At 43.0% G+C, this 144,179-nt stretch overlaps 1 protein-coding gene across 1 annotated transcript; it reads right to left on the reverse strand.

Annotated features, from left to right (window-relative positions):
- Positions 1 to 17,150: 17,150 nt before the first annotated feature.
- LOC126094504 (myogenesis-regulating glycosidase-like) lies at positions 17,151 to 109,357 on the reverse strand. Its single transcript, XM_049908917.1, has 6 exons — positions 109,287 to 109,357; positions 102,811 to 102,939; positions 72,994 to 73,988; positions 52,856 to 53,290; positions 41,892 to 42,048; positions 17,151 to 17,424 (listed from the first exon to the last, which is right to left on the reverse strand). The coding sequence occupies exons 1-6, from the start codon at positions 109,294 to 109,296 to the stop codon at positions 17,225 to 17,227; spliced, it is 1,926 nt and encodes a 641-aa protein (XP_049764874.1). The 5' UTR covers positions 109,297 to 109,357; the 3' UTR covers positions 17,151 to 17,224.
- Positions 109,358 to 144,179: the final 34,822 nt, after the last annotated feature.

Consider the following 144,179-nt stretch of genomic DNA (forward strand, 5'->3'; position numbering starts at 1 on the left):
CTCAGTGTTTGTCTCCACAAGAACAATAAAATAAACCATCGCACACTATCTGAATATTTATAATAGTCGAAATATTTTACGTTTTTTTATTTTCTCACTATATTCTCCTAATTTCTTTTGTTTGCGAATGTCACTCGTCAGAACGGAGACATAGAGATACGTCTCGCTAGCCCGTCTATCATTACAAATTCGTAAGAACTCTAATTGCTCTTGAAATGTTCGATTAATATGATGATCGTTCTCTTAGCGAAGGTGCTGAAATTAACAAATAAGGCAATACCTTTAACAGAAAATATGGAAACCACATAGTAAACGCCTGACAGAGAGGATTCTCTTGATGTTTCCAGAATGAGATTTTCACTCTGCAGCGGAGTGTGCGCTGATATGAAACTTCCTGGCAGATTAAAACTGTGTGCCGGACCGAGACTCGGGACCTTTGCCTTTCGCAGGAGAACTTCTGTAAAGTTTGGAAGGTAGGAGACAAGATACTGGCAGAAGTAACGATGTGAGGACGGGGCGTGAGTCGTGCTTGGGTAGCTTAGTTGGTAGAGCACTTGCCCGCGAAAGGCAAAGGTCCCGAGTTCGAGTCTCGGTCCGGCACACAGTTTTAATCTGCCAGAAAGTTTCTGTTCTTCTCTTGATGTATTTGCAAAACGTAAAACGACTGTAAATGTTCGGAAAGTTCGCAAATGATATCGTGGGAATTACTCTTGTATACTCTTGTATTTGATAAAAACAATAGCTCACTGACAGATGGCATGATAAGGCGCGAACTGCTAGAAACTGTCATGGCAAGTAAAACTCTCGCACACCGAGTCTAACCCTTCGATACTAAGAATGGGGTTCTAGAAGCGAAGGGGTTTTCCATTCCTACCAATGCGATCCAAATTCATCTGATTATGAATACAATTAAGCGAAAAATATCGACAAGGAAATATCAGCAACATTTCGTATAAATCTTTGAAGAGATACATATCTGTATACAATAATTAATAGTAGGAAACTGGACAAAAGATTGTGCAAGTACTGAAAATTCCGGTATTATTATTATTAACATGCTGACTTGCTTACAGTAAAACTAAATGTGTTGGTTTACTTAATTGGAACTTTTGTTGTATGCATAAAAAAGGCATGTCTGTCATGGCGTAATTTATCTTACAACAGTTACTGTTCTAAAATTTGTACAGTTCCTTTGTATTAGTGACGGAAATTCACACATCTGGAAATTCTGCTCAATTCATACAAGCCTTTAGAAGAGGTGTATCTGTTAACTCTTGCTAGCTGTCCAGTTCCCGCATTACGTTACTATAGTTTTCAGTTGTCTCTCAACTGCTACATTCCAGTAACATGTGGTCCACAATTTGGTTACCTCTACTGCTTCGACTCATGGCGTCGTGGGTTTTCCTGAATCGGCAATACTAAGTCTTCGGTTTTCCACGTCTGGTTAACATCGCTGTGAAATTAGGAGAGATGGGTAAACTGATCGCCAGTGTTTCGTGCACCGTTGGAAAATATTCTTTTGTAATGTTTTTCTTTTGTGCCCTGCTGCCGTTAGTCCAGAGTTGCTTCACATGTCGTTTGTTCATGAAGGTTTTGGGATATTTCGTACAACTGATATCTTCTTTTTATATAAATGCCTCTTTGACACCTATTCTAACTCTGTAACCCAGTTTTTCTTAAGAAACATTATAAAGTTACTCCTCGTTTCTTAAATTAAATACCGATTCTGGAAAAGAATATTTCCACCATCATTTCCTAACGCAGCTCGAACCTTAGATGCTTTAATAACGTCTGGAACAGGAAACCAGTGACAATGACAGTGCCATGCAACCGGCAATGTAGTTTCATTGAGTAAACTGTACGGAAGATACACCAATACTGCAAAAATATTTCCTAGAGAACGTGTAACTGCGTACAGTACTCAATATTATTTATAAGTGACCTGTTATTGTTTCTCACATCTCACAAGCATGCTGTATGCACGCCTATGCAGTATTTCTACAATGACTCTGATATTTAGAAACAGACAGTCCGTGCAGTGCTTCCCCCCTTCATCAGCTCTTGCGCACTGCCTCTGTCAAGAAACAGCATCGTCCTCCCCTACCCCCTCCTTGACGGTAAAGCTGTGCCACACAAACTACACATGCACCCAGCACTATTACCGATGTTTTGTCAGGCAAACACTAAGTTCTGTTGTCGATTTGGTCGCCCTAAGAAAGTAGATGATATGGATTGCCGAGCTTTAGGCGGAATGTGTTGGCCAGTCACAAGACATTAATAACAGTTACGCAAAGGTCTCCCAGTTCATCCCACGTACAGAGAATAGTGACACAGCGATAAGTCATGAGCCAAAAGAACTTGCGTATCGTGCTCAGAAGACTACTCTCGAGAAGAGTGACCGGGTTACGTCTCCAAGAGACGTGCACATGGTGTCGTCACTGGTCACCGTCTCATCTAGTGGTGTGACAAACATATGTACACCTGGCGAACGGCGTTTCTGAATGTCTTCTAGCGACAGTGAAATGTAGTTGGACAAATGTGATGGTGGGACTAGCACGTAAGGGACATAAATGAAAACTCGGTATTTTTACACGATCGGCTTCCTTCATTAAGAGAAGCGCATGTATAATGTAACCAGGATACTTTTGTTAATCAGTTCAATGCACATACTGCATTAGTAACTTTGAATGTAAATAGTGTAAAGTACGTTCAAACACAAAAGACATTCAAAATGTAAAAAACATTTTCCATCGTGGGACTTACCTGTGACACAAATCTTATTTATCGACTTTTTTCCCTTTGTTCAACAGTTTCTTGTTATTCTTAACAACTGCAAAATAAATCCTGACAACTGTAAGTATAAGACAACACAACTTACAACTTAGCTTGGAACGAATTATTAACGACATGTGTTAACTACGGATATTTTTCCCCCTCTTTCTAAAACAACACTGAGCAGTGTAACCAGCTTAGGAAGTGAATTAGACGTTGTTAATCGTCCAATAAATGATTAACATCTAGTAGGGACTGCTCACCGCCGTATGTTAAGTAATTATTGTCGTTGATTCGGAACTGTGGTTACTATTGAGCCGTGGTGCCATTAAGTTAGTTCACTGTTCAGTCTGGAGCCACTAGCTCAAGGGTAGTATCAACTATCCCTCATGCGGCCCCGTTGCCAATATCTATGAGAAAGACTTGTGTCCTCAGAAGCTCTTTGCTTACCGATATACATAAATACGGTTTCGCTGGCCCGAGGGAGGAGGCACCAAGTCGGGGGATTGGCGGTAGCGTCGCAACAAGAGGCGGTCACGAGTTCCGAGAGGCCGAAGCCACGAGCTACGCAATGAGGGCCTGCGCAGAGCAAAGATACCGAAGTACTTCATAGCGGTCAGCAGCGACTACAAGCAGCAGGCCGACATCCCGTCGGCTGGTTGGCAACATCCGTGTCGGACGACCGCTCGTGGCCTGGCTGCCCCCTTCTACCTGGCTTTCATCGTCTCCACTCAGTAACCGCCGCGACGCACCGTGGATCCATGGAGCTGCTTGCTGATAAAGGGGAGTAGGAGTAACATTCTGTAATCCTCGTGGTGACTGGTGTCATTGTCTACCCGACCTCCTTTTGTCTGGTTTGTACCAGACCCTCAGAGTTTTACTCGGTCGGCTCTTTGGTCGTAAATGCAGACCGTAGTATTGTACTAGACACTAGTTTTCGTTTGAAAATTTGGTCTGGTATTGTATTGCCCTTCCTTTCTGTTTTAATGAATCAGCTCGAGGTCGGATATACAGTCTGAACAATTGTACCAAGACACAGGTTGCCGTTAAGCAAACAGGGGTCTTGTGGTTAGGTTTAGAAGTTAACCGGTTTAATTTCTTGAATGAAATTTTCACTCTGCAGCGGAGTGTGCGCTGATATGAAACTTCCTGGCAGATTAAAACTGTGTGCCCGACCGAGACTCGAACTCGGGACCTTTGCCTTTCGCGGGCAAGTGCTCTACCGTCTGAGCTACCGAAGCACGACTCACGCCCGGTCCTCACAGCTTTACTTCTGCCAGTATCTCGTCTCCTACCTTCCAAACTTTACAAAAGCTCTTCTGCGAACCTTGCAGAACTAGCACTCCTGAAAGAAAGGATACTGCGGAGACATGGCTTAGCCACAGCCTGGGAGATGTTTCCAGAATGAAATTTTCACTCTACAGCAGAATGTGCGCTGATATGAAACTTCCTGGCAGATTAAAACTGTGTGCAGAAGAGCTTCTGTAAAGTTTGGAAGGTAGGACTCGAGATACTGGCAGAAGTAAAGCTGTGAGTACCGGGCGTGAGTCGTGGTTCAATTTCTTCTTTGTAATTGCGTTTGGGATAACCTGAACTACATGTTGTACTAAGCTGTGCGTTCCTGTATTTCAAAGATCGGGTCATTAATGGTGTATTTTTAACCGGATCTTGTGTTTCTACCAAATGAGTTCTCTTGTAATAAGTGTTCATACGTAATGTTTTAAAACGTTCCTTCTGAGCGTCCTTAATAACTGAAAAGCAATTTAACTTTTGACGTTTTAACAGGCAAGTGTCAACAAAGCTTTAGTCATAACATCGTCAAAAGGGACGGGTTGGGATCCAGTCGCACATCGGTTGCTGATAGGAATGAAAAGATTTCTCGCTTCGTAGAAAGCCTTATCATTGTCATAATTGTTTCCTAATTTGTTTAACCTTTAAGCATCGGTGCGCATCTTAACCCCGAATCTTTCGACAAACAGTGTCCTAACTTTAAAAAAAAATTACGTCATCTGTTTGGGTAACTGATGCACTCATGTCATCAATATTACTTACACGTTTTCATGTGTTGCCGAAGGGTACTGAATAAGAGAAACTGTGTCCAGCGTTGTAGTAAACACCGCTGTTTCACCCAGTAACGGGCAGGCGGCAGGTCCGGGCCCTTGTAATTATTGTCATGTTCTTCTTGTTTCGATTTCGTTCGTAAAAGCTTATTCATGTCACAAATTTGTTAATTTGTAAAGACAACAAGTTTATGATTATACATTGTTAAATAAACAGGTTGTGTGAGAAGAATGTTACATTGTTGGATCCTCCCTTGCACGTTTTCCTAAATACCAGTATCTACTATAGTCTTGTCTACATAAAGCGTAGTTCATTGTTGTTATAAGTTTTCAAACTTCTGAGGATTGTTGAGTGATACATAGCTTGTATTATTTAAGTGACTTTGACAGCTGACTTACACTTCAGTTTAAATAAAGGAAATTCGAACTTAAACGAACTGCCTAATAATAAATAATGTGATGTAGCGGCTGGTCCCGGCGGAGGTTCGTGTCCTCCATCGGGCGTGGGTGTGTGTGTGTTTGTCCTTAGGATAATTTAGGTTAAGTAGTATGTAAGCTTAGGGACTGATGACCTTAGCAGTTAAGTCCCATAAGATTTCACACACATTTGAACAATTTTGAAATGTGATGTACCATACTGTAATCCTGACAAAAGTGCTATAAGACAAATTCATATATCATTATGTCGTTGAGTAATATACAAACCTAAAATTTATGTAATTTTGACAGAATTCTTACACAAGCAACATAGATTACTGGGAAAACATTAAATACGGGCAAAATTTTAACCACCAAATATTGCAAATTTTTTCCAATATGAAACGGTTGCCAACCCTGTCTGGGGCTGACAGGTGGTTTTCACCAGAACCATTAGTTTGGTCGACAGAATATTCAAAAGTACATGATATCGCTGTAGACAATACCATTTTCTTGACCCTCGGGCTACAATTTGTAATCGACCTTTTCTCTTTTAGGGCGGTAATTTTCCTTTCATAACGTCAAGAATCCAGCACGAAAGAAAAAACTATCCCGAATTTGGTGGTCTGGATTGAAATCTTGTGCCGAAGTAGAAACCAGGCAGCAAATATTACCCTGCTTCTGCAAGAATGGAAAGCAATGCAGCCTTCAGTCCAATGAAAATAGTTGAAATGTCTTCCCAGCAGTTAACAGCTGCAAACTGAGCAAAAAGTGTTCTCACGTACTACAAGTAATAAAACACTTTTCTCAACGAGCAGAAACATTTAGGAACATAATATACAATTACCGAATAAAATTTGTACGTCCTTTTAGAGATTTCCGGTTCACTCAAGATTTATTGATGCTTCAGTTCATATGGTGTACATGAAGTGATTACATTTACAGGGCAGTAGTACAAGGGTTCTGACCTGCTATGTATCGGCCAATGCTGAAACGCCCATTGATGGCGTCAGCGGTCGGAGATTAAGGCAGCAAAGTTAAAGTTCTTATAGACTGGCAAATAGGGAAGGCATTATTTCGAATGGTCAAATATAATAGTAAATACTGTTTTTCTGTAAAAATGAGTATTGTATGATAACATGGGGTTAATATAGAACGTACGCGTGCTGCTAGTGTGAAATTATTTTATTTTTCATTTTTCGTCAAAATGTTATCCCGAAAGCGCATTCTAGTCGTACTAGGTATGGGATGGTCCGACCGACCCACCCCCTACACGTGGTGTAGGTTCCATGGGCGACAATGCATTCGCTGACTCTGGCGTCCAGTAGATCATACAAATGGCGAATACTGTTCGCGGACACGTTATGCCACGTCTGCTCGACCTGTTCACGCAGTTCTGTAAGAGTTGTTGGTTGACGAGTACAAGAGTCACTTCTCGTCCCATCATATCCCACATGTGGTCGATTAGAGACCAGTTCGTAGATAGTACAGGCCAGGGAAGTTTCTGCACGTCTTTCAGGGCACTTTGAGTTTGACGGGCAGTGCGAGGGCGAGCATTATCCTCTTGGAATGACTCATCACCTTCGAGTTGGCAAAAGAACGGTCCTAGCAACATTTTGCACGTACCGAACGCTGGTTAGCGTCCTCTCCAGAAACAGTTGTAGCTTCACGCATCACAGGCCATAAAGCCTAGTTTGGGGCTAGTGTGTCTTGGACGAATGAAACCTATAAGACAGCGCTCACCAGGTCTACGTCATCACTTCCATGAAGGCAGAGTTTTCTTTCACCACTGAAGACCTCCGAGTGCTATTCCCAGCGATCCTATGGCGCCACCAGTACAGGGTTATTACAAATGATCGAAGCGATTTCACAGCTTTACAATAACTTTATTATTTGAGATATTTTCACAATGCTTTGCACACACATACAAAAACTCAAAAAGTTTTTTTAGGCATTCACAAATGTTCGATATGTGCCCCTTTAGTGATTCGGCAGACATCAAGCCGATAATCAAGTTCCTCCCACACTCGGCGCAGCATGTCCCCATCAATGAGTTCGATAGCATCGTTGATGCGAGCTCGCAGTTCTGGCACGTTTCTTGGTAGAGGAGGTTTAAACCCTGAATCTTTCATATAACCCCACAGAAAGAAATCGCATGGGGTTAAGTCTGGAGAGCGTGGAGGCCATGACATGAATTGCTGATCATGATATCCACCACGACCGATCCATCGGTTTTCCAATCTCCTGCTTAAGAAATGCCGAACATCATGATGGAAGTGCGGTGGAGCACCATCCTGTTGAAAGATGAAGTCGGTGCTGTCAGTCTCCAGTTGTGGCATGAGCCAATTTTCCAGCATGTCCAGACACACGTGTCCTGTAACGTTTTTTTCGCAGAAGAAAAAGGGGCCGTAAACTTTAAACCGTGAGATTGCACAAAACACGTTAACTTTTGGTGAATTGCGAATTTTCTGCACGAATGCGTGAGGATTCTCTACCACCCAGATTCGCACATTGTGTCTAATCACTTCACTATTAAGAAAAAATGTTGCTTCATCACTGAAAACTAGTTTCGCACTGAACGCATCCTCTTCCATGAGCTGTTGCAACCGTGCCGAAAATTCAAAGCGTTGGACTTTGTCATCGGGTGTCAGGGCTTGTAGCAATTGTAAACGGTAAGGCTACTGCTTTAGCCTTTTCCGTAAGATGTTCCAAACCGTCGGCTGTGGTACGTTTAGCTCCCTGCTTGCTTTATTCGTCGACTTCCGCGGGCTACGCGTGAAACTTGCCCGCACGCGTTCAACCGTTTCTTCGCTCACTGCAGGCCGACCCGTTGATTTCCCCTTACAGAGGCATCCAGAAGCTTTAAACTGCGCATACCATCGCCGAATGGAGTTAGCAGTTGGTGGATCTTTGTTGAACTTCGTCCTGAAGTGTCGTTGCACTGTTATGACTGACTGATGTGAGTGCATTTGAAGCACGACATACGCTTTCTCGGTTCCTGTCACCATTTTGTCTCACTGCGCTCTCTAGCGCTCTGGCGACAGAAACCTGAAGTTTCTTTATGAGTTTTTCTACGTATCTGTAGTGTGTCGTGACCATATGTCAATGAATGGAGCTACAGTGAATTTATGAAATCGCTTCAGTCATTTGTAATAGCCCTGTATAGCCTTGCACGCCAATGCTGTGGCGGGAGTGTAAGACGTGTGTAAGAGGTGTGCGTGCGCCATGTCCCGTGGCTGATAACCGGCTCGCTACAGTTCGTGCTGACACGTCTATGCTCACAAGCACTCTCATCCGTGCTGTGGTAGCTGTACGATCTGCTACCGCTTCCCTTACAATACGAAGACCCTGGCGGCCGTCTGTTTTTCATGGTCGTCCAGAACCTCGTCTGTGGGTGTAAGAATGTTCACGTGACCACTAACACAAGAATCGTTGCACAACTGACGCAGCACGTCCAATTTGTGTGGCGATTCTCCAAAAAGACCATCCCGCTACTCGGCAGACCACATTTTCACCCCTTTCAAATTCGCTCAGTTAGTTGTAAGAAGCACGAGTGCGTCTCTAAGGCGTAATCGCCTGCTTGCTTCGAACGTTTGCATCACACTGAACCTATGATGTGTTTAATGACAATGTATCGCAATTCCGACGAAGAGCATGTGTTTCTTGTGCAAAAATATTGGATTATTGCGTCAGCGAATGTCTGTTGAACGGTTTGGTGACCAACGTACAATATATAAATGCTGCATGCAAAAGTTTGTGAACAAGATTTAGAGCAGTGGAACGGAGTTGGATCTTCAAGGACGGAAGACGGCCGCCATTTTTGGAAGATTAGGTGACTGACGTGAAACGATTGTTGGCTTCCGCTGAAAAGTCTGTTCTCAGGAATGTGGAATGTCACGCAGTACATGTCACATCGCTGGAAAGAAAGCTGACATGTATCCATAAAGGTTTATAGTTGATCAGAATCTGAATGTCAATTATAAAGACAAACTCATCACATTTTGCCATTGGTTTCAGAAATTTATTGCCCAGAGGCCTCGAATATTGTAGTACACATGGTACAGTGGTGAGGCTTGGTTCCACCTCCCTAGCTATGTATACTCTCAGAATACACGTTTGTGGTGTAATTAAAATCCACACGCTCTGATCGAGCAACCCCTGCACTCACAAGTAATTGGCGTGTCCTGTACAATACCACTACGTCACATCATCGCACCATTTTTTTTTTCTCGAGTCTGCTGTGAGTAGTGCAGATTACATTGAAATGTTTCGGGAACCTGTGAATCAGTCGGCCGATAAAGAACTTACCATCGGCTGGTACTAATAGTATGGCCACACGTCTCAGATTCAATCGTTTTTCCTAGGCAGAGTGGCTACGAGAGGACTTTGGCCCCCAAGATCACCTGATTTAACACCAACTGACCTTTCCCGCCGGGGTGGGCTAAAAGGCAAGGTCTGCAGGAGCAACCGGCCGCTGTGGTCGAGCGGTTCTAGGCGCTTCAGTCCGGAACTACGCGGCTGCTACGGTCGCAGGTTCGAATCCTGCATCGGGCATGGATGTATGTGATGTCCTTAGGTTATGTAAGTAGGCTGTTTATGTTTTATTTATGTAAGTAGGCTGTTTATGTTTTCTTATTAGCAACGTTACGTAGCGCTCTGTATGAAAATCACTGGCTGTGCTGTGTGCAGTCTGTGGCTAGTTTGCATTGTTGTCTGCCATTGTAGTGTTGGGCAGCGGCAGCTGGATGAGAACAGCGCGTAGCGTTGCGCAGTTAGAGGTGAGCCGCCAGCAGTGGTGGATGTGAGGAGAGAGATGGCGGAGTTTTGAAATTACATATATTATGACTTGTGATGATATTAAGGTAAATACATTGTTTGTTCTCCATTAAAATCTTTCATTTGCTAACTATCCCTATCAGTAGTTAGTGCCTTCCGTAGTTTGAATCTTTTATTTAGCTGGCAGTAGTGGCGCTCGCTGTATTGCAGTAGTTCGAGTAAGGAAGATTTTTGGTGAGGTAAGTGATTTGTGAAACGTATAGGTTAATGTTAGTCAGGGCCATTCTTTTGTAGGGATTTTTGAAAGTCATATTGCGTTGCGCTAAAAATATTGTGTCAGTTTAAGCACAGTCTCGTATACAATTCTTCTAAGGGGACGTTACAGTTAGTTAGGTTTAAGTAGTTCTAAGTTCTACGGGACTGATGACCTCATGTTAAGTCTCATAGTGCTTAGAGCCATTTTTTCCGCAGGAAGAAACCACACAACTTGGAAAATTTACGACAGAACATCATCCGTAAAATCCAGGCAGTGACACAAGAGGTTCTGGCAGCAGCGTTGGAGAATCTGTTGCGCCGGGTTCAACTGTGTTTTCAAGTCGAGGGCGGTCACTACCAGCACCTTTTATGACACACCTATATTTCCCCATGAACAAGGTATGATATGATCATTTCATTTCATTTCCTGATTTTTGTGCAATACCTTTAAGCGTAATTTAAGCAAATGTTTGTTTGTGGGGCCTCTTTCGTGTTCGACATCCTTTACAAGAATCTGCTGAAAATGACCACCGTTGACGTCCATGCAGCAGTGTGTTAGAGGTATATTTACAAACAACTGACCCTCCATTATGTGCCACACGCAAAAATCACAGGCAGAGAAATCAGCGATCGACGTGGCCAGTAAATTGCAGTGCTCTTTCTGATTGTCATCTCCTCAGGTTGTCAAGGAGGCGTGTGCTGTTCCTGCACCTTTCTTATAATGTAAATACAGTTCTTTGCGTTTATCCACATATGGATTAAAGTTTCTGGACCTACTGGGTAGCACTAACAGTTTGGTTACATTATGATTCGGACACCAGACACTGTGTACCAAACATCGAACTTGAGATAATGCAACGGCTCTTCCAAGTACTGATGAAATTTTCTGATGCATAACGGCGTATTTCATATACCCTGGCAGGTCCTATCACTCCTCAGAAAAATTTTGGATCCGAAAATCCTGATTGCATTTCACTCAAAAATCACCGGCGGAATCCAACACACGAAAGTTCGTATGCACGCCTTAACTCATTCACAACAGTGCTTTTGTAAGAATACAGATGAACGTCCCTTTTTTTTTTTTTTGGCAATGATTCCGCACGACGCTCTCTTAACAACGATTTGCGCTGGTAAACGGCGTTAACACTTTGTCGGACTTAGTTCCACGTATTCATTTACTCGAGCAGTGTTTTCTGCTGCCAAAATTCTTTTCGGAAAGTTACGGTTTCTGTTCGCTGAAGAGACCATTTCATGCTATTTTGGCAATAAGTTTTTTATTTCGAACTTTGCTACAGGTTTTTCCCAAATACTTCCGACCTTAAACTCTTGCGCAAACAGTTCCACATACATTTACCATAAATTGTGCATTGTATAATACTCAACAACAAACTCGGACTGTTTCATCATGAGCGTCATTTTGTGTTGCACTCACTTGTTCATCAAACACTTCTACTCCTCTCATTCAAAAGCAAATATTACAAATATTTTCCGAGCCGGTTTATTTTTGTCTAACTCGAAGTAAAATTTAAAACTCTTTATTTCATCTGTGACCATCCTGCTAAATGTACTCTTGTGTACGTTACGTTTTAAAATTCCTAGAGAGGTGCATACATCTGAAAATAAACACTAAATTATCTAAAACGTAATTTTTCTTTGGTGTTTGTGTTTTTCTTCTTCTTTAATTAATATCATTTATGTTATGTGAAATACGCACATTTTATAGTTGTGCAGCTGTTTTTAATGTGTTTGTTTTATCATTTAAGTATCAATGAAAAATTAGAGAAACAGAAAGATGGAGACTGTTAATGAAAAAATGTCGACTTCTTGTTAGACTCGTGGATGCAGGAGCACACAGCAAGCACGGAAAGTTACAGAAGTCAATAATAGGTGTAGACGGTGGTTTAAAGTGAGTTAGACTGTTAAAATTCATAGGGTTCGTTTAAAAAGAGCTGTTGAATAGCATTAAGTATTACAATGCGACCATCTGAATTTACTATGAAAAATATTAATTTACTGAAAAGTTGACTTTAAAGTAATCGGACGGTAAAGTATATTTCAGTACGTTTGTTAATACTATTCCACTTTTCTGTTCAGTTACTGATAATTGGCAGTTAGCACGAAACAAAACAGCTATGACAGATGGAAGGTTGATACGGAGTAATTAACAATGTGTTACAGTGGATCACATAACGATCCACTAACTTAATAAATACACCATCATGCACGCAAATTATTGTTCATTAACTAGTCAATATAATTACTGTTGCAGATAATACAGAGAAAATACTAAACTAAATAATTCACTGCATTGCCGGAAACAGCACGTTCGTAATGAAACTTTCAATGCCAAAATAATTTGTAATGAAAGGTTACGAAAATAGTTATTAAAACAAGTCAGTTATTTACGCTGCATTTAATTCTTCAGTTTCAGAATGTGGACACAAACTGTTAGTGAGAAACTGCACTTCACGATTCAGTAACATTTACCTGGACTGTGCCGTGACGTCGCCGTCCAGTGGCAGATAAATAATTTCCACATCCATGTTCCTTTTACTGACTCATCACATCTCCATATGTAGCCAGATTACAAATATTTCTCCACGTGAATTTCGTTAATCATCACAGAATGCTCACGCCGTAGCCATAACGGACCAACTGTCACAAACTACCACCCACAAAATTGTCGCGATTGAGGAGGTATCTGCCTAACAAGGGCACCCACATCCAGCGCTAGCGTGCCCCCCCCCCCCCCCCCGCCTACCCCAGCCTCACGCCCCCGAGTCTCTCAGGGAAAGGTCAGGTGTTTTTCTTTCAAGGAAGTGATTTAAAAGTCAGTATTAGGAAGGTCTATAACAGTGTTGGAACTGGAACTTCTTATAGGTACTTAATTTCGCTCTTCGAAAATATCAAAAATTCTCCGCACCCCTATTTCTTGCCTGTCCCCCAACGCCTTACAAACTATTCTATTGGCGCTATTCCTGCCTAATTAGTGCAGTTTATCGTACAAGGACAATCAATGTTTTACATACTTTGTTTCATTTATTTAAACACCCATCCTGCTTTTCAGTACACTTTTAACTGTTGCCATATTTGATTACAATAACAATATTACTCGCAAATATTAAAGTTCTAACTCATAAATAACAGTATTTATACAAAAAATTCCTTATGCTCCTAACAGACGGCGTTACTCGTTACAGAAAAGTGGCGCATACTTTGAATTATTCAAGATCTAATTATGAATTGAAATCAATAAATTCACAAAAGGAAATTATGCTGTGCTTTTACGTTTCACAAGTGAGTGACTTTATGCTAATATCTTGACATGATTTTCTCATTACAGTATCCAATGTTTTACACTTAAATAATGTTAGATGAGTGATCGTTTATACAGTGCTGTGGATGGAAGAGCATGTGCAACCAGCTAAACTGTAAGACCTTAGTATGCCAAAGTCATCGGGATTTATAATCAATAAATCACTGTCCATTTTTTCTAATAGAAAACTCAGTGTGTCATCTATAACAATGAAACTGGTGATTGTGTCAATTTAGCATCTTACCATCAACTGCACTACATCAAATCGATTTTCAGAGACACAAGTTACAGTGATTTGTCATTCATTTGCAAGACATCCAAATTTTTTAAACTACTATTAGATACGAGCAAATATCGCCACGCTAGATTCCGAAGTGGGGAAGCATAAGTAAACGCACCAGAGAACGCAGCACCCTAACCATCAACATACGTCAATTCGGAGAAATTTCCTTGCCTCCTTCTTTGGCCGCGAAAAATAATAACACTGAACAGAAGCAAATGAAACGAAATGTGCCACATAGTTATAGTGCAGCAGGAGTTTGCATTTTCAGTCCAAGTGCAGTTTAAAAACTTCCTTTTCTTATTCAATAAAACAAACAATTAATTTACAACCATCCTCAAGCAAAGTTACATGAACGATTGTTATATTCAACTGGTTGTGAGGAGCGTGAGTGAACTAACAGGGTAATAAATCCGATATCCGTAAACTACACGTAAACTTGTAGTTGGCCGTAATTTAACGATAAAGTTCATAACAAACAATGTGCAAAATTGCAACATTACTGGGAGAAATTGTAGCTAAATTATACTTCTGACAATTTTGTGCACCTTGATGAATATTATTGTGTGTTTCGAATTCAGTTATACGGAAAAGTAAAAATTAGCATTGGGAAGAAAAAAGGAAGGAAGAAAAGTACCAGGAAAGAAGAAGCGCACAAATATAGTACGGAACAAAAGTGACTGAATGTACCTAATGTCTGACATCGGATACTGAAGTACATCACCATTCTTGCATGCAAAATACTGAAAATAGAAAGACATCTACTTACCTCTATCTTCTGTATATTAACCTGTGAGTCATTATAGTCATAAGAACGTAATTTAGCTATGGATGTCGTAAAGTCACTAAAATTCGTTGTTTGTCTTGAATTCAGCTTTTCACTGTCATCAGGATATGTTGATTCTCCAGGTACACAAGAACAGGAGTGTAAAATTGATGTAAGTTTATCTCATTCCCAGACCAATCTCCGTATATGCTACCCACATAATGAAATTTAACGTTAGTTTCGCACAAGACAATTCGCAAATTATCTGCCTTTTACGAGCAGTGTTCTTCAGGTATGCATATCTCTTATACATGAGCTGCACAAAGACAAACAATTTCGTTATACACTGACCCTCCATATTGCCTTCACAAATGAAAATCACAGACTTAACAGCCAAGTTATTAAGCAGGGCACTCACGTCATCTTGTTACATAATATGTCAGTACACGTTAATTACAAAGTGAAAATAACCGATGAAGACACTGTATTGCCAATATTTGTAGTCACATTTACCAGAAAAACTCAATCATCAATATCATTTGTAGGGGAGACCGGGACATGTTTACGCCTAGGGCACGTTTACCCAGAGAACTTTTCTGGAACGATTCTTGCTAGGACGCTAACGACGATGAAAGATTAGCATTGCCATCTACTGAGGTCTCTCACAAAATTCACGCCACCAGTCGGGTGAAAGTTTTATCGAGAAGAACATATTTGTGCTTTTGTACAATATGATTACATGTTGTTAAATGTTCAAATGTGTGTGAAATCTTATGGGACTTAACTGATAAGGTCATCAGTTCCTAAGCTTACACACTACTTAACCTAAATTATCCTAAGGACAAACACACACACCAATGCCCGGGGGAGGACTCGAACCTCCGTCGGGACCAGTCGCACAGTCCGTGACTGCAGCGCCCGAGACCGCTGGGCTAATCCCGCGCGGCTACATTTTGTTACTCAAATGTCGAAGCTCCTTGGCAACATATCTTTTGGAATAGAGAATAAGTAAATACAGTGTTCGTTTGCAGTAGATTATTCTACTTTTAAAACTACATTTGTGATTGCCATCCTAATATCCCAGTCAAGGTAAGTTGAAGACAACTGCAGTAACAAACGCAATTTAAAAAATGGAGGCACAGAGGAATAAAAGATAGAAATTGCTGAAAAAGCTATTTACACCTAATGAATCTGAACCATAAAGAATTAATTATATGAGAGCAAGCACTGATAACGGCAACATATTGCTAAAAGCAAGAATAAGTAAGAATGTGGGTAGGCCTACTTTCGATGTCGTCATTAGTGTTGTGCCCAAAGACTGGTTTTCACGTGGTAACTCTCCGTGCTCCACTGTCGTCTGCCATCCTCTTTAGGTCCACATAATTTCTGCTTCCCTTCATGTATCTCTATCATCTTGTATCTGCTTCTTTCTATCAGTCTCCTCTCACAAACAATTTCTTCCAAAGCGTCTGTTATAAAGCACTTCGATCTCAATGAATCTGTTACACAGTTTTCTTCCTTTCTCTTATAACCTGCAGCAGTCTCATAAAGAGAATGAAAACTGCCTTTGTATTTACTGCATGAAAAGATACGAGCAGTAAAAAGGGAATCAAGAATGTGTCCGTGGTTTGGATGTAAAAGATGGGCTCATGACGACTGTGCCACAGGAAACGTAATATTTTTAGTGTGTATAAATTGCGACTGGGACAGTGATGAATAGTCATTTAATTCACATTAAAACTTCTATGTAAGGTACATTGCGCTAATAGGCAGAAATTCGCCAATAACCTTTGTTTACGGCCAGAAAAATCGTTGTGTTTCTTCATGCTGTTTGGTGTAAATAAGCCTGTAATTTTGTATGTAAAACATATGTTGTAAATTTTAGAAGTCTGTTTTGTATAATCGTTAATGTCTTCTGTATGTGTAAATGTGGCTGCCATAAGTGCATAAACCTGTCGCCATACCTGGAGCACGTTTACACACTCGAGCTGAGCCTAAATAAAATTATTCTGCACTCCGAAATGTAATCTTGAATCAGATGTATGCATACCACCTTACATCATGTTATGAAATTAAACAATATTAAACACGATAAACCTTACGAAGAAAATTTAAAAATTCCGAAAATAAATCCGCGTAAATGCGCTCTGAGCACTATGGGACTTAACATCTATGGTCATCAGTCCCCTAGAACTTAGAACTAGTTAAACCTAACTAATCTAAGGACAGCACACAACACCCAGTCATCACGAGGCAGAGAAAATCCCTGACCCCGCCGGGAATCGAACCCGGGAACCCGGGCGTGGGAAACGAGAACGCTACCACACGACCACGAGCTGCGGACCCGCGTAAATGCGCCGTATATATCGCAAAAAACCCACTCGATGAAGGTGTAAAGACATACTGCATGAACGTTAACTGATCTGCTTAAACTGAAACAATGAGAAGGTGGTATTTTAAGGAAGGGATAATATACTTGGGGATACTTTTATTTATCGTATTCCACATATTATAATGCCTGCTTTTACAAACGTATTTTGGGAGATACGTACATCTGTGTTAACAGAGAAACACCATTCTTACTACTCTTCTGTGACCCTGGTGAAATAGGGTAAGACATTGAGTGGTGCCGGGTAGTTGGTGAGCCAGATGGGTCCCTCTATGATGGGGTGTTCGGGGTCCACCTCGTCCGTCCAGTTACCACTGGGCAGGTAGATGTCGCGGCTAACGGCGCCCTCCTCCAGCACCGGTGCCACCAATATGTCCTCTCCCAGCAGGTACTCTGCACACAAAATATTAAAATACGACAAACACGTAAAATCCTGTTTTATCTGATATTACAAAACAACAATCTTTGACTCGGCCCACAGGGGTAAACACTTCATAGCGATTCATCGTTCCCCCCAGCTTTCACCACTGGGGCGCTGTACCCTCACGTTGTGTTGTGTTACATCAGCGAGAGTTTCTTTCACAATTATTTTGATGATCCGTACGTATAAAGTGGCCACCGTTCCCGATAGAAATTGGTCATTACGACATTTAACAAGGACCTTTCTCACCTGTAGATAGTGGCCACATGGATCGCAGAAACGTTGTGTCAATATGAGTCTATCATTGTGCTGCAGACCAGACCAGCATGTAAGCAAGGTATTCTGTTAAATTAATGAAATCATACAAATAATTTTGACGTTTATGTGATAATGTTGATTATTGACTACGTAGGCTTTCCCGGCGTAATAAGTCTTGAAAGTCTCTTCGGGTTTGCTGCCGGATCCTAAAATCAACTTGACTCGATATTTCGGCGATCCAACTGTTCGCCATCTTCAGGAAATGCTGCTTCTGCTGATGAGTCCCGCTGAGAACTGACGCAAGATTGCAATTCGACGTCCTATATACGCCACCGTTCAGTACACGGCGCATGCGCCGCCCATCACGGTTTCTGGCTTCCAAAACAGGGAGGTGGCGCCGCCCTTAGTGAAACACTGCTGGCAACGATATATCGCAATCAATGCCGCATCGAAGAACGTTCAGTTTTGATGCGAGATAATACAGGATTCCACGTTTTGCTAAGAGGAAACCCATTGTCCCTGTTGATTAAATTATCAGCCAACCTAATTTCAATCGCCTCTTTATACACACTATTCCAAAAACCGGAAATGTTGGCAATTACAACAGTTTCCTCAAATTTCATTTTGTGTCCCTCATTTAGGCAGTGTTCTGCTACGGCCGATTTTTCCGGCTGTTGTAGCCTCGTGTGACGGCGATGTTCCACACACCTGTCATTCACTGTGCGAATAGAACGGCCAACGTAAGCTTTCCCACATTGACACGGGATTTTGTACACCCCGGGTTTCCTAAGTCCCAAATCATCCTTCACAGAGCCGAGCAGAGCCCTAATCTTAGAGGGTGGACGGAACACACTCTTGATGTTAAAACTCCTTAACATTCGTCCAATCTTAAACGATAAGCCTCCAGCATAAGGAAGAAAGGCCACAGATCTATGTTCCTCTTCGAACACCTCCGGAGACGGTCCAAATTCCATAGCCCGACGAATCTGTTTCTCGGTGTATCAATTTTCCTTAAAAACAGTCATCAAATGCTCAAGTTCTTGGGGTAAGCTGTCTGCGTCGGAAATGGCATATGCTCTCCGTACCAAAGTCCTAAGGACGCCACTACGTTGGTGTGGTGGATGACAACTCTGAGGGTGCAGATACCAATCTGTGTGTGTCGGCTTTCGGTGAACACTGTGTCCCAAAGTTCCATCTGGTTTTTTATAAACCATTACGTCTAAAAATGGAAGCATCCCATCATTTTCAACCTCCATAGTAAATTTGATACGGGGATGAAGACAGCTGAAGTGGTCCAAAAACCTGTTAAGAGCATCACGTCCATGCGGCCATACGAAGAAGGTGTCGTCCACGTATCTCCAGAAGCACGTTGGTTGCAAAGCTGAAGCCCTCAGTGCCATAGCCTCGAAGTCCTCCATAAATAAATTGGCGACTATGGGTGACAAAGGACTTCCCATAGCCACTCCGTCATTCTGTTCAAAAATGTTACCGTTAAATAAAAAATACGTATTTCAAGCACTTCAACCACTTCACAGTGAATGACAGGTGTGTGGAACATCGCCGTCACACGAGGCTACAACAGCCGGAAAAATCGGCCGTAGCAGAACACTGCCTAAATGAGGGACACAAAATGAAATTTGAGGAAACTGTTGTAATTGCCAACATTTCCGGTTTTTGGAATAGTGTGTATAAAGAGGCGATTGAAATTAGGTTGGCTGATAATTTAATCAACAGGGACAATGGGTTTCCTCTTAGCAAAACGTGGAATCCTGTATTATCTCGCATCAAAACTGAACGTTCTTCGATGCGGCATTGATTGCGATATATCGTTGCCAGCAGTGTTTCACTAAGGGCGGCGCCACCTCCCTGTTTTGGAAGCCAGAAACCGTGATGGGCGGCGCATGCGCCGTGTACTGAACGGTGGCGTATATAGGACGTCGAATTGCAATCTTGCGTCAGTTCTCAGCGGGACTCATCAGCAGAAGCAGCATTTCCTGAAGATGGCGAACAGTTGGATCGCCGAAATATAAAGTTGATTTTAGGATCCGGCAGCAAACCCGAAGAGACTTTCAAGAATGTTGATTATTATATGACTGACTGAGCGCGTACGTATGTTCCGGAAAGCCCAACGATACTTACCGGCAGCAGAGTCACCCTCAGCCGATAGGCGTTTCTGAATGTGGATACCGACTAGCATGTGGCCAGCACACAGCTCTCTCGGCCGTTGTCGCTTTTCGTGACCGGAGCTGCTACTTCTCAGTGTATTTTACCCCGCTTGCCAACAGTGCTCGGCAGATCAGGGACCGGTGTTACCACAGCGGCAACACCGGTTCGGGTGAGATCACCGAAGTTAAGCTCTCTCGGGTTTGGCTAGCACTTCGGTGGGTGACCGTCCAGGCTGTCGAGCGCTGATGATGTGGGATGCGCTCAGCCCTTGTGAGGTCAATTGAAGAAGTACTTGACTGAGAAACTAACAACGGCCGGGAGAGCGGTGTGCTGACCACATCCTCTCCGGTATTCGCATCCAGTGAACCCTGTCGGCTGAAGGTGACACGATGGCTCGTCGGTGCCTTTGGACCTTCCGTTGCCTGTTTAGACGGAGTTAGTCACATAATAATCAACATAGGCAACATGCGTTTTGGTACCTGTACTCATTCCTTGCATTGCAAGTAAATAATATAGCTTTAAAGCTTGTAATTTGGTTGGAAAGCTGAATGTACAGGGTGTTTCAAAAATGACCGGTATATTTGAAACGGCAATAAAAACTAAATGAGCAGCGATAGAAATACACCGTTTGTTGCAATATGCTTGGGACAACAGTACATTTTCAGGCAGACAAACTTTCGAAATTACAGTAGTAACAATTTTCAACAACAGATGGCGCTGCGGTCTGGGAAACTCTATAGTACGATATTTTCCACATATCCACCATGCGTAGCAATAATACGGCGTAGTCTCTGAATGAAATTACCCGAAACCTTTGACAACGTGTCTGGCGGAATGGCTTCACATGCAGATGAGATGTACTGCTTCAGCTGTTCAATTGTTTCTGGATTCTGGCGGTACACCTGGTCTTTCAAGTGTCCCCACAGAAAGAAGTCACAGGGGTTCATGTCTGGCGAATAGGGAGGCCAATCCACGCCACCTCCTGTATGTTTCGGATAGCCCAAAGCCATCACACGATCATCGAAATATTCATTCAGGAAATTAAAGACGTCGGCCGTGCGATGTGGCCGGGCACCATCTTGCATAAACCACGAGGTGTTCGCAGTGTCGTCTAAGGCAGTTTGTACCGCCACAAATTCACGAAGAATGTCCAGATAGCGTGATGCAGTAATCGTTTCGGATCTGAAAAATGGGCCAATGATTCCTTTGGAAGAAATGGCGGCCCAGACCAGTACTTTTTGAGGATGCAGGGACGATGGGACTGCAACATGGGGCTTTTCGGTTCCCCATATGCGCCAGTTCTGTTTATTGACGAAGCCGTCCAGGTAAAAATAAGCTTCGTCAGTAAACCAAATGCTGCCCACATGCATATCGCCGTCATCAATCCTGTGCACTATATCGTTAGGGAATGTCTCTCGTGCAGCAATGGTAGCGGCGCTGAGGGGTTGCCGCGTTTGAATTTTGTATGGATAGAGGTGTAAACTCTGGCGCATGAGACGATACGTGGACGTTGGCGTCATTTGGACCGCAGCTGCAACACGGCGAACGGAAACCCGAGGCCGCTATTGGATCACCTGCTGCACTAACGGCGCGTTGCCCTCTGTGGTTGCCGTACACGGTCGCCCTACCTTTCCAGCACGTTCATCCGTCACGTTCCCAGTCCGCTGAAATTTTTCAAACAGATCCTTTATTGTATCGCTTTTCGGTCCTTTGGTTACATTAAACCTCCGTTGAAAACTTCGTCTTGTTGCAACAATACTGTGTTCTAGGCGGTGGAATTCCAACACCAGAAAAATCCTCTGTTCTAAGGAATAAACCATGTTGTCTACAGCACACTTGCACGTTGTAAACAGCACACGCTTACAGCAGAAAGACGACATACAGAATGGCGCACCCACAGACTGAGTTGTCTTCTATATCTTTCACATCACTTGCAGCGCCATCTGTTGTTGAAAATTGTAACTACTGTAATTTCGAAAGTTTGTCCGCCTGAAAATGTACTGTTGTCCCAAGCATATTGCAACAAACGGTGTATTTCTATCGCTGCTCGTTTAGTTTTTATTGCCGTTTCAAATATACCGGGCATTTTTGAAACACCCTGTATAACTACACTACTGGCCATTAAAATTGCTGCAGCACGAAGATGACATGCTACAGGCGCGAAATTTAACCGACAGGAAGACGAGGCTGTGATATGCAAATGATTAGCTTATCAGAGCACTCACATAAGGTTGGAGCCGGTGGCGACACCTACAACGTGCTGACATGAGGAAAGTTTCCAGACGATTTCTCATACACAGACAGCAGTTAACCGGCGTTCCCTGGTGAAACGTTGTTGTGATGCTTCGTGTAAGGACGAGAAATGCGTACCATCACGTTTCCGACTTTGATAAAGGTCGGATTGTAGCCTATCGCGATTGAGGTTTATCGTATCACGACAGTGCTGCTCACGTTGGTCGAGATCCAATGACTGTTAGCATAATATGGAATCGGTGGGTTCAAGAGGGTAATACGGAGCACCGTGCTGGATCCCAACGGCCTCGTATCATTAGCACTCGAGATGACAGGCATCTTATCAGCATGGCTGTAACGGATCGCGCAGCCACGTCTCGATCCCTGAGTCAACAGATGGGGACGTTTGCAAGACAACAACCATCTGCACGAACAGTTCGACGACATTTTCAACAGCATGGACCCTTGACGCCTGCGATGGTGTACTCAACGACGAACTTGGGTGCACGAACCGTGGCTCTACCCTTCATTCTAGCCCTGCGAAACCCTACATTTCAACTGGATAATGCACGACCCCATGTTGCAAGTCCTGTACGGGCCTTTCTGGATACAGAAAATGTTCGACTGCTGCTCTCGCCAGCACATTCTCCAGATCTCTCACCAATTGAAAACGTCTGGTCAATGGTGGCTGAGCAACTGGCTCGTCACAATACGCCAGTCACTACTCTTGATGAACTGTGGTATCGTGTTGAAGCTGCATGGGCAGCTGTACCTGTACACGCCATCCAAGGTCTGTTTGACTCAATGCCCCGGCATATCAAGGCCGTTATTACGGCCAAAGGTGGTTGTTCTGGGTAATGATTTCTCAGGATCTATGCACCGAAATTGCGTGAAAATGTAATCACATGTCAGTTCTAGTATAATATATTTGTCCAATGAATACCCGTTTATCATCGGCATTTCTTCTTGGTGTATCAATTTTAATGGCCAGTAGTGTAATAAAGAGTAACCTTCTGCAATATCTAAGTACTTGACTCTTAATACAGTGGATATACTGCTTCAGTCTGTCTGAAGACATTTCAGCCAATCATATGAGTGTTTCAGGAAAAAATGATAATATTTTAGAATAAGGTTTATTTTAATTCACAAGTGAGTTACGAAACTTTTAATATTTTGTAATTTCTCCTCCATAAGGTCAATACTATTGCAAATATCAGGTGTAAAAGTAGGTCTATATTATTTAGTACCTAGCAACAACACTATGTTTGCAAGACAAGCGAATTCTTTATGCATCAAGGCACATCATAAGCAATGAACAACTGAATCACATTAAAATACGTAGTAGCCTCAGGACATTCCCAGTGATGGCTGAAGGACCTGATGTAGCCACAGGATTGTCTTTTGGCGTCAAACGTTTGCAACTACACGAAAACTGTCTTCATAGCGTCTCTGCGGTTAAATAGAAAGCTGTTGTCTGTTTGTTTCACTGAGTTGCGGGTTTCGCTTCCTTTGTTTTTAAGTATCTTCAGTAGCCTGTTTTGTTTCTTACTGAAAACGCGCGCATGTTCGTTTATAGCAGCTTTTTTGTGTTGCCTTCCTATGATTAGGTTAGAAAAAACTAATTTGTGTAGAATTTACTCAAGGTTTTCACGTGCTTTGGTTACACTCTGCGTGGTTCTTTTTTCGAACCTGTGCCACATTGAATAATCCAGACATTCCAGGATGTTCGTGAACATTTCCTCATGTACACCTCACGTTTCACTAGCTTCCTGTCTAAAACGTTTCTTTACTGTGTGTATTTGTTGTATGACGTATTGGCCAATCGATTACATGTGTCCTTGTGTCCGGTTGTATTCCAGTGGCTGTAAACAGTTCAGTTTTCGTTTGTTCATAATGTACTGTACAGTGTGGTGGGAAGGGGGGAGTGGAAACACGGAAAGAGGAGGGCAACTTTGTATGGTGAATATGGGTTACATTAGTTTGTGCGTTTTTAAATGGATGAAAGCCGAGACGGAGGGGTGATTGGTTGAGTTCTGTTTACTGTGGTTTTATGCTATGCTTCAGCTGTATTGTTTCAGAGGCCACAGAAAGAGGTCAGTTCTTGCATTCATTCTTCTGGTAATTCATGAATTTCTCATTCATTGCAAGGCCTTTATACGAGGAAATTTTCCCGTACGTCAGTATCTTTCTGTTACGATTTTCCGTTGTTATTACTTTATAACTTGTTTCATGTTTCTTGCTTCTTGCACTTGTGTTGTGATGACCGAAGTTTGATAGCTGTATTTATATTGCTGTCTTCTTAATTGTACCCTTTACCTTGTTATAAAATTACTGTTTGCCATCCCCGACCATACTGCTTTGCTGTCTACGTCTGCGGCGTTGCGAGCCGTTCCAGTGGTGCCATTGTGAATCGTTCTCGGAATAAACCCGATGTACATCACTATTAGCTACACTGCTGCTGCAAACTGGCTGAGGAAAAGAAGTGTAGAAAATATCCAGAAAATAAATTATGTGAAAACGTCCCCATAAAGGCTCACAAGTCTACTCCTCCCCCGAAGTTCAGAGGTAGGTTGGAAATGCATCATGTCAACCCCAGTCGAGGCATGATACATCTTTGGACAGGACACAATCCTTATGGCATTTATCTCTTACAACTCGATCTCATGTAGAGGGGCGTCTGCGAAGGCGAAAATGAGAAAGCTCCAGAATACGTTGTGTATTTAGCACCTCTAGATAGAACATACCACAAACATCCTATCTATTCACGGCTGTAGGACCACCGCGAAAGTAATCTGTAGTTGACGGTCTAGCTAACAAAGCGACAGATAGCTAAGTACAGGAAACGATGTCGCCACGGACTCCCCAGGGTGAAGTGGGTGCAAAATAGGGAGAAGGACTACAAAGTGATGGCGAGTTAAGAGGGAGAGTCAAGCATCGATGGTGACGCGTTCAGTCACGACGTCTGGCAAGTCGAGCTCACACCCCCATGGTTAGATGTCCACATCCACAGCGACACTTACACTTAAACCCTATCTGTTCCTACATATCAAACTCTTAGTTTTCAAAACGTTACATTAGTGTTACAGTTATAATACCAGTAGTTTTATCATATTATCACTGCAAAATTCAATTGAAACTTTACATGCAGTTCACCTTAGTTAGCAGCAACATCAACCCTGCAGGGGTAGGAAAAGGCTTTAAATCTACACAGCCTGTGTCACACCTCCAGGCCCACTTGGAAATGGAAATAATAATAGCATGTTAGTAACCAGTCATAGTGTGCAGACTCGATGTGCATTCCAAGACTACAACCTCAGACGGCTGCAAAGGGACATGCTCAATATCATTTCATAAACTTTATTGTTTCTTTTCACGTACTATCTTAACTTATATATCTTAAATTTTCCACGTTTTTCATATACAAAATGGGCTACACAAACCGCAAGTAGTTATTGCACTTTCAAACAACGGACCTTGCCGTTGAGGGGCCAGACAAGCGTGTGGTTCCTGAAGAGAAGCAGCAGCCTTTTCAGTAGTTGCAGGGGCAATAGTCCGATTGACTGATCTGGACTTGTAACCAACCAAAACGGCCTTGCTATGCTGGTACTGCGAACTGCTGAAAGCAAGGGCAAACTACAGCCGTAATTTTTCCCGAGGGCGTCCTCTTGAGTAAAATATTCTGGAGGTAAGATAGTCCCCCATTCGGATCTCCGGGAGGAGGACGTAGTTATCAGGAGAAACAAAACGCGTTCTACGGATCGGAGTGTGGAATGTCAGATCCCTTAATCGGGCAGGTAGGTTAGAAAATTCGAAAATGGATAGGTTAAAGTTAGATATAGTTGGAATTAGTGAAGTTCGGTGGTAGGAGGAACAAGACTTTTGGTCAGGTGAATACAAGGTTATAAATACAAAATCAAATAGGGGCAATGCTGGAGTAGGTTTAATAATGAATAAAAAATAGGAGTGCGGGTAAGCTACTACAAACAGCGTAGTGAAAGCATTATTGTGGCCAAGATAGACACGAAGCCCACGCCGACGATAGTAGTACAAGTTTATATGCCAACTAGCTCCGCAGATGCTGAATAGATTGAAGAGATATGTGACGAGAAAAGAGAAATTATTCACACAATTGGAGGGGACGAAAACTTAATTGTGATGGGACACTGGTATTCGATAGTAGGAAAGAGAAGAGAAGGGAAAATAGTAGCTGAATACATAAGGGGGGGAGAGGGGGGGGGGAATGAAAGAAACGGCTGCCTGGAAGAATTTTGCACACAGCGTAATTTAATCATCGGTAACACTTGGTTTAAGAATCACAAAACAAGATTGTAGATGTGGAAGAGACATGGAGACACCATAAAGTTTCGGATTGGTTACATAAAGGTTGTGCAGAAATTTAGAAATCATATTCAAACTGTAAGACACTGCAGGGGAATATGTGGACTCTGACAACAATTTATTCGCTAATAAGTGTAGATTAAAACTGAAGAAACTGCAAAAAGCTATAAATTTAAGAAGATAGGACCTGGATAACCTGAAATAACCAGAGGTTGTAGAGGGTTTCAGAGGGATCATTAGGGAAGTGAGAGAAGTACAATAGAAGAAGAATGGGTAGCTTTGAGAGATGAAAGAGTGAAGGCAGCACAGGATCAAGTAGGTAAAAAGACGAGGGCAAGTAGAAATTTTTTTAGGTAACAGAAGAGATATTGAATTTAATTGATGAAAGGAAAAAATATAATAATGCAGTAAACGAAACAGACGAAAAGGAATACAAACTTCTCAAAAATGAGATAGACAGGAAGTGCAAAATGGCTAAGCAGGGATGGTTAGAAGACAAATGTAAGGGTGTAGAGGCATATATCACTAGAGGTAAGATAGATACTGCCAGAGGAAAATTAGAGAGACCTTTGGAGAAAATAGAGATCAGATGGAAACCCAGTTCCAAGCAAAGAAGGGAAAGCAGAAAGGTGGACGGAGTATATAGAGGGTCTATACAAGGGCGATGTACTTGAGGACAATATTATGGAAATGCGTGAAGAGTTTGACAGAGCACTGAAAGATCTAAGTCTAAACAAGGCCCCAGGAGTAGACTACATTCCATTAGAACTACTGACAGCCTTGGGAGACCCAGTCCTGACATAACTCTACCATCTGGTGAGCAAGATGTATGAGACCGTCGAAATACCCTCAAACTTTAAGAAGAGTATAATAATTCCAATCCCAAAGAAAGCAAGTGTTGACAGGCGGGAAAGTTTAATAAGTCACGGCTGCAGAATACTAACACGAATTCTTTACCAACGAGTTGAAAAACTGGTACAAACCGACCTCGGTGAAGATCAGTTTGGATTCCATAGAAATGTTAGAACACGCGAGGCAATTCTCACCCTACGACTTGTCTTAGCAGATATGTTAAGGAAAGGCAAACCTACATTTCTAGCATTTGTAGACTTAGAGAATGCTTTTGACAATGTTGACTGGAATACTCTCTTTCAAACTCTGAAGGTGGCAGGGGACAAATACAGGGAGCGAAAGGCTATTTACAATTTGTACAGAAACCAGATGTCAGTTATAAGAGTCGAGGGGCATGAAAGGGAAGCAGTGGTTTGGAAGGGAGTGAGACATGGTTGTAGCCTATCCCCAATGTTATTCAATCTGTATATTGAGCAAACAGTAAAGGAAACAAAAGAAAAATTTGGAGTAGGAATTTAAATCCATGGCAAAGAAATAAAAACTTTGACGTTTGCCGAAGTCATTGTAAATCTGTCAGAGACAGCAAAGGAACTGGAAGAGCAGCTGAATGGAATGGACAGTGTCTTGAAAGGAGAATATAAGATGATAATCAACAACAGAAAAAGGAGGACAATGGAATACTATCGAATTAAATCAGGTGATGCTGAGGGAATCAAATTAGGAAATGAGATATTTAAAGTAGTAGATAAGTTTTGCTATCTGGGAAGAAAAATAACTGATGATGGTAGAAGTAGAGTTGATATAAAATGCAGACTGGCTATGGCAACGAAAGCGTTTCCGAAGAAGAGAAATTTGTTAACATCGAGTATAGATTTAAGTGTCACGGAGTCCTTTCTGAAAGTATATGTATGGAGTGTAGCTATGTATGGAAGTGAAACGTGGACGATAAATAGTTTAGACAATAAGAGAATAGAAGCTTTAAAAACGTGGTTCTTCAGAAGAATGCTGAAGATTAGATGCGTAGATCACGTATCTAATGAGGAGGTACTGAACAGAATTGGGAGAAGAAGATTGTGGTACTACTTGACTAGAAGAAGGAATCGGTTGGTAAGACACGTTCTGGGGCTTAAAGGGATCACTAATTTAGTGCTGGAGGGAAGCGCTGGAGGTTAAAATCGTAGAGTGAGACCAAGAGATGAATACAGTAAGCAGATTCAGAAGGATGTAGGTTGCAATAGTTACTCAGAAATGAAGAGGCTTGCACAGGATAGAGTAGCATGGAGACCTGCAAGCTGCATCAAACTAGTCTCTGGACCACAACAACAAACGAAAAACACACACACACAGATATATATATATATATATATATATATATATATATATATATATATGTGTGTGTGTGTGTGTGTGTGTGTGTGTGTGTGTGTGTGTGTATTTCTTCTGATTAAGTGCTGTAAGTGATTTTCTCATAGTTTTTATGACTGTTAATTGTATCCATAATCGAATGTACCTAAACAGCAACCTATAAAATTCCTTCAGTAAACAAAAAAATAATAGTCTTGGCACACAACTAGACATACACCTGTCTTTTTATTTGTGTAAATGCCGATGTGGTATCTTTCTTGTTCCGTATGCTATGTCAAGATTGTATTGCTTCAATATATTTCTTGTCATGTGTTGATTTGCGTGGTTACTCTACACCATTTATCCTATTTAGTCTTCGGACCAGTGTTTATGCTTTCTGTGCTTGTGTGTGCTGTAGTGTCGATGTTGGTAGTGGAGTCTTGTGATCCTTTTACCTTCTGCACCATATCTTTTTCTTAGAATAGTGTTCTGATTTTATTATTTAAACAATGTTCTGCGCCAGGGTTATATTCGTTGTTTGTGGGTATATGCTGTTTTTAGTAGTTTTTCATAATTTGTCTGTGAATTGCAGTTTTATTCAGTGTGTCATACGCTGCAGAACTGTTAGTTTGTGGTTTTGTGGCTGGGTTGATGTGGCTTGTATAACTGTATCTGTTGCTGCTGGTTTTATGTAGATGTCAAAGTTGTTAGCTCCCTTCATTGTTATATATAGAAAATGTAGTTGTTTTCATAAGGAAATGAGAGTTATTTGTTCCATATATGTCTGCATATTAATACAAATGGGATATACAAGTCATTGATGGCACAAAAAGCAAAATGTATAAAACATGGAACAGTACCTCACAATTTGTTTCACAAGTATCAGCCTCTCACCAGAGAGTGCAGTTGATTTTGTTGCCACTGACTTAAATTGACTCTTGAAAAAGTGTGACTTGTGATTACAATCACATACCTTTTAAAATTTGTTGAATTTAATTGATGGAAGTACAAAACATAAAAGTGCAGGCAAAAGGCTATAATCGCGCCTAAAAATGGTATCGTCATAAACTTCATAATGGCAAACCGGGAATGGTTAAAGGGGAAGTAAAATATTGTATAAAGATGCATTACGGTGAGAAACATAGATGTCATGTATAGAAAAATTAAAGAGAAACAGTTGTATGAGTATCAAGAGGTCAGATGGTAATCCAATGCAAGTAAACAAGAGGAGACACTGAGGTGGAAGGAATAGTGGTAGCACTACAAAATTGAAAGTAGCGTTATGGAAGAGAAACAATATGACGATGAGATAGCAGAAATTATTCTATGAAAAAATTTGTTAGCTGACTGATAGATCCAATGAAAATAAGTCACCTGATCTAGAAGACATTCCATCCAGATTATCCTCAGGTGAACATACCATGACGAAACTACTTCAGCATATGCACGATATATTAGATGGGCGAAATATCTTCATATTTCAAGAGGAATGCAATAATTCCAGTTCCAAATAAGGCAGACTCTGAGAGGTGGGAATATACAGACCCAACAGTTTCATAAGGCATGGTTGTAAAACACTGACATGAATAATTTTTAAGAAGAATAAAAAGAAGTTGAAGTCGGTCTCAAGAAGGATCAGTTTGTGTTTCAAAGAAATATAGTTGCATCCGAAGCAATACTGACACTGTAATTTACCTTAGGCTGACGGAAGGCAAATTTACATTTATAGCATGTTTTTGACACTGTTGACTTGGATACAAACTTTGAAATTAGAATGGCAGAATGGATCAAATGTAGGAACTTAATCTTTCTTTATAGTTTGTAAAGAAACCGGACTACAGCTAAAAGAGTCGAGGAAAATGAAAAGGGGACGGTTATCTACACATTATGTCAACATGAGATATCGTGTAAGGGAAATATTTACCAATTTGTTATGCCCTGTGGTGGTCTCCTTCAAGACACATTGCAAATCTGTTACAATTAACAGAGAGGGAGTGATAAAAGTTGCCTGTTCCTTTGCAGTTTCATTTTTTTTCTCATAACGTTTTCGGTTTTTTTCAGTCATGAGTTGTGTTTGAAATGCTTTGAGAGTTTATGCTATAGTCAGCTTCGAACAGTCAAATAAGCGCCACCGATGCATTTCATATCTGTCTAGGACATGTATATCTAAGTGTGGATGTTTATTCACTGGAACTACATCTTGCCGATACAGTATAACTTGGATTTGTTTTCTAGTTTCTTCCACTTTGCATATTTTGAATTAGGGTGTTCTTTGTCAACAGTTCATTGCATCATAAGATAGCAAGTTGTGTGATTTTGTTTGATGATTGAATTTTGTAATCTGAAGTGCAGAGTAAAGAAATCACCTTCAACGACTACCTGTCCCCCTTTCTACATATGTACTTGCTGAGGAGGAGTTGTGTTAAGGTAGGCGTTTTCATCTGATTAAAGAGTGCTAAATATGTTATGATACATGCATACCATGGACTTAGAAAATTTTGTAGGTGGAGCACATCCAGTGCAGTGTTGAGCATACTAAAGGGAGTTGGAATTTTCTGTGCTTCTGTGATCATTCAGATGATGCTTGTGGTAAATAATTTCCTGTATTAGTTTAATAATTTCACTTCTATGGCACTGTCTTAATAAAATCTATTTCTCATACCAGATTTTCTTTTATTAAAATTCTGGAGCTTCTATATGGTACTGAGAAAATATTTTGAGCGGTGTTATTCTTTGTCTTGGTGATCTGGTGGAGTAGTGGCAGGTTTAGTGGAAAATATTTCACTTTTGTATATAAGTTGGGCTTGTTGAACTTTGTTGGAATTGAGAAAGGACGAGTCAGTTTAAAGTTTCTGTTTAGTCATTGGTGGTTTTGCTGTTCACTGTATGATGGAAAACCTTGCAGGTAGTCAAAGAGAGGCAAAAAGTGGTCGTTTCTGGAGATGTCAAGAGAGAAGGGAGAAGTGTCTTATTCTGGAACCCTGTGCAGAGTTACTTCTCAGGGAAGTAAAGGTGTGTCTTATAGTGATTAAATCAATATATCAATTAATTAGTGATGCAGCCAGTGACACCAATGTTATAACTCAACAGAAGTGAGTGGAATGGAATTAACTGAGAGACTGGAGGAAGATGCAAAAGAACAACAATCCAACGTTATTTCTGTACAGGGACAGATACAGAGTTAAGAAGAGAAATTTGAATCCACTGGGAAAGATGCTGCAAGGTCATACAATGTGCATACTGCACAAAAAAAACAGTTACGGGGAAAGTTAACTTCTGGTCTAGATGAGAGGGATTTTACACTTGACAAAAACTTGCCAGTGTTCAGAAAGCCCAGGTTAATTTTTAGGAGATTGCCTCTGAACAGAAAAATCAGTTACTAGGCGATTCAGATAATTTAAGTGAAGAATATGAAAAGAATAAGCAGATTTGTGAGCAAGATAAGTTTTGATGTTTGTTCAGAAAGTCGTCAAATTCAGGAAAAAGTTTAATAAGAGGAGGATGTATATGAGAATAGGGAAGAAAATCAAAAAACAGTTGAGAAGATTAATTACTTGGCTATTGCACAATTGGTTGTTAGCACTGAACAATGTTCCAGTCATATTGTACCTGTGCGTTTTTGAGGATCTGAAGAAGTGAGGTCATTATAGATATTTAAGGAAGAACAGGAGGAGATTAACAGGAGCAGAAGGGAAACAGAAAAGGAATTAAATGAGAAGGTATCTAAAGCTGAAGAAGAATTAGGAATTGTATCTTAAGTTGAACTAACCAATAATGAATCATGATTAGGTGTTACTGTGCCAACAGATGATCATCAGAATGGTGATGGAGATATACATAATGATATAACCAAGGCTGTGCCTGTTGAGGTTTAAATCAGTTACTAATACAAGAAGTAGAATATGTGGTGACAGGACTTGGAATTAGGTTTGCAACATGTTAAGGACAGTTGTTAAAACTGACGTGAATGCTGTAGAGCCTAACTGGGAGTGAATCACTCATAAGACTGATGTTATACACTCTGGAAGCAGAGAGAACCTTAGTGTCTGAGTGGCACCAATAGAGTTCCTAAATGGGTGTATGCTGAAGGGACACTCCAGTGTCTTTCATTTGTACACTAGTCCATAGTTTTTGTTTTGTGAGGGCAACCACGCAGTTTACATGTGGTTTTTCTTGAAGTGTTCTCAATTAATAGTTTATCTAAGTAACCAGCCAGTTTTCCCATGTGTTTCTTGTATTATCTTTCTTCATGTGGTAAGATTTTTGTGGATGATAAGGCACATATCATGTAGCTGATGTTAAACTTATACATGCGGCTGCCACATTTGAGGTGAAGGGTGCTGGTAATTTTCAGATAATGGTTAGTGTTCTTGTGATCGATGTAGTTCTCATGTATTTTTATGTATTTCCTCAGTATTAACGTTATAATCTTTGATAAGCTGATTTTCTGTGTACCTGAAATCATTTTTTCGCACTGTGGGTGAAATCTGGTATGTTGAATATGAGTAATATTTTATATGGTATCTAATGTTTTCATAAGTTTGCCACAGATGTTTGATTCTTGATGCATGTTTTGATACAGTGATAGATTATTTGAGTATTGTGTGACCCAATGATTTATTACAGAATGCTTTGTTTTGATTTATGTTTCTATATTATTGATAGTCAACCACAGTAGGGAGTGTTTTCTATACATTGAGATGTTGTTCATGGTGGATGTTGAATAATAAAGAAGAGTATTAATAACAGTGCTTCTAAGACTGACTTAGTGTGTGTGTTTGCGTGTGAGTGTTGAGCAGGATCTGACAGTGTATTGACTGAAGAGCGGATATCAAATTTAACTCTTAAAGGAGCATACACATGTTTGACTAGCACTAAATTTGTAACTGTTGAAACAGGATAAACTTATTTTCTTTGCTGTTTTCTTTGTCTTGTTCCGTTCTATACCTTTATGACAGTGTACCTTTCTCTATAGCATCGTTGATGCGAAAGTTGTGTGAGACTAGTCACCTGTATATAAGTATGTATCTGCATAAGTGTTTGGTAGGCATGAGAGGTTTTGGTTTCCTGATGAGGTTTATTATTGAAACTTTTGAAATGATTAATTGGTTTGTGAGTACTTGTGTGGTTTTATATTCCTGTATGTTGTACTGTGTCATGGGTGTTCTGTACAGACTGTGGTTGAACAAATGAATGAGAGACTGTAAAGTTGTTTTCAAAACTCGATTTTATATGAATTTTAAGTGATTCCCTCCTGGGGAGGATGGTATTGTGGTTTTTCAACTGTATTGTATTACTCAAGAGATTATATGGATTAATAGAATCCCTCCAGAGGTAGAGAACTCTTAGTTTTCCTCAGACAGAGGTGCTCTGGAATGATTTTGCAAGTTATGGATAGTGATTCGAGTTGGGCAGTAATAGCAGAGGGCTGGAAAAGACTTCCAGTAGTCAGTTGAACTGACGATTGCCAGTGCTTAATGAGAGGCTTGTGATTATATGAGTAATGTTGACGTACCTGAATAGCTATTGGCCAGAAATGATAGGATCATGCCTAATTTTGATATTCTCGTGTGTGTATTTGCTTATGAAAGTTGCGTTATAGTAGTTTCAGATAAACAAGGACGTTACTGGTAACTTCAGTGAAGGTGTGACCCTCTTTCTCATGCAGATCTTTAAGGAAATTTCTATATGGAGCGAGGCTAATGATATTTGGTATTCACACTGAGGCCATATTATGATATTATCTGAAGGATTGCAAGATTTGCAGCTTAGTATATTGAGCATTTTGAAGACAAGAATTTGAAAGGTTTGGTTCATGATGAGCATGGTGATTTTTTAAGATGAGTATTATGGGATAACCCTCTATGATGACACAAATTCAAGTTTTTTTGGATGATTTTGTATTTTCAGTGTGAAGTGGATTATGATCAACTATGTTATTACAGGAAATGTAGATGACATGGAATAGTCTGTTGTGAGAATTAAGTGTAATTTGAGCCATTAAGTATGTAGGTCTGTGTGTATATGGATGTGTTGTCCTCCATTGGTGTATTGTTTGTATGTGGATGAGATGATGATTTGATGATGAGTATTTATGTGGATTGGAGCTAATAATGTAATAATGTTTTTTTCTCAGATACCTAGTTACCTTAGCATTGTACATATTTCATGTCTATGATTTGATACTTTGATATTCCTTGTAATGTGCTGTCTGATTCACCTGTGTTGTTATACATGCATTATACTTCTGTTTGATGAGTTCTGTCATTGAATTGCGTAGTTTATTTCTAGTTTGTTTGTTCACTGGGAACATTTTCGTATCTCCTTTGTGTGGATCTCTTTATTTAGTGAATATCTTAGTTCATTGCACTTTGTATGGTCGTTTTTCTTTCTTCTTGCCTTTTTCTGTATCCAAGGAACAATTAACTTTGTGTATCTATTGTAGATAGTGAGGCTGTGCCCAAGGACCAACCAATTTTGTGTGTACCTGTACTAAGCAATGTTAAGGAATTCTTTTGCATCATGTTTACGTTAAAATATCCATTTGTTTGGTTTATATAAGTACAGAAGATGTATTTAGGAACCATTCTCTTTTATTTGTGACAGTTATATTTTTGCTGTGTCTGTGTGTTGTTGCTATTTATGGTGCCAGTGCATGTGATATTCTTGCTATTATTGCTTGTCATTGCGAATGATGGAAAAAGAGGGGTACTGTTGTTTAGCACTTCATTTCATTTGCTATGTTAGCTTCTTGTTTGATCTACCACTGAATATTTGGCGTGATTTATTGTTTTTCTTGGTGATACATTACAGAGGGAGATACCATGCAATGATTGTGATGTTTGGAAATGAAGCGGAGTCGAAGGTTGGGACCAATAATGAAATTAAGTTGTTCAAAAATCCTATCTTCATTTGGACTGCTGTCAACGGGGGTTAAAGGAAAATTTGTGTGAGTCTGATCTTATCCGTTTTGTGACACTGTATGATCAGGTTGATGTTTCTTATATTCTTCAGGCAAATAGGAATTTATAAGGAGAAGATATTTCTTGCAAATTTAAATAGAGAGGTTGCAGATGATGTTGTGAATAGCTACAAGTAGTGATATTTAGTAGTTATGTAGTATTGAAGTATGAAACGATATTCATTTAGATTTTTTGTTGAAATAAAGAGCTATGTTTAGTCAGTAAGAGAAGGTTTAAAACCCATGGACAGATGAGTAATTATTTTCACCTTGAATTTTAATTATTGTTTCTATGTAATATGACAGTTTTGTACCAACCAATCAGTGCACTTGTCCCATACCAGTGTTGGCATCCCTTGTCTGTCCAGACGAGGTACTAGATGTGTGATTAGTACAAACATAAGAGGATGAGATTCCTGATCCCTCTAAATGCTTGTGAATACTTATAGTACTTGATACATGATAAGAACTGCCCAGAAAATAGCAGCATGTTCTACAAGTGCTGAATACCAGCCACAATTGTCGAAAAGTTTCCATTCTGTATCACCCTAGCTATAATATTGGTCTATGTGAGAAACAATAATTGTGTGTACATTCCCATGCACACTGTACAGCATCAAGACACAGTGTAGCTTCAATGCGAAAAGCTTTTTCCAGAACAGTCCCAAGAAGAAAATGTTTTTATTCAATCTTTTTTGCACTAATTTCTAGGGAAAACTCATGCAAAAAATGTAAACATAATTTGACATTCATAGCATGAATTTGGGACAGTTTGGGAGAAATTAATGAAACCTTACATTACATATACCACCTCACCACAAATTTCTAAGACTGAAAGTAATAAAAAAAGAACTAATAGTTTGTGTCTTGTAACCAGTTTCTCTGGTAAAAAATACATAATATCTTCTTACTTTTCTTTCTTACTTTTCTCATCATTCTACTTGATTTTTGTGTTATTCTGTACTCAGTTTTATGTGTTGTGCTATAACTGACATATTTCATTGGGAAATAATTAATAGGTTTCAATATATATGGTCAATATATAGGAAACGTCAGGAATGATTATTTGAAACAAAAACGTCAAGTAAACATGGGCTTAACATGTACCTTAAGAGCTGTGAGCAATTCTTGATCTCCCATACTGTGAAACCAATCTCTTCTACTGCAAGTCTTTGCTTTCCATATTTTGGGGAATGGTGGTATGGACCAAAACAGTAAAAATGGCTCTAAAATGGGTACCTTAAAAGTCATGAGCACTTTTTCATTAGAAGGGTTGTATATGAAAGTAGTGAAGATAAACAAATGCTCATAGCTCTTAAGGTATGCAGTTTAAAGCACATGTTTGCCAGACTTTTATTCTTGTTTTGCTCCATACTACCACTTCCCAAAATATAGAAAGCAAAGAGCTTGCAGTAGAAGAGATTTGTTTCACGTATCAGAGATCAGGAATTGCTCATAGCTCTTAAGTAATGCGTTTTAGAGCCCATGTTTACTTGACTTTTTTCGAATGATCATTCTTGTCACATCCCTGAATTCTGACTCTCATTTCTGAAACACCCTATGTATATATACACACACACACACACACACACACACACACACACATATATATATATATATATATATATATATATATATATATATATATACAGAGTGAGTCACCTAACATTACCGCTGGATATATTTCGTAAACCACATCAAATACTGACGAATCGATTCCACAGACCGAAAGTGAGGAGAGGGGGTAGTGTAATTGGTTAATGCAAACCATAAAAAAAATGCACGGAAGTATGTTTTTTAACACAAACAGAGGTTTTTTTAAATGGAACCCCGTTAGTTTTGTTAGCACACCTGAACATATAGACAAATACGTAATCAGTGCCGTTTGTTGCATTGTAAAACGTTAATTACATCCGGAGATATTGTAACCTAAAGTTGACGCATGAGTACCTCTCCTCCGCTGTTCGATCGTGTGTATCGGAGAGCACCGAAATGCGTAGGGATCCAAAGGGAGCGGTGATGGACCTTAGGCACAAAAGAGACTGGAATAGCGCATTACGTCCATTTGCTAACACCTTTTTATTGGTCTTTTTCATTTGAGAGACAGTGTGGCTTTGACTGGTGTCGATGGGAGCTAGTTTTGAGTTTATGAAATTATGACTGAAACTGATGATGAGTTCTTTTCTGCTACATGCCATGGTGACCAATAGGAGAATGTATAATAGGTCATTACCGAAGTGTATTCCACCTATTTCATAGTTACCTTATGATTACTTCCCATTCATGCCTATGATAATACTCTTGTGTATGGTAAAATGGAAGCGCAACAGTTGTTCACTTCTTGTTATAGGTGTGTTGATTACAGGACCAAATATCATCTTTCAATCCATCATGCTGTAGACTCAAAATTATTATCCTATCCTACATTATAAAAGAATTATTGCCTTCTCATATGTTTTACATTGACAGCACATAACTCTGTTTGCGCTTTGCAAGAATCTTTTTTGTATTTCATATACTGAAGGTCCATGTGGACTTTCTAAAACAGGATCTTTCTCATAATTATTTCACTCAGTTCAAGCCACTTCATTTATTATCTGTAGTTGATGCTGATAAATGTAGCCACGCTACCGTATTTTGTATATTTATTACCTCCACCTTCGCCACATAAATGCTCTAAGATGGCACAGACAGTTAATAAGATTCTGCATTCGCAGACCATTAGTAATAAACACTCACTTTCTTTGCATGGAGTTTGGATTCAGATGGGGAAAGGTATGTCACTGGCTGCTGTTTTGGAAGATTTCTGATTTCTGAGTGCAGTAAGCGGTGTGAGAGGCTCTCTAATTGCTTTATTAGGAGGGTATTACGTTCTGACCCAGGAAGGTATTGGTTTAGCTATTCTTTCAAGTCTAGATTCAGCGAGTGCAGATAAGATGGGGCATCGTCATTTCTACTGCTTGGGGCTATAAGCCAAAAACGAACAAAGTCTACTATTTTTAGAAAGTTTCTTGGTGTAAAATTACTTATTTTAATTTTGGGATAGTAATCTATGCAAAATTCATTTCTGTTGCGCTTGCATTAAGTAAATGAGTATGTGTGACTTTTCCTGAAGTTTCCAGTTTGTTTTCTGGACCATACAGGTGCATGTATTACAGCATAGCTTAACAGCCTTTACTCAGTAACAGTTCATGGAAGTACGTCAGTTTTCATCGTAAGCACACTCGTGTTACAAATTGCAGATTAAATTTTAAAAAACTGCATAAAAATAGTTCATTAAGGAAGTGAGGTCTGTATAAGCTGAAGGAAATGGAGGTTGTTGAGAATTTCAGAAGGTGGAGTAGGCAATGTTTTACTAAAACAGGAGAAAGAATACAGTAAAAGAAGAATGGGTAGGTTTTAGAAATGAACTAGTGTAGGCAACAGAGAATCACATAATTGACAAAAAGCTAGGTCCTTCGATAACATAGGAAATATTTAATTTAATTGACGAAAAAAAAATATGTAAATGCATCGAATAAAGCAACCAAACACGAGTACTGACACCGAAAATATTAGAACGGCAGAAAGGGCAAAATTTCTAAGGAGGAATTGATAATTAAATCGACACCTTAGCTGCAAACAGTCATTGATGTACATCATTGGGGACATGTTGAAAATGTGTGTCCCGACCGGGACCTCCTGCTTATATGACAGACGCTCTATCCATCTGCCACCGACGGCACAGAGGATAGTGAACCTGCAGGGACTTACTCTTGCACGCTCCCCGTGAGACCCACATTCCCAACATGTCCACACCACTACATTCGTAGTGCGCCTAATAGATGTTTTCCCATCACACTCATTACTGGTGGCAGATTAATCTACCGAGTCCCGTACGAGTGGAGGCATAGCGTGTGCGTTCGCACAAGAAGGGCAATGGCCGGGCAGCCATATTTTAACTGTATATGAAGGTAGTATCTGTTCCCGAAAGAACAGATACCACTGATGACCGTGCAGCTCCTCGAGAATGAAATGATAATTAAATCGACACCCTAACTGCAAACAGGCGTTGATATACATCATTGGGGAACTGTTGAAAATATGTTTCCCGACCGGGACTCCAACCTGGGATCTCCTGTTTACATGGCAGACGCTCTATCCACCTGCGCCACCGAGGGCACAGAGGATAGTGCGCCTGCCATGTATGCCATGTAAGCAGGAGATCAGGGGTTCGAGTCCCGGTGGGGGCACACATTTTCAACACGTCCCCAATGATGTATACCAACGCCTGTCTGCAGCTAGAGTGTCGATTTAATTATCATTTCATTCTAGAGAAGCTGCACTGTCATCAATCGTAACTGTTCTTTCGGGAAAAGATACTACCTTCATATATTTTCTAAGTAGGTATATCTAGGGGACAAATGCAAAAGAAAAATAGATACTGCTTATAGGAAGTTTAGTGAGGCCTTCCAAGATAAAAGACGTAACTGTATGAATGAGTATCAAGAGCCTCGATGGTAAAACAGTAAAAAGCAAGGGAGGGAAAGCTTAAACGTGAAAGATATAAAGGTGAATGAAGACAATATCATGGAAAGGGAAGAGGAAGCAGATGATGATGATATAGGGGATATAATACTGGGAGAACACTTTGGCAGAGCACTTAAAGAGTTAAGTGCAAACAAGGCCACTGGAACAAACAACATTCCTCAGGATTTATGAAATCCATGGGATATCCAGTCGTGAGAAAAGTATTGAACGTAATGTGCAAGAATATGGGAGAGCTGAAATACCCTCAGAACTGAGGAAGACTGATTCGAATTGGGAAGAGCACAAGTACTGACAGGTGTGAATACTACCGACTGTCATTTTAATAAGTCATGTTTGCAAAATATTGACATGAATTATTTCCAGAAGAAATGAAAATTGGTAGGCGCCGACCTCGGGGAATATCAATTTGCGTTCTGTAGAAAAGCGATACTGATTCTATTAGTTATCTTAGAGGATGGTTTGAAGAAATTGAAACCTACTTTTAGAGTTTTTTTAGATTTAGAAAAAGTGTTTGACAGTATCGTCTGGACTACACTCTGTGAAATTTTGAAGATAGCAGGGGTAACATAACAGGGAGCGAAATGTTATTAGTAACAAATAGAAAAGCCAGACTGCAGTTGTAAGGGAAGAAGAACATGAAACGGAAGAAGTAATCGAGAAACGAGTGAGACTGTGTTGTAGCCTATCCTCGATGTTACTCATTGTACATTGATCAAACTTTCAAGGAAACGGAGAAGAAATTGGGAAAAGGAATTAAAGCCCAAGCGAGGAAATAAAAACATTGCAGTTTGCCGATGACATTGTAAGTCTGTCAGTGACAACTAAGGACTTGGAACAGCAGATGAACGGAATGGGCAGTGTCTTGAAAGTAGACCATAATAGGAATACCACTGAACGTAAAAGTCTGGTAATGGAATGTAGTCTAAGTAAATCAGACGATGCCGAGATAATTCGATTAGGAAATGAAACACCAAAAGTAGTAGATGAGTTTTGTTATTTGAGCAGCAAAATAACTAATGACGGCGGAAGCAAGGAAGATATAAAATGCAGAATGGCAAGAAAAGTAGTTCTGGAAAAGAGGATTTTGTTAACGTCATACATAAATTTAAAAGTTAAGAAGTCGTTACTGAAGATATTTGTTTGGAATGTAGCCTTGCACGGCAGTGAAACGTCAACGATGGACAATTCAGGTAGGAAGAAGATAGAAGCTTTTTGGAATGTCGTGCTACCTAAGAATGATGAACATTAGATGAGTACATTGAGAAAGAAATGAGGATTTAGTGAATCGAATTGGGGAAAAAAATCTATTGTACAACGTGAACAAAAAAGCGGGTGGTCGATAGACACATCGTGCGTCATCAAGGAACTGTCAGTTTGATAACTGAAGAAAGTGGGGTGGGGTAAACGTTGAAGAGGGAGGCCAAGAGACAAACATAGTAAGCAGGTTGAAATGGACGCACGTTGCGGTAAATCTGCAGAGATGAAGAGGCTTGCACAGGACAGGCTAACATGGAGAGCTGCATCAAACCACTCTTCAGACTAGAGACCACAATAACAGTTATCCTTACTGTGGGACTTAAATATAGCAACAAGGCGCTCGTGGAATTATAAACATTAGTGAGACAGCTAAGGCTCGGAGATAAAACCACTGCAAAAGGAGAGGAATAAGAAAGAAGTCGTCAGATGGAGAAAGAGAGTGAAACTCGAAAGACGGCGTGAGACAACACGTGCGGCGTGAGAAAGCTGTACACACGGTACCTGAGTTAATGCCCTGGGCGGTGGTGTCGTTGGCGGCGATCCACCAGATGGGCGGGTTGACGAGCGTGCCGTTCTCCACGGCGGCCTCCATCAGCTCGACGATGCGCGGCGCGTACCGGGCGTGCAGCTCCGCCAGATCCCGGCTGATCTCCACCGTCTGCAAGACAGGTCACCCAATACAGAACGTACGTTACCTGTGCAATAACACGTTCCAAAAAACCATTGTTTGCCCACAGAGACCGAATTTAAATCTACACTACTGGCCATTAAAACTGCTAAACAAGTGCAGATAATAAACGGGTATTCATTGGACAAATATATTATAGTAGAACTGACATGTGATTACATTTTCACGCAAGGTGGGTGCATAGATCGTGAGAAATCAGTACCCAGAACAACCACCTCTGGCCGTAGTAACGGCCTTGATACGCCTGGGCATTGAATCAAACAGAGCTTGGATGGCGTATACAGGTACAGCTGCCCGTGCAGCTTCAACACGATACCACAGTTCATCAAGAGTAGTGACTGGCGTATTATGACGAGCCAATTGCTCGGCCACCATTGACCAATTGGTGAGGGATCCGGAGAATGTGCTGGCCAGGGCAGCAGTCGAACATTATCTGTATCCAGAAAGGCCCGTACAGGAACTGCAACATGCGGTCGTGCATTATCCTGCTGAAATGTAGGGTTTCGCAGGGATCGAATGAAGGGCAGAGCCACGGGTCGTAACACATCTGAAATGTAACGTCCACCGTTCAAAGGGCCGTCAATGCGAACAAGAGGTGACCGAGACGTGTAACCAATGGCACCCCATACCATCACGCCGGGTGATACGCCAATATGGCGTTGTCGAATACATGCTTCCAATGTGCGTTCACCGCGATGTCACCAAACACGGATACGACCATCATGATGCCGTAAACATAACCTGAATTCATCCGAAAAAATGACGTTTTGCCATTCGTGCACCCAGGTTCGTCATTGAGTACACCACCGCAGGCGCTCCTGTCTGTGATGCAGCGTCAAGGGTAACCGCAGCCGTGGTCTCCGAGCTGATAGTCCATGCTGCTGCAAACGTCGTCGAACTGTTCGTGCAGATGGTTATTGTCTTGAAACGTCCCCATTTGTTGACTCAGGTATCGAGACGTGGCTGCACGATCCGTTACAGCCATGCGGATAAGATGCCTGTCATCTCGACTGCTAGTGATACGAGGCCGTTGGGTTCCAGCACGGCGTTCCGTATTACCCGCCTGAACCCACCGATTCCATATTCTGCTAACAGTCATTGGATCTCGACCAATGCGAGCAGCAATGTTGCGATACGATAAACCGCAATCGCGATAGGCTACAATCCGACCTTTATCATAGTCGGAAACGTGATGGTACGCATTTCTCCTCCTTACACGAGGCATCACAACAACGTTTCACCAGGCTACGCCGTTCAACTGCTGTTAGTGTATGAGAAATCGGTTGGAAAGTTTCCTCATGTTGTAGGTGTCAACCCCGGCGCCAACCTTGTGTGAACGCTCTGAAAAGCTAATCATTTGCGTATCACAGCATCTTCTTCCTGTCGGTTAAATTTCGCGTCTGTAGCACGTCATCTTGGTGGTGTAGCAATTTTAATGGCCAGTAGTGTAATTACTTCGAGCTTTTTGACAAATAGGATAGATTGAGTAACATGTAGGTCAAAATAACATTCTATCCCATACATATACGGTAGTTAACTAACAGGGAGGGGAAAAGTTTACTTCTTTGGCACCGCACATTTTACCCCTTCGGGACGCAAGGCCCGCATATGTGACCCGATCTAGGGACTGGCTTGGAGTATCGACACGGGACGGGGCGCATACTGACCAAAGGGTAATTCTTCTCACTAATTTCAGGTGGGGATCGTCAGCGCTTTCTTGCTATATGTAATCATAGCAAAGAAAAGAGGGGAGACACCAAAGAGTCTTTTGCAGTTTTTAAGAGTCTCGTCAAGGAGCTTGTGGGCGACGTCAGGGCTCAACCAACCCATCGAGGAAGAGGCCACGCTCTGAGCATGGTGACCTACACAGCAGGGACGGCCTGTACCGTGCTATAGCAAGAACAGGCACCGGAAAACAGGGTGACTGTGTCGTTTTCAGTGATCGCTCCAAGGTGGGAGGGCGAAACTTGTTCGTCCAACCCTTCTCTTCATGTTCCTGAACGCTTCAGCAGGTATCACGAAGTACCAGAGTACCGAAAGGATTTATAAAATGTGGTTGCCTATGGAAAAATCATTATGCCAAAGTAGTAGATTGTTTTAAGCAAATATTATGAAATGTTTTAGTTTATGGACATAAATTAAATTTCTCATCCCTCAAAATGGACTTATTTTTCTCCCCACGGACGTCCTATTAGAGATAAAATTGTATTTTATATGTCCTTTTAAAGCTAAAACTTTGAAGGATAGGATACAACTAATTTTAATATGTCTAATTCAATGCACCACCTCTGAAAAAAAAGTAAAAAAATCAAATATTTCATTTCTTTTCTATTTTAACACTACCACCAAGTGCACGATATGGAATAATGAAAATAGTATACCAGTAAAGAGCGTGTATTAGCATCATTTACAAAAAAAATTACACCTATAAGTCAAAAACTGTAGAATTTATAAGCGATGAAAGAAACCTAAGGAGTATGGAACCCGCGCAGCGCCTCCGTATTGCTCCGCTTTGGGGAAACTCGTCCCGGAAGGGTTAAACTGACTTACTCAATGCCTCTCACACCCGCTTCCCAAAGCATGCTAGCTATCTTTATTAGATCTATACGTACTTTGTATTTATCGATTTCCAGTGCTTTAAGATGTACCCCTTGGTTTTTGAAGGAAATATGCTCATGTCGATAGCGGATAGTGACGAAACATAAGGCACTAGACCACACATAGGCTCAATTGTGCCCGCATCTCGTGGTCGTGCGGTAGCGTTCTCGCTTACCACGCCCGGGTTCCCGGGTTCGATTCCCGGCAGGGTCAGGGATTTTCTCTGCCTCGTGATGGCTGGGTGTTGTGTGCTGTCCTTAGGTTAGTTAGGTTTAAGTAGTTCTAAGTTCTAGGGGACTGATCACCATAGATGTTAAGTCCCATAGTACTCAGAGCCATTTTTGGGTTCAATTGTGTCGTGACAGCACAGTCTGAATCGCTTTCCACCAGTCGAAAGTGACAAGAGGCTCTTGTAAGGCAAGTTTCTCGGACCGAACAGGAAAACGGTGTTCCAACTGTATTTATAAGCTTTATGTACCACTGTAACTAATATTGTGGAAGCATACGATTGTGCAACCCGCAGTTTGCGCTCTATCGGACTTTAAAAATGTACATCACTCTCCTCAACAAATTGCATTAAACAACATGCAGAATCACAATAGGTCCTTTAGGCGAATACAGTACCTGTACAGTCCTCTAATCACATTCTTGAGCTGCAAAATCAAATACCACTCGACTCACATTCTGGAATTCAGTATCATGTGCGGGAGCATTGTACTTCGTCGTTTCTACAAATATTGAAGCTTAGGCTGATACGCTGAAAAAAAGCTGCTTATGAAGAATAGAATGCATTTTCATAATGAAAATTCTATTTCCTAATTTAGTGTTGACGGCACTGCAAGAGAGTCCTTATACAATCTGTTATTCTTCTTGCTTATACTTTATTTTTCCGAAGAAATGTGCATTCAAAGAGTGTACGTATTTTGTTCTTTTTCTATATTGAGACAGAATGAGTTGTTTTATCTCCAATTCTTTTATTACCGCGTCCTCTAAATGGGTCTTCATTCTGTCTTTGTTTCATCACATAATCAGATTACTTTGGTGTACTTTATATAGACGGATGTCATCAATAACGAGCTATAGGTGCAATTTTAAATGTAGGTGTATAATACGAGGGTGAGTCAAATGAAAACCTCAAATATGTTTTTAAACATTATTTATTGTGCAGAAGCGGTACAAAGCTGTATCACATTTCGACGTAATCTTCCCCACGCTCAATGTAAATCATAGAGCGCTTACAAAGTGCATAAATTCGTTTATAAAAAAATTCCTTTGGCAGTCAGCGCAACCACTCATGCACTGCGTGGGGTACCTCTTCATCAGAACGAAACTTCTTTCCTCCCATTACGTCTTTGAGTGGTCCAAACATATGGAAATCACTTGGGACAGGGTCTGGTGAGTATGGTGGATGAGGAAGACACTCAAAATGCAGGTCTGTGATTGTTGCAACTGTTGTACGAGCCTTGCATTGTCATGTTGCAGAAGGACACCTGCTGACAGCAAACCACGTCGCTTTGATTTGATTGCAGGCCGCAAATGTGTTTTTTTTTAGGATATCTGTGTATGATGCACTGGTGACAGTGGTCCCTCTCGGCATGTAATGCTCCAGAATGACGCCTTTTTCGTCCCAAAAGAGAGGCGGCATAACCTTCCATGCTGATGGTTCTGTTCGAAACTTCTTTGGTTTTGGTGATGAGGAATGGCGCCATTCCTCGCTCGCTCTCTTCGTTCCAGTTGGTGGAAGTGAATCCAGGTTTTGTCCCCAGTAACGATTCTTGCAAGGAAGATATCACCTTCTCGTTCAAAGCGTCGAAGAAATTCTTCACAAGCATCAACACGTCATTCTCTCATTTCAGGAGTCAACTGCCGTGGCACCCTTCTTGCAGACACTTTGTGAAACTGGAGCACATCATGCACAGTGTGGTGTGCTGACCCATGACTAATCTGTAAACACGCTACAATGTCATTCAGTGTCACTTGGTGGTTTTCCTTCACTATGGCTTCAACTGATGCAATGTTCTGTGGAGTCACAACTCGTTGTGCCTGACTTGGACGAGGAGCATCTTCCATTGAAGTCACACCATTTTCGAACTTCCTACTACATTCATAGACTTGCTGCTGTGACAAACATGCATCACCGTACTGAACATTCATTCGTCGATGAAATTCAATAGGTTTCACACCTTCACTACGCAAAAACGGAATAACAGAATGCTGTTATTCCCTGGTGCAAGTCGCAAGTCGAGCGGCCGTCTTTATACTGATACTGCGACGATATGTGTGTCTGTGCACTATGCTGCCACCTACAGGCCATTCTGCAAACTGTTTGTAGCACGCTTACCAACTTACAGGGTAAAGGCGCGAAATTTCGATTTGTTATTACAAATTTAAGGTTTTCGTTGACACACCCTCGTAACTATCATAAATATATTCAAGACGATTATCCGAAAATTTTGTCAAAATACTAACAGTATTGGATTTCTTTTCTGGTGAACGTTCATAGTCACCAGAAGACTTAGCTTCTCTTTCAGGAGTACTGTTTCCGCCACTGCCATCAGCACTGCAAACTATAACACTGTTAATCGCGTTATCGTCCATAAAATTGTTTTCTTCGTCCACTACCCTATCCAGCGTAACAACAGTTAAGCAGTCAAATCAATATTCACGTTTCTGAATAATTAGATTCTCCAAAAACATTGCGAAAGTGTCATCATCCTGTCCTACATCGTCTTCTGTTGGATAACTCCTTCTTAATTTGGTTGCCACAATATATAAAACATTCCAAACATTAATAGTTTAGTTCATTTTCGCTGTATATGTATGAAAATGCTGTCACACGTATGTTAAGAACGTCCACTACTTGCACAGGTAACTGACTGGTGTGTTCACTCCCTTTTCTCCAAGACTACAAGCACTGTTGTGTACAAACCAAGAGCAACCAAGTCACACGACTTCTTGGGCATAGCTATAAATTAACCTCTTAGGCAAAAAAATTATGTACATACACAGAAGACAAAAATATGATGTACATCTGTAGATTTAATGACGAGAAATAGTTTCACAAATTGAGCAAGTCAATAACTCGTTGGTCCACCTGTGGCCCCTGTGCGGGCAGTTATTTGGCATTGATTGACAGAAGTGTTAGGTATATTGCTGAGGGATGCCGTGTCAAATCCTGTCCAGTTGGCAAGTCAGACTGTCAAAACCCGAGATGATTGGCATCCCATGGCAGTCTGGGACGTCTTCAGACATATCTCAATGATTGGAGGTGGCTTGTCTTCAGTGATAAGTCCCGCTTCGAATTGAGCCCCAGTGAGCGGATTTCTCCCCAAGTGAGAAAGTTTGGACAACATATGGGCAGGGACCTCCAATCATCTCGGGAGTCTGACGATCTAACGTTCCATTTTGTTCAGACTTTGGCACAATATCCCTCAAGAGGACATCCAACAACTCCGTCAATCAATGACAAGCCGAATAACTGCTTGCGTAAGGGTCAGAGGTCAACCAAAGCGTTACAGACTTTCTCAGTTTGTGTAGCCCTTTCTCTTGAAAACAATATATCCAATTTTTCTGAAACTGTGATCATTTGTTTGTCGGTACATGTATATTACATCATAACACATTCTTCCGTCTCATTCGTATGATTTCTTCATCGTGTGCATATTTTGTAATAAATGTAATTATATAAAAATATTTTAAATGCATGTATCATCATTATCATTGCACAGTTCCAGTTTCTTGGGTACTGCTAATGAGCCTTTCCCACTTCCTTTGTCCATGTACAACCTGCCATAGAGAGATCAGCACCGTTCTTCCTCCGGCGGCGATGTCATACTTAATCATCTCTATCCAACGTCTTCTGATCAGTACGTTTTACTTCCACTCTCTTTCTAAATTTATTATGGTTGCTTCTGTAGACTACAACCTCAATACACCGTACCACTTGGATAAAAGGAATGAAAGATTCCATGTTTCTTCCTCACCTCTTGACTCCTCAGCTTACCCCGCTTTGTCTTTTGGAAGGTGAATCTAAGTAATTTGCTGATGCCAGTGGTCTTGCTAACTCTCTGTTCATGAGGATGCTTGCTAACTCTCTGTTCATGAGGATGCTTGTTTCCATAAGATAGATCAATACTGGTATGAAGTATCAATGGCCCGTTAGTGATTTTGCTTTTGCTGGAATCATGTCATCCCAAAACAACGTTTCAGACTCATATATGTGATGAAAACTCTTTCTGATGTATCTGTATGTACCATTGTTATAACAGAGCGCATTTCGACTACCTAAAGTGAACAATGGAGGGGTGCGGTTCAGTTTTGACTAGGTGATTATTGTTAATCTAACATGGATAGTGGGTTGGCATTAGGCTGAACGACAAGGTTAAAACGTTCAAGTTAATGTCTGAACCAAATCAGTGTGAACCGCAGAAAGACAGTAGCAGTTACCGAGAAAACTCTCAGCTCTGCGCTGTGCGCCACACTGTAGCTGCCACAGTATCATTCTGTGGAAGACGTACGTAACGAGCCTGGATACATTATTTTTAGCGATGGATCGTCAAATACCGTCATTGTGCATCTTTGTCGCCACACTTCTCGGAATCTCACTACGAGGTGAAGTGTAGCCAGGGGAGAGATTTTTGAAACACAATGCTGAATAGGATCAGACTTTCAATTACATAAAGTATGTACTGTCGTCTGTTTCCGCGGTGGCGCACTGGTTGCAACTGTTGAAATCAGTAAAAGCCGTATTTTGTATAGAACGAAACTTGGTCCTCTATTTCACAATTGCATGTAAGACAACCAGAGAATGGGTAAATAAAATTTCTATGGAACTGATACAGGAGGAGAAGATCAACAGGACGAAGAGGGCGCTGGATGACACCTTCTAGGGATGCACTGTGCCTCACTAGCTGCAGTTTCGCCTCACGTGTGACACCAAGGTGCATAGGTGGTCAGGGTGGCACGGTCACATACCGTGCAGTAGTACATAAGGAGGAGCAGGCCTGACGTTCCCCAGTCGTGATGAGAAGGACTTGTAGAAATGGCTGAGTCTCTCTTCGGATCCACGTTCCATAGGGTGGATAACGAACCCAACCTTCTGTGTAGGCAGTATATAAATTAGAAATGGGGAAACGCAGCAAAATATCGTACGATATCAGTAATGATGGTATTGCAGGGAAAAAAGGGGGTTTTGAAAGCTGTACTATCAACACTCTGCATCATTTTTGATTGCGTTATTTATTTAAGCACTTTTCTTCTTGTCGTATACCTTTATTAATTTTATAGTCATTTGGAATCAAATTTGAAAAGTTACTTTTACTCTTAGTACGAAACAGATCGAAACCGCAGCTTCCCAAAAAAAGAGGGAAAGTGTTGAAGTTGGACAGAGAAAGTTATGCACTTAATAAAGAAAGGACCCCTTTCATTATCATCTCCACCACCTGTCAAATATATACCCCGTCGACAAGCAGGATGCATCGCGCCTCAAGTACTCAATAATGCTCCTCGCAGTCGATGCACCAGTGTGGCCATCGATTCCTCATTTCTGGCCACATTTATCCAAGTTTTTGTATGCCCGTCCCCGTGACTGGAGATCTGGCGGACTACATCCGTTCGCTATTTTAAGAAAATGAGACACCTACAGCCGCCCTTTTGATGTCATTTATTGTACAGCTACCAGTGTCGGCGCTTCAATGCACCATCTTTAGGACTTATCTGACGCTGTGATGTTGTCTCTCCAACTGTCAACAGCTGATGTTCGGAGAGACAACATCATAGTAACAGGTAGCCTGCCTAAACCAATTATGTTTGCCAATGATGCACTGTGTATGGTGTTAACCCCTTCAGCATCAGCTAAGGCCTGAAGATGGTCCACTGAATGGCCGAAACTAGTAGTCGTACAATAAATGACATCATAAGGATAGATGTAGGTGTTTCATTTTCTTACACTTACCCACTTTTCGAGCCTCCGTTGGTGACTTTCCTGGGACCCTGATAATCTGTATGCACTGTAAAGATCGGTAAGCAAAATCATGCGAGTGGAGCCGTGACACCTGGGACCCGCGACGAGAAACTGGCGTGGCAGCTCACAGGTCACTGTTGGTGTTCGTCATTGATCCGGCAAACATTTGTCGCTCTGTGGACCGTATATTCGCTCCTTCAGCCCACGAAAGTCGTCAGCTGCCTCTGTCGTCAGCACGTTGTTGCCTGCGGCAGTCAAGCCTGTTCGCGTCGGTGGGAAGTGAAGAGTCCATCGCATCCATCGGGCAGCCACCATTGCACTCCACCTTGTGCGCTGAGGTCGCGCTTCTTGCCATTCTGCGGTCGACCGAGTGAGATGGGACACTGGACTCGCATTCTAGAGCATGACGAGTCAAATCGCAGTCCCACTTTCCAGATTTAGATTTTGAGTCATTGCACTAAATTGCTCCAGGCAAATTTAAGGATTGAGCTGGCGGGGTTTGTCGGGTCGCCTTTCGAATTCTTGGCGCCACTAGCTCGATCTGTCGTGTGCTGTCCCTCTGGTTTGAGGCCATTAAGATCTTTGTCCGAGTTTGTTAATGGAAGACGGAGCGTGTTGTGGTGTGTCGAGTTTGGGGGTGGTAACGGAGCGAGGTGGACGGTGTGAGAGGTCAGCCTGGTGACAAAGGCGGGAACGAGTGGTTGCTGGGTGTATTTGTGGCTGACTGCGACTGCCGTCTTCGTGACTTGCCTGGCCAGCCAACTCTGGGACAGGCACACCGATCAGAGAGTTGAAGCCAGTTTCGCTGTGCTGAATTCTGGGCCCCCTTTGGAACTGACGAGCTTCAGCTTTGATTCGTGAACTTCAGTTAAGTTTTGGATTCTGAGATCTTAACTGTTATTAAAGACCTGCCTGTTTTCTGTTTGGTGATTTCATTTGACTGAACCTGTTATTAAAGAAAACCTGTCGTTTTGCTATTTGGTAATTTTGCTTAACTGAAGCTGTTAATATCGAAGGCCTGCCTGTTTTCTATTTGGCAATTCTACTTAACTGAACCTGTTAGCGTTATAGGCCTGCATGCTTTATATTTGGTAATTCTACATAACTTAAGCTATTATCATTCAAGGCCTGCCTTTTCTCTTTTAATTAAATTAAAAACTATTTCATAATTTCGGTTAGCTGAAACTCTTATTAATCAACGCCTCCCTGTTTTTATTCCCCTCTATTGAGAGATGATATCTTAATCTGTGTTCTAATTAACTGAAATTGTGATTGGCAAAGGCCTACCTGAATCAGAGGTATCTACGTCAGTAAGGTGGTGACATGGAATGAAACATGATGGTACATGGACCCTAACCTTTCTCCTCGTATCCCTTCATCCATAATTGTAGGTTTCAAGCGAGGTTGCTCTGAAAAGGCACGGACGATTTCCTTCCCCATTCTCGAATGATTCGAAGTTTATGATCCGTCTCTAATGACCTCGATGTCGACGGAACGTTAAATCCTAGTATTTCTTTCGTTCTGCGGTAGACTGTCTGTGGCGGCCACATAAATCTACGACCGCATCGCAGCACAAGTCGAGCCCAGTCAATACATTCTCATTGCCAGCAACGCACCACCTCTTTCCCTTCAGCCAAGTAGGTATCTCCAATTCAGTTGCATACATGTACAGTGCGCTGGTCACCGGACTCGTCCTAAAATCTCCTGTCGCTAATCGAACCCCACAGTGGTGCACAGGGTCGAATAAATGCAATGCTGAAGGCGCTGCCGAACAATAAACCACTCTCAAATAGTCAAGAGAGGACATGGTTCTCAGTAGGGTGTGTGATCACTTCGGATGGCACTGCATACAGTGCTACGTGCTCCAATGCTGGCCACAAAGTTGGTACGGAGCTCTTATGGTAGGGCGTTCCATTCCTCCATCGCCACTGTTTGACAACTGCCGGGTGGTCGTTGGACCATACGGACGTGCTGCAGTACGTTTCTCCAACGCATCCTGCAAAGGGCAGATCAGACCATTCGTCGAGTATTCTGTCCTTTCGCCAAATGTTTTCTCGTTCCAAGAACTCATACCGAGGATGTTTGCGCTTAGATACGAATAACTGAGCACATGCCAGGAAGACGTGGAAAACAGTCTTAAATCAATCAACAGACTAAGTGCTTGAAGAGAGGTGTAACAAGTAACAAAAGATGTCTCATTTCCAGAAAGCTACATACCTCTTCGTCGAAGTCCCAGGGCACGTAGGAGAACTGTATGGCCGGCATGAAGACGTTGGCCTGCAGCCAGCGAATGAAGAGCTCCTTGGTGAGGACGTCGGAGCCGTAGCCGTTGCCGCCCACCATGTCCGGCAGCACCAGGACGTAGCCCACCATGTTCATCTGCAGCAGCGTCGTCACCAGCGTGGCCAGGCCGTTGTCGAAGGTCCACTTGGTGTCCTTGTCGATCATGCGAATGTAGACTGGCAGGTTCTGCGTTCGCTCGCCCGTGCGCACCTCTATCATGGGCCCGAACTGCGAGACCGTCTGCAGGTAGTCGGCCGAGAATTGTATGGGGTTCAGATCAATGGGCTGAATGTCGGGCAGCTGGGGCAGCCAGCTGGTCTCGCCGGCGTCGAACTTGAACGAGTCGATGCCAGTCTCCGCGAGAAGAGCCTTGAAAGAGAAGGCAGAAACCGATAAAAGGTGTAGCGGTAGTTTCCACAAATCACGAACACCACATAAGAGGGATGTTCAATAAGTAATGCAGCACACTTTTTTCTCTAGCAGTTGCGGTTGAAAAAATGCGAAATTTGTTGTGGAACATCGTGGAATATTCCAGCTTCAGCCCCTATAGTGTCATGAATTTTCGATAGGTGACGGCGCTATATGTAACCTTAAAATTGGCGTCTGCAAAGGAGGTGCGTTCCAAGCAGAGGGCTGTCATTGAGTTTCTTTTGACGGAAAACCAGAACATCACAAATTTTCATAGGTGCTTCCAGAGTGTCTACGGAGACATGGCAGTGAAAAAAAGCACAGTGAGTCGTTGGGCGAGGTGTCTGTCATCATCGCAACAAGGTCGCGTAAGCCTGTATAATCTCCGGAGTGAAGGCAGGCCGCACACAGCTGTGACTACTGCGCAACTGGAACGTGCGAACACTCTCTTTCAAGGTGATCGACGGATCACAATCGAACACCTCGCTGCTCAAACGGACGTCACTCATGCACCAGTTGGGGTACTCAGAAGTGTGTGCCCACTGTGCTGCCTAACAGAAAAGCATAAAGTACAACGTGAACCATCAATTAGGGCGGTTCACAAACAACAACTCAACTACACATGTTGTTCCAAAACGTTATCGTGGAAGTAGGGGCCAGGAGGTGCTGGTGAAATAACACACAGTGCTAAAGATACGTTTTTATTTTAAAAGACTTTCTCAATAATAAATTTTTAAGCCTGGCTTTTTTTTTTAAAAAAAATAACATTTACAAAAAGAATTTCCAATAGCTGACAAATTTTCTTTATGAAAAGGAGATTGCAAGGTATGGCGTTAACAACTTTCCAATAATAAGATTTTAAACTCGACAACAATTTTAAAAAAACTCTTTTAAATAGCTGACAAATTTTCTCTATGTAAAGGATACAAAAAGGTACGGCAAAATTAACAGGAAACATTCCTCACACACAAATAAAGAAAAGATGTTATGCGGACAAGTGTCCGGAAACGCTTAATTTCCATGTTAGAGCTCATTTTAGTTTCGTCAGTATGTACTGTACTTCCTCGATTCACCGCTATGATACTCTACCTGTGCTGCTAGAACATGTGCCTTTACAAGTACGACACAACATGTGGTTCATGCACGATGGAGCTCCTGCACATTTCAGTCGAAGTGTTCGTACGCTTCTCAACAACAGATTCGGTGACCGATGGATTGGTAGAGGCGTACTAATTCCATGGCCTCCACGCTCTCCTAACCTCAACCCTCTTGACTTTCATTTATGGGGGCATTTGAAAGCTCTTATTTACGTAACCCCGGTACCAAATATAGAGACTCTTCGTGCTCGTATTGTGGACGGCTGTGATACAATACGCCATTCTCCATGGCTGCATCAGCGCATCAGGGATTCCATGCGACGGAGGGTGGATGCATGTATCCTCGCTAACGGAGGACATTTTCAAAATTTCCTGTAACAAAGTGTTTGAAGTCACGCTGGTACGTTTTGTTGCTGTGTGTTTGCATTCCATGATTAATGTGATTTGAAGAGAAGTAAGAAAATGAGCTCTAACATGGACAGTAAGCGTTTCCGGACACATGTCCACATAACATATGTTCTTTCTTTGTATGGGAGAAATATATATATATATATATATATATATATATATATATATATATATATATATATATATATACGTTACAAGATAAATGTCAATAAGCCAGCACACAAACCTTCACATTAAAGGCAGTTCCCAAAAAAATTCCCTTTATCTCGGTGAGGGAGTGACACGTGTAAAGGGGCCCAGATCACAATAGTCGGAGTAGTTATTGGTGGTCTACGGGGCCACAGCAGATCAGCCCCAAAACTCGCATTGCAAGCCACCACCTCCCCGAGTTACCCAAAACCAGGAGATGTAGCAAGGGCGGTGCCTGTAGAGACTCTGAACCACAGAGACACACGACACTGACCCTAAATCATCCAGTCAAGGTGTGGATGAAACGGCCCGACCAAGAAGCAATTACCACATTCCCGCGGGGTCCGCCGCTCGTGGTCTCGCGGTAGCGTTCTCGCTTCCCGAGCACGGGGTCCCGGGTTCGATTCCCGGCGGGGTCAGGAATTTTCACCTGCCTCGAGATGACTGGGTGTTTGTGTTGTCCTCATCATTTCATCATCATCCAGGAAAGTGGCGAAATTGGACTGAGCAAAGATTGGATAATTGTACGGGCCCTGATAACCACGCAGTTGAGCGCTCCACAAACCAAACATCATCACATTCCCGCGGACAGGCAAACGAAAACTGTAGTGGAAAGACCCCAAAGAAAAACTACTGGTGAAGAAACTCATATACTTCACTAGAACTTGAAAAATCCCTTTCATCTCTACAGTAAACAGTACTCAACTTCTCACGCTCCACCACAACGCAGGGAACACGTTGCACTTCCTTATGCTCGTCAGAGCCAACCGCTGCCAGTGGTTTCAACGGCCGATAAGAAGACATACGGTCCCACGCGGTGATCTCCTGCACCACGGCTTCTAAGCTTCTAAGCCGCGTACATGCAGGTAAGGCAGACTTAGCCCCTGACAGCCAAGAGGTCCGGGAACGCACGTGGCGAGCAGTTGACGACCCCCAACAACAGGGCCCCGCTCGCGCCACCACCTCCCTCGGCCACCGCCCAGTACGTACTCCTCGATCGTCACGCGACCGTACACTTGCTCCACCTCCCGCCAGAGGGCGGTAGCGATCCAAACAGCGCGCCAAACCGAAAGCGGCACCGCAAACACTGAACGCGAAGTGAAAGAACTCCGCCTGGCGCGCTTTTCGAAGAGCCGGACACAACGACGGCTCACAACGGAGGACCATCTGTGCGGAAGAGTTTGCGCTTTACGAGGCTGATAGCCACAATTTTTTTGTCGAAGATCGTCACAGGCTGTGAAACATCGGTTCATTACTTCAAACTCGAAACAAAACGGCAATTCATGGAGCGGCACCACATGTCTACTCCTCTGTATAAAAGGTTCGAAGCCGCAGCATCAGTCAGTAATGTGATGTGGACGGTGTTCTGGGGGTTACTCTGTTTGATGTCCGCCCACAAGGTGCAACGACAAACTCTGAAGTGTATTGTGCTACTCTCAGGAAATTTAAGAAGTGACTTTATAATGTTCGCCTGAACGAATATGCAAAAGAACTTCTCTTTCTCCATGACAACGCAAGGCCTCACACAAGTCTGCGCACCCGAGAGGAGCTCAACTGCATTAGACTGTTCTTCTTCTTCATCCACACTACAGCCCAGATCTCGCACCATCCGACTTCCATTCATGACACACACTCTGAGGGAAGCAAACATTCTGACATTACTGACGCAGCAAGACGTTCTTCCGAGTCGACCAGTAGAATGGTTCCATGAGGGCATACAGGTACTACCTGTAACGTGGCGTAGGGCAGTCGCACTGAACTAACATTCTACTGAAAAATAAGATTTTGTAGCGAAAATATTGGAGAATGATAACGTTTACTGGATTACAGAATAAAACAAACTTGCTTTTAGAATAAAAGTATGTTGCATTACTTATGAAACGCCCCTCGTATATAATAAATGTGAGACTTTCTCACGTAACACTAGCAACTGATGGAAGCCATCCCCCGTGTCTGCCTCTACACAAATGATGCTTAACAGAATTAACGGTTAGTAATACAGCATGTACACTACTGGCCATTAAAATTGCTACACCAAGAAGAAATGCAGATGATAAACGGGTATTCATTGGACAAATATATAAAATACAACTAGAACTGACATGTGATTACATTTTCACGCAATTTGGATGCATAGATCCTGAGAAATCAGTACCCAGAACAACACCCTCTGGCCGTAATAACGGCCTTGATACGCCTGGGCATTGAGTCAAACAGATGGCGTGTACAGGTACAGCTGCCCATGCAGCTTCAACACGATACCACAATTCATCAAGAGTAGTGACTCGCGTATTATGAGCCAATTGCTCGGCCACCATTGACCAATTGGTGAGGGATCCGGAGAATGTGCTGGCCAGGGCAGCAGTCGAACATTTTCTGTATCCAGAAAGGCCCGTACAGGACCAGCAACATGCGGTCGTGCATTATCCTGCTGAAATGTAGGGTTTTGCAGAGATCTAATGAAGGGTAGAGCCAGGGGTCGTAACAAATCTTAAATGTAACGTGCACTGTTCAAAGGGCCGTCAATGCGAACAAGAGGTGACCGAGACGTGTAACCAATGGCAACCCATACCATCACGCCGGGTGATACGCCAGTATGGGGATGACGAATACGCGCTTCCAATGTGCGTTCACCACGATGTTGCCAAACACGGATGCCACCATCATGATGCTGTAAACAGATCCTGGATTCATCCGAAAAACTGACGTTCTGCCATTCGTGCACCCAGGTTCGTCGTTGAGTACACCATCGCAGGCGCTCCTGTCTGTGATACAGCGTCAAGAGTAACCGCAGCCATGGTCTCCGAGCTGTTAGTCCATGTTACTGCAAACGTCGTCGAACTGTTCGTGCAGATGGTGGTCGTCTTGCAAACGTCCCCATTTATTGACTCAGGGATCGAGACGTGGCTGCACGATCCGTTACAGCCATGCAGGCTAGATGCCTGTCATCTCGACTGCTAGTGATACGAGGCCGTTGGGATCCAGCACGGCGTTCCGTATTACCGTCCTGAACCCACCGATTCCATATTCTGCTAACAGTCATTGGATCTCGACCAATGCGAGCAGCAATATAGCGATACGATAAACCGCAATTGCGATAGGCTACAATCCGGCCTTTATCAAAGTCGTGATGGTACGCATTTCTGCTCCTTACATGAGGCATCACAACAACGTTTCACCAGGCATCGCCGGTCAACTGCTGTTTGTGTATGAGAAATCGGTTGGAAACTTTCCTCATGTCAGCGCGTTGTAGGTGTCGCCATCGGCGCCAGCCTTGTGTGAATGCTCTGAAAAGCTAATCATTTGCATATCGCAGCATATTCTTCCTGTCGGTTAAATTTCTCGTCTGTAGCACGTCATCTTCGTGGTGTAGCAATTTTAATGGCCAGTAGCGTAATAAAAGTGAGACTTTCTCACATAACACGCAACTGATTCTAGCCATCCGCAGTTTCTACCTCTACACGAATGATGGTTAACAGAATTAGCTGTTAGTAATACAGCATGTAGTTGCAGCTGTAGCTGTTCTAAAGCTAAGTATTGACAGAGCTGTTTGTGCACTGTATTCAGTTATTAAATTTAGTCGCTTCAAACGGTGGCTCATGCTGTTTCTGGTGAAAGTACGGTTTAATAAACTTTCGGAAAATTTTCGTTACTGTGTTTCATAAAGTTATTTGTGCGTTGTAGTCGTTTATCAAATTTAGTACGGTAGTTTTCAGCCACTGTTCCTCGCTGTTTCTAGTGAAATACTTCGGTAAAAAGTTTCGTTCGCTGTGTTTAGTTTCATTGTGTGTTGCACTTCAACTTCTGGTTTTAGACAAGAAATTGTGTGTAATTTAGAGCTATGGAAATGCAAAATTTGTACAAAAAATAAATTAATGGAGGATCAGGAGAGTAAGGTATGTGTCCTACAGTTGCAGTTACAAAACGGAAAGGAGGAACTGGATAAGATGAGGTGGGGGAGAAGGATACTGACAGCTGGTAAGAAGACAGCTAGGAGGAGAAGATATTCAGACAGTTGTACTTTGCATATCACCAATGGCTTTGATCAACTGTCAGTGGAGAAGAGCCTCTTGTAGCTTTTGGTGTAGGAAACATGCAGCAAACCTCTTTAATTAAAGACCCTAAGACAGTTTTAGTTTCAAACAGAAAGAAGGAGGTTCTGCTGTCAGGTAGTTCACATGGCAGATGTGTGGGCCAGCAGTTGCAGGAAGTGTTGGGGAGTGAGTACCAGTTCACCAGCATTGTGAAGCCTAGTGCAGGGCTGGCTCAGGTGACTGTTAACTTAGCAGACTTACGTACGAATTTTACGGAAGAGGATCAGGTAGTGATTGTTGGTTTAGTTGAGAATAGTCTTGGACGTGGAGTGTAATGTAAGTGATGACCTGGTAAAGATAGCTACTTAAACTGCATTAGTGCACTTCGTGCATCTGTTTCAGCGTCATGATCAGCCTCATCTTAATGTTGATGTTAGGCGTGTCAACATGGGGCTTGAGAAGGTATAGATGGCATTGGGAATGGCTCATATTGGAGTAATGCCAGTTGCATCTATCAGTAGACTGGGTTTCACTTGGCTTGCGCTGCACTTCAACAGGTATGGAAAAGGGAGGTTGACAAAGCTTATAGATGACAGTGTGGTGGGATAACTCATGCGAAAATTTTATACTGAAGTCAGCTGATAGCTATCCCTGCTTAAAGGAAGTCTCCCTGACAAAGGGACCACCTTCGGAGAAGACCAGGTATCCAAGTAGTGAAGGGATTATCATGGTTTATCAAAATATAAGAGGTATTAGAGATAAAGTTAGTGAACTGACTCTGACTTTATTGGTATATCAGAACACCACATAAGTAATGTGACAATTCAGACTCTTCCTTTACCGGGATACAGATTAGCTGACTGTTTTCGAGGAGTTCTTTGTGGAGTGGGGGAGTGGCCATGTACATAAAAAACACTACACCATTTGCTTCCATAAACGTGTCAAAGCACTACACTGAACAGGCATTTGAATGCTGTGCAGGGGCTGTTGAATTTAGTGAAACTAAATTTCTAAGTGTTATTATTTATAGGTCCCCTAACTCCAACTTCAGAGAATTTCTCCAGTTCTTGCTTCACTTCAAATGAAATACCAAAATTTAGTGGTACGTGGTGACTTAATATTAATTTTGTATGTGATTGTGGAAGAAAACGTTGGAAAATCCCCTAAATTCATATAATTTGATGTAGACTGTATTTTCACAAACAGGGTGCAGGGAAACAGTAGCACAGCCATAGACAATATTTTTATTCTTTCTTCATTATTGCTTGTTCATTCTGTTAGTGGACGTATGAAGGGTCTCTCAGACCGTGATGCACAAATTTTAGCACTAACAAGTTTTTGTACTCAAAAAATGTTATATATAATTACAAATTATGCAGAAGAGCTAATCCAACGGTAATAGTGAGTTTTCTAAACCTCGTCAAGGAACAAGAGTATCAGGATGTTTATAATACTGATAACACAGATGACAAATACAGTGCTTTCCTTAACACATTTCTCATGTTCTTAGAAAGTTGCTTTCCATTAGAACTTTCAAAACAGGTAACCAGCAGTAAAAGACAATCTGGGTGACTGACTAGTGGGATAAGGATATCATGTAGAACAAAGCGGAAATTGTATCAAAATGTTAGAAGTAGTAACAATCGAACTAAAGTAGCCCATTACAAACAGTAACGCAAGATGCTTAAAAATTTTATTACGAAGGCAAAGAGTATGGAGTACACAGACAAAATATCTATTTCCCAGGATAAAATTAAAACCGTATGGTCATTCGTTAAGAAAGTGTCTCGTCAGCAGCACAAGGTCGAAGGTGTAAATTCGGTACATAATAAAAATGTTTCTGTTTAAGCCATATACATGTACAGTATTTAACAATCTCTTTCTGAACAAAGCTGATGAAGTAAATAAAAACTTAGTTTCTACAAGGAACCATATAACTCTACTGGAAAATGGCTTTTCGAGACTGGTATCTGAAATACTCCATCACTGAAGACTAAGCACTCTCGTGGATATGATGGAGTATCTGTCAGAATACTAAAGTACTGTGCTGCACGAGTTAGACCTGTACTTAGCCATATTTTTTATTTTTCCCTTGGGAATGGCCAATTTCCTGAACGATTAAAGTGCTCAGTAGCAAGGCCGCTTTATAGAAATGGGGAAAGGAATAATAAAGACAGTTTTAGACCTATTCCTACGCCATCAGTGTTTGCTAAAGTTACCGAAAAGGCTGTATTTGTAAGGATAATAGATCATTTCATACTACATAATTAGCTGTCAAAGGTATTTGGTTTTAGAAGTGTTTTAACCACTGAAAATGCTGTATTCTCTTTACTCTGCTAGGTACTGGATGGATTTAACAAAAGATTTCGAACGCTACGTTTTTTTTATTTATTATTTAACTAAGGAGTGTGATGGCCACAAATGTTGCTCCTGAAATTCAGTCATCATGGAATACGGGGAGTAGCTCACAATTGGTTCACATCTTAATTTAAGACAGACTGCAAAAGGTCTTTCTCCAAAGTATCATAATGGCTATGGTGTGGTGTCCAAGTGGAGTGCGGTTAAATGGGGAGGGGTGGAGGGGAGCGGGCGGGTGCTCCTGTTCCTTATTTATGTAAAGGACATGCCTTCTAATACTACAGTTGATTCTAAAATATATCTGCTTGTTGATGACATTAGCTTGGTAGTAAAGGAAGTTGTGTGCAACATTGGCACCATTTCAAATAGTGCAATTCAAGACATAAGTTCATGACTTGTAGAAAACAAACTTTAAATCGCAGTAAGGCTCAGTTTATATAGTTTCCAACACACAATCGTACACAGAATGGGCATATGATTAGTGAGACTGTTTGACAGTTTGAATTTCTAGGTATTCAGATAGATAGTAAATTATCGTGAAAAGCCCATGTTCAGGATCTTGTTCAAAGACTTAATGCTGCAATTTTTGCTGTTAGAGCAGTATGTAACGTAAGTGATAGTTCGATACGCAATGCAGTCGAATTTGCTTGTTTTTATCAGCTTATGACGTATTGTGTTATATTTCGGGGTAACTCTTCCCATTCTCAAAGGGGCGATCTAGCCGATAAGTGGTATAAGTTCACGAAACTCTTGTCCACTCCTGTTCATTATTCTCGGTATTCTTACATAGACCTCTCAATATGTAGACTTTTTAATGTCGTTTCTTGTTAGCTGTGCCCGCTTATTCCCAAGAATTAGCTGCTTTCGCTCAGTTAATACTAGGCAGAAATAAATTTGCATTTGGATAGCACCTCCTTGACTATTGTGCAGAAAGGCGTGCAGTATTCTGCTGCATACATTTTCAGAGAGCTACAACAACAATTCGAAAATCTTGGCAATAATTCATACGCTTTCAAATCGGAAATGAAGAGAATCCTTATGTGTCACTCCTTCCATTCTGTCGCCGAGTTCCTTGAAAAATTAAGCTGATTCGTGTGTTAAATTGTTGACTGCATTTACATAAACTTATAGCTTTTCGTCTTTTAAGGACTCATAATCATTTTAATTTATGTACTGTTATTTTTCTGTTGTAATTTCATGTAATGACACGTTCCATGACCATGGAGATTTGCTTCTCTATTTGGTCCTAGGGAACTAAACGTGAAGAGTAAAAATAAATAAATACTCGAATGGAAATTCTTTTCAGAAGCAACAGTAGTGTCAGAATTCGTCAAAATATTATTAAAAATATTAGCGGTATTGTAGGAGTCTACGCTATTTAATTATTTGTAAACAATTTAAATTCGGAAAACTTCGGGTGCTATCTTACATCTAACAAGACATCTTTAATGTGTGATATTTTAACATTCATAGCAAATAATAATAATAATACAGTAACAATTACAATATGCATATTGTATTAGCAGCAAATTAGGACATTACTAACAATAAAATTCGTATTATTCATGATAGAGCCCACAGTTGTGTTGAAGCTTATATCTTTCCTTCATTTTTATTTTTATTTTTATAATGACTAGTTTCAGCCAGTATGTGGTCATCTTCAGATATGTGTGGTTACATAGCTACACAAGTCACAAGATGTTCTAATACTGCCCGCATCTCGTGGTCGTGCGGTAGCGTTCTCGCTTCCCACGCACGGATTCCCGGGTTCGATTCCCGGCGGGGTCATGGATTTTCTGTGCCTCGTGATGGCTGGGTGTTGTGTGCTGTCCTTAGGTTAGTTAGGTTTAAGTAGTTCTAAGTTCTAGGGGACTGATGACCATAGATGTTAAGTCCCATAGTGCTCAGAGCCATTTGAACCATTTTTTTGATCTAATACTGATCAAAACTAGTCACCCTAAAAATAAATGTGCAATTGGGACGTTGAATACATTTTAAAATAATGCTTATAATAATAATAATAATAATAATAATAATTAAGAGGAATGAATATTGGACGAACATATATGTTCAAATGAGAACTAATTTAGGTTGTGACCAGCCCCTTAGTTGGCCAAAATGGAAGTGCAAAATAATAATAATAGCTATAGTAATGAGTATATGGAGTTTAAGAATTTTCGGTTCTGCTAATACTCATTACGTTCTTATCGAATGCGAGTATTTATATCTAACAGAAGCACATATCAGCAGTAAGCAAATCATCAAATGTCGAGAAAAAGCTGACTGGCCAGATGAAAAACGAGAAATAAAATTTGTAAGGTTGGTAGATGAGGCTGAAAGAAGGAAACAGTAAAAGATATAGGTACTGACAATACAACAGAGCTACTAGTTCACTTCTGGTAAGAACAGAACAGCTGGGATATTGCGGGAGGGCAGCTAAGTGGAAGATAACAGACAGCTCTCCTCTTGAAATGAGAATGGTTTCGAGTAACGACGCAGGTTACTGTGTAGTTTCTTCCACAGTCGTATGGCCGGAATGCAGAAAGAGATACAGAAAGATTTAGAGTTTGGACTGGTAAAGCCAATAAGCAGGATTTGTCCGGTTCGGTATTGTAGTAATGGAATGATGGTAAGTTTACCGAATATCGCTCTTACCAAATGCCATTCGTGACTGGAACATGGAAGGATGAATCAGACAGTGATTTCAGAAGTACCCACCGCCACACACCGTATGGTGGCTTCAGCAGTATAGATGTATATACTGGTATGCGAGGAGCCGTGCTGAGGACAGCACGGTCTAAGAAAATTATTACGGAAACAGTGTGTCGTTCAAGCTGTCGTATCCACCACAACAGAGCAGAGAAAGGACGGATGTGCTCAAACATCCGAAGGGTCACGCATTCAGAGCTACGTTGAATCCGTTGAGCCGCATCACATCAGTAAGGATTTGACGTAGCTATAGAAAGTCTAATTTTTGTTTTATTTGATGTGGAAATACTGTAAATTTTTAGAGTTCATGGAGGCAATAGACAGATTTTTCCTACTTGCTGTGAGATTTTTTTCTCGCTAATTGTGATTTTCATTCAAAATTATGCTGATATTCTGACGCAAATTTACTGTTTGTTGATAGTGTGAACGGATAATACCATAGAAGTAACTGAGAAACTGTTTCACAAACATGTCCGCTGACCAGTTTTCGGTGTGATACGGATACCCTGTGATGCCCTAGAGTTTAGTTTAAGACCTGGGTTTCGTGCTCATCGTGATAAGGAACTTTATAGTCTTGGGATCTGTATCTCTAGATACAACTGTAAGTCGTTAGCATATATACGTAGTTAAAAGAATGTTGAACTTGAGTTGAAGATGTGACAGCAGGTATGAGTGCCACAAATGGGATTTTGTTCGAGGTCGATTTCAGCTTGCAACGAAGTGACCCGCAAAATACACTCCTGGAAATGGAAAAAAGAACACATTGACACCGGTGTGTCAGACCCACCATACTTGCTCCGGACACTGCGAGAGGGCTGTACAAGCAATGATCACACGCACGGCACAGCGGACACACCAGGAACCGCGGTGTTGGCCGTCGAATGGCGCTAGCTGCGCAGCATTTGTGCACCGCCGCCGTCAGTGTCAGCCAGTTTGCCGTGGCATACGGAGCTCCATCGCAGTCTTTAACACTGGTAGCATGCCGCGACAGCGTGGACGTGAACCGTATGTGCAGTTGACGGACTTTGAGCGAGGGCGTATAGTGGGCATGCGGGAGGCCGGGTGGACGTACCGCTGAATTGCTCAACACGTGGGGCGTGAGGTCTCCACAGTACATCGATGTTGTCGCCAGTGGTCGGCGGAAGGTGCACGTGCCCGTCGACCTGGGACCGGACCGCAGCGGCGCACGGATGCACGCCAAGACCGTAGGATCCTACGCAGCGCCGTAGGGGGCCGCACCGCCACTTCCCAGCAAATTAGGGACACTGTTGCTCCTGGGGTATCGGCGAGGACCATTCGCAACCGTCTCCATGAAGCTGGGCTACGGTCCCGCACAACGTTAGGCCGTCTTCCGCTCACGCCCCAACATCGTGCAGCCCGCCTCCAGTGGTGTCGCGACAGGCGTGAATGGAGGGACGAATGGAGACGTGTCGTCTTCAGCGATGAGAGTCGCTTCTGCCTTGGTGCCAATGATGGTCGTATGCGTGTTTGGCGCCGTGCAGGTGAGCGCCACAATCAGGACTGCATATGACTGAGGCACACAGGGCCAACACCCGGCATCATGGTGTGGGGAGCGGTCTCCTACACTGGCCGTACACCACTGGTGATCGTCGAGGGGACACTGAATAGTGCACGGTACATCCAAACCGTCATCGAACCCATCGTTCTACCATTCCTAGACCGGCAAGGGAACTTGCTGTTCCAACAGGACAATGCACGTCCGCATGTATCCCGTGCCACCCAACGTGCTCTAGAAGGTGTAAGTCAACTACCCTGGCCAGCAAGATCTCCGGATGTGTCCCCCATTGACCATGTTTGGGACTGGATGAAGCGTCGTCTCACGCGGTCTGCACGTCCAGCACGAACGCTGGTCCAACTGAGGCGCCAGGTGGAAATGGCATGGCAAGCCGTTCCACAGGACTACATCCAGCATTTCTACGATCGTCTCCATGGGAGAATAGCAGCCTGCATTGCTGCGAAAGGTGGATATACACTGTACTAGTGCCGACATTGTGCATGCTCTGTTGCCTGTGTCTATGTGCCTGTGGTTCTGTCAGTGTGATCATGTGATGTATCTGACCCCAGGAATGTGTCAATAAAGTTTCCCCTTCCTGGGACAATGAATTCACGGTGTTCTTATTTCAGTTTCCAGGAGTGTATGATCTGGGAACTACATTCCGTGGCGCCAATGAAGAGAGACGCACAGGTTCTAGTATCGCGACTACAATGGACTGTCGCAGACTCGAAATGGCATTGAGCTGCATCGACAGCTGGGATGTAAATGATGTACGAGGGCTATTCATAAAGTAAACAACGGTCGATTGCGTAATGGAAACAACAGCGAAAATATTTTTTTTTTCAACGGTTAACTACAATTTTCAGTTGCTTCTCTACGTGGGTGCCGCTACGAGTAAGACCTTTGTCGTAGCATTGTACCACCTTTCCAATACCATCGTCATAGATGGCAGCCGCCTGTGTTTCCTGCCAATTCTCTACGCCGATCTGCAGATTCTTATCTGTTTATCTTTATTTATTCATTTACACGTCAAGTTCCGTAGGACTAAATTGAGGAGCAAATCTCCAAGGTCATGAACGTGTCAGTACGTGAACTTACAACATAAAAGTAGTAGCAGATAATAATAGATGAATACAATAAGAATAAGCTTAATTTTTCAAGGAACTGCTCGACAGAATAGGAGTGACACATGAGGAAACTCTTCAGATTCGATTTGAAAGCGCGTGGATTACTGCTGAGATTTTTGAATTCGAGTGGCAGCTTATTGAAAATGGATGCAGCAGTATCTACATCTACATCTACATCTACATCCATACTCCGCAAGCCACCTGACGGTGTGTGGCGGAGGGTACCTTCAGTACCTCTATCGGTTCTCCCTTCTATTCCAGTCTCGTATTGTTCGTGGAAAGAAGGATTGTCGGTATGCCTCTGTGTGGGCTCTAATCTCTCTGATTTTATCCTCATAATCTCTTCGCGAGATATACGTAGGAGGGAGCAATATACTGCTTGACTCTTCGGTGAAGGTATGTTCTCGAAACTTTGACAAAAGCCCGTACCGAGCTACTGAGCGTCTCTCCTGCAGAGTCTTCCACTGGAGTTTATCTATCATCTCCGTAACGCTTTCGCGATTACTAAATGATCCTGTAACGAAGCGCGCTGCTCTCCGTTGGATCTTCTCTATGTCTTGTATCAAACCTATCTGGTACGGATCCCACACTGCTGAGCAGTATTCAAGCAGTGGGCGAACAAGCGTACTGTAACCTACTTCCCTTGTTTTCAGATTGCATTTCCTTAGGATTCTTCCAATGAATCTCAGTCTGGCATCTGCTTTGCCGACAATCAACATTATATGATCATTCCATTTTAAATCACTCCTAATGCGTACTCCCAGATAATTTATGGTATTAACTGCTTCCAGTTGCTGACCTGCTATTTTGTAGCTAAATGATAAAGGATCTATCTTTCTGTGTATTCGCAGCACATTACACTTGTCTACATTGAGATTCAGTTGCCATTCCCTGCACCATGCGTCAATTCGCTGCAGATCCTCCTGCATTTCAGTACAATTTTCCATTGTTACAACCTCTCGATACACCACAGCATCATCTGCAAAAAGCCTCAGTGAACTTCCGATGTCATCCACCAGGTCATTTATGTATATTGTGAATAGCAACGGTCCTATGACACTCCCCTGCGGCACACCTGAAATTACTCTTACTTCGGAAGACTTCTCTCCATTGAGAATAACATGCTGCGTCCTGTTATCTAGGAACTCCTCAATCCAATCACACAATTGGTCTGATAGTCCATATGCTCTTACTTTGTTCAATAAACGACTGTGGGGAACTGTATCGAACGCCTTGCGGAAGTCAAGAAACACGGCATCTACCTGTGAACCCGTGTCTATGGCCCTCTGAGTCTCGTGGACGAATAGCGCGAGCTGGGTTTCACATGACCGTCTTTTTCGAAACCCATGCTGATTCCTACAGAGTAGATTTCTAGTCTCCAGGAAAGTCATTATACTCGAACACAATACGTGTTCCAAAATTCTACAACCGATTGACGTTAGAGATATAGGTCTATAGTTCTGCACATCTGTTCGACGTCCCTTCTTGAAAACGGGGATGACCTGTGCCCTTTTCCAATCCTTTGGAACGCTACGCTCTTCTAGAGACCTACGGTACACCGCTGCAAGAAGGGGGGCAAGTTCCTTCGCGTACTCTGTGTAAAATTGAACTGGTATCCCATCAGGTCCAGAGGCCTTTCTTCTTTTGAGCGATTTTAATTGTTTCTCTATCCCTCTGTCGTCTATTTCGATATCTACCATTTTGTCATCTGTGCGACAATCTAGAGAAGGAACTACAGTGCAATCTTCCTCTGTGAAACAACTTTGGAAAAAGACATTTAGTATTTCAGCCTTTAGTCTGTCATCCTCTGTTTCAGTACCATTTTGGTCACAGAGTGTCTGGACATTTTGTTTTGATCCACCTACCGCTTTGACATAAGACCAAAATTTCTTAGGATTTTCTGCCAAGTCAGTACCTAGAACTTTACTTTTGAATTCATTGAACGCCTCTCGCATAGCTCTCTTCACACTACATTTCGCTTCGCGTAATTTTTGTTTGTCTGCAAGGCTTTGGCTATGTTTATGTTTGCTGTGAAGTTCCCTTTGCTTCCGCAGCAGTTTTCTAACTCGGTTGTTGAACCACGGTGGCTCTTTTCCATCTCTTACGATCTTGCTTGGCACATACTCATCTTTTTGCACAAGAGTTAGGGAAGTCCGATCCAAAACCAGGTTTGATTTCTGCAGAGTGAATTCTGCTTATTCTTAGGAATAAACTAATATTGGTAACAAGAAACGACAATCTGTGCCAAAAATAGTCAACGCTTCATGTGAGCAGAGATGAAACTTAGAGCGAACTAAGTCCGGGTTGTATGGCGGGTTGTAAGGGGTCAACCACCCTTACGTATTGATAACGTATGTCTTCGCCTCACACAGGTCGCAGTAGGTACTATCCATAGTCGAACGCCCAGTGCGCCAGAGAGTAGTCAGTGTTGAGACTCCGAATCAGTAAGCTGTTGGCTGCTAAGCGAGCACGGCGGATTTTGCCAGGACGGCCGACCAAGTTTACAGCTGTTTAACGGCTGTGTGTATCACTCAAAACCGTGGGCCTGACTTCCAGCAAATACGTAAGTGGCGTTAACTGAGTGATTTGTTTGGTGTATTTAAGTTTTCATTTGTGCACCGTGATTACGCAACAACCGCGCAGGACACCCGCGATTTGGATTGCAGTGACGACTGTGCATTCAGTGCCACGTGAAGAATATTGGCGTGTCACGACATTAATAGGCGACCTCTGATAACCGCTATTACTTTGTCAGACGAAGGGAGTAACTGCCTCGTTCGAGCTGTTTAGGCAAAAGATATAGAACATTAACAACGAAGTATACACTAATTATTGCTATCTCACATCGTAATTAGCTTTGTTGGATTTCATACGAAACAACTCCCGTGCAGATATTAACCGCTCAGCCCTTATCAGTTGCACACGGTCAAACTGTTTTCAACGGTTAGGCTATAATCCACTTGTCAATAACGGTGGGTTTAATATGGAGTGTTTCAGGGTGATAAAACACTTCCCATCGAAAACGCTGAAGGTGTGTGGTCACTGCCGGCGCAATGTGCGGCCGAGAATTGTCACGATAAACGAAAACCATGACAGTTACGTAGTGTAGACTGCATGAAATCAGGCGCAATCTCTCACAGGCACTCATACTGTGGGGGTGACTCTGTTTTCTAGGCATCTTTACCTGCTCACTGTACTATCAGGACTGAGAAAGCGACGTGACGCGATCGACGGGCATACTAGAGGCACAGTTCATCACATCTACAGAATGGTCCATTGATAGTGGCCGGGACAAATATCTCACGAAATAATCATCAAACGGAAAAACTACAAAGAACGAAACTCGTCTAGCTTGAAGGGGGAAACCAGATGCCGCTATGGTTGGCCCGCTAGATGGCGCTGCCACAGGTCAAACGGATATCAACTGCGTTTTTTTTAATAGGAACCCCCATTTTTATTACACATTCGTGTAGGACGTTAAAGAAATATGAATGTTTTAGTTGGACCACTTTTTTCGCTTTGTGACAGATGGTGCTGTAATAGTCACAAACGTATAAGTACGAGGTATCAAGTAACATTCCACCCTCCCGCCGTCTTGAACCCCCTCACCCTCTGGTTGCTCCTCTCCTCTCCCATCCCCGCCCCCTGCCACGTCTTCACCGTTCATACCTCCATCTCTACACCCTACATCGCCTTTCCCAAGGTGGCTTCCATCAGTTCCCCCTCCTGGATGATGCCCTCTCTCCCTCCATTTATCCGTCCTATCAAATCTGATCCTCACCCCCACTCCTTTCCTCCGTCCTTTCACTGGGCTCTCTCTTCCTCCCCCCTTCCATCCTGTGTTTTCTCCCCGCCTATCATCTCCTTTCTCCCCCCCCCCCCCCCCGAGTCCTTTTCTAATCCCCTCCTCTGCATTCCCCAATCCCTGGCACGTCTGCTCAGCACCCCCCACCCCTCTTATGGATCCTCCTCTTCCATTGGCTCCTTTCCCCCCCTCCACCTTCACTTTTCCTCTCCTTCCCCCCCCCCCGCCCTTTTTCCCGTCATCTGACCAGTTTCCCCCCACCTGCTCTCGGGTGTGGTATGTCGTATTTGTGCCAACTTTTAGCGCAGTGTTTAAGTGAGTGTTCAGTGTTGTGCGTCCTTCCACAGTGTTGCGAACAGAAATCATGCTGTCGCTGGGTGTGCTTTTTATATCTCTTGCGAACAGACTGTCGCCGTGTTTTTTTTAATTGTCTGTCTATTATTTTTCTGCTTCCTGTGTATTTTATTAGCTTCATCGACCCTGTGTTTTATGTTTTACGCTCCAGAATTTTCTGCCATTTTTACCTTTAAGTCACCGAATTTATCGCCAACTGTTGTTATTTTTTTATTATCTTCATATTTTTAAAACAAATTCTGTAGGCTGCAGAGCGGCGTAATAAGCCACTGCCAGCCCGCCCCCTTTAGGGGGAATCGAAACTCAATAAAGGAAAGAAAAAATAACATTCCACCAGTGCGGACGGTATTTGCTTCGTGATACATTAAAACGGACCGTTTACCAATCGCGGAAAAGGTAGATATCGTATTGATGTACGGCTATTGTCATCAAAATGCCCAACGGGCGTGTGCTATGTATGCTGCTCGGTATCCTGGACGACATCATCCAAGTGTCCGGACCGTTCACCGAATAGTTATGTTATTTAAGGAAACAGGAAGTGCTCAGCCACATGTGAAACGTCAACCACGACCTGCAACAAATTATGATGCCCAAGTAGGTGTTTTAGCTGCTGTCGCGGCTAATCCGCACATCAGTAGCAGACAAATTGCGCGAGAATCGGGAATCTCAAAAACGTCGGTGTTGAGAATGCTACATCAACATCGATTGCACCCGTGCTATATTTCTATGCCCCCGTAAATTGCACGGCGACGACTTTGAACGTCGTGTACAGTTCTGCCACTGGGCACAAGAGAAATTACGGGACGATGACAGATTTTTTGCACGCGTTCTATTCAGCGACGAAGCGTCATTCACCAACAGCGGTAACGTAAACAGGCATAATATGCACTGTTGGGCAACAGGAAATCCACGATGGCTGCGACAAGTGGAACATCAGCGACCTTCGCGGTTTAATATATGGTGCGGCATTTACGGAGGAAGGATAATTGGCCCCCATTTTATCGATGGCAATCTAAATGGTGCCATGTATGCTGATTTCCTATATAATGTTTTACCGATGTTACTACAAGATGTTTCACTGCATGACAGAATGGCGATGTACTTCCAACATGGTGGATGTCCGGCACATAGCTCGCGTGCGGTTGATACGGTACCGAATAGCATATTTCATGACAGGTGATTTTGGTCGTCGAAGCACCGCACGTTCACCGTATATGACGTCCTCGGATTTCTTTCTGTGGGGAAAGTTTAAGGATATTTGCTATTGTGATCCACCGACAACGTCTGACAACATGCGTCAGCGCATTGTCAATGCATGTCCGAGCATTACGGAAGGCGAACTACTCGCTGTTGAGAGAAATGTCGTTGAACGTTCTCAGAAATGATAAGTTCACAAATGTACATGTATGACATTGGAACAACCGATTTAAATGTTCAAACGTACCTACGTTCTGTATTTTAACTTAAAAAACCTACCTGTTACCAACTATTCGTCTAAAATTGTGATCCATATGTTTGTAACTATTACAGCACCATCTCTCACAAAGCGAAAAAAGTGGTCCAACTAAAACATTCATATTTCTTTACGTACTACACGAATATGTAATAAAAAATGGGGGTTCCTATTTAAAAAAACGCAGTTGATATCCGTTTGACCTATGCAGCGCCATCTAGCGGGCCAACCATAGCGCCATCTGGTTTCCCCCTTCAAGCTAGACAAGTTTCATTCTTTGTAGTTTTTTAGTTTGACGCTTATTTCTTGAGATATCGGGCCAGGTCACGATCAATGGACCACCCTGTATACAAAGCTTCATCAGTTCTCACTGCGGTATCCTTTCGCGACCGATCGGCCCTTACTTCCGAATAGCACTCTCAAGTTGCATCGCCTACCTTATGGAGCATCAAATTGTTTCCAGGCCACTTTTATTTTGTCCACACCGTACCTTTCCGGCTAGAAAGTCCATACCATCAAGTAAAGAAACTTTTACATGACTAGAAACTCTTAGCCTGTCATGCAGGCATACCAGGTATCACACAGTATGACGCAGACTGTACAAGAGTACTTACCGACAGCCGACCCGCCCACCACGCCGCCGCTTCTGGGTTTGTGAAGTCGACGACACTGCCGTCGCCGTTCCACCAGGTGCTGTTGGGGCTGCCGTCGGTATTGGTCACGAAGTAGCCGTTGGCCAGCGCCTCAGAGTGGTACGGCTCGCAGTCCAAGTTGATGAACGGGTGGATCCACAGGGTGACGCGAAACCCCAGGTCGTGGAGGTCGTCCACGAGCGACCTTACGTCAGGGAACTTGGTCGTGTTGAACGTCAGGCTCCCGTAACACGTCTCCCACAGGTCGTCTATCTCTATCTGACTGTTGTTGAAGCCGTTAGCGAGTATCTCACTAGCCAGCTCCCTCACTGTAGAATCGTCAATATCTCTCTTGTACCGCGCCCAGGTCGACCATATGGGGTGTGTGGTCATTCGCTCGTGAGGTATTCCGGTCGGCTTGCCCAGGAGTCTCTCTACAGCGTCCTCGTGTGCTTGTCTCGCGTCGTCAAAGCCGCACGTCAGCATCTGGAAGACTATGCCAGTCCGATCGACTGGGTAAGGGGCCTGGTTCTCAGCGATGAGACACAGCGCGTCACCTGATTCGTTAGTATGCTGGTCTATGAACAGGGGCACATTGGGAGAAACGTGCAAGTACCTACCATCAGAGAAAAGCCAATACCTCTCGGCGATTCCAACATTGTCCTGCTGTTTCGTGACATACGGGTAATTGCTGTACACATTTTCCTCTATGGGCCACAATTGGTTGTACTGCTCGAGTCCGCCGTACATATAGCTGCCTTGGTGGCTATGGCAGCTTATGATTCTAGCGCTACCTGGGCCAGGGCTCGAGACAGTTAAGTTGATACATGGCCCAGCGACCTTGGTCGAACTCCTGATAGTGGTTTGGGAACTGCGCAGTTGGAAGCAGTCTTCGTCGGGAACCATATCAGTACAGGGCTCTGGAGGACCCTGATCCCCATCGATTTCGACGTAAGCGATGTCTTCACTGTAGCCATCTGCAAGCATAAAAAGAGGCAATTTTCCCACAAAGTTGCTTGCAGATCTGGACTGCGGGAGATAATTTACTAACAGCAAAAAGTACCTTAACAAGAACAACACAATTTTCAAAGATGTACACATCTCTACATCTACATCTACATCCATACTCCGCAAGCCACCTGACGGTGTGTGGCGGAGGATACCTTGAGTACCTCTATCGGTTCTCCCTTCTATTCCAGTCTCTTATTTTTCGTGGAAAGAAAGATTGTCGGTATGTCTCTGATTTTATCCTCTTGGTCTCTTCGCGAGATATACTTATGAGGGAGTAATATACTGCTTGACTCCTCGGTGAAGGTATGTTCTCGAGACTTCAACAAAAGCCCGTACCGAGCTACTTATCTTCTCTCTTGCAGAGTCTTCCACTGGAGATTATCTATCATCTCCGTAACGCTTTCGCGGTTACTAAATGATCCTGTAAGGAAGCGCGCTGCTCTCCATTCGATCTTCTCTATCTCTTCTGTCAACCCTATCTGGTACGGATCCCACTCCAGTGAGCAGTATTCAAGCAGTGGGCGAACAAGTGTACTGTAAACTACTTCCTTTGTTTTCGGACTGCATTTCCTTAGGATTCTTCCAGTGAATCTGTCTGGTATCTGCTGTACCGATGATTAATTTTATATGGTCATTCTATTTTAAATCAGTCCTAATGCCTACTCTCAGATAATTCATGGAATTAACTACTTCCTGTTGCTGACCTGCTATATTGCAGCTAAATGATAAAGGACCTTTCCTTCTATGTATTCGCAGCACATTACACTTGTCTACATTGAGATTCAGTTGCCATTCCCCACACCATGCGTCAATTCGTTGCACATCCTCCTGCATTTCAGTACAATTTTCCATTGTTACAACCTCTCGATATACTACAGCATCATCCGTAAAAAGCCTCAGTGAACTTCTGATGTTACCCCCAAGGCCATTTATATATATTCTGAATAGCAACGGTCCTATGACACTCCCCTGCGACACACCAGAAATCACTCTTACTTCGGAAGACTTCTCTCCATTGAGAATGACATGTTGTGTTCTGTTATCTAGAAACTCTTTAATCCAATCACACAAATGGTTTGATAGTCCATATGCTCTGACTTTGTTCATTAAACGACTGTGGGGAACTGTATCAAACGCCTTGCGGCAGTCAAGAAACACGGCATCTACCTGGGAATCCGCGTCTATGGCTCTCTGAGTCTCGTGGACGAATAGCGCTAGCTGGGTTTCACCCGATCGTCTTTTTCGAAACCCATGCTGATTCCTACAGAGTAGATTTCTAGTCTCCAGAAAAGTCATTATACTCGAACATAATACGTGTTTCAAAATTCTACAACTGATGGACGTTAGAGATATAGGTCTGTAGTTCCGCACATCTGTTTGACGTCCGTTCTTGCAAACGGGGATGACCTGTGCCCTTTTCCAATCTTTTGGAACGCTACACTCTTCTAGAGAAGGGGGGCAAGTTCCTTCGCGTACTCACTACATTTGTGGTTCGTGAGTGGTTTCTTCCTTTTTTGAATTACATAATACCAACACCGACAACGATAGTTCAGGTGTACATGCCGACGTCGCAAGCTGAAGATGAACAGAGAGAGAAAGTGTATGAGGATATTGAAAGGGTAATTCAGTATGTAAAGGGGGACGAAAATCTAATAGTCATGGGCGACTGGAATGCAGTTGTAGGGGAAGGAGGAGGAGAAAAGATTACAGGAGAATATGGGCTTAGGACAAGGAATGAAAGAGGGGAAAGACTAATTGAGTTCTGTAACACGTTTCAGCTAGTAATAGCGAATACCCTGTTCAAGAATCACAAGAGGAGGAGGTATACTTGGAAAACGCCGGGAGATATGGGAAGATTTCAATTAGATTACATCATAGTCAGACAGAGATTCCGAAATCAGATACTGGATTGTAAGGCGTGCCCAGGAGCAGATATAGACTCAGATCACAATATAGTAGTGATGAAGAGTAGGCTGAAGTTCAAGACATTAGTCAGGAAGAATCAATACGCAAAGAAATAGGATACGGAAGTACTAAGGAATGACGAGATACGTTTGAAGTTCTCTAACGCTATAGATACAGCAATAAGGAATAGCGCAGTAGGCAGTACAGTTGAAGAGGAATGGACATCTCTAAAAAAGGCCATCACAGAAGTTGGGAAGGAGAACATAGGTACAAAGAAGGTAACTGCGAAGAAAACATGGGTAACAGAAGAAATACTTCAATTGATTGATGAAAGGAGGATGTACAAACATGTTCCGGGAAAATCAGGAATACAGAAATACAAGTCGCTGAGGAATGAAATAAATAGGAAGTGCAGGGAAGCTAAGACGAAATGGCTGCAGGAAAAATGTGATGACGTCGAAAAAGATATGATTGTCGGAAGTACAGACTCAGCATACAGGAAAGTCAAAACAACCTTTGGTGACATTAAAAGCAACGGTGGTAACATTAAGACTGCAACGGGAATTCCACTGTTAAATGCAGAGGAGAGAGCAGATAGGTGGAAAGAATACATTGAAAGCCTCTATGAGGGTGAAGATTTGTCTGATGTGATAGAGGAAGAAACAGGAGTCGATTTAGAAGAGATAGGGGATCCAGAATTAGAATCGGAATTTAAAAGAGCGTTGGAGGACTTATGGTCAAATAAGGCTGAAGGGATAGATAACATTCCATCAGAATTTCTAAAATCATTGGGGGAAATGGCAACAAAACGACTATTCACGTTGGTGTGTAGAATATATGAGTCTGGCGATATACCATCTGACTTTCGGAAAAGCATCATCCGCACAATTCCGAAGACGGCAAGAGCTGACAAGTGCGAGAATTATCGCACAATCAGCTTAACAGCTCATGCATCGAAGCTGTTTACAAGAATAATATACAGAAGAATGGAAAAGAAAATTGAGAATGCGCTAGGTGACGATCAGTTTGGCTTTAGGATACGTAAAGGGACGAGAGAGGCAATTCTGACGTTACGGCTAATAATGGAAGCAAGGCTAAAGAAAAATCAAGACACTTTCATAGGATTTGTCGACCTGGAAGAACCGTTCGACTATATAAAATGGTGCAAGCTGTTCGAGATTCTGAAAAAAGTAGGGGAAGCTATAGGGAGAGACGGGTCATATACAATATGTACAACAACCAAGAGGGAATAATAAGAGTGGACGATCAAGGACGAAGTGCTCGTATTAAGAAGGGTGTAAGACAAGGCTGTAGCCTTTCGCCCCTACTCTTCAATCTGTACATCGAGGAAGCAATGATGGAAATAAAAGAAAGGTTCAGGAGTGGAATTAAAATACAAGGTGAAAGGATATCAATGATACGATTCGCTGATGACATTGCTATCCTGAGTGAAAGTGAAGAAGAATTAAATGATCTGCTGAACGGAATGAACAGTCTAATGAGTACACAGTATGGTTTGAGAGTAAATCGGAGAAAGACGAAGGTAATGAGAAGTAGTAGAAATGAGAACAGCGAGAAACTTAACATCAGGATTGATGGTCACGAAGTCAATGAAGTTAAGGAATTCTGCTACCTAGGCAGTAAAATAACCAATGACGGACGGAGCAAGGAGAACATCAAAAGCAGACTCGCTATGGCAAAAAAGGCATTTCTGGCCAAGAGAAGTCTACTAATATTAAATACCGGCCTTAATTTGAGGAATAAATTTCTGAGGATGTACGTCTGGAGTACAGCAGTGTATGGTAGTGAAACATGGACTGTGGGAAAACCGGAACAGAAGAGAATCGAAGCATTTGAGATGTGGTGCTACAGACGAATGTTGAAAATTAGGTGGACTGATAAGGTAAGGAATGAGGAGGTTCTACGCAGAATCGGAGAGGAAAGGAATATGTGGAAAACACTGATAAGGAGACGGGACAGGATGATAGGACATCTGCTAAGACATGAGGGAATGACTTCCATGGTACTAGAGGAAGCGGTAGAGGGTAAAAACTGTAGATTGAGGACGTAGGTTGCAAGTGCTACTCTGAGATGAAGAGGTTATCACAGGAAAGGAATTCGTAGCGGGCCGCATCAAACCAGTCAGTAGACTGATGACAAAAAAAAGTACCTTCGTGTATTACTACAGATCAACGGGTATCATTTCCTACAGTGTTTTGTACAGCATTTGTACTTGATCTCATATGCTGACAATGGCGTTTGCTGTGTACTAGCCTGGGTTACAGTTAGGATGTAGCTGTACAGAATCCAAAGGGAAGTTAAACAACAAGGCTGTCTGAGAGAACAAGAATGACAACCTTAAGACGGCGCATGTAGGAACAGCCGTTAGTAGGAGCAGCTGCTTACAAGATATCATCCCATCCCCATAAACATAAAACAGCATTATTCAAAAACGCAGTGCATGGGACTAATACCATCCCGCTAATCCCTAAGAACCATAACGAAGAAATGAAAACGTTTATAAAAATAGCGATAGAAAATGGTTTCGAGGCAGGTTTAACAGATAGGTTACTTATACTGAAGATGAAGAGGGAGAAAGGAAAGGAAAGGGATGGAACTCATGATGTCACTTCATGCGGAGTCAGCAGCGACGAGTCAAAATGTGTGCCGGACCAGGATCCGAACCCGGGACCACCTGCTTACTAGGCAGTTACGTTAACTGCTGCGCCAATAGGACACATTGGTTAACGTAACTGCCTAGTAAGCAGGAGGTCCCGGGTTCGGATCCAGCTCCGGCACACACCATCACACGGCGCCGCAGACTCAGCAAAAGTCCCGATGCAGTTCATATCATCTTTCATCCCTTTTCTTTTCTTTCTTGACGCCCCCCTCCTCTCAGCTTCTGTTTATATAACATGTATCAAAGTTGCGGGTTCCGTGATGTGTCCTAAAGAGCGGACACCACACATTCATATAATTGGTTCAAATGGTTCAAATGGCTCTGAGCACTATGCGACTTAACCTCGGAGGTCATCAGTCGCCTAGAACTTAGAACTAATTAAACCTAACTAACCTAAGGACATCACACACATCCATGCCCGAGGCAGAATTCGAACCGGCGGCCGTAGCGGTCGCTCGGCTCCAGACTGTAGCGCCTAGAACCGCACGGTCACTCTGGCCGGCCATATAATTAGTAGGTAGAATTCATGTAACGGTAGGACATAGAACGGAACAAGCGATATAAGTCTGAGGAAACATACAGTCATGCCATACTTCGAAATTATCTCATACCAACTGGCGAGGTTATTCGACAAAGAAGGACTTAAAATTGCGTTCAGGATGACAAACACTGGAGTGGTGGCTGAACCACAAGATTCAAACAGATGAGAACTAGATGGCGAAGACAATAGTTCATGAAATAGTGGTTGTGAGATGAAGAGTGGCGGTCAAACGTCAGGAAACGTTGGAATAGAATTTAAAGAGCATACCAGCAAAGAGAATGGTTCTTCGGCGTTGGCAAAGCACATCAAGAATGCGGAGCATTAGTTGGGAAGCAGCAAAGACAATATGAATGTATTGCAGTTTGAAGAGAAAGGGTGGTGGTTGTTGTATATAGAAAAAATGGCATATTTTGTGCTTTAAGACAAGAATGCCTCAACGTGTTAAATGAAAAGGTAGAAGTGTCCAAGGAGTATGGGGTATTTCTGGACCCATTTTAGTTATGTCCTCGTTGAGAAGCAGCCAACGATCTCATCTGAGTAGTGGCCGTCAAGGTTTAATGTATAATGTTGGTTATTCTCTATAGACGCATCATAGATACATATTTGGCCTTTAGGAATTGCTGTCACTTGACACATAAACCTTCAAGGATTTTACTGTAGACAACAGCATCGTTGGGGGCTTGGATGAAAACGTTACATGATATTATAATTTTTGATAAATGAAGGTGCCGGCCGGGGTGGCGGTGCGGTTCTAGGCGCTACAGTCTGGAACCGAGCGACCGCTACGGTCGCAGGTTCGAATCCTGCCTCGGGCATGGATGTGTATGATACGTTTAATTAGTTCTAAGTTCTAGGCGACTGATGACCTCAGAAGTTATGTCGCATAGTGCTCAGAGCCATTTGAACCATTTGATAAATGAGGGTAGTTGCCTTTTAGTTAATAACAGAGCTTTTTTTTGGGGGGGTGGGGGGGTGCGTGTTACGCACCAACATGAGATGCTCAAGAAAGAGTTTTTTTTGTTTGACAGTGCATGTTTGCTGCTGGCCTTTTACTTTTGATGGTGCTTAATGCCATAGTAACTTTAAAGCATGTAATACTACAAGGCAATACACATAGCTCTACATGGTTGTCAGAATGTGTAGTACTATGGTGTAATTGTTCGTGTTTCCTTTTACTATGAAACTTTATAATGAAATAATGTAGGCCCAAAACATTTTGTTGTAAATATCTCGCACATTTTCGACAACTAGCTCGTATCATTCTCAAAATGACAAAGTTACATTATTTAATTGTAGTCTGTAATTGTATCTTAACGTGATTGTTTTTATGCATTATTTTTTTAATTTTTGCTATTTAGAAATTTTTGTTATTGGCTCAAACGATTCAGAACTATGGGTCAGCTGTAACAGCATCATAGATTGGTTTGAAGGACGACTTCTTTCTATAAAATCCAATTTTCTTTAACAAAAGAAAGTTCAGTTCTAATTGAGGCCTCAGTGAAGTCATATTCATCGCGCTAACACTTCTAAATGACAATTACGCAGTTTGTTTTGCCGGTGAAACAGATCGGTAATAGCCGTCCGTCAGCATTTTCGTGACTAATCACTGGTAACATAAGCGAACTGTGAAACAGATCGTTTTATTAAGGGAAACGCAAAAAACAATAACGAGAAAGTAAAACATTTAACCGGACATTTTTACATGACCACAAGATATTCTCGAAAACAATTAGTTATTGTCTACATCTACAGCATATGGATACACCGCTCTTCACCTTAGGGCACGTGGCAGAGAATACCCCGTATCACTACTAGTCACTTCCTTCCCTGTTTCACTCGCAAACAGAACGAGAGGAAAACGGCTATCTATATGCCTCCATATGAGCTCTCGTGGTCTTTACGCGTTATGTATGTTGAAAGCAACAGAATCGTTCTGCAGTCAGCTTCAGTTGCCGGTTCTCTAAATTTTTTCAACAGCGTTCCTCGACAATAACGTCACCTTCCCTCCAGGGATTCCCACTTGAGTTCCTGAAGCACCTCCGTAGCACTTGCGTTGTGTTCGAATCTAGCCCACCTCTAATTCGCTTCTGTGTCGTCCTTTAATCCGACCTGGTACGGATCCCAACCACCCGAGTAGTACTCAAGAACAGGTCGCATTAGCGTCCTATATGCGGTCTCCTTTACAGATGAACCACACGTTCCTAGCATTCTCTCAAGTAACTGAAATCGACCATTCGCCTTTTCTACTACAATCCTCGTATACTAGTCCCATTTAATATCACTTCGCAACGTTACGCTCAGATATAAGGCGGTCATTTGGGCATTTTTTATTTCCTTGGAACAGGTCGTTTAGTGAAATATGTATGTATCCCAGCATCGTACGGTTGCGGACGTTGCAGGCAATAATGAGACATGGAGGTAAACAAGGTCACACGCTCGCTGATCTACGGCACCTGTTAATAATATCTCAAAATGTAAGCCGACTGTAAAATATGGATGGGCAGTAACATTCGCACTTCTCTTTCATTACTGAGTAATTTTAACAGTATGATGCGTTATCTCGGCACGAGTTGGCACAAAATTGGGACACCAAGCACCTACTCAAGAGAAGAGAGGTTCGAATACAGTGCGGTCATTCTGATCGATATTTTCTGTGATATCCAATCGCCCTTCCTAGTCAACGCCAGGTGAAAGCTGGGATGGAGTTGCCGCAGACATATTTCCCCATCCTTTTCTGATTGAGCTGGTTCATTTTTTCTACTGACCACGTTGTCGAAAGGTTACCTTCCTTCTCCATGTATTTATCGGACAGGCTACAACATAACCATATCTTACATGTGTGGCTGAAAGTATTTACGGCGTAAATTTAAGATCCATAAGATCTTTGGATATTTGATAGAAATTGCGAACTGCTTTGTAGGCAAGTTCTCAGGTTTGCAGTCAAGTGTATTCGTACCGGGTGGAAGACTATGATGTAAAGTTTGTACTAGTTATGGAGCTGTGAACGCATAAAGAATGAAACAAGAGAATGAAGGTCTAATGCTTGTTCTCCTACACCTGTTTAGTGGTACTAAGATGGCTGTCTAGCTGAGCATCACAGGTGTATCATCACCTACAGCATCCTGTATCGGCATTCCATGAAGAGCTGGGGAACAGGGATTTAATAGAGAACACTAATGCAGCATTTGTTGATATGAAAGAGTACTCCAAAACCTCTCATTTTGTTTGTCGACATATCTTCTATCGTCCACATTAGAACCAGCTAACTACTTTGAGTTCAACCAAAAGTCGAATCCTTCTGTGCACATGTTACTGTGTATTTGTCGTTCATGGCGACGAGACAATCAGTGCCACACATGGACAGCACACTCACTGATGCCACATCCCCCGTGCATGTGTCTGACCAGCAGTCTGTAACACCGGAAATGCATATCCTCCTATTTCCATCTATTGTACTGTAAATTTGTTTTCCTTATTTTTGTTACCTGAATATATAACATTTCTGTGTCTTCGTATATTGTAATTGTTTTACTATTTGTATATATATATTTATGCATTTATGTCGATGTATAATTGGTTTGTTTCGTAAATATTATTTGTATTTTTACGCTGGGTCTTGCCTAGGGAAAACTGCTATCGAACGATTACATCGATAGGTCGTGTGAAGAATCAAAGTGTGTAGGATCTTTGGTAGTGTTAGCTCTGCCGCGTGGAGCGCGGGCAGAGAAGAGTCTGGCTGGGGTAGTGCAGTGGAGCAGGTGTGTTGTGTGACGCTCCCGCGAGTTGCCGCGCTTTCGGGGTTTGGCAGCATGTAATTGCGCTCGACTTGCGATGATAGTTTCTGACATGGTGTCGCGGACGGGAAACATTAGCTAGCGCACATCAAGAGCCCGTTTCGTCTGGTGACCGTGTCGAGAAGAAGGCGCGCCAACATCCAGCTTCTGCAACAGCGACGGCCGACAATGAGTGACTGTCGCCACCTCCTCGATCGACGGCTTCAAACCTTCAATCAACCAACAAGGAAGACTGGGAGCACGTAAAGTTTTAGAACTGTATGGCAGACCTCAACTTTTCAAACTGTACCATTTTCGTAACTATAATTACAGCAACTTAGCATGAACATTTGTTGCTCATTGTCCCAATTGCATTACCAAGCAGGGTCCCTTCCTTTTCCGGAATGAACCCGAGTGTCGTTGAAATTCAAACGCCAGCATTAAAATAATAATATAGCATTTCACTGCTTTAATTTAAAACTTCAGTTAAAGTTTTCATAGCTGGCTACAATATTTAGATTACACAAGCACGAATTAAGAGTGCGAGTTTTGTTACCGTATTTTAGCATACCTGTGACTGCAGCTCAGCTTGGTACGTACTAAATTTTACTATTGTTAATTGTTCAGAATCATTTAATTCAAGTTCAAAGTTAAATCTCTTATTTCTAAATTGCGTAGATTCAAGTAGCTTTTGAAATGATTGTTGAGGTAGTCCAAGACTAACCGTATTTTACTGAATTTCGATGTGCTTCAGAAAGAAAGCTCACTATTAACTTCAGTCCCTAATTTAACTTTCGATTTTCCGGTTTTTTAATTCTTTTGCTAAATTAAGTCAGGGTGTAGCGAAATTTATTACTTCTGACAAACTTTCAGTTTTCACACTACACGTGTCAACCTTCAGTTGCCACGCTTCTAGTGCTAATTATATGTGTAATAACCTTTCTTTTTCAGTTACTGTAGTGATTGTCCTTAGGACTGGCGACCGTAATTTCCCCCAAATCTCAAATATCTAATTACCGCTAGTTGATTGTTAATGTAACGGCCGCACATTTACTTTCATTATTAACTTTACGTCTTTTCAAAATTAATTTCCACCAGTTTCATTTGCATTTTTCCTTTCATTTAGATGTAACCCTTTCCTCCCTCTTTACCGACAGATTAACTTTGGTGACGATTGCTTTTTCCCAAATTTCCATTAGGTACACGCGGTTTAATTTTTCACTGTCAATAAGGTCGATAAGTGAGGGGGAGGTTGCAAGTCATTCCTCGCCAGGTGACGCCGCTATCTCCAAGACGGGTTTATACCGATAATAAGTCGGTGGTTGTAATGATCTGGCTGATCATTGTACGTCTGGCTTGCAGTCCACAGGGTTAAAGATAAATCAAGTCTTGAGGTCAGTTCTGTTGCACTGTACTAATAGGGTAAGTTGCAACTGCAACTACGACGATACTCGATTGCTGCTAGACTGGAGCTACTCAGCTGGGAAAATCTGTTGTCGGGCGGCCTATTAAACACGTGATTAGGCAGCGTGGCGCTCGTGCAGTGGGCGGCCCTGGTCGCTGCCGCTCCCTCTGTCAAACTCTAAGAGGCAACCTTTGTAGGAAATTTGGAAATTTGTTGTAAGTTCTATGGGACCAAACTGCTGAGGTCATTGGTCCCTAGGCTTACACACTACTTAATCTAACTTAAACTAACTAGCACTAATTACAACCCACACATACCCATGCCCAAGGGGGGACTCAAACCTCTGACGGGGGAGCCGCGCGAACCGGGGCATTGCGCACCAGACCGCACGGCTACCCCGCGCGGCGCAACCTCTGTACCCGGAACGACTGCCCGCTGCATGGTATTGACAGGCTACAATACAACATTAATCGCTGTACCAATTGGCGTGACGTATTTAAGTACTGCCATGGCGGGTGGCACTTAATTCTTCAAAGTACACCGTAATCTAACAGCAGAACCACCATTACGTGTGCTGTCCAGGTTGGCCACAAGATTGGCTGAGGGTTGAACAGCAATCAGGCAGTGTCCAAGCAGTGTCCAACTTACGTGAGTGTAAAGCAATGACGTCCCCACACTGTGTCATGACAAGATTACAGAGATGCGTGGTTTAAATTGTTCCGTCTGTATGGTAGCAGCGAACACGGAAATCCGCTAAATGACGACGTGTTACTATCATCGTGTATTCCTGCAAAGTGTTACTTCTAGTGTGACGTCTCTGGCACACACAGTAGAGCGGAACCTCTACCTATTGTTAAACGAGTACACTTTGGCCGCGACCATATTTTGGTCTCGAGAGTAGTGATCAAATAACAGATAAAAATCTAGCCTGACAGACGATATTTCCATGCAAGATAACGCTTCGTATCGCAAGTGAGAGTGGTCAGGAGAGCATACCCAGGCCCTACATTACGTATTCGTAGGATGGAGTAAGTCTTTATAATCACTCTACGTGACCTCCACCACACATCCTCGAGTTGATTTCAATACATTTTGAGAGGAAAATTTTTGTGTAGTGCTAATTTATATACTTTGTCTTTCTCTTTAATTAATATTACCTATATTACGCGAAATATGAAACTTTCTACGTATGTAGGTACCGCACATGTGTATTTTCTGTTGTATGGAGCTGGCCGCGGTGGCCGAGAGGTTCTAGGCGCTTCAGTCCGGAACCGCGCGACTGCTACGGTCGCAGGTTCGAATCCTGCCTCGGGCGTGGATGTGTGTGATGTCATTAGGTTAGTTAGGTTTAAGTAGTTCTACGTTCTAGGGGACTGATGACCTCAGATGTTAGGTCCCATAGTGCTCAGAGCCATTTGAACCATTTTTTGTTATATGGATGCTGTGTTCAGAGAGATTAATGTCTGTGTAAAGTCAGACGAACATGAGTTGAACGACTAAAGGATTAACAGATAGTGAAAAAGGCGTATAAATGTGGCGTAATGAACGTGTAATTCAAAGTGATTAAAGCTGCTCAGATTCTGTAGACTTATTAGCATAAAGGAGTTCATGTGCAAATTTTAAATGACGGAAGAACGTGGCTTCTGCTGAATCACGATGCGTAATGAATCCATACTAAACCACATTTTTTGAGACAGAATAACACTTTTCATTGCTTTCTTTTCTCTGCAATAAAATATCGCGCTTCTACAATCGCACACTAGTGGACAAAACGTAAGGACGAAAGTGGTTTTCTCATGATGTGACACTGCCAAGTAACATAGCTCGATGAAACTTGTGAGTCGTGCGCGGCTCATGTTCATGCCGTTTCTTGCTTGACAGCTTCTCTTTACGGAACTGTCGCCTCGTCTCTTATTCGGTTTACTGGCGTCACTAAGTTGCTGGCTTGCCTGCTCGTGAGTGGCAGCAGCAGCGCGTATCGATAAGAGCACTGTCTTTATTATCTTTGAAGCGACCGCTAGTATTCCGGGTCGTCGTGTGTCGGCGGTTGAGTCGGGACGCGGCGCCATTGAAGTCCGGACAGCCAGACCTCGCCGACCGTTGGCGACACACATGTACTGTCTGACGGAAGGGAACTTGGGCGTGAACGACCGTTGGTCGGTCGTTCCGTCGGTCGTCTCATCGGGCGACGTGTATTTGGTCTTTTGAGCGTTTCTGGGCCTCGTCAGTTGGTCATCTTGCCCGACGTGGGTCGGTTCCTTCCTTGTGCAGAGATGTCAGGTGGCCAATGGGCAAGAGTTACCTCTGCATGTTTGGGTCCGAGCCAGTGTGCCGGGGTCGCCGTGTCTCCGAGTTCCGAACGGACATCGAGTTGAGTCGGGTTGGAGCTTGTAATGGTACTTGAATTACGTAACCATTACGGCACCTCACCTCAACCTCTCGATACCAGCAATATTCTACTGTGTTTCTGTAAAATAGTTAACATATTTCTGTGACATCATTCAGATTTGATTTCATTAATGTAGAGGTACTTCGATACATCGATATGTATATATTGCAATGATATTTTTATATGTATTCTTTCTTTTGTCATTATGATCTTTGACGTACTTGTAACTCTGAATTTTTGGGCGCGTAAGCGGTTATTAGAGAGTCAAGCTTTGGTCGTCATGTTAAGAAGACGCAAATTGTAGTCAGTGTAGGAAATGTGAACTTTAACAGTGAGGGAGATATTTTCGAGTATGTTTTATATTGTGAAGTGATGTTTTGGAACGAGTTACGTGATATTGCAACAAATGTAATAAAAAAGAAGTGTAACTTAAATTCGGAGTGCTGATTACTTTTTTACATCACCATTGTCCTAACTTGCAAAAGTTTAATCTTCAAAAATGGTTTACGAAACACATCTGTAAAAGTTTTGAATATCGCAGTATAGCACCTAGGCCACTTCGCATCCGAGTTTGGAATCATCACTACCTAGATTTTCGACGATTGAGCCACGAGTTCACAACGAGACCAGCGTGGGAAACACGAAAAGATGAATGCCTAGTTTATCCATTATTTCAAGAAATGACTTTATTAACTGTGCTCTTATGACACCTGCCACATAATATAACTTTGTTGTTGCCCGAAAATGCAATATTTAGTAGCGTGAGTAACACTACAATCATAATTAATTTTGAGCTTTGTTGTGGTAGGGTTGTTAGAAGCTGCAGTGAGCTCCGGACAGCCAAGACTCGCCCGACCGTTGCCGACACACATTACTTGAACGGGGACGACCTTGGTAGGTCGTTCGGTCGGTCATCTCATCGGACGACGTGTATTCGGTCGCCGACCGCTTATGGAAACTCTGTGTGTGTCGACTTGTGATTTCTCCTTGTTCTTCCACAGTGATAGGTTTTAGAAGTGTTCGAGTTCTTGTGGAAGTGTTTTCGGGCAACTGTGTGTAGCTTGTGTGATTTTGTCTGAGCAGTTATGTTAACACTGCCCGCGGACTGGAGTTGTCAGTCGGTCGGTTGGGACAGAGCCCGGCACGGCGTGTTGTTCATATTTTTGAGTGATTATTGTGCCTTGGCTGTTTTTAGACGCCAATTTTGAAGACGTAGTGCTGCTGGTATCTTGGTCCTCGGCTGATATTTTCCGTTGTGGTGCCGTTGGTCGACGGAAGGGAACTGATTAAGTTGTTGCTCGGTCCTTCAGCCGTCCTTGGGTCGGGTTACCATCTGATTACTTAATCTTATTCTTGGCCGCCTGTCTCACCTAAGCTTATGTTATCTCCTCAGGCCGACCCTTGGAAGACTTCTGAGCACCACTGTTCCGTTGTTTTTAGATTCTCATTTGTCTCAAGTACTGTGCGAGACCCTCAGCCGTTTGTTAGTTTATTTTGTTTTAATTTTAAAATAAGGCTTTCGGCCGACTATTTTAAATCTTTCTTTTTCAGACCGTAAACCTTCAGTTCTTCAGCCGAGTATATATGTAAATTTTTTTCTTTTTTTTAACTAAGGCCTTCAGCCGTGTGTATTCCTTAAAGCAATTTTAATAACTTGTGTTCGGGGCATATGCCGTATTGTTTTTGAATCCTTTTAAGGGCATGTGTGATTAAGTGTCTTTAGGAATAGAAGTTTGTGTGTTTTGTACAACAAACAGTAACTGACCTTGGCCGCTTTCCACAACCATAACCTGATCCGCTCTGCCCTGCGAAACGCATATTCAACTTGGACCATACATAGAAAGAACGGCTACACTATAGAACAGAATGTAACTGAAAGAAATACGCAACCAGACGAACAGAAATGACACTTTTATCCATAGGCAGTAATTACACTGACGTCACCGCAGTTCATGTTGGTTTCCTGGATATTACAAAACGCGAAACATGGTTATTAATGGGATGTGTGGTCACCACGGTCGGCAATGCATCCTTTGCGACGCACTCACATGCAGGCCACAAGGTTGCTAAGAAGTTCTTGTGGCAGGGTGTTCCATTCCTTCAGGAGCGAGGCTGACAACTGCTGTATAGTCGTTCGTGACACTAGACGTGCTACAGTACGTGTCGCTAACACTTCCCACACGCGCTCGATGAACTTAGGCGGAGGAACAGGCAGGCCATCAATTCCCTGAATATCCTCTCGTTCCAAAAGATCCTCCACTTGCGCTGTTCAATGATGTCTCGTATTCTCACCCATAAAAATGTAGTCAAGGCCAAATTCATCCCTGAAAAGACTCACGTGAGAGTACAGTGTCACAGTAACCGGCGAGTGTACTTGTACAAAGATTTGGTGGTCAGCACGGTCGTGCAACATCATGCCTTCCTACATCATACGACCTGGTCCACCAAAACGACCATTTCGTCCTTGAGTTTCGCGTACTTCGGGCACAGAGAACAAATATGACCGAAAATCGATGATTGTGAGCAAATTGAAACATTAGTGCCGCCTGGATATCCTTCCATATGCTGCTCGAAATTTATTTTTCTTCAAGAAATTCTGCTGGACGCAAGCCAATTTATTGCTGAAAGGAGTCGGTAGTTACTTTAAGGCGAGGTTTACTATCTTTTGGTTCAAAAAATAGATTTTTAATTGCATTTTTGGATCCATAAAAGTGTTTAGAATCTACCCCTGAAACGGTTTTTCCGAATACGGAACCGAAATGTTTGTTATTCGTGGCTGAACAAAAAAATGCACCTGCCTGAAATCGGCCTTTTTCTCGCACCAGGTTTTTTCTTGCAGAGGACGCGTTATTGTACCGGTGCTTGGGAGGAGACACACAAAATTCAAATGAAAGTTAGAACGCCTGTGTTTGAAAGTTAGCCCCCAAGTATTTGCATTCTGGTGCGAAGACTGTGGAGATTGAGACTTTGCTGACAGTGAGCAGCTTCAACGAAGGGTGGTCAGCAATTCTGAAGACCATGACGACGATGGACGTCAACCTGGGACTCTATTCGACGCAGTTCTCCAAGCATTCGGACTACCACCGGATTCAAGTGGCCGAAAACCGCTTGTTACCGGCTGTACGAGCGGCTCTGGAGCAGTGCAGGATGGCCCAGATCGTGCAGAACGCCCTCTATGAGGATGAGGAAGGACTAGTTTATGGACCCGGAATAGTAGATTGAACGTAAGTTGCATAATATTGGATTTACATGTAGTCAAAACTTCAAACGCGCGGTATGGTAACTTCAAATCTACTGACCGATTGGCATGATTCTTTGTTTCCGATGAAGCTAACTAAATTGTCTAGCAGTTGCACCACTTTTATTCAGATCCATCAACTATAAATACTCTCCCGGAAATGGAAAAAAGAACACATTGACACCGGTGTGTCAGACCCACCATACTTGCTCCGGACACTGCGAGAGGGCTGTACAAGCAATGATCACACGCACGGCACAGCGGACACACCAGGAACCGCGGTGTTGGCCGTCGAATGGCGCTAGCTGCGCAGCATTTGTGCACCGCCGCCGTCAGTGTCAGCCAGTTTGCCGTGGCATACGGAGCTCCATCGCAGTCTTTAACACTGGTAGCATGCCGCGACAGCGTGGACGTGAACCGTATGTGCAGTTGACGGACTTTGAGCGAGGGCGTATAGTGGGCATGCGGGAGGCCGGGTGGACGTACCGCCGAATTGCTCAACATGTGGGGCGTGAGGTCTCCACAGTACATCGATGTTGTCGCCAGTGGTCGGCGGAAGGTGCACGTGCCCGTCGACCTGGGACCGGACCGCAGCGACGCACGGATGCACGCCAAGACCGTAGGATCCTACGCAGTGCCGTAGGGGACCGCACCGCCACTTCCCACCAAATTAGAGACACTGTTGCTCCTGGGGTATCGGCGAGGACCATTCGCAACCGTCTCCATGAAGCTGGGCTACGGTTCCGCACACCGTTAGGCCGTCTTCCGCTCACGACCCAACATCGTGCAGCCCGCCTCCAGTGGTGTCGCGACAGGCGTGAATGGAGGGACGAATGGAGACGTGTCGTCTTCAGCGATGAGAGTCGCTTCTGCCTTGGTGCCAATGATGGTCGTATGCGTGTTTGGCGCCGTGCAGGTGAGCGCCACAATCAGGACTGCATACGACCGAGGCACACAGGGCCAACACCCGGCATCATGGTGTGGGGAGCGATCTCCTACACTGGCCGTACACCACTGGTGATCGTCGAGGGGACACTGAATAGTGCACGGTACATCCAAACCGTCATCGAACCCATCGTTCTACCATTCCTAGACTGGCAAGGGAACTTGCTGTTCCAACAGGACAATGCACGTCCGCATGTATCCCGTGCCACCCAACGTGCTCTAGAAGGTGTAAGTCAACTACCCTGGCCAGCAAGATCTCCGGATCTGTCCCCCATTGAGCATGTTTGGGACTGGATGAAGCGTCGTCTCACGCGGTCTGCACGTCCAGCACGAACGCTGGTCCAACTGAGGCGCCAGGTGGAAATGGCATGGCAAGCCGTTCCACAGGACTACATCCAGCATCTCTACGATCGTCTCCATGGGAGAATAGCAGCCTGCATTGCTGCGAAAGGTGGATATACACTGTACTAGTGCCGACATTGTGCATGCTCTGTTGCCTGTGTCTATGTGCCTGTGGTTCTGTCAGTGTGATCATGTGATGTATCTGACCCCAGGAATGTGTCAATAAAGTTTCCCCTTCCTGGGACAATGAATTCACGGTGTTCTTATTTCAATTTCCAGGAGTGTATTTTTACTTGGCCGACGAAGTCGAAAAACCGATGAAAGAAACCCTGTTTTTTTTCAAATGGCCGCCATTTTGTTCCCTATGGTCAAAATAACTTTAGCGAGGTACAACTCCTAAAGAATCTTATATACTTCGCTAACGTCAACTCAACTTTGCTTTCAGACGAGCCGGCTGACCTGTGACATACCACGCGTGGAGGTGTACATCGAATTTTTGTTTCGTTCCGACGGCACTTCCGCCTTTGCTCTTGTACATTTCCGGCTGAAAAAATTCCAGTTTGTAGAGGAAATCTCTATAAAAATTTTGACCAAATTTGACATTGATATCTATAACACATCCCGAGAAAAAAATTCTCGAAGAACATGCTTTTTTCGGGCCAAAGATAGTAAACCTCCCCTTAATGTATATTCACAAAAAAAGGAAGAAATACACCACGCCGTCTTCACAAAATCAGCGTATGCAAAGGCGGCAGCATCACTCACCACAGTTTTCACACGCCAAGGTCTAGGAGAGGATTGTTTCCATTTACCTTAGACATAAAAATTATTGACAGCAAAAGGGAACAAAAAAAAAGTATCACACGAGCACGGCAAGAATGAAAATATCGTCCAAAGACTGCCTTCTCTTAAGAAAAAAATTATTGAGAATGAATCTCGCAAACAAAATAACTGGACAGTTTATACATTTAGCCTAGTTGTTTGTGATGGGGCTCAGATGTTTAAGAAGTTTCAAATATTTTACAGGCCAACCTATCGAGGCTAACCGTTATGACAGTATACAACATAACCAAGGAAGAAACACACAGATCTTCCTTTGCATGTAAGTCATTAAATGTGGCACCGTACATATCCGCATACGAAAGAACTGTACATAGAAACTGCACCGCGCACACCCATGCATCAAACAAATAGTCAACGCATTTCCAGCGCGATATCGACCTTAGACGAGCTGAAACCTGATTGAATTTCGCATCTCAAATAAACGTAGGCGCAGTCATTTGCGTCGAAGTAAAAGGTCGATTTTTACACTTCCACCACAGAAATAGAAGAGGAACTCACGAGAGAAAGATATAAATGTGACCGAGCTTTCTGAATTCGATCAAGAATTATATCCGTGTACGCCCCAAGTATCCGAGTGCTCACCGGGACAGAGGCACATACAGTGCACAGAAATGCTCAAGATGCACAGGTGATATTTTTAACGTCGAATGTGACACAAGCGAAGATAACAGTAAATGCGCGAACTGCAGGAGCGAGTACATGCTTGCGAGGTGCTCGAAAGACCATCCGTTCCAACGAACCTAAATCCTACATAAACATAAAATTGTATTGATAACCAGACTGCCAGTATACTAAAAGACAAAATATACACCCCTTGGGCATAGGTGTGTGTGTGTGTTGTCCTTAGTGTAAGTTAGTTTAAGTTAGATTAAGTAGTGTGTAAGCCTAGGGACCGATGACAACAGTTTGGTCCCAGAGGAACTTACCACAAATTTCGAATTTCCTCGTAACCTACGATCTAATTGGGACAGTCACAACCGCCCCTGTCAATATACTGCCGGAAAGAAAAACGAATTCTGAACTATCAAAGAATAATCTAAAAAACATTTGCAAAACAATTAGACCTTGTGCTAACTGGCAATAAGCCACACCTCCACATACAGTCCACATTGAAATTTATATTAAAAAAAAATCTGAAGAGATAGAGCAGACACCAAAATGTACTCCACCACAACCATCTCACAAGAAAAGCCGACCACTAATCGAGCTATAGCAGACGAGAAGCTGACGACTCAAGAAGTCGAAACATCACTGTCCAACTTCAAATGCAGGTACCGCATAGACAGAGTCGCTAAGGAAACATCATCAAAAAAGACGAAAACTACAGGAAAATAAATGGAGCAGTCCTAACGAACCATAGAACAGCCATGGAAGAGGGACTTCAGAAAAATATCACTGCTGACTTTGTCAGTACCAGCGACTTCAGGGCAAGGCTACTGGTATTAGGACAACTAACCATCAATGAAAAATTAGCCACACTAGGAGTCCTAGAACAAGGGCTAACAGCCTTAGACTGATCCTACACGTTTACGTCAGCTATGAAGTGGACACAGCGCCAGTATATCATGACTTACCCAAAAGCGGAGTGATAGTATTTCACAGCAGAATAATACTTACCATTAGAATAAACTTAGCAGCGTAACACTCGGACATCCAGGGGATCAACCTTAAGTTACAAACCCATTCCGACAAAAAATTGCAGCTAATAAAGATGTATGTACCAAAACAGGAGCAATTACTAATAGAGCTCCTGCAATACGTCACACTCCTGGCAGAATTTGTAATTATGGACAACATAAGCGCAAGACCTGAAAAATTTTGAGATTCCAGAAGTAATAAGAGCGGAATTGCCCTAGAAACAGTACTGGAAGACAACACAAACTAAGGCACCATCCTTCATTAATCATGTAGGAACGTCTACAGCTGATCATACGTATGTTCAATCTCATTTTATACTTATCTCAACATATCATGGAAGGGAGTCAGCATCGGTAACGACCACCTGCTCCTAACAATAGGTACACATGTACCGGCATCTCCGAAAATCGAAGGAAACAAAAAAGCAATATTTTTAGTCAAAGAAAACTTAAATGTAAAGAACTACCAAATTGACCAACGGGCAATATCTAAAAATATTCAGCAAGCCCAAGAAATAGCAAACGTGGAAAAAGTAGAAAAATACGATAAAAAAATTGTATAAGCAATATCAACAGCGGCATCCGAAAACGCTGCAGTAAAAACAACCAAACCTCATGTAGAATGGATTCAGCATAGAATATTAAACACGAAAAAGATGAATTTGCAACCGCTTAAAAGTAACCACCGTCGCGAATTCATAACGGAATGGAGGGCCATCTCAACAACTTAGGTAAGCTACGTCTAAGAGAATAACGAGATGAAAAATGCTCTGGGATGGACAAAAACCTTGACCACAAGCAGATCAATAGGTGGTGGCTCACATTCAGAAAAGTTACTGGACCCTAGCATAAAGCTGGTCCCCCTCTATATCATCAAGAAAACACGGTAACGGAAGACGAACGTCGTGAAAATGTTCCCAACCACCAAAAAGGCTCGAATCGCAGCTGAAATCACGAAGAAATAGTAAAACAAGAATAGTACAGCACTCATTACCTCTACCCTCGCAGAGTTGTTAGAATCATACGTAATTCTTACACAGAAATGACAGACTCGTATATTACCCGAACACTGAGAACTAGTTCATCAAAAACATGAAGAATGAGTGAATAAATTGTTCACGGAAAAAATTTCCTGTAAATGCAAGTGTCAAGGTTCTGCAACCATTTTTAAGTATGATGCAACTGATGAAGTTCTTCAGAGAATCTTGGTAAACAATCTCAGGTCGAGCTACACTTTATCTGAGATTAGGCCTCCGGTTCTCGAACAGTGCGATATCAGTCCGTAAGAAGGAAACTGGCGGATAATGAGCTACATACTTCATTTCTTTTACAGCTGTAAAGTTTCTGCCACCTAACAGAATTAATGAAAGAAAGATATTTGCAGCAGGGAAAATTTCAAATTCGAGATAGTATTTTCATGTGCATTAATGTTAAGCGGTGTGCGTGGGAATGATACAACTGTATTCTCGGTAACAAATGCAGCAAATGAAATGTGCAGCTCGGTCGTCTTTTCAAAATTATGTAGGACGAGAAAGAAAATATTACTATTGCCTCCTGTTTACGCAGTTCATGTGATGCCTGTGACGATATTCTTATGTCCTCTTCATAGCTTTTTTTTACAGTCTGGGCCATTGGACAGAAGAGCTTGAACCGTACATATAGAACAGTGACCAGCGTCGTTTCAGGATAACGTATATGCAACACAACACAAAAACTTATTTTTCACGTATCAACAGAGATTCTGGTGTGAAGAGAGCTTAGCACACTTTCTGTGTCGCCTATTATTGTATTTAACTGTGTTAAATTAGAGCCTTCCTCCATGGTATACGGAAACTTTCAACCGATTCATATTTTACTAGGGATTCTCCCCGGCTTAGCACATGTGTTATTCATTACCTACGACTTGACTACATATTTATATACACAAACTTTCCTCGCGAATGTGTCTGTGTACTCGTATTAGTGAGAACGGAATCAAAAACCGTCCATTGTTCCGGATATTAGCCGTCATATAAATACAGGAAAATGCAGCGGGAGACTTTTATAATATGAATATGCATAGATATACATTGCCTGACAAAAAGCGAAGCACACGAAGCTATGATCGGAAGTCAATGTAACTTCGTACACGTACACAAGAGAGGCAGGTATGTAAATGACGACAGTTGCCGTTCTCTGTGACAGGTAGAACGCCAACTGTCATCGTATATAAGGAGCGTTAATAGCGTCAGATGTTGAGTGATCACTATGAACGATACGGAGACGTGAGTTAGGGTTATCAGCACCTGACAGACTTTGAAAGGGTCCTCAGTGGGGGGGCTTCCATTTGGACGGCCGTTCAAATAACGCAGTATCCAGATTTGTGGAGCATTCAGACGTGACAGTGGCCTGATGGTGAACTACATAGAAAGGGGAGGGTAGGCATGCTCTTCGGTCGACCACATCTGACCACCATTCAAGGGAGGATAACCCTCACATCTGCACCTGCCATCCGTGATGGACTCTGTGCAACATTATGTGTCGTCCTGCACAATTGGTCGGACTATCGAATTACCGTCCCACGTGCATGCAGCCGTTACACGTTTGGATAGCACTGTGAACGGGAGGCGTGGAATTCTGATGTACGTCGTCGAATTGTGTTCAACCATGAATCTCTCTGTTCTGCGCTACCCCAGATAACCATCGCCGGAGAAAAAGGTGGTGACGTCGGGAGACTGCCCATTCTTCCAATGTTTTGGAGAGACATAGCAGTGTTACTCCTGCCGCCATGATGTGGGGAGCGAGCAGGACGACTTACGACAGAGGCTTAAGCACACCGATACAGCATGGACATTCTGTGCCCTCATGTGTTACACCTCATAGGACAGTATTGTAGAAAACAATCACCGTACACACATGCTACGTGTCTCTGTGGAATGTCTTGCGTGATGTTTAGGTACTCTTATGACCTGCCAGATCCCCAGATTTGGCACCATTAGAACGTGAGTGTGGTGATCCCGGACCTCCACGCTGTCCCAGCGCCATTAACCGGAATATCACGGAGAGGTTGCAACAGGTGTGGGCCAGCTCACCTCAGGAAACGATACAACTGCTGTATGGCACACTCCTCAACCGAATCAGTGCGTGCACTCGGGCCGCAGTGGGTGTAACATCGTACAGATAAGTGGGCCCTTACAGTCATGTTCTTTGCAAATGTTTCTCGATATTGTAATCACCGAAATAATAACACATACCCTCTCAACCTGTAAAGTTTCCTTCCTCCTTCGTGCTTCATTTCTTTTGTCAGACAGTGTGCTATTCACATTGCATGAAAAGTAGGCGATACCGGTCCTTCCAGTTACATAGCAAAGAGGCGACATGCATGAATGACTACACAGAATGAATCTTCTTCTCACTTCATCTCAAATGCTTGTCGGTTTGTTAAGCATAACTTTTCGCGACTGCTACACTTCCTGACTGCTCGTCATCGTAGATGATAGACGACCGATAAATTAACGGAAATAATTCGATCAGCAAGTTGGACATGACTTGTTCAACTTGCTGATCAGATTATTTCCGTTAATTTGACAAGTTAAAGAACAGCTGCGTTACGTGGAGAGAGGCCTTGTATAAATCACTGAGAAATTGCACACATTATATATATATATACACAGGGTGAGTCACCTAACATTACGGCTGGATATATTTCGTAAACCACATCAAATACTGACAAATCGATTCCACAGACCGAACGTGAGGAGAGGGGCTAGTGTAATTGGTTAATACAAACCATAAAAAAATGCACGGAAGTATGTTTTTTAACACAAACCTACATTTTTTTAAATGGAACCCCGTTAGTTTTGTTAGCACATCTGAACATATAAACAAATACGTAATCAGTGCCGTTTGTTGCATTCTAAAACGTTAATTACATCCGGAGATATTGTAACCTAAAGTTGACGCTTGAGTACCACTCCTCCGCTGTTCGATCGTGTGTATCGGAGAGCACCGAATTACGTAGCGATCCAAATGGAACGGTGATGGACCTTAGGTATAGAAGAGACTGGAACAGCACATTACGTCCACATGCTAACACCTTTTTATTGGTCTTTTTCACTGACGCACACGTACATTACCATGAGGGGTGAGGTACACGTACACACGTGGTTCCCGTTTTCAATTACGGAGTGGAATAGAGTGTGTCCCGACATGTCAGGCCAATAGATCTTCAATGTGGTGGCCATCATTTGCTGCACACAGTTGCAATCTCTGGCGTAATGAATGTCGTACACGCCGCAGTACATCTGGTGTAATGCCGGCGCAGACTGCCACAATACGTTGTTTCACATTCTCTGGGGTTGTAGGCACATCACGGTACACATTCTCCTTTAACGTACCCCACAGAAAGAAGTCCAGAGGTGTAAGATCAGGAGAACGGGCTGGCCAATTTATGCGTACTCCACGTCCTATGAAACGCCTGTCGAACATCATGTCAAGGGTCAGCCTAGTGTTAATTGCGGAATGTGCAGGTGCACCATCATGCTGATACCACATACGTCGACGCGTTTCCAGTGGGACACACTCTATTCCACTTCGTAATTGAAAACGGAAACCACGTGTGTACGTTTACCTCATCCCTCATGGTAGTGTACATGTGCGTCAGTGCAAAAGACCAATAAAAAGGTGTTAGCATGTGGACGTAATGTGCTGTTCCAGTCTCTTCTGTACCTAAGGTCCATCACCGTTCCCTCTGGATCCCTACGTAATTCGGTGCTCTCTGATACACACGATCGAACAGCGGAGGAGTGGTACTCAAGCGTCAACTTTAGGCTACAATATCTCCGGATGTAATTAACATTTTACAGTGCAACAAACGGCACTGATTATGTATTTGTTTATATGTTCAGATGTGCTAACAAAACTAACGGGGTTCCATTTAAAAAAACGTAGGTTTGTGTTAAAAAACATACTTTCGTGCATTTTTTTATGGTTTGTATTAACCAATTACACTAGCCCCTCTCCTCAAGTTCGGTCTGTGGAATCGATTCGTCAGTATTTGATGTGGTTTACGAAATACATCCAGCGGTAACGTTAGGTGACTGATATATATGCATTTATACCTGTGCGCTCTACATCTCCCCCATTGGACCGATTACGACTAAACGTGGTGCACATATCATTTACGGTCTGGATAGAATCTCTGTGAGGATAAGAACCAACTGCCTATCAAAGGGGTGGGCATGGGGTGAAAAAGAAGCCTACTACAAAAGCTTCATTCTTCCAGTATTTGCGACTGGTACACTTGGTAACTTACAAGCTTTACACATGATTCCAAACATTCTCTACACTTTTTCTCGTTGACAATTCCCACAAAATAATGAAAGGGAAAAAGTTTATAGACTACTAAATTTAAGCTGCTAATGCACTAAAACAGTCACATTAGACATGAAGGTTTACTTCTTTGCTACTAACTATATTCGTCAAACATTTTGCAGGCAATATTCACATACATCAGTGAATGCACCTGAAAAATTATATCGTTGCATGACACATAGCTCAGAAGAAATAACGTCATAAACTCCGACATTCTCGAAAAACTGCTGGTTCCAGCATGAAGTTTAAATTTATTACTTCTTTGCTACCAACTCTATTCGCAACACAATCCGCACACACTATGCACATATGCCGCTGAAACTACTTACAGAATTATATCACTGTACGACTCATAGTTTAGGAGATGTTATTGTTGTGGTCTTCAATCCGAAGACTGGTTTGATGCAGCTCTCCGTGCTACTCTGTCCTGTGCAAGTTTCTTCATATCCCTCTGACTCTTGCTTACTTTATACCTCTCTTGGTTCCTTTCTACGATTTTTAACCTCCATCCCTCCATATTTCAGAATGTGTCCTGTCAACCGATCGCTTCTTTTAATCAAGTTATGCAGCAAAGTTCTTTCCTCTCTATTTCTCATCACTGCCTCCTCATTAGTCACACGAGCTAACCATCTGATCTTCAACATTGCACAGTAGCACCACATTTCAAAAGCTTCTATTCTCTTCTTGCCTAAACTGCTTATCATCCATGTTTCACTTCCATACGTGGCTACACTCCAGAAAAATGCCTTAAAAAAGGCTTTCTAGCACTTAAATCTGGATTCGATGTTGAATATTGATACTGTGTATTCAAGTTATTAAATTTCTCTTCTTCAGAAACGCTATTTTTTCCATATACAGTCTATATTTTATATCCTCTCAACTTCGGCCATCATCAGTTATTTTGCCGCCACAACAGTAAAGATCACCTACTACTTTCAGTGTCTTGTTTCCTAATCTGATTCCCTAAGCGTCACCAGATTTATTCTTATTTTGCTTCTATTGAAGTTCATCTCCTACATTCCTTTCGAGACACTGTCCTTTCAGTTCAACTACTCTTCCAAGTCCTTTGCTGTCTTTCACAGAATTACAATCTCATCGGCAAACCTCGAAGTTTTTATTTCTTCTCACTTTCCTTTACTGCTTACTCAATACTCAGATTGAATAAAGCAGGGGAAACGATACAACATTGTCTCACTCCAACCCAACCACAGTTTCGCTGTTACGCCCCTTCACTCTTATACTGCTGTCTGCTTTATGTACAAGTTGTAAATAGCCTGTCGCTCTATGTATTTTAACCCTGCTATCTTCAGAATTTCAAAGAGTTCCAGTCAACATTCTCAAAAGCTTTCTCTAAGTCTACAAATGCTAGAAACGTAGGTTTACCTTCGCTTAATCTGTCTTTTAAGATAAATGGTATGGTCAGTTTTGCCTCGCTTGTTCCTAGCTTTCCCTGGAATCCAAAATGATCATCCCCGAGGTCGGCTCTACCAGTTTCTCTATTCTCCTACAGAGAATTCATGTTATTATTTGGAACCATGATTTATTAAATTGATAGTTCTATAATATTTATATCTGTCAATACCTGCTTTCTCAAGAATTGGAAATATTACGTTTTTCTTAAAATATGATGGTATTTCTCCTGTTCAATACATCTTGCACACCAAGTGGAATAATTTTGTTATGGCTGTTTCTCCCAAGGTCATCAGTAGTTATGACTGGATGTCATCTATTCAAGGGGCCTTCTATCGACTTAGGTCTTTGCTCTGTCAAATTGTTCTCGAAGTATAATATCTACCATCTCCATTTGCATCCTCTAACTTTCAAAAATATTGCATTCAAGTTCATTTTCTTTATATAGCCCCTCCATATACTCTTTCCACCTTTCCGGTTTCCCTTGTTTACGTAGTACCGGTTTCCCATCTGAGATATTGATATTCATACCCTTGCTTCTCTTTTCTCCAAGAAGGCCTCTTTAATTTTCCTGGAGACAGTGTCTATCTGTCCACTAGTGATACATGCCTCTAAATGATTACATTTGTTCTCCAGCCACTCCTGCTTGGCCATTTGTACTATCTGTGAGTCTCATTTTTAGACGTTTGTATTCCCTTTCGTCTGCCTCATTTGCTGCATTCTTATATTTTATCCTTTCATCACTTAAATTCAATATATCCTGTATTATCCAAGACTTTCTAGTAGGCCTTCTATTTTTACAAATTTGGACCTTTGCTGCCTTTACTATTTTATCGTCTTTCCTGTTCCAGGTCCCGTTTACTTAATTTCCTAATTTTTTGCAATTTAATCTACAGTAAATTGTAATCAGAGCCCACATCTGTCCTTGAAATGTCTTACAGTTCAAAATCTGGTGTCGAAGTCACAATCTCACCATTATAAAATCAATCTGAAATCTACCGATATCTCCAGGTCTCTTCCACCTATACAACCTTGTTTCATGATCCTTAAACCATATTTAGTGATAATTAAATTATGCTCTGCGTAAAATCCTGCCATTCTATCAGGCAGCTACCTCTTCAATTCCTTTCGGCCAGTCCATATTCACTTATTATTCTTCCTTCTCTTCCTTTTCCTACTATCGAATTCCTGTCCCCCGTCTCAATTACATTTTCGTCTCCTTTGACTACCAGAATTATTCCTTCTGTATCACCATATATTTGTTCAATCTCTTCATCATTTGCGAAGCAAGGTGGTCAGTATGGGCTTCGTGTTTATCTTGTCTACGGTAATACATTCACTGCTCATAGTAACTTACCCGCATTCCTGTTTTCTTATTCATTAAATCTACTCCTGCATTACCCCTGCACTCAGCTGATGAGAAGTCCTGTTCCTATTGCCACTGAACTTCACTATATTTTAACTTCAACTTATCCATTTCCCTGTTTGAATTTTCTAACCTGCGTGTCCGATTAATGGATATGATATTCCACATTCTACCTGTAGAAGGCCAGTTTTGTTTCTTCCGATGAAGACATCCTCCTAAGTATTGCCCGCCTGGAGACCCGTATCCGTGACTATTTTACTTCTGGATTATTTTACCTAGAGGGTGCCATCATTATTTAACTATACAGTAGAGCTGCATGCCCATGCGAAAAAATACGGCTGCAGTTTCCCTGTGCTTCCAGCCGTTCGCAGTACCAGCACAGCGAGACGATGTTGACTGATCTTACAAGGCCAGATCAGCCAATCATCCAGACTGTAGCCCCTGCAGGAACCACGCGTTTGTCTTGGTTTTCTACGGATACCACTCCGTTGTCGTTGCACGTATCTTTGAGGCATGCAAGCCGCTGCACCCCGTCAAGGACCATAGTTCGTAAGAGGGGGGGGGGGGGGGAGGGGGGGTGAATTTGAGCTCAGAAAACGATCCTACAGGGATTCAGAGTGGGGAGGAGGAGATGGACAGAGGAGGAAGGAGCATGTGGAAAGAGATGAGAGGAGCAAAACGACAGAGAGAGGTGGGAGTAGCAGATGGACAGAGAGAGATGAGCAGGAGGATGTAGAGAGTACGGCGTGTTGGCGGTGTATGCAGAGAGGCGGGAGAAGGAGATGGTAAGACGGGTGGGGGAGGAGATGTATAGAGAGAGGAAAGACTAATAGAAATGGAACAGATTTACACAAGAGCATCGCCGGGAACTCAGTAACAACATAAAAACATTTTTGATGACATGGAAACGTTGATGACTACCATCAGTACGGAATTAGCGCGGCAGGTGGCTACACACTCACACTTGTCAGAGGAGATGAGGAGGCGTCCACTGATCTCGTCATAGCGCGCCTCGAGGTCAGCCGCTGCTGTTGACACCAGCGTCCCAATCACCAGAACCACCACCAGCGGCAATGCCGTCGCCCACGTAGCTGCAACACAGACGTGCTGGAAATGCTGATTTTCATGTAGTCTTGTTCAGTATAAGTGCTTATCAGTTACGAACCACAACATACTGTTAATATAGAAATACTAATCAAAATATTTGAATACGTAAAGATGAGGTTACTCACTATAATAAATTTTTAATTTCTACTATTCTCCCCACTGTACCTTTAGACCTATTGCCTATATTTGTATAATAGGTTGCGTTTACAAAACTATTTATGTATTGTAATTGGTAACCATTTAGGCCAGAATTACACATAAGCAGGTTTCCTACGAATGTGACGATGATTTTCGAACTGATGTGTACTGAAGTAATAAATCCGCCATCCTATACGCTAAGGCTAGAGCAGCAAAGATTTCTCCAAAAGAAACAAAATTAAAACAAAATTTATTACCTTATTTTATGGATTACTGCAAAAATACAATGCGGTAATGCTTAGAAACTCCACGTCCAATTCAACAGGAATTCCATCACAACATCACGTTCCTAATTTCATTAATTTGCTACTAGTGTCAGTGCAATAGAAGTTCACTGTGTCAATCATCAGCATCGCACAATAATTAGAGAGTGGAAGTCTTTTATCGACGTATAGTCTTTCTGCTGATCTGCTGCTTGCTTCAATCGTGACCTAAGCATTTTACTCTGCATTCGTAATAATGGATGATCGAAACAGCCGTCGTGTGCAGCTGATCGAAAACGTTCAGGGTTAAAATATGCAGCTATACTTACTCAACGTATCTCCTACTATAGTGATCGTACAGTGCGTAAGACGAATGATTGGTGCCGACAGTTCAAGCGGCTACGTAAAAGTGTTGCAGAATGTAGATTAAGGCAACCCACGTTACAGTTATTCTGAAAAGCGTCAGTCGGATTGCTGTCAGAATCTGGTTTAGAAAAGTTTTCTGTTGTACCGTTCGAGAAGATGTACACCGAGGTGACGAAATTCTTGCGTTAGTGTCAGTAGTATTGATTACACAAGGTATTAAAGGGTGGTACATTGATGGAGCTGTCATTTGTACTCAGGTGATTCATGTGAAAAGTTTTCGACTTGATTATGATCGCACGAAGGGAATTAACAGACTTTGAACGTGGAATGCTAGTTGTAGCTAGACGCATGGGACATCCAACTCATAAATCGTTAGGGAATGCGATATTCCGAAATCCACAGTGCCAAGAGAGTACCGACAATACCATAATTCAGGCATTACGTCTCACTACGGACAACGTAAGGTCGACTACCTTCACTTAAAGCCCGAGAGCAGCAGCGTTCGTGTAGTCAGTGCTAGCAAACAAGCAACATTGTGTAGAATAACTGCAGAAATCAGTGTGGTGAGTACGATGAATGTATCCGTTAGGACAATGTGGCGAAATTTGGCGTTAATGGGCTATAGCAGCAGGCACCGGATGAGAGTGCTTTTGCTAACAGTACGACATCACCTGCAGCGCTTCTCCTGGGTTCGTGAACGTGTCGTTTGGACCCCAGACGACTGGAAAACCGTGACCAGGTCTTCTGAGTCAGCTGATGAGAGCTGGTGGTAGGATTAGCGTGTGCCGCAGACCACGTGGACCCGTGCACTCAGGTTCTCAACAAAGAACTCTGCAAGCTGGCAGTGGCAATGGCTTCATAACCTGTGGGCTCTCTTTACATCTAATGGGCTGCGTCCTTTGGTCTTCGATTACCTGGAGACCAATTGCAGCTATTCGTGGACGTCATGTTTCCAAACAACGATGGAATTTTTAAGGATGACAATGAGTCACGTCACAGAACCACAGTTGTTCGTAACTGGTTTGAAGAACATTCTGGAAAAAATTTGATCGATTTCAAGAAAATGAAATACCTACAGCCGTCTATTATGATGTCAATTATTCTACAACTACCAGTTTCGGCGCTTAGTCTCTCCACCCTATAACTGTCAGCTCTGTGAGTCGTCATTTAATGGGTGGAGAGACAATATCACAGTCACAGGTAGTCTGCGTAAACCAGTCTACATCTACATCTACATTTGTACTCCGCAAGCCACCCAACGGTGTGTGGCGGAGGGCACTTTACATGCCACTGTCATTACCTCCCTTTCCTATTCCACTCGCGTATGGTTCGCGGGAAGAACGACTGCCGGAAAGCATCCGTGCGCGCTCGAATCTCTCTAATTTTACATTCGTGATCCCCTCGGGAGATATAAGTAAGGGGAAGCAATACATTCGATACCTCATCCAGAAACGCAACCTCTCAAAACCTGGACAGCAAGCTACACCGCGATGCAGAGCGCCTCTCTTGCAGAGTCTGCCACTTGAGTTTGCTAAACATCTGCGTAACGTAATCACGCTTACCAAATAACCCTGTGGCGAAACTCGCCGCTCTTCTTTGGATCTTCTCTATCTCCTCTATCACCCCGACCTGGTACGGATCCCACACTGATGAGTAATACTCAAGTATAGGTCGAACGAGTGTTTTGTAAGCCACCTGCTTTGTTGATGGACTGCATTGTCTAAGGACTCTCCCAATGAATCTCAACCTGGCACCCGCCTTACCAACAATTAATTTTATATGATCATTTCGCTTCAAATCGTTCCGCACGCATACTCCCAGATATTTTACAGAAGTAACTGCTACCAGTGTTTGTTCCGCTATCATATAATCATACAATAAAGGATCCTTCTTTCTATGTATTCGCAATACATTACATTTGTCTATGTTAAGGGTCAGTTGCCACTCCCTGCACCAAGTGCCTATCCGCTGCAGATCTTCCTGCATTTCTCTGCAATTTTCTAATGCAGCAACTTCTCTGTATACTACAGCATCATCCGTGAAAAGCCGCATGGAACTTCCGACACTATCTACTAGGTCATTTATATATATTGTGAAAAGCAATGGCCCCATAAGACTCCCCTGTGGCACGCCAGAGGTTACTTTAACGTCTGTAGACGTTTCTCTAAATTGAAAACAACATGCTGTGTTCTCTTTGCTAAAAACTCTTCAATCCAGCCTCACAGCTGGTCTGATATTCCGTCGGCTCTTACTTTGTTTATCAGGCGACAGTGCGGAACTGTATCGAACGCCTCCCGGAAGTCGAGGAAAATGGCATCTACCAGAGAGCCTGTATCTAATATTTTCTGGATCTCATGAACAAATAAAGTGAGTTGGGTCTCACACGATCGCTGTTTCCGGAATCCATGTTGATTCGTACAGAGTAGATTGTGGGTTTCCAGAAATGACGTGATACGCGACCAAAAAACATGTTCTAAAATTCTACAACAGATCGATGTCAGAGTCTATAGTTTTGCGCATCTGCTCGACGACCCTTCTTGAAAACTGGGACATTTGGAACCTTCCGTTCCTCTAGAGACTTGCGGTACACGGCTGTTAGGAGGGGGGCAAGTTCTTTCGCGTACTCTGTGTAGAATCGAACAGGTATCCCGTCAGGTTCAGTGGACTTTCCTCTGTTGAGTGATTTCGGTTGCTTTTCTACTCCTTGGACACTTATTTCGATGTCAGCCATTTTTTCCTCCGTGCGAGGTTTTAGAGAAGGAACTGCAGTGCGGTCTACCTCTGTGAAACTGCTTTGGAAAGAGGTGTTTAGTATTTCAGCTTTACGCGTGTCATCCTCTGTTTCAATGCCATCATCATCCAAGAGTGTCTGGATATGCTGTTTCGATCCACTTACTGATTTAACGTAAGACCAGAACTCTGTTAAGTCGGTACATAGAATTTTACTTCCGAATTCACTGAACCCTTCACGCATAGCCGTCCTTAACGCTAACTTTTGACGTCGTTTAGCTTCTGTTTGTCTGAGAGGTTTTGGCTGCGTTGGCCACTGATGCATCGTATACATGGATCGTGATAATCCCTTCAGCATCAACTAAGTCCTGAAGATGGTGCACTGAAGCGCTGAAACTGGTATCTACACAATAAATGACGCCATAAGGACGGCTGTAGGTGTTTCATTTTCTTACAGTAGTGAACGGCCGTAGTGTCCCGGACCTCCAGTCAAGAGGATGGACACAAAAAAATTCGAGCGAATGGTTTGGTCACACAGATTGCCGACATGAATCCCAACGAACATTTATCGGACATAATGGACAGGTCAGTTCGTGCAGAAAATCCTGCGCCGGCAACACTTTTGCAATTGTGGGCGGAGCAGCATGGATCAATATTCCTACAGGTGACTTCCAACGGCTTGTTGAGTCCATGTCACGTCGAGTTGCTGCGCAGCGTGGGGAAAAAGGATATCCGATACGGTATTAGGAGGTATACCATGACTTTTGTCGCCTCAGTGTAAATTAAATTATTCTCATAGCCTTTCACAATGCCGTTGCTTTTGGCTGCATCTCTGGTGACGCTTACAGTGAAGTTCACAATTTTCTTCCAGGTCTCGCTAGTCGTTTGACTGAGAGCTTTCCCAAAGTAATTCTCAATTTCGGAGACGGTGAATTTATTATTGTTAGCAGTAAGGTAATTTTTTATTTGTAGCTATACACATTCAGTAGCAGTGTCAATGTGACTGAGACGATGGTCTTGCGTACGGGAAGGTCGGGGATTCAAATGGTTACACGACGAGCCCAGTTTAGGTTTTCCGCTATCTCTCTGCGTCACTTCAGGAAACGTGAGGGGGGGGGGGGGAGGAGGCTGGTTCTTCCATGAGAGCTCGGTACACTGCCTTCGTCCTTCCCGAATTAGTGCTTCGTCTACTAAGCGGACGGGAAGTGTCAGTGAACTATTAAACTAATTTCTTTTCTTTCATTCTCCCTTTCTCCCTTCCCACCTTTCTTTAGCGGTGAATCACATTCTTCATCAGCTATCGAAGTGAAACTTATCTACAAAACAATAAGGCATTCGTCACAGTGGAGGAATGTGTAAATAGTGGACACACGGAATAAACGACTCCGAAGGATAAAAAACTTATTTCTGCGAGGAATTTCTAAACCCACTACATCACTGATGCATCTGCAACAAAACCTTGTACTGTCTGCAGAAATTTGACTGTTTCGCTTATATTAATTCGAACCAGTGGTGTTCTCGAGCCAGAATATATAATGACGTAAGCGAATGTAAAAAAAAAGGGGGGGGGGAATGTGCAGCAGATTTCGACATTCCATCATTAAGGGGAGGTTTACTATATTTTTGTTCAAAAAATCGATTTTTTAATTGCATTTTGGGATCCATAAAAGTGTTTAAAACCCAACCCTGAAACGGTTTTTCCGAATACGGAACCGAAATGTTTGTTATTCGCAGTTGAACAAAAAAATGCACTTGCCTGAAATCAGCCTTTTTCACGCACCAGGTTTTTTTCTTTCGGAGGACGAGTTACTGTACCGGTGCTTGGGAGGAAACACACAAAATTCAAATGAAAGTTTGAATGCCTGTGTTTGAAAGTTAGCCCCCAAGCATTTGCATTCTGGTGCGAAAAGAGTGGAGATCGAGACTTTGCTGGCGAGCAGCTTCAACGAAGGGTATTCAGCAATTCTGAAGACCATGACAACGATGCACGTCACCCTGGGACTCTATTCGACGCAGCTGGCCAAGCATTCGGACGAACACCGGATTCAAGCGGCCGAAAACGGCTTGTCACCGGCCGTGCGATCGGCACTGGAGCAGCGCAGGATGGCCCAGATCTAGCAGAACGTCCTCTATGAGGAAGAGGAAGGACTAGTTTATAGACCCGGAATAGCAGATTGAACGTACGTTGCATAATATTGCATTTATATGTAGTCAAACGCGTTTTTCTCGAAATGACCCTTTTTTTAATAGTGTCGTATGGTAACTACTAATCTACTGAACCAATTGGCATGATTCTTTGTTTCCGACGAAGCTAACTAAATTGTCTAGCAGTTGTACCACTTTTATTCCGATCCATCAACTATAAATATTTTTGCTTGGCCGACAAAGTCAAAAAAGCGATGAAAAATATTTTTTTTCAAATGGCCGCCGTTTTGTTGCCTATGGTCCAAATAACGTAAGCGAGGTACAACTCCTAAAGAATCTTATATACTTCACTAACGTCAACTAAATTTTGATTTCAGACGAGCCGGCTGACCTGTGGCATATCGCGCGTGGAGGTCTACATCAAAATTTTGTTTCGTTCCAACGGCACTTCCGCCTTTGCTCTTCTACCTTTCCGGTCGAAAAAATTTCAGTTAGTAGAGGAAATATATATAAACATTTTGACCAAATTTGACATTGATATCTATAACACATCCCGAAAAAAAATTCTCAAAGAACATGCTCTTTTCTGGCCAAAGATAGATAACCTCCCCTTAAGATCAAGTATCCTATTAGAATACCATCAAACAAATACGCAAGTCTTTTACATTTTGCCCACTTGCTCTTCTCACCTGTCCACATTGCAGCGCAGCGAGAGAATCGTGCACACTGTTGCCGCACTGTCCACTCTCAAACGGTAGGCTGCGCGTTTATACCCTTAGGACTTATCAGCCTCAGTATAACGACTCATATCAGGTCGTTGAACGACAGATTACATCAAAACGTTGAGTCACTTGATTGAATCTCTGCTTGCTGTTGGAGAAATTATAAAAACACTTATCTTAACCACACGGTTTCCGACATACGATACATTCACCTTGACTCACCTTGAAAAGTCTTCAAGAAGCCTCGTAGGCCTACCATTCCGTTATAAAATACATCCGATCGGATTATGTATAAAAGAGATTAAGGAACTTGACTTTATGTGTCGTGTATCTTCAGAAATCCTTCAAAATAATAACTTTCGAAGTAGCACGTTGCCTTTAGGTAGTCTTCTGATAGTAGTCATGAATTAGTTTGAAACTCCGGAAATTTTCAAAAAAATTCCCTATTTATAGTATTTAGGTATTATTGATAGTGATCACTAACGAAGTTTGCGTGTATAGTTTGCAGCGGTAAAGTAACGCGATAACATTTCAAATAATATTTGTGTATTTTATTGTATTTCAAGGCGCTGCAGTCATGGACTGTGCGGCTGGTCCTGGCGGAGGTTCGAGTCCTCCCTCGGGCATGGATGTGTATGTTTGTCCTCAGGATAATTTAGGTTAAGTATTGTGTAAGCTTAGGGACTGATGGCCTTAGCAGTTAAGTCCCATAAGATTTCACACACATCTGAACATCTGAACATCTGTATTTCTTTTCAGAGGCATTGCGCTTCAGCCCGCTGGCTGCAATTCATTGATTTTTATGTTATGTCATTTGTAATTGTATTTTGTTTGTATTGTAAGGACACTGCTCGTTCACGACGTTGCCACTAGTTTAGCTTGTTTGTTGTAATATTTTATGTTACATGCCCGTTACATAATAAATTAGGCTACTGAAAATTGTATGTACTTTTAAGAGAGAACTGTTATGCTGGATCAGTCCATGATAATTAGGTCGAAAGTGCGCTTAGTAGCACAACAGATCACTAGTTGTAACAATACAGAAATGGCAGATACACTGTTAGTCAGGGAAAACCTATGGGATGAGAAAGAGTTAGCTTTATTAGCAGCACAAGGTACAGCAGAGGAAAATACCGATCCAAGGGAACTTTTTGAGGATGATAGACACAGTCAAGCCCGTGGTGGGCAATCTGATAGCGAAGATTCTCAGAGACACAATGAGGAAATCATAAAAATATAGGATTATAATGTCCAAGTGAACGCGTAACAACTAAGAATTGTGGTAGATCGCCGTCAGTGACATTGTCACGAGGCAGCATATCAAGGGCGCGCAGTGATGACTTTCTTGATAGCCCGAAATGGAAAGGCATAAGGCGAGAAGATCACCTAAAAGTAGAGGAAGAGAAAGTCACAGTAGTAAAGAAGATTTGGGTAACACGAGTGTGTTGCACATCCTTGCATACCTAAAAGCAATGGGAAGTGAAATGGAAAGTAAAATTCAGACGGTCAGCTAAACAATGAGAAATAAAATTTAAAAGGTCAGCTCTGAATTGGGAAGCCAAATAAAAAGTGGAAATGATGAAGTGCGCTCTGAAATGGGAAGTAAAATTCAAAACGTTAGTGCTGAAATGGGAAGTAAAATTCAGAACTTTAGTGTCGAAATTCAATCGATAAAACATGAAACGAGAAAAGTGAAAAATGAGGTAGGGACGCTCCGAACAAAACTAGAACAAGAGATGGCGGAGGTCAGAAGAACCACGAACGAGGCGCTATTACTAGCGAGGGGCGCAAAGCGGATTGCTCTTGAAACATTAGAGAAGACAGAAAATATGACAAAGATAGGTAGAGGTGCATTAACGAAGTTGCAGAGGCACTTGAAACAAGTAGAAACAACCAAGCTGCAAAAGACGGAAATTGCGCCAAATAAGGCATTGTCCGCGGATCTCTCACAATTTAAACAAAACATAAAAAGCTAAATCAAGCAATTATTTCAGGACGTCAGGTCGCAACATAGTCAAAAATCACAGCTCAGAAAAGAAATAGGAGATTTGGAAATAACAGAAACCGAAAGAGCCAGTTAAAACTCAGCACGATCATGTCCAAGCCCAGACGATACTAGAATGTGGTTGAATGTAAGAATTGCTCCTCAACTACAGACTGAAAGCGTATCTGCAGAGCAGAAATATCGGTAGAGATATGGCCCCTGCGCCTACACAGCGCACGACTGGGTTGCAAATTGCGAATACGGAGAACAGGAATGAGATATTTCATTTGCATAATTGTTACACGATAATACGCACTATGGGACATTTTTCCAGTGATGGAAACGTGACAAGGAGTAAAAGAGAGAATGCGCAAAGTAACGATACACCGGAAACGTTAATGGCAAGTGAGAATGTGGTAGGCCGAGCCGGAAGAAATTCTAATGAAATTTTCAATTTTAAGCATTTTATCTCTAAGAAAATTCCAGCATGGCTGAAGGCCTCCAAACAAGAAATTTTAAAAATCAACAAGGTTAATTTCAAGTGACTGAAAACAGGCAGTTACAATTACAAATTAAATAATTAAAATATATGTATATCACAGCTAGGCTAAAAGCCTCAAAGCAAGGATGGATAGACAAATATAAACAAGATGCAATACAAACGGCTGAAGGCCCACAGTAAAATTTTCAAAATTTTAAAATGAATTACCATAACCTTTCAAAGGCAGAAGACTGCAATGTTTAAGCTTGGAAGATATTTTTAAAATAAGGTCCCATGCCGCAATGTTTTAGCTTGATAGGTAATTTTAAGAATAATTAATTTTCCAAAAATAACGATAAGCCTTAAGTTTAATGTAGTTGAAATCGGACTAAAAGAAATGACAACACAATGACAATGACCTTCCAGCAAATATCTACTTGCCGGAATTCAAACTTACTTACATAAAACATAGTAAAATGAAGAATTTTCCTTTTTTCATTAGCTATGATAGATTATAAATAGACAATTAAACACCGGTGAGAAAAACAGAAAATATAACAGCATTCAGAAGCTTTCAGGGGATCGGTCTGCCTGCATTCACTTTATTGAGACAGGTGGTGACCCCAACTACACTGGATCCGTCCGAACCCAACCAAGGGACAGCGGGACAGCCACGGACCTACCGACAAAATTACTTGCTTGCCACCAATCGGTACATGAGAACTCAAACATCAAAATTTTACGGAGGTAGTTATCCACAATCAAATATGTATTAAGCTGTCAAAACCTCACACCATGTTGAACAGCGATAACAGGTGAGGAAAGGACACTGCCTGAAACTACGTTAGTGGCCAGGGCAGGTAACCAGAACGCTAACGGCCACAACGCAGTAAATTCCGCTGGTGCACTTGAATTGTAGTTAACCAAAATAGTTAATTCCATCGCATGGCGGCTAAATTTCAGCAGTACAAACAGTGTTGCTCACAGGAAAACCTCCCCAACAGCGAACCACCAAAACGAACCACACAACATGAATGGACGTGGCTTGGGTACTTAAAACATCACTCAAGCTTGACCTCCTGGGTCGGTGACCCACGAAGCTCATAGCAATCAAACAGCTCCACACACACACTCTGCGCAGGGACTGCCAGCGGACCCAGCCGACTGCACCGCATGGAGATATCCTCCCTGGTCCCCACCAACGGACCGACTCTGTCAGAGTACCTAAATTCATTGGAAATAACTCCAACTACACACACAACCTGACAAACACTTGCACGAGGACCTGAGCAATAACCAACAGTAACTAAGCACGCATGAAGACGAATTGGGAGTCGATACACATACACACATCCGACTCATGAACAATCGGCAGGCCAAACCGCGTCGTCCCGTAGGACGACCGACCGACGATCCACCAAGACTGTGACCGAGCTCAAGTGATGTGTGACGGCAATCGTCAGGCGAGCCATGTCGACGCAGACCTCACAGCTCCAACCCGACTGCGCTAGTGTCGCATCGCAACTCCCCGACTGGCAGGTCCTGACTGCACTCCAGACGAGTTGCATCTGACTGGCAGCCCGAAATCGCGACCCGAACTGGCTTACGACAGACAACGACTGGGAGGTAATAGGAGTTAAGCAAAGATACTACGAGAGGAGATATATCGATACACGCTACTAACACCGCTCACAGTTAGGCAAAGCAGCAACTCAGTGACAGTAGTAATTTAAATTAACGTAGTGAGGTGGAAGGACGTTAAAAACAGGGTGAAAAGTACATGATGGCAGGAACATGAGCCACGCACCTCTCTACATCCCCCCCCCTCAATCAAGAACCCGGGCGTGATATGCCGAAAATAATTAACTAGCAGTTTCTAAAAAGACAAGACACTGGCCGAGAAAGGCCGCAAGTGAAACATTCGGTCGGACGCACCCCTGCAGAGGAAATACGCCCACTGCCTACCCGACATTTCTGCCCCGGGAAGAGACTGGCCTAAGTCAGGCAAGACGACCAATTCACATCCTTTGCTAATCTGGCTACGAAAACAGCGAGATACCCGCTCAGACTTCAACAATGCAGAGGAAACATTCCCCAGGCAACCCAAAATCCCCACACAGTAGAAGGCCCCAAATTAAGCCTCACAAGATGACCAAAGTTGAAGGGACTATTCGAAATTGACAACCAAAGAGCTACCAGAACCTTAATATCAGAAGGTAATGTCTGAAATTAACGGATTACCAGTGCCCACACTCAATCCAGCTGACTGTCACTACATTGGGTTCCCTCTAGAAGACAAATAGTGTCTTCTAAGCCTTCAATAGCCTTAAGGGGAACTGAATTGCTGCTACTGTCTCTACGACCACGACCGACATAACGTCAACCGCGCGAATATGCTACAAATTCTGGAGCACTGCCCTCAGTCGGTTGACGCCTCACCGCCAACTCATAAACGAGATCTCTTCTCAGCATTCCAATCCCCGGACACTGTGACTGCCATTATCTTAATACCTGAAACAATACGATGCCACAGGAACAATCGAAACAAGAGTGAAACTGACCGTAATTAGGTTGGTAAGCACAAGCATAACCACGCTCTACTTTTAGTGAAATGCCTGCTAAACCCCTTAGGCAGAACAGGGGATTAGGATTGTGGAAAGGGCCAAATAAGATTGGGATCAGTTTCACCTTGAAATTGTAATTTATTATAATTTAGTAACACATTTTCAAACCAAAGCGGCACATAACCGAACCTTTACAACTACAAGTTTCAAACGCCAAATATTTCATGGCTGAAGGCCTCCAAACAAGAAATCTTAAAAATCAACAAGATTAATTTCAAGTGACTGAAACCAGGCAGCTACAATTACAAATTAAATAATTAACATATATGTCTATCACAGCTAGGCTGAAAGCCTCAAGGCAAGGATGGATAGACAAACATAAACAAGATGCAATACAACAAAATTTTCAAGATTTTAAAATAAATTTCCTTAACCTTTCAAAGACAGAAGACCGCAATGTTTAAGCTTGAAAAGTAATTTTAAGAATAAGGTTCCAAGGATGAAGGCCCACAATTAATTTTCCAAAACTTCAAAAAAATATAACGATAAGCCTTAAGTTTAATGTAGCTGAAACCGGATTAAAAGAAAAGACAACACAATGGCAATAACCTTTCAGCAAATATCTACTTGCTGGAATTCAAACTTACTTACATAAAACATAGTAAAATGAAGAATTTTCCTTTTTTCATTAGCTACGATAGATCATAAACAGACAATTAAACACCGGTGAGAAAAACAGAAAATATAACAGCATTCAGAAGCTTTCAGGGGATCGGTCTGCCTGCATTCACTTTATTGCGACAGGTGGTGACCCCAACTACACTGGATCCGTCCGAACCCAACCAAGGGACAGCGGGACAGCCACGGATCTACCGACAAAATTACTTGCTTGCCACCAATCGGTACATGAGAACTCAAACATCAAAATTTTACGGAGGTAATTATCCACAATCAAATATGTATTAAGCTGTCAAAACCTCACACCATGTTGAACAGCGATAACAGGTGAGGAAAGGACACTGCCTGAAATTACGTTAGTGGCCAGGGCAGGTAACCAGAACGCTAACGGCCACAACGCAGTAAATTCCGTTGGTGCACTTGAATTGTAGTCAACCAAAATAGTTAATTCCATCGCATGGCGGTTAAATTTCAGCAGTACAAACAGTGTTGCTCACAGGAAAACCTCCCCAACAGCGAACCACCAAAACGAACCACACAACATGAATGGACGTGGCTTGGGTACTTAAAACATCACTCAACCTTTACCTTCTGGGTCGGTGACCCACGAAGCTCGAAGCGATCGGACAGCTCCACACACACACTCTCTGTGCACGGACCGCCAGCGGACCCAGCCGACTGCACCACATGGAGATATCCTCCCTGGTCCGCACCAAACGATGACTCCGTCAGAATGCCAACATCTGAAATAGTCTTCACTGGAAACTGACAAACACTTGCACGAAGATCTGAATGATAACCAACAGTAACTCAGCACGCACGAAGACAAATCGGGACTCGATACACACACACACACACACACACACAGTCGACTCATGAGCGATCGGCGAGCCAAAACGCATCGACCGGTAGGACGACCGACCGACGATCCACCAAGACAGTGGCCCAGCTCAAGTGATGGGTGGCGGCAATGGTCGGGCGAGACATGTCGACGTAGACCTCACAGCTCCATCCCGTCTGCGCTAGCGCCGCATTGCAACTCCTCGACTGGCAGGTCTGGACTGCGCTTCAGACGCGTTGCAACTAACCTGCAACCCGAACTCGCGATCTGAACTGGCTTACGGCAGACAATGACTGGGAGGTAATAGCAGTCAAGCAAAGATACTAGAAGAGGGGATTATCGATACACGCAGCTAACGCCGCCCATGGTCAGGCAAAGCAGCCACTCAGTGACAGTAGTAATTTAAATTAACACAGTGAGGTGGAAGTATGTTGAAAACCGGGTGTAAAGTACATGATGGCGGGAACATAAGCCACGCTGGCTCACTTTGGAAGGTGTTTTCAGTTTAAAAGACTCCCTTTCGGACTGAATTTATGTTCAGCTGCTTTTATTAGGGGTTATAGCAAAATATTGAGAGGATAGTTAAAAGAGAAGATCACGTGTTATGCAGTTGATATATTGATAGCAGAAAAAACCGTGGGGAGACATAACAAATTCTTAGAGATAGTGTTAAGCAGTTTAAAAACGTATGGTGTGATTGCAGATATTGATAAGTCTTGTTTTGGGAGCCGTAGGGTTAGCTTTCTGGGACGCTTGATAACAAAAAGAGGGATTAGTTCAAATGATTCAAATGGTTCTGAGTACTATGGGACTCAACATCTGAAGTCATCAGTCTCCTATACTTAGAACTACTTAAAGCTAACTAACCTAAGGACATCACACACATCCATGCGCAAAGCAGGATTCGAAACTGCGACCGTAGCAGCAGTGCGGTTCCGGACTGAAGCACCTAGAACCGCTCGGCTACATCGGCCGGCAAGGGATTAGTCCCGACCCAGAGAGGGTGGCAGCAATTGCAAAGTTTGCCACTCCTTCAACCAGAAAACAACTGAGAGGGTTTCTAGGGATAATAAATTTTTATAAAAAGTTTGTCTATGTAGAAACATTAGATAGTCCCCGACTCTGCCAATTGACGGGAAAAGGAACACCCTGGGTGTGGGATGAGTGTGCAGACTCAGAATTCAGTAATCTGAAGGCGGCACTCGTCAGTGCTCCTGTTTTGTCACGTCCTGACTTATCACAGGATTTTTGTATGGCCACTGACAGCATGAAGACCGGTCTGGAAATTATGTTGTTTCAGGATTTTGTACAAGACAGCAAATTAGTACACAGAACAATCGCCTTTGGTAGCAGGATACAATCGAAAAGTGAAGGGAATTACTCTGTTACTGAACTTGAAGCCCTTGTAATAGTATGGGGATTTCAAAAGATTAGATACTTTCTGTTCGGTAGAAAAACAAAAGTCTATACAGACCACAGAGCTCTAGAATTTCTCCTAAGCGACAAACGTCCACATGGAAGACTAGCGAAATTGGTAGCTGTACTTCAAGAATACCAGTTGTCAACAGTCTATGCGCCTGGTCCGAAAAAAAGTCATTGCTTTCGCCCTGTACCGTTCACCTATCGGTATAACAGAAGAGACAGCTGAAGCATCAGATGAAGAGCACTTTTCGTTGTTCTACCTCAAAAGAGTTGTATTTCAAAACTTCGTCATTGTACCGATGCAAAATATCCAGAATGAGCAGGACAAGGACCCAGATTTAGTCAAAATAAAGGAAAATGGATCGGAAGTAGGACAAAAAGACTTAGTTAAGTCTTATAGGTTGTCCCATAAACAAATGAAGCTATTTCAAAAGTTCTTCAAGAGAGATAGCGGCCCAGTACGCAAATGCGGTTGAAATTGAGTCTATGACATCAGGAAAATCTTTGGGACTGCATCATGTGAGCCATCTCAAGCTATTTATAGAATAAGTAGGAAAATTAAAGTGAACTTGTATGTCAAAAGTAAAGTATATTGTAATAGTTAGCAATTAAGTTAAGTTATTGCGCTGAAGTGCTATGTAGATTTATCAATATTTATTGTGCTATTATCACGTTAAAAGAGGTACCTCAGTGCATAAAAAGGGCAGGATGTTGAGGGTGACAAAATTAGGGTACGTTTCTTTCTGTAGGCTATAACCCTGTGCACAGCAAGCTGAGGGTACAATTTAAAAGGTGTTTGGCGTTTAAGATGTGCTATCTGTCCATGAAGGAATAAAGTAAAAATGATAAACGTGTGGTACTGCAAAAAAATGTTGTAAAAATGTGTGAATAGGTAAGTTTGTTAGCCAGTTGATGTGGAACGTATTAGCAGAGAATGTCAGCATTTTGAAAAAAAATTAGAAATACTTCATGAAATGAGTGTCTATTTTCCATATTTAGCAATGTGATCATAAATGAGTGACTTGCTAGTAGTGGCTTGCGATGACACACACCATGATTTGTTTCCATTCAGAGAAACGATAGTTCACTAGGTGGCCTGCTCCATGTGGCTGCGTGAGAGAGCACCGTTATTTGTATGTGGAAGTGTTGTATTTATGTCTGTTCAGAGAATTGTGTACATAGTGTACGTGGTGTACATGGTGATCAGTTCTGCGGAATACCGTATGAGCACACCGAAATATTGTTTGAACGTCATAGCGACATGAAATGGAAGTAATAAGGGGATACAGACGCATAAAAAATTAATAAAGGAAAGTAAGAAATGCTGTACGTTCAAAGCACATGACATCATTGGTAATATATAAGGGCATGGCAGTCGTCTTGATGAGCAGTGATTTTATAAAGTGCACTAAAATCTTTCTATTTGCAGGTACCACTAGTAAAATATAATGTAACTTTATTAACATAAAAGGAAGAGTTAACAACAGATGAAGGTAATAGCAGCAGCTCCGGAAATAGGACAGTGACAGAGAAGCTGTTACTGAGTAAAAACATGAAAGAAGGTACGTGACAGTATGATTAAAGAAACTATTAGTAATTTTGAACTAAAGTTGCTATGTACTTTATGATTGTCCACGGGAAGCACACCGAAGCATAAAATGGAGAAGAGGCCCGCCTAATCATTCATTCGCGTATGTTTTGCGCAGACGGGCACTTCATTGTTCACAGATGTTCACAACTACATCCACGATGAAAGCAAGAGCCATGAGATCGGACGATCTGTGATACCCAACGACAGTGTAGTACTTTTAATAGGGTTGTAGTTAGACTAGTATAAACATTCTACTGGCCAGTAGTTTAACAAGTAGTATTTGCAGTTATTAACATTGGGATCTGGTGATGACCATAACTCTTACGTGTATTTTTTCATAAGTTTACAGGTGCTGTCAGATATTTAACAACTCTATTTGCTTTTCCTTCTGCTATTCTCTACCATACTAAGTCTGATAAACATCATAATCTGTAGCAGTCACCTGGCACTGAATTCTGAGGAATCTGAGTCACACACAACGACTCAATTTCCATGTACAATGTCACCAAACAGATAACCTACCTGTCCACAATTACCTATATCCTTATCCAAAACACAATATTTATATCAAGAAAAAGAAGCGACATGAAGAAGAGTAGGAACACAAACATAGTAGAAGGAAGAAACACAAAGAACTGAAGACTATATACCATTACACTTCTCTTAGCCATTGCAGAAGAATTTTAGGTGACCTATAAAGATCCTACCTGTCTGTATCTCTCTCATACTGTGTGAAAATTCGACAAAAACTTGGCTGTTTCAAAACATACACCCACTTACCTTGCTGTATATTCGGAAGATCCTTCCACATCATCAACTCTGCGAGAGACTTGTAACCTGACAGGATCAATAATTGGCTGAGGGTCCAAAGACTGACTTGCAAAGTCACCATGACTGATCTCAAACAAGCGTTGAACCAATATTCTCTTACTACACAAAAACTGTAGCTTCCATCCCCATACACAATTCAAGATGAAGTGTGTTGTGAAATTCGATTGAACAGTTACACCCACTAACTAACAGTTTCTGATATATTTATCATTTTTGTAAATATCTTGTACTTATCCTTCAGGGTAGTCTTAAGAAAATGTTTGTGTATATATCCATGTAAAATTATTTTTTGCCATTCTCTTTGGTAATGATGCTATGTGATTCAACGTTTTTAGATATTTGTGTATTTATTTATTTAAAATTATTGTTTGTCATTTTCTTTGATAATGATGCTATGGGTTTTAATGATTTAATGTTTTACATTTTCATACATTGTGAACAAGAACATTAGTTAAAATTGGTGGTCGATCCAAACTCTTATTACAAATATCGATTGTCACAGTAAATTTAAATGCAGTTTGTCAAATAACGCCTTAGAACATAAGATTTTTGAAATGTTTAAAGAGTATACACATTAGGGAAACACTTGGACAATCAGTTTGCGAAATGATTTTTTTTAATGCAAGCCAAAAGCATAAATATGACCGCGTAAAATTTACACAGGATGTTTCACAGAATTTTATATAATTGTGTAACGACCAATAGATAACCTCCAGAATAATTGACTTAACTACCTGTTTTGCATATTAATAGCTTAATGAAGCACATATAATTTATTGGACGACCACCTTGAAAAGATTAGGATACTTTAATATTTCTTGCCTCATCCTATATCTTAGGGGTGGGTGAATGACAGAGAATATGGGCCTTAAGTCTAAAGAAAGATGGGAACTGTCATTTTTGAAAGAGCATAAAAAAGGTTTGTAATGTTAGTTAAATTTCTTTAGATAACATGGGTTATTTTGCGTGTTATACTATATTCCAATTATCATGTCTCGAAAAATTATTCCAGATATAAGGAGCAGACGGATTACATAATAAACATGTAGTAAATAAATTTATGGCAGTAAGCCCATGAATGAACGCAGAATGACTGTAGAAGAACATATCATGATTCAATTGTTCCTCTGCCCTCGTATTCTTATTAGTTTGCTTGTACAGGCAATTGATGGTTATATTATTTTGTACTGGATGAGATAATACTATAAGAATTACCCCATCTAGTACAAAATAGTTCATTATGTGGGGATATTGTAAGGTGGCTATGATTTCGCACCTTACAAGCACCCATCTACATATATTGCCGTGATTTACAAAGAGAATTAGGTATCATTTGATAGATTGTACATCATATATATGAATATTTAAAGAAGACTGACATTGCCACGTACACCTTGTAAATAGTTGCTAACGCTTATAACATGAAAGGTGATGGAGTGTCTTTATTATCAAAACGAAATAATGAACGATTGCCTATACTAGTAAAGGTTGAAACGCCAGTGGAAATGAAACAGCGTAACTCAGGCCCTGGGTGGAATAGCCTGCAAGTTGTGTTGGTCTTGCTTAACAGCCCTAGCCAGAAGGTCGGGGCACCTGAGTGCTGAAGCACAATAGAGTCGTGGCTGGCCGGGTTGTAGCTAGGCTGGAAGGATAACCTGAAACTCTGAAAATCTTGGATGCAGCTGAGAGGAACAAGGAAGTGTTACTTCAGAAATCACGCAGGCTGGGTTATTTCTGAGGATTTTTACTCTGAGAAGCGGACCATGAATTTCTAATTAAAGGAGATGGGTATTCCCTCACAAACTATCCGCGCTGGACGACAAAAGACTAAAATATGTTCAGAAGAATCTGTAGGGAGGGGGAATATTCTATGCTTTCGAGAATATGATTCACCTTCTGCTGTAAGAGGGAGGGGAGCCGAGCTTCACTGGGAAATCAGCTGTCGAGAGAAAGAGGTCTTCCGATTTGAGCGCCCGTGTTTGACGATTGCTTAGTATCAGCTTTTGTAGGAACAGACGAAATTACTGCCTTTGCTCTCAGTTTATAGTTAGAACGGTTAGGCACTGTACTTTGCAAACTTACACGATTCTAGACTTCGCCTCCGGGTATGGAGTCGTAGTTGAGTACGCAGCGTTCAGTGATTGAGAGCACTTCCTCTGTCTGTACTCACGTAGAGACGTTATGTGGATTCCGTCTTTGTGGCTGGGAGCTCGCGTTTCTTGTCTATACAACACAGAGAGGAGAAGACAGTATTAGATCATACTAGTCACAGGACCGCCTTCTGCCATCCTACTGTTTGAAAAAGTTTTTATTTTGTGGCTGGAGTTCCTCCATCGTCGCAGACGTGTACGAGAACCATCACTCCGACGCACCGGACGCATTACATACGGTGATACTGCTAATTGCTTCGGCATATTAGGGCTATAAAGCTAAACTGCTATGATCACATAAGTTTTATTTCCGCTTAGGTTGCACACCATTGTAGATCATACACTCCTGGAAATTGAAATAAGAACACCGTGAATTCATTGTCCCAGGAAGGGGAAACTTTATTGACACATTCCTGGGGTCAGATACATCACATGATCACACTGACAGAACCACAGGCACATAGACACAGGCAACAGAGCATGCACAATGTCGGCACTAGTACAGTGTATATCCACCTTTCGCAGCAATGCAAGCTGCTATTCTCCCATGCAGACGATCGCAGAGATGCTGGATGTAGTCCTGTGGAACGGCTTGCCATGCCATTTCCACCTGGCGCCTCAGTTGGACCAGCGTTCGTGCTGGACGTGCAGACCGCGTGAGACGACGCTTCATCCAGTCCCAAACATGCTCAATGGGGGACAGATCCGGAGATCTTGCTGGCCAGGGTAGTTGACTTACACCTTCTAGAGCACGTTGGGTGGCACGGGATACATGCGGGCGTGCATTGTCCTGTTGGAACAGCAAGTTCCCTTGCCGGTCTAGGAATGGTAGAACGATGGGTTCGATGACGGTTTGGATGTACCGTGCACTATTCAGTGTCCCCTCGACGATCACCAGTGGTGTACGGCCAGTGTAGGAGATCGCTCCCCACACCATGATGCCGGGTGTTGGCCCTGTGTGCCTCGGTCGTATGCAGTCCTGATTGTGGCGCTCACCTGCACGGCGCCAAACACGCATACGACCATCATTGGCACCAAGGCAGAAGCGACTCCCATCGCTGAAGACGACACGTCTCCATTCGTCCCTCCATTCACGCCTGTCGCGACACCACTGGAGGCGGGCTGCACGATGTTGGGGCGTGAGCGAAAGACGGCCTAACGGTGTGCGGGACCGTAGCCCAGCTTCATGGAGACGGTTGCGAATGGTCCTCGCCGATACCCCAGGAGCAACAGTGTCCCTAATTTGCTGGGAAGTGGCGGTGCGGTCCCCTACGGCACTGCGTAGGATCCTACGGTCTTGGCGTGCATCCGTGCGTCGCTGCGGTCCGGTCCCAGGTCGACGGGCACGTGCACCTTCCGCCGACCACTGGCGACAACATCGATGTACTGTGGAGACCTCACGCCCCACGTGTTGAGCAATTCGGCGGTACGTCCACCCGGCCTCCCGCATGCCCACTATACGCCCTCGCTCAAAGTCGGTCAACTGCACATACGGTTCACGTCCACGCTGTCGCGGCATGCTACCAGTGTTAAAGACTGCGATGGAGCTCCGTATGCCACGGCAAACTGGCTGACACTGACGGCGGCGGTGCACAAATGCTGCGCAGCTAGCGCCATTCGACGGCCAACACCGCGGTTCCTGGTGTGTCCGCTGTGCCGTGCGTGTGATCATTGCTTGTACAGCCCTCGCAGTGTCCGGAGCAAATATGGTGGGTCTGACACACCGGTGTCAATGTGTTCTTTTTTCCATTTCCAGGAGTGTATTTGGTAATAAGTACGTAGATGATGTCAGTCATCTCGCGTTATTTATATTATTAGATCGAGTAGCCATAAAAAGGGGCAGATCTGGGCAACTGATCAGTAATATTAGTTAGTAAATTCATTTGTGTCTCTTTATGTCCACTGGACATTGATATACAAACATTTGTAATATATAAAAGGGGTTTTAATCTATAATGCATGTTTAAGCAGAATCGACATTTATCATTTAGTACTTACTGGTTTCCTTAATCATTCGTTTACATAATTTATATGTTAAAGAGCAACAAGGAGCAAATAGTATCACCATTAAGAAATCTTTAGATCTGCTTCAGAGGGTTGTTAGACAGGGCCAAATCTTCATTTTCGTGTTCAGCATTTTCCGTTGGGCACATTCATTTTTACACCCTCCTGGAGTAGCATCTTGGAATGTGTAAAGTATACTTGCGGCAAGAGGCAACAATACCTTTACTGCGCAGCAACAATGACGACAATGGTGATGTCACTGATGACAATGCCACTAAAGCCGATTTAGTGCACAGGGCTTTCCGAAACTTCTTCACCAAAGAAGACGAAGTAAATATTCCACAATACGATCCTAGAACAACTATCAATATGAGTCACATAGAAGTAGACACACTCAGTGTAGCGAAGCAATTTAAATCGTTTAATAAAGGCAAGGCCTCCAACCGACATTGTATTATCAATCGGGTTCCTTTCAGAGTACGCTGATACAATAGCAGTGAGTGCTATTGACAAGGGATGTCAAACTGATTCCATATCTGTAGATTTCCACAAGGCTTTCGACACCATTCCTCACACGTGTCTCCTAATCAAACTGCGTACCTATTGAGCATCCCCTCAGCTGTCAGGCTGGAATCGTGATTTCCTGTCAGAAAGGTCCCAGTTTGTAGTAAGTGATGCAAATTCATCGATTAAAAGAGAAGTAATATCTGAAATTCCCGAAAGAAGTGTTATATAGCCCCTCTGCTACTCCTGAGACAATCTCAGCTTCACTCTTAGATTTCTTGCAGATGATGCAGTAATTTGCCGTGTTGTAAAGTCATCAGATTATCAAAACCGATTGCAAATCGATTTGAACAAGATATCTGCATGCTGCGAAAAGTGGCAATTGACTCCATATAATGAAAAGTGTCATGTCACCCACATGACTGCTAATAGAATTCCGCTAAATTTCAGATATACGATAAATCAGACAAATATAAATGTCGTAAATTCGACAAAATACTTATTGATTACAATTATGAATAACTTAAACTGGAGCGATTACCTAAATAATGTTGTGGGTAAAACAAACCAAAGACTGCAATTTATTGGCAGAACACTCAGAAAGTGCACCAGGTCTACTAAAGAGACTGCTTACAGCCCGCGATTCCGACCTCTTCTGGAGTTTTCGTGTGCGGTATGGGATCCGCATCAAGTGGGTTTGACAGTCGATATCAAAAAAGTTCAAACAAGGGCATGTCCTTTTGTATTATCGCGAAATAGGGGAGAGAGTGCCACGAACACAATACGTGAATTATGGTGGCAATCATTAAAATAATGGAGTTTTTCTTTGCGGCAGGGTCTTCTCGTAAATTTCGATCACCAGCTTTCTTCTCTGATTATGAAAATATGCAATTGGCGCCCACCTCCATAGGGAGAAATTATTATCATTTCACACTGAAAAATTTAAGTGCTAGTTTTTCCCGTGTACCGTTCGAGAGTGGAACGGCAGAAAATAGAGTGAAAGTGGTTCAATGAACCTCCTGTCAGGAACTTAGTGTTGTAGATGTAGATTTAGACGGAGTGACGGGAAGGATAGAGGTCCTGGTCAGGTCGCTATAGATATATGAATTTAAAATGAAATAGGGGTAATGTTGAAGTAGAACTAAAAATAAATACGTATATGGGTAAGTTACTATGGACCATTACCATAACCAGTATAGACACGAAGCCAAAATCCACCACAGTAGTACAAGTTTATATGCCAACAAAGTCCGCAAAAGATGTAGATGTTGAAAGAATATATTGTAGGGTAACGCAAACTATTCAGATAGTTAAGGGAGACAAAAATTTAACTCTGATGGAGGAAGGAGATTTTGCAATAGAGAAAGAAATATGGAGAAAAATAGTAGGGGATGAGGACTGGGAGAATGGAATGAAGGGGAAAGCAACCTGGTAGAATTTTGCACAGGACATAAATTAACCACGAAGGGAGGTTGTATACGTGGAAGAGACGTGGCGTAGTTGAAGGTTTCAGCCTGATAATATAATGGTAAGACAAAGAGTTTGGAACCAGGTTTGACATTGTAAAACATTTTCAGAAGCAGATGTTGACTTTGACTACAATTTAGAGGTTATGAACTGCATATTAAAACTGAAGAACCTGCAGAAAGGTAGGGATTAAGCAGATGAACGTGATACCAACTGAAGGAGCCATAAGTTCTCAAAAGTTTCATTGTTGTTGCCGCCTTCAGTCCGAAGACTAGTTTGATGCAGCACTCCATTTTAGTCTATTTCTGCAAGCCTCTTCATCTCTGCCTTAATACAGTTAACTTCATCGATTTGAGCTCGCTTACTGTATTTAAATTTTCGCCTTCTTCGGCAGCTTTTACCTCTCATACTTCCTTCACCTCGCACTACCTTTTACCCCACACATTTCAGTAACGCTTCGCTAGATGTCTGAGCTATCCATTTGGTCTGCAAAATTCTTGTGTAGCACCACATTTAAAAAGTTTCTATTCTGTTCTTGTCAAAAATTTATGGTCCACTTTTCATTTCCATACAAAGCTATCCTCAAAAGATATGTATTAGGTATTAACAAATTCCACTGTCACTAAGTTTTTATTCGTCTCACTGAACTTTGATCTCCACCTAACGTTTTTCCTCGGTTTCTTTCAGTACTTTCTCAGTGTGCAGATAGATAACATTGGGAATATGTTACATTCTGTCTCTCTGTCGTCTCAGCTACAGCTTTCTTTAACGTCTCTCTCATGGAACAATTCTGGTATGTGTAACCAGTTGAAATAACCTTTCCCTCCTTGTATTTTGTGTCAGCTTCAAACAAAATATCAAAGTGGGTAGGCCAGTCAAAGTTGTGAAAATCTTACTCTAAACCTACAAATTCTATAGACGTAGGCTGCCCTTTCTTCAGCATATCTTCTAGGATGAAACGTAGGGTGAATATTATCTTGTGGGTTCCTACATTTCTCTAGAACTCAACCTGAACTCCCCCCAAGGTCGGCTTCTAGCACCTTCTCTATTCTTCTGCAAATAATTCGAGTTAACGTTACGCAACCATTAATTATTCACACCTGTCAGTAATTCCCGGAACTGGAATTATTTCACCCTGCCTGAGGGTATTTCACGTCTCGTATACTGCCGAAAAAAGTTTAGTACGCCCTTTAAGAGGTTTCCAACTCACTCAAGATTTATTTTCAGAACACGTTGAGATTCACGGGCGTTGCGTGAGTGAGCATTATCCTGTTGGAACAATAAATCACTTTTGTGTTTCAAGAACGGCAAGAAAACGGGCCACCAACATTCTGAACGTACCGAGCGCTGTTTAGTGTCTCCTCCAAAAACACCAAATCTGAACGAGAGTTGTAGCTTATCGCACCCTATACCATAAGGCCTGGGGTGGCTCACTGATTCTGAGAAAGTGTCGTCTACCAAATAGTCATCGTTCGATTTTAGGTCTTTCAGTGCTCCTTCAAATTGTTCTCGCAGTATCAAATCTCCCATCTCATCATCACCTGGTTCTTCGTCTCTTTCTGCAATATTGTCCCTAAGTTTGTTTCCCTTATAGAGGCCCTTTGCGTATTCCTTAAAACTTACAGGTTTCCCCTCTTTGCTCTGTTCTTGCTTGCTGTCTGAGCTATTGACATAATACAGCAGCTTCTCGTTTCTCCAAAGGTCTCTCATGTCCCTATATAAGGCATCTATCTTACCCCTAGTTATGCCTTCTCTACAACCTTGCAGTTATCGTCTAGTCGTTCCTGCTTAACAATTTTTTACTTTCCATCACTGTCATTTTCAATTTAAAAGGGTCTGGCGCAGTTGTTAGGCCGGCCGAAGTGGCCGAGCAGTTCTAGGCGCTACAGCCCGGAACAGCACGACCGCTACGGTCGCAGGTTCGAATCCTGCCTCGGGCATAGATGTGTGTTATGTCCTTAGGTTAGTTAGGTTTAAATAGTTCGAAGTTCTAGGGGACTGATGTCCTCAGAAGTTAAGTCCCATAGTGCTCAGAGCCATTTTGCAGTTGTTAGATCGGTGACTGCTGCTACAGTGGTAGGTTATCAAGATTTAAATGAGTTTGAACGTGGTTTTATAGTCGGCGCACAAGCGATGTAACACAGAATCTCTGAGGTAGCGATGAAGTGGGGATTTTCCCATAAAACCATTTCATGAGTGTATCGTGAATATCAGGAATCCGGTAAAAAATCAAATCTTCGACATCGCTGCTGTCGGAAAAAGATCCTGCAAGAATGAGACCAACGACGACTGAAGAGGATCGTTCATCGTGACAGAAGTGCAAGCCTTCCGCAAATTACCGCAGATTTCAGTACTGGGCCATCAATGAGTGTCAGCACGTGAACCATTCAACAAAACATCATCGAATTGGCCTTTCGGAGCCGAAGATCAGATCGTGTTCACTTGATGACAGCACGTCGCAAGACCTGCGCCCGGCAAAGTCGACATTGAACTTTTTATGATCGGAAAAATGTTGCCTCGTCGGACGAGCCTCGTTTCAAATTGTTTCGAGCAGATGGACGTGTACGAGTATGGAGACTACCTTATGAATCCATGAACCCTGCATATCATCAGGGGATTGTTCACGCTGGTGGAGGCTCTGTAATGGTGTAGGACGTGTCCCGCTGGAGTCATACGGGACCCCTGAGACGTCTAGATACGTCATGTCGTTTGTGTATTCCGACGGACTTGGGCAATTCAAGCAGGAAAATGCGACAATCCACACTTCCAGAATTGCTATAGAATGGCTCCAAAAACACTCTTCCTTGTTTAAACACTTCCGCTGGCCACCAAACGCCCCAGATATGAATATTATTGAGTATATCTTGGATGCCTTGCCACATGCTGTTCAGAAGAGATCTCCAACCCCTCGTACTCTTACGGATCTATGGACAGCCCTGCAGGACTCACTGTGTCAATGCCCTCCAGCACTACTTTAGAGCCGGCCGGAGTGGCCGTGCGGTTCTAGGCGCTACAGTCTGGAACCGAACGACCGCTACGGTCGCAGGTTCGAATCCTGCCTCGGGCATGGATGTGTGTGATGTCCTTAGGTTAGTTAGGTTTAAGTAGTTCGAAGTTCTAGGCGACTGATTCCCTCAGAAGTTAAGTCGCATAGTGCTCAGAGCCATTTGAACCATTTTTGAACTACTTCAGATATTCGTCGACTCCACGCCACATCGTGTTGTTCGCTGGGAGCCCTACACGATATTAGGCAGGTGTAGCAGTTTCTTTGGCTCTTCAGTGTATACAGGCATGGAAAGAGATTAGTGCATTAGTACATGCGTCACCATGGATAAATATGCGTGCATGCCGGGAGCTCAGTCTGACAGGATGAGTATGTATAGACAAAACATTCGCTTGTGCATGGACGCGGAAATTCAAACTCGAACGTAAGGAACAAGAATAGCTGTTACTGAGAAGGGGGAGCAGCATAAGGAGGAGAAGTGCGAATATATAAAACTTCACGCTGCACCGAAGTCCGATTAGTATACAACAAACTGTCGACTAAGCATAAAGTCATCGAGGCACCGAAGGCAGTTCGAGAGAAGTTACTGTTGTTGAGGTTAGTACATTTGAAGCGGGAGCAGACAGTGCGAGAGACCTTTTAACCAGTTACTGAATCTCTCGATGAACTCTCAGTGAAATTCCGAAACGATGACCATGACGTTATTCCGGATTTCATTAACCGTCACAGCCAAAACATTCGGTCTTAGTGGTGAGAAATCATACATGTTGGGCACACAGCCTATAAATTTAAATGAAAAAACGTTACAGATTGGCGATAAACAATTTCAAAGAACACCCGGTCTACTGGACCTTATTTTCCTAAGACCCACAAAAACTGAAAATTACTCTCCTAAAGATGTGGAAACGTATCGTGAAATATTGCTTTTACCTGATCTGCATAAGAATGCAAAAAGTCGAAGCAATGTGAAATACCATTATAAGACCCATTTTGAATGGTGAAAAAAACAGCAGTGGTGATGGTATTGACATTCAACATAAAAGAGTGAGCAAACGACTCCCGCAGTATATATATTACGATGACCCCAATGAGCTAATAGACCGGCTACGACTGCTCATGGCATCAGCTGCCTCTGGTAATACAGCTCATTCGAATTAAGTTGTTTTAATCATTTCTGAGCTTAGAGGGAGAGACATCATCAAATAAGTATGGAGACTGTCGTTCGAGAACTGTACAAACCAGCACGAAAAACATACCCTCGAAGGTATGTTATGATTAAAGTCTGGACGACCTGTGTCAGGCTAGTCTTGCCGACATGAGGGAATATTCACGTGTGAGGAACGGATTGAAATACATTTTAATGATCATTCATATTTATTCTAAATTTGCCTTGGCATTACCCGTGCAAGCGAAAATGGGGAAGGATGTCACGCATATGTTTGAGCGATTGCTGCAGACGGGGCGAATCGAAGCCCAGACAAACTTCAAAGAGATCACGGCAGCGTGTTTTCCAGTAGATATTTCAAGACTGTGATGGAGCAGTGTGAATGGAGTACCCCACTACTCGACATTCGCACTCCTGAAGACGAGTATCGTGGAAAGTCTGAACAGAATAGTGGAAACGCAAATGTGGATGCTATTCAATCTTCGTGGCTCACACAAATGGAGCGACATCCTCCCGCAAATAGTTGCGCAGTATAAACGAACCAAACATCCTACAATAAAAACGAGACCATCGATGTTCGAGGATAGACTAGATAAAGAATGCAATGGTATTAAAATGCTAGATCACCCAAATTTAATATAGCCTGTTTAGCACGTATTCAAAACACAAGACAGCATTTGAGAAGTTATACGTGCCAAACTGGTCATCCGATATATTCACAGTTTCCACAGTGGAAAGAACGAATCCTAGAACCCACCTATTAAAGGATAGCAGTGGTTCTGAAATTGTAGGATGCTTTTACACAGAAGAATTAAAGGAGAATTCGGAAATAGATGTGTGTCTCATACGCCGTCGAGGGAGTAGGGCATTAGTTAAATGGCTTAGTTTTCCCACGTCACAAAACAGCTGGATCGATGCTGAGGATTTTATATATTACAGGGTGCGCAGATCAAAAATGTTCAAATATGTGTGAAATCTTATGGGACTTAACTGCTAAGGTCATCAGTCCCTAAGCTTACACACTACTTAACCTAAATTATCCTAAGGACAAACACACACACCTATGCCCGAGGGAGGACGAACTTCCGCCGGGATCAGCCACACAGTCCATGACTGCAGCGCCTGAGATCGCTCGGCTAATCCCGCGCGGCGGTGCGCAGACCACAACCACCCCAGGCGCATAACATGCATAATAGAAGACACATTAGAGGAGGCGGTATTCTCGACAAACTACCAGTCTAATTCTACATTCGTGGATGTGAGGACAGTGGCCCTAAAACAAAACTTCAAAAGCGATTGGCACGTGGTGATAAGGAGATAAAGCTAAGACTATAAGTGCGAGAAGAGATATCCATGGATTCGTTGCTGGGGTATAGGCAGGCAGTTATGAGAAATACTTTGGGTACGTTTTTTAAGAATTACGTTGAGCAGCTATCTCGGCGACACACACGCAGTGGAAACATTTTTGTCCTTGCAGCTACAAATAGGCGTGCCCTTATCTGCAGTGTCACTATAGAAACGGGGATTAGGGATCAGGATGTCATTATAACAGCTGTGGTTAAGAAAGGTAATAAATCAGTTAAGAGGGCTAGGAGAGTGTTCCTGCTAGATAGAGCAGATAAGCAGTTATTAATATCTCACTTAGACAGCGAATTGACATTACTTAGTTCGAGTAAGATGGATGTAGAGAAATTATGGGCAAAGTTTAAGCAGACTGTAAATCGTGGTCTGGGTAGTTATGTGCCTAGTAAGTGGATAAAAGATGGAAAAGACCCACCATGGTTGAATTCGGCGAACGCTGAGGAAGCGTTCAAAAGGGAACGCACAACTGACGACAAGCGAAAATTAGTACAGATTCGTGCACCTGTGAAAAAATCTATGCGCGAAGCAGGCAGCTACCACCGTCACACATTGGTAAAAGACCTGGCAGAGAACTCGAGAAAATTTTGATCTTATGTAAATTCGCTAAAAGGGTCTAAGGGTCTGAGTCCCTTGTTGACCACTCTGGTGTGGCAGTTGAAGACAGCAAAACGAAATCTGAAGTTTTAAATTTCATGTTCAAGAAATCGTTCACCCAGGAGAATCATACAAACATATCGTCGTTTGACCGTCGGACAGACTTCCTTATGGACAACATAGTAATTGGCATACCTGACGTAGCTGAAAGATCTGAAAGCAAATAAATCACCAGGTCCGGGGGAATCCCAATTCGGTTTTACAAAGGGTACTCTACGGTATTGGCTTCTTACCTAGTTTGCATTTGTCTTTCATTTCTCCCCCCCCCCCCCCCCCCCCGCATAAAGCCCCAAGCGACTGGAAAAAAGCGCAGATGACTCCGGTATATAAAAAAAAGGTAAAAGAACGGACCCGCAAAATTACAGACCAATGCAGCTAACTTCTGTTTGCGGCAGAATCCCTGAAGTGTGAGGGGACCGCTGTGGTTCTCTGTATACATAAATGATTTAGCTACAGGGTGGGCAGCAATCTGCGGTTGTTTACTGATGATGCCATGGTGTACGGTAAGGTGTCGAAGTTGAGTGACAGCAGAAAGATACAAGACGATCTAGACAAAATTTCCAGTTGGTGTAACGAATGGCAGCTAGCCCTAAATGTGGAAAAATGTAAGTCAATACGGATGAGTAGGAAGATCAAACCTGTAATGTCCGGATAAGGTATTACTAGTGTCCTGCTTCGCACAGTCTAGTCGTTCAAATATCTGAGCATAACGTTGCAAAGCGATATGAGGTGAAACGCGCCTGTGAGAACTGTGGTAGGGAATGAGAATGATCGACTTCATTTTATCGGGAGAATTTTAGGAAAGAGTGGTTCACCTGTAAAGGAGACCACATAAACTACTCGAATGTTTGGGATCTGTACCAAGTCGGATTGAAGGAAGACATCGAAGAAGTTCAGATGCGGGCTGCTAGATTCGTTGCACTAGGTTCGAACAACGCGCAAGTGTTGTGGAGATACTTGGTGAACTCAAATGGGAATACCTGGTGGAAAGGTGACGTTCATTCCGAGAAACACTATTGAGGAAATATAGACAACCGGCGTTTCAAGCTGATTGCCGAACGATTCTATTGCCTCCAACGTACATTGCTCGTAATTACCACGAAGATACAAGAAATTAGGACTCATGCGGGGGCATACAGACAGTCACTTTTCCCTCGCTCTGTTTGCGAGTGGAACAGGAAAGGAAATGACAGGCAGTGGTACAGGGTACCCTCCGCCACGCATCGTACGGTGGTTTACGGAATATCTATGCAGATACAGATGTAAGTCAAAACACTGCAGCAGTTGAAAAGACTATGCGTGGTAAAGTTAAATTGGGCATGAGTGCGAAGAAGTTCAGACAAGTTATGAGCGCTGCACATAGACGCTAAGGAAGAAGATGATAACCAAAGCGTGCACGATAAACTGTATCCTGACAGAGTTGTATGCGGTGAAAGCGCCCTGAAGCAAAAAGAAGCGAGAAAAAACTATCGATTAAACCACCCAGGGTTCTACAAATACCAAATATGTCGGGTGGAATTATTCCCTTCCTCATTCCTACCCTAGCCGGTCTCTCAGCAGTAGGGTCACTAGCTGTGGGTGCTACAGCTATTGCCAGGACAGTCAAGAACACACAAAACGCTCAGGAGCAGCTGTAGGAAGCACGAAGACATTACTGCACGATGGAGGCAGCAGCCATAGGAAAAGTGCTATACTCGAAACCATACAAGTAAGGACTAGGTCTCTTCATAAATAAAAAAAGCCCCCTAGCAGTCCTAACAGACAGAGCGCTTAAAAATACAGCTCTGCTTAAGTTTGTTACGAAGAAATTCAAAATTCCGATTTTCCGAGGTGTGATCATGCGACATACATTAACGAAGACTATGTGCAAATCACGATAACTCGGAACTGTGAATATGGATGTAACATACGTTAAAAAAAAGAAATACAAATAACGTGTACTGTTTCGACTCATTCGGCGACCTGCAACCCACGGAAGAATTACAACGATACTTCACAGGCAGAAGATATGTGCTGTATAATTTTCGACGCTACCAAGTATTTAACACATTCCAGTGTGGTCATCTATGCATCATGTTCCTCCTGACGTTCACGAATGATGTATAAAGGTATTAATCATCCATTCACCAGTTGATGTTTACATGCAATGTCGTACTCCCTGACTTTAAAATAACGATCGTCTGTATTACGTGCGAATTACTTCCCATGTATTGATTTGAGCATTGGAGATTGAAGTATCACGCTGACTGGACTGAAGATTTTCAACACCATCCCAAATATAACAAAGGCTAACAATAAATTTCACCTGGAAATTAATGGTAAAAACGAAATTGTGGAAATTGTATCTGATGCATATGATGCTGACAATTTCAACGAGGATTTAAAACAGTCTGGGAATAGGTCGGAGACCCGTGCAAACATCACCGCACTTAAATCTGAAATAAAGACGGTGAATGCATAGATTTACTTTAAGTAGAAAGGTTCAATAGGTTCACTACTGGTATCACAAAGAGACAGGTTTTGAAGATGGATCCCAGCAAATTTTACAAATCTGATCGGATAGTGCATATTCTCCCTGCCAGCACGACAAGTGTTGAGTGTAACATTACAACGAAGTTGTATCTCAAAGATTGATTCATTCAATTTACAGATTCTTCCCATCATTTGTAACAGAGTATACGATTGTTGAGACTGCTACCAACGGTATATACACTCCTGGAAATGGAAAAAAAGTCACATTGACACCGGTGTGTCAGACCCACCATACTTGCTCCGGACACTGCGAGAGGGCTGTACAAGCAATGATCACACGCACGGCACAGCGGACATACCAGGAACCGCGGTGTTGGCCGTCGAATGGCGCTAGCTGCGCAGCATTTGTGCACCGCCGCCGTCAGTGTCAGCCAGTTTGCCGTGGCATACGGAGCTCCATCGCAGTCTTTAACACTGGTAGCATGCCGCGACAGCGTGGACGCGAACCGTATGTGCAGTTGACGGACTTTGAGCGAGGGCGTATAGTGGGCATGCGGGAGGCCGGGTGGACGTACCGCCGAATTGCTCAACACGTGGGGCGTGAGGTCTCCACAGTACATCGATGTTGTCGCCAGTGGTCGGCGGAAGGTGCACGTGCCCGTCGACCTGGGACCGGACCGCAGCGACGCACGGATGCACGCCAAGACCGCACGCAGTGCCGTAGGGGACCGCACCGCCACTTCCCAGCAAATTAGGGACACTGTTGCTCCTGGGGTATCGGCGAGGACCATTCGCAACCGTCTCCATGAAGCTGGACTACGGTCCCGCACGCCGTTAGGCCGTCTTCCGCTCACGCCCCAACATTGTGCAGCCCGCCTCCAGTGGTGTCGCGACAGGCGTGAATGGAGTGACGAATGGAGACGTGTCGTCTTCAGCTATGAGAGTCGCTTCTGCCTTGGTGCCAATGATGGTCGTATGCGTGTTTGGCGCCGTGCAGGTGAGCGCCACAATCAGGACTGCATACGACCGAGGCACACAGGGCCAACACCCGGCATCATGGTGTGGGGAGCGATCTCCTACACTGACCGTACACCACTGGTGATCGTCGAGGGGACACTGAATAGTGCACGGTACATCCAAACCGTCATCGAACCCATCGTTCTACCATTCCTAGACCGGCAAGGGAACTTGCTGTTCCAACAGGACAATGCACGTCCACATGTATCCCGTGCCACCCAACGTGCTCTAGAAGATGTAAGTCAACTACCCTGGCCAGCAAGATCTCCGGATCTGTCCCCCATTGAGCATGTTTGGGACTGGATGAAGCGTCGTCTCACGCGGTCTGCACGTCCAGCACGAACGCTGGTCCAACTGAGGCGCCAGGTGGAAATGGCATGGCAAGCCGTTCCACAGGACTACATCCAGCATCTCTACGATCGTCTCCATGGGAGAATAGCAGCCTGCATTGCTGCGAAAGGTGGATATACACTGTACTAGTGCCGACATTGTGCATGCTCTGTTGCCTGTGTCTATGTGCCTGTGGTTCTGTCAGTGTGATCATGTGATGTATCTGACCCCAGGAATGTGTCAATAAAGTTTCCCCTTCCTGGGACAATGAATTCACGGTGTTCTTATTTCAATTTCCAGGAGTGTAATTTCCAGTGACAGTTCAGACATTGGACTACCTGTTGCTTCGTATTGTGAACCAGAATAACCAACCTGTTCACTTTCGTGGTGAAGAAACTATTGTATGACTGCATCTAAGATCGGCTGGGGTTAAGGTATAAAACCAGCGCACACAGCACACCACTTCGCAGCAGAACCGCAAGGTGATAACACAAACAAACTACAAGTTTCTTAAATCAATAGGGTTGAAACCTCGCAATGTCTTTCACCCAGTTGAATATGATGTGCAAATCACACGCCAAGAATACTTCTCGCATAAATCTTATGCTTGAACGACATTCAACAAGAACGATGAAATTAGGTTTGTCATCCGGCAGCAAGACACTTTAACTCTTTTGTGCAGAAGTTTCACATATTTTGATGGATCCTTTAAGAAAAAGCATGGGAGTCATACAGTGGGGTCAAGTCGCACCCGCCCTCTTGCCGGTATTTAGTTCAATATCCACCTTCAACCATCGGGACTGATTGAGTGAGATAGTCCAGGTGATTCTACCTAGCTCCATCCCAAAGTTGAGATACTGCAGATTACGATAATGAATTACGTACCTCTTCTTGTGTCCAAAAGTGGTAATCAGTTTAGGGATAGTGCTTCCTCGCGGAACTGGTTGCTCTGGATATAATGGCAATTCGCTTGTCATTTCGTGCATACAAACAGGGTATATGAGGTCTGCCTCTGATTATTTGGTTTGGTGTGTCTATGGTCACATTGGCAAAGTCCTCCAGGGACTCAAAGAAAAGAAGCATTTCAGCACCAATCAAAAGTTTGATGCAGCGCCTCCTACTCTTGAGCGTTGCATCCCAGGACAACCCAGGTGCCAGGTAACAAGAGGTGGGCTCCAGAGAGTACGTGGCTATGCATACACTCCGGAACTTTTCAAAAACATCTGCAAGCAAGTGCATGTGTCCTTGTATACTCTTGGGTATTCAGCCAGCTTGTGAATATTGAATTCCCGCCAGACATTCATGGCATGCTCATAATCTCCACAAGTTTACCGCATCACCTGTGAGGGTACTGGTAAATGCAGATATGTCAGATAGCCTGACAGGTACCCAGATACTCATAAGGGAAAACTCCTTTCCTAGTCACAAGTTGAAACTTTTCCTCGTCAGGGTATGCAGATCGAGTGATATGCATATCCTCCCTAGGTAGAGTTTCAGTGAGTTTCTGGAGTGGCGCCTGCATAAAACGTAGCGTGTTAAGGAAGTAGAGCGTAATTTTTGGCGTTATTCCTTTGGAGAATGAAATATACATTTCAACACGCTCAGGCAGGACACTGACATGATTTCTCTTCCAGCCGAAATTAACCAGTTACTCAACTAGAAAGTGAGCATCAAATCCATTTAAATTATGGAAGAAAACGGGCATGTGTCATGCTAACTGCTACTTCAAATTGCGTGCGTTGTGAGCTGCACTGCGGAACTTACCCGCAAGATGACAGTGGTCACTATGGGGAGTTTTAGCTTTTCTATCTAATGGCAGCCCACAATACATGTTTTTCAAGACTTACGGTGAAATGAGATTCCATGTTGGTTAAGATGATACTTACTTCCATTAATGAATCCTAATTCCTACAACATCTCCCATACTCAGGCGAAAAACAAAGTGATGTTTGAATGTGATGGCGTTTCCATTGTGTGCAGTGACCATATGTTGCATAACATGCAAAGCTGTTTACTGTGGTGACGAGGAGGTAACGCTGAAAGGCTTTTATTCCAGAGCTCAATCCGTTTCTAATGCAGATTAGTTTCATATCAGAGAACAGTTACTGACAACATCTAGTATCATTACATTAATGACGAAACAGAAAGGAATGTCTGAGTCCTAACAAAAGAAACAACCATGTGAAAATAGCTACACATTCGCAGAAGGTGATGTTATGATTCATTTAGAATAAATAAGGCATTAAGTACTACTAATAGCTTTCAACAAATGTAATCACAACTGTTGATATTCTGTTACAAACAACGTAGATGCCTTGTGGGTGAAACTGTGCGTAAACTAAGGGCGAGACTGCATCAACAGGTGCTGTAATATGAGAACGAACACACATATAGCTAAATTAGGTATCTGTGGGCTTCGTTGCAAGGTGATTCCAACCCCCAAAGAAGATTCCCAATGCTATTGCCTAATTATTCCATACCTGTTTTGACTCGCTGTTAAGAATCACATACCTGTGAGTTTCCTCTTCCTGATGGAAAGATGTCCGGCATTAAACGCAGGAAAATCATTTTTGTGCATCCCAGTCCTTTTGCTATTACTTGCAGTAAGTATAGCAAGTAACTGTAAGTAACTATCACAGGACGCTCGACTGATAGTCAGTTGTCACATTATAATTCGTTACTACTTAGGGAACACAAGAGTACTTAACAAAAGCCAATCGGCCCTCCAGGCTGCTGCATCAGAATTTGTGAAGACGCTGTGCGACCAGGAGGTACCGGCGTTGCCGTCAATACTGGTGACAAAGAATCCACTGGCGAGTGCCACAGAATGGTAGTCGGTTCACAATTGGGTAGAACAGTAACATGAAGCCGAACCCCAGGTCGTCGAAATGTTCTACGTGTTCAAAATGATTCAAATGTCTCTGAGCACTATGGGACAACATCTGAGGTCATCAGTCCCCTAGAACGTAGAACTACTTAAACCTAACTAACCTAACGACATCAGACACATCTATGACCGAGGCAGGATTCGAACCTGCGACCGCAGCAGACGCGCGGTTCCGGACTGAAGCGCCTAGAACCGCTCGGCCACCAAGGCCGGCGTTCTGCATGTTTTCTCACGTTGGGGAACTAGGTCGTGTCGAACGTCAAGTTGACGTAACAGGTTTCCCACACGTCATCTATCACGGTCTGGCTGTTGCTGAAACCATTGACGACTATTTACGTGTCCACATGCCTCCCCGTAGAATCGTCAATCTTCTTCTCGTAGCGCGCCCACGTCGACCAAACGGGAAGCGTGGTCATGCGCTGGTATGCCAGAAGGCTCGCCCAGAAACCTCTCGATGGCGTCCTCGTGGGCCTGCCGCACGTCTTCAGACTTGCACGTCGCCTTTTTCACGAAGATGGCGACTCGCTTCATCGACTAATGAGGCGCCTTCTTAGTGGCAAAACGCAGCCAGTCGTTCCACTCGATGACATGCTGCCTGATGAAAAGGGCCTCATTTTCATCCACGTGCACGTATCTGCCATCGGAGAAGGGAAGATATCGCTCGGCGATGCAGACATTAGTTGGTTGGTTGGTTGTTTGGGGAAGGAGACCAGACAGCGAGGGAAGGACGGGGAACGAAGTCGGCCGTGCCCTTTGAAAGGAACCATCCCGGCATTTGCCTGGAGCGATTTAGGGAAATCACGGAAAACTTAAATCAGGATGGCCGGACGCGGGATTGAACCGCCGTCCTCCCGAATGCGAGTCCAGTGTCGATGCAGACATTGTCCACCTGTTTAGTGACGTACTAATAGATGTTGAACACGATGGTCTCTATGGGCCACTCTTGTGTATATTGCTATGGGTCGCTGTAGATGTGGCTACCATTTGGAGGGTTACAGATTGATATTATAATACCTAGGATATCTTACGGCACACAGTATGTGGCCACAAAACTCCATCCATTAGGCTGGCCGTGTGGCATCGACCGCTCTGCCTGTGAGTGGACATATGGCTGCTCCTTCAGCAAGGTCCGAGCAGGCACACGGGGGGGGGGGGGGGGGGGGGGGGTTATTAGTTATTGGGAGCTCCAACGTTAGGCGGGTGATGGAGCCCCTTAGGGAAATAGCGGGAAGGTCGGGGAAGAAGGCCATTGTTCACTCTGTCTGCTTGTCGGGGGGTCTCATCCGAGATGTGGAGGAGGCCCTACCGGCGGCGATAGAGAGCACTGGGTGCACCCGACTGCAAATTGTTGCTCATGTCGGCACCAATGACTCATGCCGTCTGGGCTCAGAGGTCATCCTCAGTTCGTACAGGCGGTTGGCGGAATTGGTGAAGGCGGAAAGCCTCGCTCGCGGGGTGGAATCAGAGCTAACTATTTGTAGTATCGTTCCCAGAACCGATCGCGGTCCTCTGGTTTGGAGCCGAGTGGAAGGCTTAAACCAGAGGCTCAGACGATTCTGCGGAGATCTGGGGTGCAAATTTCTCGACCTCCGCTATCGGGTGGAGAAATGTAGGGTCCCCCTGAATAGGTCAGGCGTGCACTACACGCCGGAAGCGGCTACAAGGGTAGCGGAGTACGTGTGGAGTGCACATGGGGGTGTTTTAGGTTAGAGAATCCCCTCCTTAGGCCCGACAAGACGCCTCCTGAGACGCGGTGAGGTAGGAGTAGGCAAAATGCAACAGGGAATAACAATATTAATGTGCTAATAGTAAACTGCAGGAGCGTCTATAGAAAGGTCCCAGAACTGCTCTCATTAATAAACGATCACAACGCTCATATAGTACTAGGGACAGAAAGTTGGCTGAAACCAGACGTAAACAGTAATGAAATCCTAAACTCAGATTGGAATGTATACCGCAGAGACAGGCTGAACAGTGAAGGAGGAGGCGTGTTTATAGCGATAAGAAGTGCAATAGTATCGAAGGAAATTGACGGAGATCCGAAATGTGAAATGATTTGGGTGAAGGTCGCGGTTAAAGCAGGCTCAGACATGGTAATTGGATGTCTCAATAGGCCCCCTGGCTCAGCAGCTGTTGTGGCTGAGCACCTGAAGGATAATATGGAAAATATTTCGAGTAGATTTCCCCACCATGTTATAGTTCTGGGTGGAGATTTTAATTTGCCGGATATAGACTGGGAGACACAAACGTTCATATCGGGTGGCAGGGACAAAGAATCCAGTGAAATTTTTTTAAGTGCTTTATCTGAAAACTACCTTGAGCAGTTAAACAGAGAACCGACTCGTGGCGATAACATATTAGACCTTCTGGTGACAAACAGACCCGAACTATTTGAAAAAGTTAACGCAGAACAGGGAATCAGCGATCATAAAGCGGTTACGGCATCGATGATTTCAGTCGTAAATAGGAATATTAAAAAGGGTAGGAAGATTTTTCTGTTTAGAAAAAGTGACAAAAAGCAGATTTCAGAGTACCTGTTGGCTCAACACAAAAGTTTTGTCTCAAGTACAGATAGTGTTGAGGATCAGTGGACAAAGTTCAAAACCGTCGTACAATATGCGTTAGATGAGTATGTGCCAAGCAAGATCGTAAGAGATGGAAAAGAGCCACCGTGGTACAACAACCGAGTTAGAAAACTGCTGCGGAAGCAAAGGGAACTTCACAGCAAACATAAACATAGCCAAAGCCTTGCAGACAAACAAAAATTACGCGAAGCGAAATGTAGTGTGAGGAGGGCTATGCGAGAGGCGCTCAATGAATTCGAAAGTAAAGTTCTTTGTACTGACTTGGCAGAAAATCCTAAGAAATTTTGGTCTTATGTCAAAGCGGTAGGTGGAGCAAAACAAAATGTCCAGACACTCTGTGACCAAAATGGTACTGAAACAGAGGATGACAGACTAAAGGCCGAAATACTAAATGTCTTTTTCCAAAGTTGTTTCACAGAGGAAGACTGCACTGTAGTTCCTTCTCTAGATTGTCGCACAAATGACAAAATGGTAGATATCGAAATAGACGACAGAGGGATAGAGAAACAATTAAAATCGCTCAAAAGAGGAAAGGCCTCTGGACCTGATGGGATACCAGTTCAATTTTACACAGAGTACGCGAAGGAACTTGCCCCCCTTCTTGCAGCGGTGTACCGTAGGTCTCTAGAACAGCGTAGCGTTCCAAAGGATTGGAAAAGGGCACAGGGCATCCCCGTTTTCAAGAAGGGACGTCGAACAGATGTGCAGAACTATAGACCTATATCTCTAACGTCGATCAGTTGTAGAATTTTGGAACCCGTATTGTGTTCGAGTATAATGACTTTTCTGGAGACTAGAAATCTACTCTGTAGGAATCAGCATGGGTTTCGAAAAAGACGGTCATGTGAAACCCAGCTCGCGCTATTCGTCCACGAGACTCACAGGGCCATAGACACGGGTTCACAGGTAGATGCCGTGTTTCTTGACTTCCGCAAGGCGTTCGATACAGTTCCCCGCAGTCGTTTAATGAACAAAGTAAGAGCATATGGACTATCAGACCAATTGTGTGATTGGATTGAAGAGTTCCTAGATAACAGGACGCAGCATGTTATTCTCAATGGAGAGAAGTCTTCCGAAGTAAGAGTGATTTCAGGTGTGCCGCAGGGGAGTGTCATAGGACCGTTGCTATTCACAATATACATAAATGACCTGGTGGATGACATCGGAAGTTCACTGAGGCTTTTTGCAGATGATGCTGTGGTGTATCGAGAGTTTGCAACAATGGAAAATTGTACTGAAATGCAGGAGGATCTGCAGCGAATTGACGCATGGTGCAGGGAATGGCAATTGAATCTCAATGTAGACAAGTGTAATGTGCTGCGAATACACAGAAAGATAGATCCTTTATCATTTAGCTACAAAATACACTCCTGGAAATTGAAATAAGAACACCGTGAATTCATTGTCCCAGGAAGGGGAAACTTTATTGACACATTCCTGGGGTCAGATACATCACATGATCACACTGACAGAACCACAGGCACATAGACACAGGCAACAGAGCATGCACAATGTCGGCACTAGTACAGTGTATATCCACCTTTCGCAGCAATGCAGGCTGCTATTCTCCCATGGAGACGATCGTAGAGATGCTGGATGTAGTCCTGTGGAACGGCTTGCCATGCCATTTCCACCTGGCGCCTCAGTTGGACCAGCGTTCGTGCTGGACGTGCAGACCGCGTGAGACGACGCTTCATCCAGTCCCAAACATGCTCAATGGGGGACAAATCCGGAGATCTTGCTGGCCAGGGTAGTTGACTTATACCTTCTAGAGCACGTTGGGTGGCACGGGATACATGCGGACGTGCATTGTCCTGTTGGAACAGCAAGTTCCCTTGCCAGTTTAGGAATGGTAGAACGATGGGTTCGATGACAGTTTGGATGTACCGTGCACTATTCAGTGTCCCCTCGACGATCACCAGTGGTGTACGGCCAGTGTAGGAGATCGCTCCCCACACCATGATGCCGGGTGTTGGCCCTGTGTGCCTCGGTCGTATGCAGTCCTGATTGTGGCGCTCACCTGCACGGCGCCAAACACGCATACGACCATCATTGGCACCAAGGCAGAAGCGACTCTCATCGCTGAAGACGACACGTCTCCATTCGTCCCTCCATTCACGCCTGTCGCGACACCACTGGAGGTGGCTGCACGATGTTGGGGCGTGAGCGGAAGACGGCCTAACGGTGTGCGGGACCGTAGCCCAGCTTCATGGAGACGGTTTCGAATGGTCCTCGCCGATACCCCAGGAGCAACAGTGTCCCTAATTTACTGGGAAGTGGCGGTGCGGTCCCCTACGGCACTGCGTAGGATCCTACGGTCTTGGCGTGCATCCGTGCGTCGCTGCGGTCCGGTCCCAGGTCAACGGGCACGTGCACCTTCCGCCGACCACTGGCGACAACATCGATGTACTGTGGAGACCTCACGCCCCACGTGTTGAGCAATTCGGCGGTACGTCCACCCGGCCTCCCGCAAGCCCACTATACGCCCTCGCTCAAAGTCCGTCAACTGCACATACGGTTCACGTCCACGCTGTCGCGGCATGCTACCAGTGTTAAAGACTGCGATGGAGCTCCGTATGCCACGGCAAACTGGCTGACACTGACGGCGGCGGTGCACAAATGCTGCGCAGCTAGCGCCATTCGACGGCCAACACCGCGGTTCCTGGTGTGTCCGCTATGCCGTGCGTGTGATCATTGCTTGTACAGCCCTCTTGCAGTGTCCGAAGCAAGTATGGTGGGTCTGACACACCGGTGTCAATGTGTTCTTTTTTCCATTTCCAGGAGTGTAGCAGGTCAGCAACTGGAAGCACTTAATTCCATAAATTATCTGGGAGTACGCATTAGGATTGATTTAAAATCGAATGATC

This window comes from Schistocerca cancellata, chromosome 8, assembly GCF_023864275.1.
Source record: "Schistocerca cancellata isolate TAMUIC-IGC-003103 chromosome 8, iqSchCanc2.1, whole genome shotgun sequence".
Lineage (NCBI taxonomy): Eukaryota > Metazoa > Arthropoda > Insecta > Orthoptera > Acrididae > Schistocerca > Schistocerca cancellata.

Bases quoted from the DNA above. Each gene is read 5' to 3' on its own strand.
- LOC126094504 (XM_049908917.1), bottom strand. The intron at 73,989-102,810 runs GTGAGTGTGTAG...TTATGCTTGCAG, and splicing joins CCTCATCTCCTCTGACAAGT to ATGGCTACAGTGAAGACATC. The intron at 53,291-72,993 runs GTAAGTACTCTT...TTCTCTTTCAAG, and splicing joins GGTGGGCGGGTCGGCTGTCG to GCTCTTCTCGCGGAGACTGG.